Source organism: Globicephala melas, chromosome 10, assembly GCF_963455315.2.
Source record: "Globicephala melas chromosome 10, mGloMel1.2, whole genome shotgun sequence".
Taxonomy (NCBI): domain Eukaryota; kingdom Metazoa; phylum Chordata; class Mammalia; order Artiodactyla; family Delphinidae; genus Globicephala; species Globicephala melas.
In genome coordinates, this window is record NC_083323.1 from 29,967,985 (window position 1) to 30,089,880 (window position 121,896).

At 38.1% G+C, this 121,896-nt stretch overlaps 1 long non-coding RNA gene across 2 annotated transcripts; it reads right to left on the reverse strand.

The window, feature by feature from the left end:
- Positions 1-49,983: 49,983 nt before the first annotated feature.
- LOC132598004 (uncharacterized) lies at positions 49,984-120,959 on the reverse strand. Of its 2 annotated transcripts, none has more exons than XR_009565604.2 (4): positions 120,812-120,959; positions 110,792-110,919; positions 57,988-58,064; positions 49,984-55,943 (listed from the first exon to the last, which is right to left on the reverse strand). It is a non-coding gene; the product is annotated as an uncharacterized lncRNA (long non-coding RNA). The 2 variants fall into 2 exon arrangements; XR_009565606.1 differs by lacking the exon at positions 49,984-55,943 and adding an exon at positions 55,975-56,773.
- Positions 120,960-121,896: the final 937 nt, after the last annotated feature.

The window sequence follows — 121,896 nt, forward strand, 5'->3', positions numbered from 1 at the left end:
TTACTGTATTTTTCCCATAGGATTTCAGACCTAAGCCTTGATTTTGGTTTTAGACTCTTTTTTAGTTGGATATTTCATGTTCCCAGGAAGAAAATGCCTCAATGTGTGGAAAAAAAGGGAGGCATTTCAATGTTTTATTCATTTATTCCCCCACAAGTGAGATGACATTTGTTTCTAGTTTACTACCTGAAACAGACACAAAATAAGGGAATTTGGGTCTGTTCAAAATACTCAAGAACATCCTAGAAATTAGTTGAAGGAAATTAGTATCATGCCATCATGCCTTTTTTTTATCTTCTACCCAGTATTTCTTATACTATAACTCATAAAAATAAGCATTCTTGGCCTAAGACATAGTTTAAGGCTTAAATTAAAGTCAGTGTGCTCCCATTATTCCTAATTTTAGTATATCTTTTTTTATTGTTGCAACTTTTTATACCTCTGATAAACCAAAACACAGGACTGAGGCCTTACTACCTACCACATTATGAACATTAAGTTTTTTTCCTCTGTTACGATTTCTTAGGGAAAATAGTTTTCTCTTTCTCTGTTGTCTCTCTACAATTTTCTTCTTTCCTAAACCAATACTCCAGTGACAGAGCTACCCAACATGCTGTGTCTGGCTATTTTCCAAAAGGTGAAATATACGACCTTATAAAGAGATGTTCTATTTATTCGAAATGTTTATTCTAAATGTTCTTTAGTTTGATTTACAAAGTTGGGTTAATTTCTGCTGTACAGCAAAGTGAGTCAGTTATACATATACATATATCCACTCTTTTTTAGGTTCTATTCCCATATAAGTCATTACAGAGTATTGAATAGAGTTCCCTGTGCTATATACAGTAGTTTGAGATGGTATTTTTCTCAAGCATCCTACAGAGAAATTAAGTAAAATGTAATAATGTTCCTGTGACAGAGAAGAAACTTTTCCATTGTCGCTAGAGTTAAAATTCTGAGTGTACAATAATGACTGTGTTGGCTGGGCATTCCGTTACTCTCCCGGTAAAGGTACGGAGCAACTATTTTTCATAGCTCCTTGGTTTATTGGCTAGTAACACAGTCATAAAGTCCCTTGGCAAGGAACTGGTTTTCTGTTTTAAAATTTAGTCAAGAATCTATGGTTTAAAACAGAAAAAAAGTCACTTCCTGGAGGCCTGCCTGGTTAAACAGGTTAGGCAGTATATTTTTTATGAAGTCAAATGAGTTGAGAAGATAGCGAAGTATCGTGGCTCACATGATATATCAAGTAGAGAAAAGTTCTTGCTCAGACTTGCTCTCCCAAGCTCAGTGCATTATCCAAGGGACACACTGAGTCATCTGAATTCAATCAGTTCAGATCCCAAGGACTGGTTAGAGATATACATGAAGTGGGAGGTTTTAATTTTTGTTTAAAAAGTCAAATAGGTTAAAATTCAATATAATTTTTATTTTAAAGAATCTTTCTCCTCACCGGAAGTGTACCAGCCTCCGAAATTAATGAAAGAATGACTATAAGAGACTCAAAGAGATCGTGTCACAAATGAAAAAAAGACTAGAGAGTTTTAGTTAATTGCCAACTTCACAGAGCAAGTAAATAGCCGCTGGAGGACAGTAGAGCTAAAATTAAAATGTCAGCTCTTCCTTTCCATTACTAGGTTCCACTCTCTCATATACTCCTAACATAGACAATCTGTATAAAGGCTCATCTGTCTTGATCTTGTGAGTGTTTGGTTTGTAAAAGAGGTGGACACATCCCTCTCTCCACAGCTATCTCAAGATGCAGGAAGGTGCACCATTTGTTTCCCTGGATTACAGGTAACCAAGCACCTTCTTTAGGCTTTTTGTTTTCCAGTTGCCACTGAATGCTCTCTCTGAGATATTGCTAGAGTTTTTCTTCACGAGGTGGCAGGATGATTCACAGGGGGCTTCTGGGAAGAGTCAGACAAGGCATCTGCTGCTATATGGGGTAGCCAAAGATGCTAGTTGGTCTCCAAGATGTGGTCCTGGCATGGATTTTCTAATCAGATTGCACTAGAGAATTCATAAGAGGACCCTCAGTGCTGTCCTATTCCTGGGTCAATGGCCCTAGCACTTCTGGAACCACCACCAATTTGAAAATTAACTTAAGAATGGGCCTCAAGTATTAGAATTGTCCCAGTTCCTGAGCTTTGCTCTTCCTCTTTTCCTTGTCCCCCAACTCTCCCACTTCCTCAAAAAAACCAATAAACAAAACATTTCATTTCCCCTCAGCATCTACCTCCTTCTCTTTTTACTCTAACCCAAAAGAGTTTGCACTATTTCTTTTCACCAGTACTAGAACTTAAGGAACTTGCACAGAGCATTCAGGCATTAGAAAGTCAGCCCCATACATTCTGTGCTGTGAAATATTCAGGGAGACTTCTTGCTACAGCAATGAAAACAAAATTCTAGTTAAGTTCTCAGCAAGTCACCCTCCTAGTTGTTCTGTGATAAGAAGCACCTGAGAGGAAATGAGTCCTGCATCTGAAGAGAACCAAAATCCCCTGTTTCTTCAGAGGATGGGTGGAAAAGGAGATAAAGGAGGGAGGAGAGAAGGCATGGGGGGAGGGAGAAAGAGATGGCAAAAGAGAGAAGAGAGAGGGGTAGAAAAGAAGATGAGAGGAGAGAAAAAGAAGGAAAAAAGGAAAAGATGGAATGAGAAGGGGTCTCAAGGGAGGGGAGAAAGGAAAAAAGGAGAGAGAAAAACAAAATTTTAATTATGTGATATAATACCTTAAAACACAATTCTCCAAGTTTCTGGACATCTTTATAGTGGGAATATGACAAGACAAGCCTTGTTGTAGAACAGTAAAATAACACCATAAGTTCAAAACAATAAAAGAATGCCTTTGGTGAATCATATAACGAGCCCCATGCCCTGTGAGCTGTAAATGGGTATATTAAACTTGGTGATGATCCTGCTGACGTGGTATGTGATTGCACTCCCAGGGCGGTTCTAGGGATGATGTTGTTGTTGAAACCCTGCCAGTTGACTTTTGAACTCAGAGCCTCTCTAACCTAGTTCCTTATTCACTAAACAGTCGGCTCCCTCATAAGCAGTCTATGTGTACCTGTTACCTTGTCTGGGCCCACATAAGATTGCCTCTGTCTTCACAGTTAGGTTGTAAAGTCTTTGATGACAACATGGATTCCTACCAGATAAGAGCAAAGGAAACTCATTGAACTTACAATTTGAATAAGGCAGCAAATCAAGTTTGCTTTATTACAATCTTGCTCATAGAAAATTAGACCATGATTTTTAGGATGATGATCATGAACGTTGATTTCCCTCATAGTACTGACTAGGGATTCACTAGTTCCCTGATGGGAAGTTGGTAATGTTCCAAATCAGCAGAAACCTATGTGACCAGCCATTTCAGTCTGCCCAACTGAGACAGTTCTTGGAATGTGGGACCTTCGGTATTAAAAGTGGGAAGGTCCTAGGCAAACCAAGAGGAGTTGGTTACCCTTAGGTAACCACCACTCATCACTCCCCTACTTGCCTCCCTCAGACTTGCAGCTTGAAGACTGCCTCGGCAATTCTCTAGAATTGAGCTTCTACTTTGTTTCATACATATATACCTTTTTATGAAAGCTGCCCCTCCAAAGGATCCAAGGGCCAAGACTGTGTCTCATCCATTTTCATGTTCCTGAAGACTGGTATACTGTGTAGCACTGAGAAGAACTGAGTCAGCTGAGCAACTGAATTGATCCTCTGCTGAATATGTACTGAAGGGGGACTATGATATCCTCTGTCAAGAACTGTATTTTCTGCACAGTGGATGCACCCCCAGGCTCTCTAAGTGAAACTTAGCTTGGGTAGTAATAGAAACCCTTTAAAAGATTCACCTTCCCACATTAAACTATGTGGCTTTTTAAACACACTCAAAACAGTGGGCTAAGAGCACAGGTCAAGAGTCAGACTAATTTGAGATAAAACCCAGCCTCTACAATTTACTATCTCTGTGACCTTAAGCAAGTCACCTAACTTCTGTGTGTATCTCTTTCCTCACCTATGTCTCTCATAGGTGGGAGGACCAAATAAGTCCCATGTGTGTAACATCCCTAGCTCTTAGCTATATGGTAAGAACCTAACACCTAGTAGTTCACATTACTCTATTTGAAGTTTTCTTTCTAAGCACCAAGGGAGCAAAGATGAGGATCATTGGAAAACAACATTTATAATAATATCTTCTAAGTTCCATTTAAGCCCCAAGACCCTACCACCATGGATTATTTTTTTTTAACACCAAAAGTGCATCCTTATTATGATATTCTTCCTATGACTATAATGAGCACAACATTATAAGGCAACAATCACCAAAAACTCTATGTACTTGGAGTGGGTTGGGACTGGGGAAATCTTCATCTCTCCACCACCCCCATTTTATTACTTAAACTTCCTATTACATGAGCCATTTACCCAATTTTCACTGAACTTTTCACAACCAGAAAGTCACTAGACTTGGTCCAACTCCTATAAAATTTTACTGCTCTCTTTGTTATTGCATAATGATTCCTAAGAGTTAACGTTTTACTTTTCTTCTAAAGTAAGGGATTTACTTGAAGGAAGAAATCTCATTATAAGTACCAATGAACCTAAATCCAGTGCTTTATTGCTCCACTAAGAACTGATAAATTATCTGAGCAAAGTTTAAGTCATGAATAAAGCACAGGTTATTGGTATAATATTACATTTTTTCCTTTTCCTTCTCTTCCTCCTCTTTCTTCTTATATCTAATTACATATTTAACATTTATATACCCAAAGAATATATCATTTTCTGGAAATGCAAATTGGAAACAATACAGAAATAATATTTTATTTAGTGATAAATGCTCAAAGTACTTTATAATATTATTTCTTCCAAAATTCTGTGTTCAAATATGAATATAAGATACTGTTATGATAGGCATTTCTGGTGTCATGTCATATATGCATTCCTAAAAAACAACACATTATGTAAAAGCATGAACTAAAAAGCATGAACTATTTTACATAGAGTATATGTAAAATAAACATTTAAGGGAAAACTACTAAATACTCAAGCGACATTGAGAATTCTGAGACGATGGTGGTAGTGGCATAGTTTTTGAATCTCTTCCCTAAAAATAGACATAGCAACTATGATACCAAAACATCTACAACAAAACTAAGTGACAAAGTATCCCCTGAATCCTGAAATCCAAGCAGAAGAGGACAAGCCACCCTATATATTTGTAGTCCTATGATAAAATAAAGGCTCTAAGAGAGAAAACATAGCACAGAATCGAGGTAATATAGACACAATACAACATCAAAAAACAAGGGGGGAATTCGGGAGATATCTGAAAATTAGGATAAGCTTGCTAAGTATCTTATAATTATTAATTGGGAGCAAAAGATTAAATCAAATCTAATGCTATTAATGGATGCACAATACTAGCTGATATTGATACATGTTACAGTAGGGACTAGACAGACAGGCTAAGTGGGGGGGGGAGAGAAATGGATATATTTTTCAGTTTTATTGAGGTATAATTGACAAAACTATAAGAGATTTAAAGTGTACAACGTTGTGATGTGATATACGTTGTAGAAGGATTCCCCCCGCCCCCTGCACATTGAGTTAATTAACACATCCATCACCTCACCTCACGTACTTACCTTTTTTTGGATGGGGTGGGAGGAATAGAACATTTAAGTTCTACTCTCTCAGCAAATTTCAATTATACAATACACTGTCATCAACTGTAGTCACCGTGCTATACATTAGTCCCTTAGACCTTATTCATCTTATAACTGAAAGTTTGTACATTTTATCAATACCAGCCTCTCCCTATGTCCCCCAACCCCCAGCCCTTAGCAACCACATTTCTACTCTCTGTTTCTATGAGTTTGACTTTTTTTTAAATTCCACATATAAGTGATACCATGCAGTATTTGTCTTTTTCTGTCTGGCTTATTTTACTTGGCGTAATGCTGTCCAGGTTTATCCTTGTTGTCCTAAATGGCAGGATTTCCAACTTTCTAAAGGTTGAATAATATTCCATTATGTTAATTGGTAGATAGATAGATAGGTAGGTAGATAGATAGATAATCATATTTCTTCATTCATCCATCAACAAACATTTAGGATTTTTCCATACTTTGGCTATTGTGATTAATGCTGCAATAAATGTAGGAGTGCATATATCTCTCTGAGATAATGATTTCATTTCCTTTGGATATATACTCCGAAGTCAGATTGCTGGATCATATGGTAGTTTTACTTTTCATTTCTTGAGTAACCTCCATGCTGTTTTCCATAGTAGCTGTACCAGATTACATTACCACTAACAGTGTACAGGAGTTCCTATTCTCCACACCCTCAACAGCATTTATTATGTCTTGTCTTTTTTTATAATGGCCATCCTAACAGATGTGAGGCAATATCTCATTGTGATTTTTGATTTGCCTTTACCTGATGATTAGTGACATTGAGCATCTTTTCATGTACCTATTGGCCATTGTATGTCTTCTTTGGAAAAATAGCTGTTCAAGTCCTTTGCCTACTTTTTAATTGGGCTGTCTTGGGTTTGCTTTGTTTGCTATTGAGTTGTATGAGTTTTTTGTATATTTTGGATAGTAACCCCTTATCAGCTGTGTGGTTTGCAAATATTTTCTCTCATTCCATAGGTTAATTTTTGCTTTGTTTGATGGTTTCCTTTGCTGTGTAGAAGTTTTTCAGTTTGATGTGGTACCATTTGGTTATTTGTGCCTTTCTTGTCTTTGTTTTTGGTGTCAAATTCAAAATAATCAGTGTCAAAACCAATGTCAAGAAGCTTATACTTTACATTTTCTTGTAGGAATTTTATGGTTTCAGGTCTTACATTGAAGTCTTTAATCCATTTTGAGTTGATTATTGTGTATGTTGTAAGATAGAAGTCCAGCTTTATTCTTTAGCATGAGGATGTTTAGTTTTCCTAACACCTTTTTTTTTCTCATTTTAACATCTTTATTGGAGTATAATTGCTTTACAATGGTATGTTAGTTTCAGCTTCACAACAAAATGCATCAGTTATATATATACATATGTTCCCATATCTCTTCCCGCTTGCGCCTCCCTCCCTCCCACCCTCCCTATCGCACCCCTCCAGGCGGTCACAAAGCACCGAGCTGATCTCCCTGTGCTATGCGGCTGCTTCCCACTAGCTATCTACCTTATGTTTGGTAGTGTATATATGTCCATGCCTCTCTCTCGCTTTGTCACAGCTTACCCTTCCCCCTCCCCATATCCTCAAGTCCATTCTCTAGTAAGTCTGTGTCTTTATTCCTGTTTCACCCCTAGGTTTTTCATGATAACTTTTTTTCTTACATTCCATATATATGTGTTAGCATACGGTATTTGTCTCTCTCTTTCTGACTTACTTCACTCTGTATGACAGACTCTAGGTCTATCCACCTCATTACAAATAGCTCAATTTCGTTTCTTTTTATGGCTGAGTAATATTCCATTGTATATATGTGCCACATCTTCTTTATCCATTCCTCCGATGATGGACACTTAGGTTGTTTCCATCTCCGGGCTATTGTAAATAGAGCTGCAATGAACATTTTGGTACATGACTCTTTTTAAATTATGGTTTTCTCAGGGTATATGCCCAGTAGTGGGATTGCTGGGTCATATGGTAGTTCTATTTGTAGTTTTTTAAGGAACCTCCATACTGTTCTCCACAGTGGCTGTATCAATTTACATTCCCACCAACAGTGTAAGAGGGTTCCCTTTTCTCCACACCCTCTCCAGCATTGTATCTAGATTTTTTGATGATGGCCATTCTGATTGGTGTGAGATGATATCTCATTGTAGTTTTGATTTGCATTTCTCTAATGATTAGTGATGTTGAGCATTCTTTCATGTGTTTGTTGGCAGTCTGTATATCTTCTTTGGAGAAATGTCTATTTAGGTTTTCGGCCCATTTTTGGATTGGGTTGTTTGTTTTTTGTTATTAAGCTGTATGAGCTGCTTATAAATTTTGGAGATTAATCCTTTGTCAGTTGCTTCATTTGCAAATATTTTCTCCGATTCTGAGGGTTGTCTTTTGGTCTTGTTTATGGTTTCCTTTGCTGTGCAAAAGCTTTTAAGTTTCATTAGGTCCCATTTGTTTATTTTTGTTTTTATTTCCATTTCTCTAGGAGGTAGGTCAAAAAGGACCTTGCTGTGATTTATGTCATAGAGTGTCCTGCCTATGTTTTCCTCTAAGAGTTTGATAGTTTCTGGCCTTACATTTAGGTCTTTAATCCATTTTGAGCTTATTTTTGTGTATGGTGTTAGGGAGTGATCTAATCTCATACTTTTACATGTACCTGTCTAGTTTTCCCAGCACCACTTATTGAAGAGGCTGTCCTCTCTCCACTGTACATTCCTGCCTCCTTTATCAAAGATAAGGTGACCATATGTGTGTGGGTTTATCTCTGGGCTTTCTATCCTGTTCCATTGATCTATCTTTCTGTTTTTGTGCCAGTACCATACTGTCTTGATTACTGTAGCTTTGTAGTATAGTCTGAAGTCAGGGAGCCTGATTCCTCCAGCTCCGTTTTTCGTTCTCACGACTGCTTTGGCTATTCGGGGTCTTTTGTGTTTCCATACAAATTGTGAAATTTTTTGTTCGAGTTCTGTGAAAAATGCCAGTGGTAGTTTGATAGGAATTGCAGTGAATCTGTAGATTGCTTTGGGTAGTAGAGTCATTTTCACAATGTTGATTCTCCCAATCCAAGAACATGGTATATCTCTCCATCTATTTGTATCCTCTTTAATTTCTTTCATCAGTGTCTTATAATTTTCTGCATACAGGTCTTTTGTCTCCTTAGGTAGGTTTATTCCTAGGTATTTTATTCTTTTTGTTGCAATGGTAAATGGGAGTGTTTTCTTGATTTCACTTTCAGATTTTTCATCCTTAGTGTATAAGAATGCCAGAGATATCTGTGCAATAATTTTGTATCCTGCTACTTTACCAAATTCATTGATTAGCTCTAGTAGTTTTCTGGTAGCATCTTTAGGATTCTCTATGTATAGTATCATGTCATCTGCAAACAGTGACAGCTTTACTTCTTCTTTTCCGATTTGGATTCCTTTTATTTGCTTTTCTTCTCTGATTGCTGTGGCTAAAACTTCCAAAACTATGTTGAATAAGAATGGTGAGAGGGGCAACCTTGTCCCCTTCCTGATCTTAGTGGAAATGCTTTCAGTTTTTCACTATTGAGGATGATGTTGGCTGTGGGTTTGTCATATATGGCCTTTATTATGTTGAGGAAAGTTCCCTCTATGCCTACTTTCTGCAGGGTTTTTATCATAAATCGGTGTTGAATTTTGTCAAAAGCTTTCTCTGCATCTATTGAGATGATCATATGGTTCTTCTCCTTCAATTTGTTAATATGGTGTATCACGTTGATTGATTTGTGTATATTGAAGAATGCTTGCATTCCTGGAATAAACCCCATTTGATCATGGTGTATGATCCGTTTAATGTGCTCTTGGATTCTGTTTGCTAGTAGTTTGTAGAGGATTTTTGCATCTATGTTCATCAGTGATATTGGCCTGTAGTTTTCTTTCTTTGTGACATCCTTGTCTGGTTTGGTATCAGGGTGATGGTGGCCTCGTAGAATGAGTTGGGGAGTGTTCCTCCCTCTGCTATATTTTGGAAGAGTTTGAGAAGGATAGGTGATAGCTCTTCTCGAAATGTTTGATAGAATTCGCCTGCAAAGCCATCTGGTCCTGGGCTTTTGCTTGTTGGAAGTTTTTTAATCACAGTTTCAATTTCAGTGCTTGTGATTGGTCTGTTCATATTTTCTATTTCTTCCTGATTCAGTCTTGGCAGGTTGTGCCTTTCTAAGAATTTGTCCATTTCTTCCAGGTTGTCCATTTTATTGGCATAGAGTTGCTTGTAGTAATCTCTCATGATCTTTTGTATTTCTGCAGTGTCAGTTGTTACTTCTCCTTTTTCGTTTCTAATTCTATTGATTTCAGTCTTCTCCCTTTTTTTCTTGATGAGTCTGGCTAATGGTTTATCAATTTTGTTTATCTTCTCAAAGAACCAGCTTTTAGTTTTATTGATCTTTGCTATCGTTTCCTTCATTTCCTTATCATTTATTTCTGATCTGATTTTTATGATTTCTTTCCTTCTGCTAACTTTGGGGTTTTTTTGTTCTTCTTTCTCTAATTGCTTTAGGTGCAAGGTTAGGTTGTTTATTCGAGATGTTTCCTGTTTCTTAAAGTAGGATTGTATTGCTATAAACTTCCCTCTTAGAACTGCTTTTGCTGCATCCCATAAATTTTGAGTCGTCGTGTCTCCATTGTCATTTGTTTCTAGGTATTTTTTGATTTCCTCTTTGATTTCTTCAGTGATCACTTCATTATTAAGTAGTGTATTGTTTAGCCTCCACGTGTTTGTATTTTTTACAGATCTTTTCCTGTAATTGATATCTAATCTCATAGCGTTGTGGTCAGAAAAGACACTTGATACTATTTCAATTTTCTTAAATTTACCAAGGCTTGATTTGTGACCCAAGATATGATCTATCCTGGAGAATGTTCCATGAGCACTTGAGAAAAATGTGTATTCTGTTGTTTTTGGATGGAATGTCCTATAAATATCAATTAAGTCCATCTTGTTTAATGTATCATTTAAAGCTTGTGTTTCCTTATTTATTTTCATTTTGGTTGATTGGTCCGTTGGTGAAAGTGGGGTGTTAAAGTGCCCTACTATGAATGTGTTACTGTTGATTTCCCCTTTTATGGCTGTTAGTATTTGCCTTCTGTATTGAGGTGCTCCTATGTTGGGTGCATAAATATTTCCAATTGTTATATCTTCTTCTTGGATCGATCCCTTGATCATTATGTAGTGTCCTTCTTTGTCTCTTCTAATTGTCTTTATTTTAAAGTCTATTTTGTCTGATATGAGAATTGCTACTCCAGCTTTCTTTTGGTTTCCATTTGCATGAAATACCTTTTTCCATCCCCTTACTTTCAGTCTGTATGTGTCTCTAGGTCTGAAGTGGGTCTCTTGTAGACAGCAAATATATGTGTCTTGTTTTTGTATCCATTCAGCCAATCTGTGTCTTTTGGTGGGAGCATTTAGTCCATTTACATTTAAGGTAATTATCAATATGTATGTTCCCATTCCCATTTTCTTAATTGTTTTGGGTTCGTTATTGTAGGTCTTTTCCTTCTCTTGTGTTTCTTGCCTAGAGAAGTTCCTTTAGCCGTTGTTGTAGAGCTGGTTTGGTGGTGCTGAACTCCCTCAGCTTTTGCTTGTCTGTAAAGGTTTTAATTTCTCCATCAAATCTGAATGAGATCCTTGCTGGGTAGAGTAATCTTGGTTGCAGGTTTTTCTCCTTTATCACTTTCAATATGTCCTGCCAGTCCCTTCTGGCTTGCAGAGTTTCTGCTGAAAGATCAGCTGTTAACCTTATGGGGATTCCCTTGTGTGTTATTTGTTGTTTTTCCCTTGCTGCTTTTAATATGCTTTCTTTGTATTTAATTTTTGACAGTTTGATTAATATGTGTCTTGGCGTATTTCTCCTGTATGGGACTCTCTGTGCTTCCTGGACTTGATTAACTATTTCCTTTCCCATATTAGGGAAGTTTTCAACTATAATCTCTTCAAATATTTTCTCAGTCCCTTTCTTTTTCTCTTCTTCTTCTGGAACCCCTATAATTCGAATGTTGGTGCGTTTAATGTTGTCCCAGAGTTCACTGACTGTATCCTCAATTCTTTTTATTCTTTTTTCTTTATTCTGCTCTGCATTAGTTATTTCCACTATTTTATCTTCCAGGTCACTTATCCGTTCTTCTGCCTCAGTTATTTTGCTATTGATCCCATCTAGAGTATTTTTCATTTCATTTATTGTGTTGTTCATCATTGTTTGTTTCATCTTTAGTTCTTCTAGGTCCTTGTCAAATGTTTCTTGCATTTTGTCCATTCTATTTCCAAGATTTTGGATCATCTTTACTATCATTATTCTGAATTCTTTTTCAGGTAGACTGCCTATTTCCTCTTCATTTGTTAGGTCTGGTGGGTTTTTATCTTGCTCCTTCATCTGCTGTGTGTTTTTCTGTCTTCTCATTTTGCTTCTCTTACTGTGTTTGCGGTCTCCTTTTTGCAGGCTGAAGGTTTGTAGTTCCTGTTGTTTTTAGTGTCTGTCCCCAGTGGCTAAGGTTGGTTCAGTGGGTTGTGTAGGCTTCCTGGTGGAGGGAACTAGTGCCTGTGTTCTGGTGGATGAGGCTGGATCTTGTCTTTCTGGTGGGCAGGTCCACATCTGGTGGTGTGTTTTGGGGTGTCTGTAGACTTATTATGATTTGGGGCAGCCTCTCTGCTAATGGGTGGGGTTGTGTTCCTGTCTTGCTAGTTGTTTGGCATAGGATGTCCAGCACTGTAGCTTGCTGGTCGTTGAGTGAAGCTGGGTGCTGGTGTTGAGATGGAGATCTCTGGGAGATTTTCACCGTTTGCTATTATGTGCAGCTGGGAGGCCTCTTGTGGACCAGTGTCCTGAAGTTGGCTCTCCCACCTCAGAGGCACAGCACTAACTCCTGGCTGCAGCAGCAAGAGCCTTTCATCCACACGGCTCCTTAATTTGGGATGATTCGTTGTCTATTCAGGTATTCCACAGATGCAGGGTACATCAAGTTGATTGTGGAGCTTTAATCCACTGCTTCTGAGGCTGCTGGGAGAGATTTCCCTTTCTCTTCTTTGTTCTCACAGCTCCCAGGGGCTCAGCTTTGGATTTGGCCCAGCCTGTGCGTGTAGGTCGCCGGAGGGCGTCTGTTCTTTGCTCAGACAGGACGGGGTTAAAGGAGCCGCTGATTCGGAGGCTCTGGCTCAGTCAGGGCGGGGGCGGGGGGGAGGGAGGGGCACGGAGTGCAGGGTGAGCCTGCGGCGGCAGAGGCCAGAGTGACGTTGCGCCAGCCTGAGGCGCGCCGTGCGTTCTCCCGTGGAAGTTGTCCCTGGATCCCGGGACCCTGGCAGTGGCGGGCTGCACAGGCTCTCCGGAAGGGGGGTGTGGATAGTGACCTGTGTTCGCACACAGGCTTCTTGGTGGCGGCAGCAGCGGCCTTAGCGTCTCATGTCTGTCTCTGGCGTCCGCAGTTTTAGCCGCGGCTCACGCCCGTCTCTGGAGCTCCTTTAAGCAGTGTTCTTAATCCCCTCTCCTCGCACACCAGGAAATAAAGAGGGAAGAAGAAGTCTCTTACCTCTTCGGCAGGTCCAGACTTTTCCCCGGACTCCCTCCCGGCTAGCCGCGGTGCACTAACCCCTGCAGGCTGTGTTCACGCCGCCAACCCCAGTCCTCTCCCGGTGCTCTGACTGAAGCCCGAGCCTCAGCTCCCAGCCCCGCGCGCCCCGGCGGTTGAGCAGACAAGCCTCTCGGGCTTGTGAGTGCCGGTCGGTCCTGATCCTCTGTGCTGCAATCTCTCCACTTTGCTCTTCGCTCCCCTGTTGCTGTGCTCTCCTCCGCGGCTCCGAAGCTCCCCCCCTCCGCCACCCGCAGTCTCCGCCCGTGAAGGGGCTTCCTAGTGTGTGGACACTTTTCCTCCTTCACAGCTCCCTCCCGCTGGTGCAGGACCCGTCCCTATCCTTTTGTCTCTGTTTTTCCTTTTTTCTTTTGCCCTACCCAGGTACGTGGGGGGTTTCTTGCCTTTTGGGAGGTCTGAGGTCTTCTGCCAGCATTCAGTAGGTGTTCTGTAGTTGTTGCACGTGTAGATGTATTTCTGGTGTATCTGTGGGGAGGAAAGTAATCTCCTCATCTTACTCTTCCGCCATCTTCCCGGAAGTCTGTCCTAACACCTTTATTGAAAAAACTATCCTTTCCCAGTCATATATTCTTGGCTCTTTTGTCAAAAATTAATGCACCATATATGTGTGAGTTTATTTTGAGGCTGTCTATTTATTCCATTGATCTATGGGTCTGTTTTTATCCCAATCCCATGCTGTTTTGATTACTGTAGCTTTGTAATATAGTTTAAAATCCAAAAGTGTGCCACCTCCAGCTTTGTTTTTCTTTCTCAAGATTACTTTGGCCAACCGGGGTCTTTTGTGTTTCCATACAAATTTTAGGATTAAATATTCTATTGTACCTCTGTGAAAAAAGGCTATTGAAATTTTTATAGGGATTGCATTGAATCTGTAGACCACTTTGCATCGTAAGAACATTTTGGCAACATTAATTCTCTCAATCTATAAACACAGTATATCTTTCAATTCATCTGCATCTTCTTCAGTTTCTTTTATCAATGTCTTATAGTTTTTGGTATACAGATGTATCACCTCCTTGGTTCAATTTGTTTCTAAGTATTTTATTCTTTTTGATGCTTTGTAAATAGGATTGTTTTCTTAATTTCTCTTTTTGATTTTCATTGTTAGCATATATAAATGCAACTAATTTTTGTATATTGATTTTGGATCCTGCAACTTCACTGAATTCTGAATTCATTGATTAGTTCTAATAGTTTTTTGGTGGGGCCCTGGGGGTTTTCTTTATATATCATGCCATATGCAAATATAAACAGTTTTATGTCTTTCTTTCTGATTTGAATGTCTTTTCTTGCTTTTTCTTGCCTAATTGCTCTGGCTAGGACTTCCAGTACTGAGTTGAATGAAAGTGGTGAGAGTGGCCATCCTTGTCTTGTTACTGAGCTTAAAGGAAAAGCTTTTCGCTTTTCACCATTGAGTATGATGTTAGCTGTGGGCTTGTCATAGGCTTAGCTTTGTCTCTTCTTTTTCTAGTTTCTTGAGATGTAAACTTAGGTTGTTTATTTGTGATCTTTCTTTTTTCTTAATGTAGGCAGTTATCACTATAAACTTTCCTCTTAGAACTGCTTTTGCTGTATCTCATAGATTTTAGTATATTTCCATTTTCATTTGTCTCAAGATTTTTTTAAATTGCTCTTTTGATTTCTTCTTTGACCCATTGATTGTTCAGTAGCATGTGTTTTAATCTCCACATGTTTGTGAATTTTCCAGTTTTCTTCTTGTAATTGAGTTTTAGTTTCATGCCATTGTGGTCAGAAAAAAATACTGACCACATTTTCAATTTTCTTAAATTTATTCATACTTGTTTTGTGGCATGATCTATCTTGGAGAATGGTCCACATTCATATGAGAAGAATGTGTATTCTGGTGCTGTTGGGTAGAATTTCTGTATGTCTGTTAGGTCCATATGGTCTAACATGTAGTTTAAGTCCAGTGCTTCCTTACTGTGGGTAAGTGGGTGGTGTTCATGCCAGGCCAGATGGGTACTCTCAGTAAGCCTCATGGTATCTCTGCTGCTTGTTTGCCATGATCTGGAAGTCAGTTATGTGCCAAATGCCTCAATATAGAGCTGCAGACAGGAAGTCCAACAGTATCACCTGGCCTGCCCCTCTCAGACAGGTATGCTGAGAGCCCAGAAATTCCTTCCTGAGGTCCCCAAAACATGTATTCATCTTTATAAAATATTTATCAGAATGATCTCTTTAAAAAGGATACCTTTACTAAATTTTGGTTCTGTTTCCAAAGTTTCTTTTATAATACATACAATGATATTCTTAAGGGGACATAAATCTTTGTGTTTCTGTAATTAGAGTTTACAGAGCAGAAAAACACAAAATATTTGGGTTGTCCTATAATTAACTTTTATAACATTCAGTCTCAATAAAACACTGAATTGCATTCTCAGTAGCATTGTTTCGGGTCACTTCATCATCATCACCATCATCGTCATCTTCATCATCATAATCACTATTCCCTTAACACTAACTATATGCTAGGTCACCATATGGTGTTCCTGGGGAAATATATTTTTGCACAGTGTTTCTGCCTCTCCTTCTTTTGAGAAGAAAAAAAAGCATAGTGGACTGTAAATAAATCAAAGTAAAAGTAAAATAAGTATTACCTTCAGTACATCCCAATTTAGATAAAAATAAATTGTTCTCAAACTTCAGTACCATACTTCTTACAAGTTACTTGAAACCTAGTGCATCTCACTGTATTGTAATTACTGTTTACCTGTATGTCATTGGCCTCCATAATTCTGCAACTAAGTAAGAACAGGGACAGTGTCTATCTAATGTACCCACGTAGACTGAACCTTGCACATAGCAGGGGCTCAGTTCATATTTGTCAAATGAGTTAATAAATAAGTGAATGAATAAATGAGGAAATATAACTCACAAGTGATCACATCATACCAAGACACAATGTCAAGTCATTCTACTAAAAACAGTCCATATTTTGTCTCATTCAATTCTCACAAAACTCCTACAAGAAGATATTATTTTACAGATAAGGAAATTGGAGCTCAGAGAGCCTAAGGGACAGACCCAAGATGACATGGTGAGGAAATGGTAGAGTTAGGAATTCAACCTCGACCTATCAGATTCCAGAACTCTGTCTTTCTACCACCCCAGCCTCCTGCTCTGAGCATTACACTGTCTGCCTAAGAGTGAAGAAAAATGTAAGCTTGTGGGAAGATCCTCCCTAAATAAACTGGAGATGGTGACCTCAGAGTCACATACCAGAGCAAGGGCACTACCCACCCCGAGCAGAGCAGCTGTCTCTCAGCCATCACTAGTCTAATTTTAAGGAAAAAGTTAAAATGTGCTCACGTTCACACACAATTTCCATTGTGTGGCTTTGGGCTGTGTTCTTTATTTCATTCTAAACAGATCTTTTTCTCTTTTTAGTCACATTTCTGAAATAAAAGAATGTGTTCTGTATTATATCTCATCACAGCTGCACATAAAAAAGTGTACCTCAAAGTTTCTTATTTAAAAAGATATGGAAATATAATATTCCAGTGAGTCTAAATATTTCTTTATCATGTCCTCAGATTAGGAGAAACAATTTATTCATCTCTTTCTTTTCCTAGGGCTGTTAAACATGGTAACTCTGTTAATTCTTACCTTCATGGCTTTTCTGGAGTTTCAAATTGTACATGGAGTCAGCCTCAGGATTGCCAGTTCTTCATAGGATACATACAGTTAGGTTCAAGTTGATTCTTTTTCAGGGGCAGAAAAAAAAGTATAGATATTTCCTGTGTACTTAGCAGAAGTGAGCTTTTATTTTCAAGGGGTTTAAAAAAAAGGAAAGAAATGATGATAGTTCTTTATTAGTGAGTATTTTTAAACCACTTGCTTTTTACTAATTATTAATGTTTCCCAGATATTTTTAACCAAGAAATATTTTTTGGACTATGAAGGCAGATACGGTATCATAATGATACCCAGAGTTTATCATTCTCATCAACCAGTAAATTAGTTGATACCTACACACACACAAGAAAAACCAAACAAGTGCCCTGAAGGAAGCAAAAATAATCCTCTATTCAAAGATTAGAAATTAGTTAAAAATCAAATACCCATTTGCTCTCAAGTAAGTGAGTTTCACTAAAATTTTAAATTGGAAAATGTCTATTCATAGATAGAGGTCAATGCCAACAAGACGTTATTTTGTATCAGGCAGAGGTATATTTTCAAAAGTTTATTTACAGTCGAGGTGGAGGTTTGTTCCTGATTGGGGAATGAGGAAATGGTTTCTGTGTATGACAAACATAGATACTATTCTTTTTCTAATTCTTTTAATCAAAGAGCTGCATAATGAACTATATATTGACTATCAAATACATTTTTGAGATCAATTCTAAAGCAATTAGACAGTTAAATGATCATACAGAAATACTAGTATGTTATCAAAAATGTTCCCCTCATCTTCTCCTCAACAAACTATCATCACCAACCTGTTAATCAGATTATTTACTCATTATTCAATTTGTACAGTTATCAAAGAACGCCTTTTGTCATTTGTACGCTCTATCATCATTCCTCTTTCTTTTATAATCTTCTTTAAAACTCTAGCCCTCCATGAAGCATTTTATCAGAGAATATGAAAATCACTGCCCTGCACAAAATAACTATTTTTAATATAGCAAAAAATTAATGATCTTTATTTGCTCTGTCAGGTTCTTTAGACTAGTACTATATTTTTGTCTCTGTTTTGCACAGTACTTTGCCAGGCACACAGGGGAGTTGAAGAGATAATAGTTGATGGTAATTATGATGCATCCTGTGCTTGTTCACAAGGGACATTTGCTAAAGATTAAAAATAAATTCACAGCTAATTGACTGCCAGCCATAAGCTGTCCTGCTGGGACTTCCAAACTACCAACTGGAAAAAAATGACTGAACAGGTCTTGCCAACGACCAACCCAAAGATTAAAAACAATTTTCCTACTTAACTTGCCTACGACACAACTAATCAGATGAATGGCAACTTCAGTATTTCTGTAATTTTTCAAAGAGCCCAGTTCAGCAAATTAACCTTTAGTTTAAATGTTGTCATTTGCCCCCCTGAGTTGTCCCTTTCAAACCATCAATGAACAAATATTTATTGAGCACTAACTATGTGCCTTGTGTTTGTAGACTGTGGGGATGCAACCATAAATAAGACACCCATAATTCTTTCCTTTGTGGTGTTTACCCCAGCAGGGAAGGAAAATAGTAAGAAACTTTAAATAGTGACAGAGAAAGATGAGGAAGAGAATAATAATTTATTTCAGTGTCAGAGACAGCTCTGTTTCTTATTTTCTATTTGTCACACCTCCCTTAAGTTGAAGGCAAACATCTTTATACTTCTATGCCTTGTGCATGAGAGATAATCCAGGAAACCTCAGTGATTATCTTTCCCAATGAAACATGATCCGTAATGGTATAAGAACAATCAACTTGGGCTTCCCTGGTGGCGCAGTGCTTAAGAATCCGCCTGCCAATGCAGGGAACATGGGTTCGAGTCCTGGTCAGGGAAAATCCCACATGCCGCAGAGCAACTAAGCCCGTGAGCCACAACTACTGAGCCCGCACGCCACAACTACTGAAGCCCACGCACCACAACTACTGAGGCCTGTGCTCCTTAGAGCCCATGCTCCACAACAAAAGAAGCCACCACAATGAGAAGCTCACGCACCGCAGTGAAGAGCAGCCCCCTATTGCCGCAACTAGAGAAAGCCCGCACAACAAAGACCCAACGCAGCCAAAAATAAAAATAAATAAAATAAATTTAAAATGTGCATTTAAAAAAAAAAATTCAACTTGCTAATGAGTCATGTGGATGAGCAATAGAGAGGTATTGAGAAGATAAGCCTTTGGGTTTTTTTGAGGGCTTAAATTCTACTTCAGAACAGGAACTGACCTTGCCAGAATACCCCTACAGCTGAGATTTTTCTCTCTCTTCTTTACCATCCATCCGTCTTTTTTTTTTTCTGGACATTCTGTTCTCTTTCCTTTGACCTCTTATCTGCCATCTTCTTCCCTTCTTTCACAAAGCCTGAGGTCATAGCGTGTGGTTATGTGATGGGAGTTATTAATGTTCACCAATGTCAAATTCTTCTCTATTTTTGGTTAGTCATTTCCATGCCCCCCTGAAGATAAGTGTGGCCGTGTGATAGTTCCGGCCAAAGGAATGTGAATTACACTCTGAATTAGGCTTTGTATGGCTTGTGTTTGACTCACCAGCTCTTTCTCATCTCCTACTGTGGTAACCCCTGAAGCTTGGTGATTAAATGACAGTGTCATAGACGGTAGAGTTTCCTTTAGCTTTAGTCCCTATGTGACATGATAAGCAAAGCTCTCCCTGACACTGTGAATGAGAAATCACTTGAAATTTGAGGGTTGTTATTACAGCATAACTTGGATTATTCTGACAGATATAGATAGAAGAGAAAAACTATTATAACCAGCACACATAGTCATAAGAATGTTGGCAACATAATTCACTCATTTAACAAGTATTTATTGAGTTGCTACTATGTAAGCGCCAGAATCTATGCTGGGAATATAGAGAAAAGAAAAGAAAGTCGCTGCCCTCAAAATGCTTGTTGTCTAATGAAAAAAAAATAGTTGACAGATATCCAATTATGATAGAAGTTGACTGGAAAACCTCTTTATTTTTATTTTTTAATCAGTCAAATATGATGAGGAAAAGTTTGGAGAAATCTTTGTCTGAAGAGTATGCAACTGGAAGTTAGGAGTGAAGCCCTCTCATGTGTTTGTAATTCATTACTGTTATTATTATTATCACCAACCTATTTATTACTATGGAACATGTGGCAAGATACTGTCTTAAAATGGAGAAAAGGTAGTATTCCCTCCTTTTAGATTACTGAAATGTGATTAATACTTAATAGTAGAGAACATCTGTGTACTCTTCTGGCAAGTTCTAAGTTCTTAGGGCAAGAAGAACATCCCAGGCAGAGTACTTAGTGGAAAGGCCTCTGGCTGTGGTTTCAGTAGTTGTGTACAATTGAGCCACTTCCCTAAGCCTTGGTCTTCTCATGTCAGTCATTCCATGGGTGTCCAGTGAGCATTCACTGTGTGCCAGGTATCACACTAGGCCCTAGAGAACCTAGAGCCAGGGAAAAAGGCATGGTCCCTGTCCCCCTCTACAAGCCAGTGGGGCATGAACTTTAAACTTTAAGTATCATGATCATTAATTGCATAATTACAAATGTATTAAGAGCTATAAAAAGGGGATTTTATTGGATCGTGTGGTTGAGGGACCTAAGTGGAGAGAGAGTCATCTGGGATAGCTGATAATTACTGAGTTTGAAAGAATCTGTAAAACCAGCATGACAGTATTTACCTTGAAGGTGGTCATAAGAATTTTTTTAATGTAAAATTCCTGGAAAATAGTTGGTTCTCAATAGATGGACAGTGTCATAGAAACCAGTGTTTACATGTTCAAAAGCAAGGTACTAACGGGGAAAAAAAGGTTGCAGCCTCTACCGCATACTAATACATATTTTATTACTATCATTGTCACTATCAATATTAAAACATTGCACTGAGCTGTTTCATAATCTTATTTTTGTGTTTCCCCTGACATCTTTCAGTTCAGCCACTGGGGAAGCCCCTGTCTTCCTGTCTGCCTTGTTTTGGTTTTGTTTCATGTACCTTTCCTGGCAACGGGGTCCATTTAGTTGACTGGTTACCATAGGAGCCTGCTTACTCTGAAGGGCAGTAAGTGTTCTAGGGAAATCAGCAAACTACAGGAAAGGAAATACTGAAAGTCTCTTGCCCAGATTATGAGTCAACAGGTAAATTTGATTCACTTTATTCCAAATTACTTCTAGGTGGTGTCTGGGGTGCAGATGGCAGCTTAAAGGTTTTATTGCTTCAATATAGGTGTTCTATCAAATTACTTTAATCTTTATTTGCATGGCTGTAAACGGTTTAAATAAATGTCTCTTGATTTTACCACTTTATTTTATTTGAAGACTGACATTCTTTTATTGCTTCATAAATGAACTTCTTGAAGTTTTTAGCTTAGTTCCCATTGCATGGGGAGTGAAAAGAAATTTTGAAAGTGTGTTTGATGATGATAATTGTAAATGACATACAGAACAGGACTAAAAACATAGACCTGCTTGATAGTGGGCATGTACAGGGAGAAAGATATTGAACATTTGCATCCATGAGACTTTCATAAATGCACAATCAAGGGCTAAACTTAAGCAAACGTGGATTTCAACTGAAATCCATTGTTTTTCATTTATAGAGATGGGAAACTAATATATACTATGTCAAGCACATATTATTTTATTTAAAACTCTCAATAACCCTTTGAAGTCATATTATTGTTATTTCCATTTTTTGAATGAAGAAATTGTAGGTCCCAGAGACAGTAACTGCTTATTACAAGAATCCTAAATCCCTCAAGAACAGAAAAACAGTAATTTTATTATTTCAGTTGAGTTTATGAAGTAAATTAAAATTTAGATAGTTTTTAGCAAACAAGAAAAAGTGTGACTTTTAAAGACACAAAGAAGAGGACAATAGTTTCATCCATTGTTCCATAAAAGCAAATTACATAGGGACAAGAGTATAAAAAACTAGGGCTTTTGTTCTCTCATTTGTTGCAAAGGAAGCACAGTTACATTGTTAAAAACAGCCCTGCACTTTCATTCAATGGAAAGAAATCAGAAAGTTCTCTGGAACAGGTTTGCGCTTAGTGGAAAATCATGTCCTGGTACAAAAGTAATAGCCATTGTAGATAAATAACCATTTATAGCTTTTTATCTTAGTTAAACTGTTATCTCCCAGTCTGTAAAAGATAATTTGGGTTTGCTGTAGAGCTTTTTTTAAGAAAACACTCTGCCTCTTATGAAATCCATCTCCCCAAGCTTTGCTCGGGAGTTTGCAGGCATTCTGCCAAATTCTTGGGAAGAACATCTCTGAAAAGCAGACTGTTAGCCCTGAGTAACATCTCCCTCTGTTGAATTGTATTTTCCTCGCCTAAACAGCAGGTAGGGTTTGAAAGCAAGAGGATGTCCCTGCAGAGAATTTCTGGGCTTTCCATCACTGGAATCTAAAGATATGCTTTAGGAAAAGGCAGAACTGAGGCATCCAAATCAATTTAACACTTAATGGGAAAATTGCAGAACCACTGTAACAAAACAGCCGATAAAGCACTAGATTGCAAACTTTCTGCACAGTGAAATGGCCTCAGGACGGGTGAGCTGAAAGCCACATATTAAAATCCTTCCCTGAGATTCCTAAAATTAAAGTTTACTCCATTACTATTTTATCCTCAAGGGGAGAGTTTTAAGGGTTTACCAGCTCTTGGGTTTTGCTATTACAAAGTTGAAATAAAAAATTAAATATAGTGGAACGGCATATGATAATATCTTTTTTATTGTGTTAAAATACACATAACATAAAACTATCAGTCATTTTTAAGTATACAGTTCAGTTGTATTATGTGTATTCATATTGTTGTACAACCATTTCTACCATCCATCTCCAGAATACTTTTCATTTAGCAGAACTGAAACTCAGAACCCATTAAACTATAATTCCCCATGACCCCCTCTCCCCAGCCTCTAGCAACCGCCATTCTACTTTCTTTCTTTCTTTTTTGTTTCTCTTTCCTTTTCCCTCATGTCCCAGCCCTTGGTACCCACAATTCTAGTCTCTGTTACCATGAGTTTGTTTTGTTTTGTTTTGTTTTGTTTTAACATATACCACATTTAAGTGGGAACATGGAATATTTGTCTGTGTCTGGTTTATTTCACTTAGCATAATGCCCTCTAGATTCATCCGTGTTGTCACATTTGGCAAGATTTCCTTCTTTTTTAAGGTTGAATGACATTCTATTGTTTAAATACATACATAATTCTATAATACGTATATATACCTAATTATCTTTATCCATTAATCATCAATAATATTTCATACTACAAAATGCTTTTCATTTTTAGAATTTGCATTATGGTATCAGCTATCACTGTTCATATTAGCAATGGGTATAAGTGACTGCAGATTCCCCTGGCAAAATATTTACCAGCCCTTCTCTATATACAGTAGGATTCCACCCACACTAATAAATGGAGATTTCACAAATCATAAGGTGCACAACCTAGCAGAGTATGGCTGGGGAGATCTTAAGATCAAGTACAATTATTAAACAGGCAGAACCGAAAGGCTCCATGCATATACATACGTGGTAAACAGCCACGATATAAACAGTCGGCCCCAGAATTCTGTTGTTTCCCTGTACCTTGAATACTCTTTGCAGTTTGCTCTGAATCACTGTTTCAAAAAAAAAAAAAAAAATCCCAGTGATTCGTAGAATCACTACATTCTACGAATGATTCTAGAGGAATCATTAGATTCCTCTAATCTTAGTAGAAAACATTTCCATACCGAAGTGGACTTTATTTTTCCTTCCACTCTCAGGCAGCACGGAGTAAGAGACAAAGTGGGGAGCCTCCTTGCTAATCCCTCCTCTGCCTCAGATTACCTCCAAGACCTTGAGTAAGTCATTTCTCATCTAAGCCTTCCTTCCTTCATCTGTAGAGTATGGGGGCTGAGCAGGAAGATGTCTAACGTCCCTTCGAACTTGAAGATTCTGTGACAATACAGAGCTGTTCCCAGGTGCCTGGCAAAACTCCTAGCGTCTGTCTCTGTTGTTTCCCAATGTACATTTAAATTATGGGTCCCTCAAGTAAATTTCAATAAAAAGACTCCTTAACCAGGGTCAATTGCAAGTTTTAAAAGGGGGAAGGGGAGAACCCACACAAAGAATTGTTGACAGCCCAGAAACTGCTACCAGGATTAGAATCACCACTTTTGTCTTGCCAAAATTCCTCTTGAAGTCACACAGGCCAATCCTTTTAATAAAAGAGGCAGGTTCAGCTGGAATTGTCATACGCAGACTAACAATCGTGGAAATTTGAAGGCACTGTTAAGTTGCTATCACATGAAATTGAAGTTTTCTATCTTTTATCTAGCGTTACCAGCATCTCTTGCTAGGAGGCAAAACCAGAAACAATAAACTTTTAAGCAGGGGAAAAAAAGTGTTTATTTAAACCCAAGAAACATCTATTGCCTACCCTCAATATTCTCCAGGCTCAGGGTCACACTAAGAGGTCCATAGGCCCCAAATCCCCTTACTCTGGACATCATGTCCTACATCATATCAAACACATTAATATGCATTGACATCTCATCCTGAATACACCATCTTTCTTTAACGTGCAAGAGGATGTTTATCATCTTCTTTTTGAAATTGTCTTATTTTGAGGTTTCTTTCTCTTATTTTGTCACCTATAATTTCTATTTTCAGATCTTAACATTTCACCAGCTTTTTAAATATTTCACACCTCTGGTGTCCAGTGAATTAATATCTCCATGATTCATCCCATGTTCAACATTCTTCTGAAAATACACCAGGTCATCAGAACTGGGCCACAAAGTAATGGCACAGTCGTGATGCCTCCTCCAGATACCTCACAGGCCAGCTACATCTCCTGTACCTGACTTACTCTGGAGTTACCAAAGCCATGAGGCTGGGTTTCAATTTGAGGCCAGGGCCCCTAACCTCCTGGATAATCAAATTCAGGAGAAGAAACAGAAGTAAATGAAAGTTTCCCTTCAGAATATCAGTTTGAGAACCATTCAAATAGGACCTTAGGACTTTATACCTTCCTAGAAGTTGGTTCTTCCTGTGTCACTATAGTCTGACCTTTGCAATGGAGCTTTGCCCATATGCTGTGGCTGTATTGAAATGGTGTTTGCTTCAGGTTCTAAGGATGGGAGCTTTCAGGGAAAGCAGCTTGGCACCTGGGAAGGCAGAGATTGTAAACCCGAAACTTTGGACTGTGCTTGGCATTGGAAAAAAAATCAGTCTGCCAGAACAGAGATCTTCTGTACTCCGACACCTGGTTTCTAATCTAGAAAACATTCTAATTGTTCTCATTTTTTTCCATGACAAAATACAAGCTGTTGCCTCAAGAGAGGGAAAAAAATCCCAGATAATCTTGATTACAGGGTAAAGGATTCATTTAGGACAGCAGCTCTTATTCAGTGTTGTTTTAGACATCAAGAATGTATTTCACTAAAGCTCTCCTTGAGCACTTCAAAACAAAATCACCTTGAGCCTTCATGAAATGAACCAAGTCAAGAGTCCATTGATAACTGAAAAGAAAATCTTTTCAGGAATATGCAGTTTAGAATCACATACATAAGAAATTTCTCCTTAAAGTGTCCTAGACCTCTGGTAAATGCTACACTCTTCCCAAATCTTCCCTGGCCAAGGCTCGTTAGCACCCAGAGATGCCCTAGGTGCTTAGAGATGTTCCGAGGTAAATGGATCTTTCCCTAACCAACAACCAGAAAGCATGCCTGACAGTGGAATAAAATATGTAAAATCCATACTTTCCCGAAATATCTAAAACATATGATCTCCATCCCAGAGAGGGTGGCTCTAGGAAATGATTTTGAGGGGATAGAGGATAAAATGACCTCCACAGTTATGTTCATTTTCCACTGATAAATCTTCCTTCTTCCTTTATCCAGGATAGAGGGAAATGGCAGCGAAGGGATGAGGGTATTGGGAAGGGACTTTGCCAGCCCGCAAAGCTCTTCTTGTCTTTTAGGAGTACTCACTGCAAAGAAAGATTATTTGTGAAAGAAACTAAACAAATTTCAGTTATTTCTATTTCTTCTGCCTACTCTTGGATGAAGGTCCTAGTACACATATCCATTTCTATGTTTCAGAAGTGTGCTGCCTGGCCTTTCCAGAGTTATGTATTAGACCGTAGGAAAAACTAATAGAAATTTCTTCTATATTTTTCTTTTACTGTCTTACTGACCTTATTGTCAGTATGGTCAGTATGGTCTTGCTGATCTTATTGGACTTGGGGCTTGTCTGACTAATGTGGTTCCTAGGTGTCTCCATCCCATGTATCCCTGGTGGGCCAAGGAACAGTATCTGAGATCCTGGGAGATACGGCTTTAGGGAAACTAGCAACTCTGTTCAGGAGAGGAATGCCCAGAGGTGTCCTCCAGAAGTCCCCACCTGTGGCCCAACCTATCCCTGCAGGACCCAGACCCCGGTTACTGACCCAGGGAGCCTGGGGGCCAAAGCAGTATGATAAACACATGCGCAGTTTGCGCCCCCCACCCCAACCCCGCACCTGCACTCAGACATCCAGGAACTCCAGGCCTGTGCAGACCGGTGTCAGCTCAGTGCATCAGGCTATCTTTCTAGGGCCAGCAGTTACCCCCACTGCACTCCTGATGCACAGTGGGGAAGGTCATCTGAGCCAGTCCCTCTTATGGCCCTCTGCCAGGAAGATACACAGGGCCTTTGTGGGAGTCAGGTCTCCCAAGTGTCTCTCATCAGCAGACTTCCTGGCATTGCTAAGAAATTTCTAGAATTTAGAGGTGACTTGTCCAACTTCCCTTTCTCATGGGGGTGGGGTTTTTTTTTCTTTTTCACTTGGAAACAAGTATCAGATAAAATAGTACTTCTCATCCCTGATTTAACAGCAAACAGATAGTCTACATATCCAGTGAGTTGTTTTTTAAATCTTTCTAGTTTACAGTCTTGGGTGGGTGTTGCTGATGGTGTGATATATTAACTGCGCCACCTCTTTTCTACTGATTGTAAGTTGAATTGGGCAAAATTCCTGGTAAAAACAAAACGTTGTAGCCCAGGGTATTGCAGTTTTCAAGTGGGATATGACAAAAAAACAGGTAAGAATATTCCCTAAGGAGAGGCCTATATTGGAAGAAAATTGAATTAGTAGGCTTATTAGGATTTTTATTGAATTTTAAGAACTTTCTGATTTGTTTTGCTCTTTGGAAGGGCCCATCCACTGTCCTTTGAAAGCATATTTTAGAGTCTGTAACCATATCCTCCATGATTAACATTTTTGAGAGAGTTTAATTTTCAAATGGACTGGGGAGCTTACCACTGGGCCTCTTTTTTAAAGAGTTAGGTGTTTCATGACCTATTACAAAAATTTTAGCTATTGTTCTGGCTTCTGATTAGAACTGTGTATAGAACCCCCTCATTTTGATAAATATTTTCTCTCACTCATTAAGAAATTGAGGCTCAAAGTTATGAAATGACTAGCTACACTGCTACTTAGCAACAAGAGACAACTTCAAGAGTTCTGTCCATCACATGGTGATATTTAGATATATTTTAGTAATTTGTATTAATTTGATTAGCTCTTTGGAGGAAAGCTAAAGGTCTTTTAGTGAAGCTATTACTTTTATCCTCTAATGAGATATTTGACAACCTTGAAATTAATTGCCCATTTATTCATTCAACTGATACTATTCCACCAAGAGATTCTAAGTAGCTAAGGAGGAGGGGAGTACATTACATAAGCTGTGGTCTCACCTTCAAGAAGGTTGTAGTGTGGCAGGGAGATAATATACCTCAGGGCTGACTTACACACTGGACACAGTAGGCGCTGTCTAGAGCCCGTGATAATTTTAGGGGTCATGAAATGTTTTAATTTCAACATGTTTTCAAATCAGAAGAAAAAATAAATACATCCAGTCTGGATTATGTTTGTCTTTATACCACATAGTCATAAAATATCATTTTTACCATTTTTTAATGGAGAAAGAGTCCAGCAAAGACAAAAGTGTCCAACACCCCTGAGAGTCATAGTATGGTTCTGGAAATACTACCCCAAACGCAGAAAGCTTAATGCTTCATTTGCCCCAGTTACCACCTCAGAAGCCTTATATATCTACCTTTTGTCTCCATTTCTGTATAGCACTTTTGGGAATTTTGCTTCAGGCTAAAATGCCCTTTGCAGAGATTCAGCCCCAAAGATAGCTCTGGTGATTGACTAGTAGATGGTGGTTTTCTGACCTCTGGAACCAAGTAGGCTTTCTGTACATGTATTCTAGAATTAAAACACCATGACCTTAAATTTATGCCATTTTATGACCTTGACAAAGCCTCTAAAACAGACTAATTTAAGATTTTCCAAACTGTATGATGATCATAGATGTTCCTGGAAAATGAAGGGGTCTTTACCAAATAATTTGGGGGACTGCTATATATAATATACCCTGATCTTGTTGAGCATCAATGAGCATATTAAATGTTACCAGATTCCCAACTGTAAAGAACCTGGTTAACTTTGTTTAATCCAGCATTTTGCAAATTTATTTGAACACAGAGCCCTTTTTCAAGAATGTTTATTAACATTTCATGGGAAACTAATGTGCCTTGGAACATAATTTGAGAAATACTGGTCTATACCAGTCATTGGCAACCCTTTTATGTAAAGGGTCATATCATAAATATTTTAGGTTTTATGGGCCAGATAGTCTCTGTCAAAAGTACTTAACTGTTCAGGAAAGTAGCTATAGACATTACATAAACAAATGGGTGGCTGTGTATTCCAACACAACTTACAAAATAAGCAGAGGAATGGATTTGGCCCAAGAGCCCTAGTTTGCCAACCCGTGGTCTACACCTCCCACTGAAACCTTTCAGAATAGCTATAACTCCACCTAGAAAGGTTCCAAAGCCATCTCAACACATGCAATAGTCAAAAACAACCAATCCACCCTAAACTTTCATTTAGAAAGTATCTTTTTTGGCCTAAAACTAAAATCAACCTAAATAAATATCTACTCTTTTCATCAAAGGTCTTAAAAGTGTTTGCCAAAAGACATGGAGGATAGTCATTAAAAAATAAACAGTGGATATCACAGGATGCAGGACTACAAGGGATTTTTGTTTTCTTAGTTGTACTTTTCTGTAACATTTTTGTAATCAGAACAAAAACAACAAAAAGATATTTTTAAATAGTTCAGTATTTTTCAAAGTCCTTCTTTTGTCTTAACAAACGTGTCACCTCATGTTTGATGGCACTTGATGGTTCCCAACGCCTTATAAGGTCTTTATCTCATATCCCCCTCCCAGTTACCCTCTTAACTAAAACAGGTTCTGCTGTCGGCTTTCCTCAGTCTGTTCTCCATGTTCTCACTCTCTCTTACGATTTAAATTTTCACCTCTTTATGGCTATTTTCTAAATGTATATTCCTATATCTGATCCAGGTCCCCTTATCAGAATCACCTTGGAATTTATTAAGTATGTAGATCTCTAGCTTCACCTGAAACCGGATTAATCAAAATTCTCAAGGATAGAGCCTGAGTGTATTCTGAGAAGTCCACAGGAATTTAGATGGAACTCCTGTTTAAAAGGAAACAAAACAAAACAGAAACAAAAAATGCTTCTTTTGAAAGACTCAATTGTATGGTATAACATTTTTTTCTTGGCTTGTTTTTTGCACCAGATTCTTAAAGGCTTATTTAAGAATGTGGCTTATTTATCTTTTCATACTCTTTATAAGTAGTTACCAACTCTAATGCCCATTGACACACAAGGTGGATCCCATTTTAATCAGCAAGACAAATAAATATCCAGTAAACTTAAAAATGTATTTGCATTTGCTCATTCTGTTTTCTTACCTTCCTTATATTTTGCAATTCATTACATTTAGGTTTCTTTCTTCTGCCACACCACTGACGTTTTTTCAAAGGTCATCAACAGCCCTTTGGTTGTTAAATCCAAGAGACGCATAAATACTCATTTTTTGTGTTCTCTCTCTAACTTTTCACATTGATAACCATTTCCTCTTCTTGAAATGCTGCTAATTGCTATCCTCCTAAATACCCACAGATACTGCTTGTTCATACCCCAAACTGAGCCCAACCTCATGGCCACAAATGTATACTTCCTGCTTTTGTCCCCTCTCTATCTGAATGATACCACCATCCACCTTGTTCCCAAGTATTTACCTTAATTCACCCTTTTGCTTATTCCATCCACTTTATACAATTAATCACCAATTACCCACATTTCAAAACAAAAGACTCTAAAAACGCAGATTTTTCCATAACTTACCTGGCAGCAAAACCTGCTCTGACTTGATGGATAGTTATTAACAGTCGTAATTCATCTCATTTATTGTGAATATTTGTATGCTCTACTGTGGAGATATTGATGTCTTGATTAGTGCCCAGACCTCCCTGAGTGTACTATGTAGTATATTTTGTATACATCATATTACCTTTCAAGAAATATCCAAAAACTTCTTAAATCCAAAAAAAATTTTTGGTCTCAGCAAATCCCGGGGATTATGAACTTGTACTTCCCAAATAACTCTAATCTCCTCTCATTCTCTCCATCTCCATCCCCCTTGGATAAAGCAAGTATTATCTGTTGCTGGATTGCAGTAACAGCTCCCCACCTATTACCCCTGTCCTCATTCTTGCCTCCTCAAATCCATTTTCCACCTGCAGCCAAAATAATCATTATTTTTTTTTAAAAAATGCAGATCTTCTCCCTTACTAAAGCCCTTTGATGTCATGTTTTGCTTCTAGCATAAAGTCTAAATTTAGAACATGACCTGGAATTCCCCAAATGATCCGGCCCCTGTCTAAATCCTCAGCCTTATTTCTCATCATCTTCTGCCCCCAACTCAGCCATAACAAAAGCCTTCTAGTTCCTCCATGTCCTGCTGTCTTTCATGTTTAGTCTTGAAGTTGGACTCAGTAAATATTTGTTGACTGAATAAACAAAATCTAACTTACTAACTTTCTGGACTATTAAGAGAGACCTGATAGGTGTCTTCTCTGAGCAGATTCCCGTTATTTCTTATCATTCTCCTTTTGAGAATAATTATGATGGATGGGAGGGAGAGGTAGCAATGACTATAACTAATAGTATTAGTTAATGAAAATAATGGTATGGACAGGAGCAAACCAAATGTTATGACCAAACACAAATGTTCCACTACCCTAATGACATTTCAGAAATATTTCCTGGCGTTTGAGCCATTTTCTATGAGTTGCTCCTTTAGCTAGCATTTAACATTCACAGTAGTTGTACCTCTAGTTAACATCGTTAAACATCCGCCATGCACATAACACTTTCTATACACTGTGTAAATTATTTATAATCCTTGAAATAAACATAAGGTGGGTACTGTTATCTCAGTCTTAAAGATGAGGAAACTGAGGCTTATAGAGTTTGATTGATTTTCCCCAAGGTCACAGATTCAACAAGTGGCAGAAATAGGATTTGAACCCAGTCCTCTTCATCTTCAAAACCTTCTTCTCTACTTGAGACTTCCTTGGCAGTCCAGTGGTTAAGACTCTGCACTTCAAATGCAGGGGGCTCAGGTTTGATCTGGTCAAGATCCCACATGCTGTGGGGCGTGGCCAAAAAAAAAAAAATCTTCTCTACTTCTCCACACTGTCTTTCAGCTCAGTGAAAACTGGCCATACTGCTGGGCAAGCCTGAAGTGATGAGTCATGGGGAACAGGGAGGGAAACTAGTGAGAGAAACACATGGGAAAGACAGAGTAAACAGGAAAGGAGAAGGAAAAAGCATAGAACTCATAAACTCCTTAATTATAAAGATATCTGGCTCCATCGTAAATTCTGTCAAGGAAGGGTCCAGTTATTTTACTTCTTTATCTCTCACACTGTGTAGGACAGGGCAAGGAACGAATGGAAACTTAATGAAGACTTATGAATTGATATGAATTGACTACTTATTAATAAGATGTTGACTAAGTATCATAGCATTAATCACTCCCTACTTTTCCCCACCCTTCAGATAGAGTGTAGTTGAGGTCAGAGGGAAGGTGTGGTAGGTACAGTGAGGCTTATCAGTAGAAGGCATTTTAATGCCTGTAAAGATCTCCTCATTAAACTCTCTGACCTAAGATAATGTTTGAAAAAGTGCTGATTGCCAATAAGCCAAAGTCCTATGTTTGACTTTCAAGGAACAAGTTGGATTTCTCTCAATGAACTGTTTAGATACTGGATCTTATATTCACAAATATTTATTAAGCACTTACTATAAGCAAGGCAATGAGTAGGCACTATGCATGGAAACATCCAAACATCCAGATGTATACAACTGAAGTGACTAAGCCTTAAAATGTCATTTCGTTTGCCTAAAAATTCCAAAGACCTTCTACGGAGAGAGAAAAAGCCATCTTGGTTACTGCAACTATCATGTCATTCTTGACTAAACACTTCCAAAGAAGCATTGTAAAAAACTCATTTTCCTGCATAGATAATAGTGTGTCTGAATTCTGGTTCTTGGTGGGAAAGCTGCTCTGTACAGTCCATCTCTGGAAGGAAAAGCCTCCTGCTCCTTCAAAAAGTCTCAATGAGGACAAAAAGCTTCTGTCTGGAGTGTGTATGTGTGCATTTGTGTGTATTGATTTTTAAATATTGTAGAACAAGATGAGTCCCAGGAAAATTCAAAACTAAAGAAGTCATATGAAAAAAGAAGAAAATTGTGATATTTGGGGAAGTTAGAAGGGAGCCAAGGCTATGTTAATCTGGTGCCTATGATGTGCTTAAACCAGGATTTTTACAGGGCTGTGGAGCCAGAAGGAGCTCGCCATTTTCCTGGTGGTCACTGGAAATTAGAATACTTTATACCTTAGCCAGGGAACAGAAGCAGGATCCAAAGAGAGGACATTATAAATGCTTAGAGATGGAGGATATGGTATAGGCAACTGGTCCAGTGGTTCCTAAATCCTGTTGCCATCAAAAACACCTGACCGAATGTATAGCACAGGGAATTCTACTCAATGCTCTGTGGTGACCTAAATAGGAAGAAAATCCAAGGAAGAGGGGATATATGTACATGTATGGCTGATTCATTTTGCTTTACAGCAGAAACTAACACAACATTGTAAAGCAACTATACTCCAATGGAAAAAAAAAATATATATATATATAAATTATATTAAAAAAACACCTGAAACAATTATTTTGGCTTTTTTTGTTCATTTGTTTTTAATTTTTTTCTATTCTTTTTCAAATTATTTTCCCATTTAGGTTATTACAGAATATTGAGCAGATTTCCCTGTGCTATACAGTTGGTCCTTGTTGGTTATCTATTTTAAATATAGCAGTGTATACATGCGGGCTTCAGTAGTTGTGGCATGCGGGCTCTAGAGTGCAGGCTCAGCAGTTGCGGTTCACGGGCTTAGTTGCTCTGCGACATGTGGGATCTTCCCGGACCAGGGCTTGAACCCAAGTCCCCTGCATTGGCAGGTGGATTCTTAACCACTGTGCCACTAGGGAAGTCCCTATCTATTTTTTTTTTTTTTTAGATTCCACATTATAAGTGACATTATATGACATTTGTCTCTGTCTGCCTGATTTACTTATCACGATAATCCCCAGGTCCATCCATGTTGCTGCAAATGGCATTGTTTCAATCTTTTTTGTGGCTGAGTAATATTCCATTGTATATATGGGAAAAAATAAAATAATTATTTGAAAAAAATAAATTCAAACTCATTAAATTCTTGACCATGTTAAAAAAAATAAAATACTTTCTCCTGTGGTAAAAACAAACACACACAGAAAAACAGCTGGGAAGCTTCCTAAAAATCAAAGACTTGGGTCCCAACCACATGCCTAGATTTTCCAATGGCTAGGAAGGAGCTGGGAATCTGCTCCATCAAGCCCCCTAGGTGATTATGAAGATAAAAGATGACAAACAATGACAGAGGTCAAATTGTGAGTGTTTATTTTACCATAAAGTAGGGCTTTTCAGAAAGAAAGAACTCCATGACAGTTTGAAGAAGTCAACTCAGAGGAGAAGGGTATAACAGAGATTTTAGCCTCAGAAATATATTCCTATTACAGGGTCAGAAGTAACAATGTGTAGGCCCAAACCACCAGATGAGAAGTCCAGAGACCTGCATTCTTCTCTCTCCTAGGTATATGAACTCAGGGAAGTCACATGGCTACTAGCTAACTCCTTAGATAAACTAAATAGAAACACCATGTCTAAACATGGGCATAACCAACATATTTAAATAAAGTTGTCTGAGTCTTAGTTTTTTCATCTATAAAATGGGAGCACTCATATGAATCCCCTAAAGACTAATTTTCTCATTGCAAAAGTAGAATTGAAAGTAGTTCTTTTTCCTCTTAATTAAAAAGGGAAAAATAAAAACAAGCAACTTTACCTTGCTCCTGTCTTCCAGAGATGCTATGGGGAAGAAACTGGAGGCTCTCTACTTAGAGAGAGAGTTTGTGTTACATTTTCTCAACATTCTGGCTCAACTCATTTTACATTAAAGTGGGAAAAGAGTGAATGTTATGTGTTGAATTGTGTTCCCCCAAAAGATATGTTGAAGTCCTAACTTCCAGTACCTGTGAATGTGACCTAATTTGAAAATGGGGCATTTGATTTAATGGTTAGGATGAGGTCAGTCAGGTGGGCCATAACCCAATATGACTGGTGTCCTTATAAGAAGAGAGAAATTTGGACACAGACATGCACAGAGAGGAGAATGTCCTATCAAGACATTGACATGGAAGGAGAAAACCATGTGGTGACAGAATCAGAGATTGGAATGTTGCAGCTGCAAGCCTGGGAGCACCAAGGATTGACAGCCACGACCAAACACTAGGAAGAAGCAAGGACTGAATTCTACCCAGACTCTCAAGAGAGCATGGCCCTGATGACACCTTGATATCAGTCTTTTAGCTATTTCTGTTGTTTTGAGCCTCCCAGCACTTTGTATTGTCAGCCCTAGGAAACTAATGCAGCGAGTGAAGTGCCCTATATCCTCAACACAGCTATGTCTCTTCTCAACCTATCAGAGAAGAAAGAGAACTTCCATCCATCTTGGCAGACACAATAGCAGTGATACAGTTTGGGGGCATGTCCTGATGCTGAGAGAGATGCCCATCAACCATCAACCCTTCCCTGAGTATAGTCCCAGCACATGGAGTGGCATCACAATGAGGGTAACCAGGCAAGCCAAAGATGGGCTGGCAGTGACAGCATAGCTCTCCAATCTATTAAAAGCAAAACTAATGAAACACAGTGTTAAAACCTGTAGCACCCATTCATTTCAAATTTGGTATTAGTACCTAAAAGGCACTCAGCTTTGTATTTAAGGCCCATAAGCTTCACATACTTTATGGGACAGTTTGGTGACTAAAAGTTCATTACCAAGTAGCATTTGCTTGGGAAAACCAGGGCCTCATGAAGGAATTTGTGCCAGAACACCTTCCTGAAATATTGCCCTGCAGTGTTGTCGTGAAGATGAACTATTAAAATAGTGGGTTTGTAAACCAAAATCATTACCTCAACATAGGTGTTGCTGGTGGTTTCTTATCAACATAGTCTTGCATAATAAAAAGAAGGTTTTTTATTCCCATTAGTTCACTGGTGGAAATTAAATCATAGGGCCAAGAAAAGCAATATATATTGTCACTGTCAGATATGCAAATAGAGCATATGAAGAACTATCTCCATTAACTTGCTGTCTGCCCAGAGAACTAGGCCTTTCGTCTGACATCCATCCCCTACAGGTTAATTGGGGAGGCTGCTTGTTTAAAGAACCTAGCAATTATTCTGAGGAACTGACTAGCCAAATCTATTCAAGTTGATTATGAGTGAAAATACAGAGCTTAAACTCTTCTCTGAAAACAAAAAAAGCATGTTTTGAAGGTGGGAGGAAGGAAATCTGAATTCTGCCCAACGCTTGATGCTGACATTTAATACTGTCAAGAATATTAAATTGTCTGATTCAAACTGCTTTTTTAAGCCATATATTACAAATAGGTGAGCTAGGCACTCAATACAATGCAGTTTCTGTACTAGCCAGGGAATTCAACGATTCTGAAACATTCTAGGCTCGTGGTCTATTTCACTGTCCCTGTAGAATCTCCTGATTAAGTGAGGAAGCCCAGGAATACAGGCATGAAAAGAAGATTTCATTTTTAGTTGTTGCCTTTGGCAAAAGTTCTCTGCCTAGATGGAGGGAATTTATTCTAAAAAATCGGAATTTTCTTTTCTGCCACATAAAGAAATAAAAATAGCAATGGCCTCGTAAATTATCATTCCTCAGTGTCGGGATGTCTAGTTCTGGAGCCGATTGTTAGGTGAGGGCTGTTACAAAGTCACTCTGAAGGCAAGAGTCCCCTGCCTATTTCCTAACACTAAAATGACAACTGGGAACAGATGAAGAGGCCTTTGGGCAAAAACATTTTTCCACGAACAGGTACAAGTTTCAGAGGTCAGAGATGACATAGACTTTCTCATCATTATCATACACCTCCCTTCCACCAGCAAAATTCTCAGTGTCAAGAGTACTCACACGCCTCTTGTACCATTCCTAAAGGATGTCAGACTCTTATGAGCTCCACGTGTGTAAATGCTGGGGCCGCTTTCTCCCTACTCCCCGAAGCCACCTTGCTGGTGAGTCTGCTGAAAGAGGCTCAGAATGAGTCAGGATTGGTGATTTGGTGTCGTCACAGCCACCCTATCTCCACATTTTGCTCTAATTGACCTAAATTCAGAGAAATTCAAGAGTTCAGCACACTGGATCTTGGCATCCCCACTGTTGCCTTTATTCTGATCTTAATGGTTCCCTTGCATGCTGGGCTGAATTCTAATATGGCCCCCCAGGACTTCCTTCTCTGTTCCCCAGGACTGTGAATATGATGGGATATCATGTCCATGCTTATGCTGCTTTACATGGAAAAAAAAAGTGGGGGGACTTCACAGTGCAATTAAGTTTAGGGAAGTTACCTTGAAATAGGGAGATTGTTCCAATGGTCCTATTCCAATCACGTGGGCCCTTTCAAAGCAGAGAGTTGTATCCAGTTGGTAGCAGAAGAAGCAAGAGAGATTCAAAGGGTGAGAGGGATTTAATATAAAGGAAGTTCTCCATTGCTGAGTGGAGGGGATCCCAGGCCAGGCACCTGTAAAAGACACAGGGATATAGTGGTGAGCCCAACAGGTAAGATCTCACAGTTTACGTACTAGTGTGATCCTTCCTTACATGCTAGAGTCATTCCATAAGATATGTTGATTTATTGCAGTTTTGAAGTTATCTCAAGACTTTGAGTCATAATAACATTACCCCCAAAATGTATGGAAATGTGATCAACATTATTCTTGCATCAAAGAACAGCAAGCACTGCCTTTTACATCTGATAGCTAAGATTTAATATTTCTTTTGCAAGAGAAAAGAACAAAAGTAGTAACTTTTATGTGGCAATGAAGTGCTTATATTATACCTCAGTGAGTTAATGAAAACAATCACTTCGTTTCAGAGATTTGGGTAATTAATCCACAAAGAGAAAGCAAGGCTGTGGCCGAGGCTGGGAGTACTCTGGAAGTACATGAACAATTTGCTGTTTAGATCTCAGACTGGCTATGCCTCCTGATTAAACAGGAAAAAAAAATCCCTTAACCTTCCATTGGAAGCAAGCCCTGACTCTCCCTGGAGACCATTTTGTAACTCAAATGAACTCATTCAAGAGAACCACTGAATTTACCTCAATGGCAGTTTATCATAGAGGGTGTCAAGGCTGAATAGCGTAATTGCATGAAATGCCTGTCTGTATTGGACCAATCCAAATCCATGAGTTTTGTAAGGGAGAGCCCTTCACTGAGGCCTTGGCCTGACATCATCAATATCACTGTTTACAGCTTGTGCTGCAAAGAGGTAAATAAAAAGTGAAGCTAAAAAGAAAACAGAGTCTTCATTGAGTTTCCTCCTATTTACCAGTAATCCCACTGAGTGTTTTTTGGGATTGGCAAAACTGAGCTCTACATATTTATATTGGTAACATTTTCCAGTAGGTTCTACCAAAAGGTATCTGAGCACCTTGTGTTGTGAAATTCAGGGAAATGGAAAACATTAAAACAAATAAGCCTTGTCTCCCAGTACAGCCTCTGGAAAAGAAATTCTACCTTTCCAAGGGCATCAGCCTAAATGAGGCCTCAGTTCTTAAATTCTTTAATCAGTTGCCATAGAAACCAGGAGACTGTGGTAAGTGCCTCCAGTTAGCAAGGTAATACAGTGATAGCTTTAATCACCTGTTACTGTCCAAATACACACTTGAGTGAAGGTGGAATTGGTATTATTCATTGTGACTGATGTCCTGCATTTTCACATCTTTGGCACTTAAATAAAATAAAAAGCCTTATCTCCTACAAGAGAAGGAAAAAGGAAGGAATGCTGGGTACACTGGGGTTAGGAGTTACTGTTTATTAGCCACTGGTGATTTATCTCAGCTGTAAAGCACTCAGAAAAAGTGGAATATAATCCTGTTCAACAAATTATGTATTGAATTCCTACTATGTGCAAGGCATTCGTGAAAACCAGTAACAGATTATATTTACTCTTATTTCTGGAGAGCACCAGGAAGCTTCCAAAATAAAATGATACACACCATGATCTAAATATGAAAATGGTGAGAGAAAAATGTTCTTTCATTTATTTAATTTTACCAGAGGAAGACAGATATTGAGTGTATAGGTAAACAAAGGAATCATCACATTGTAAAATTAAATCTTTGAGACCTCCAAAACATTTTATCATGCACTCAAAGTTACACATATAACTAAAAGTAAAGGTCATAGTTGTGGGTTCTGAAATCAGTCCCTAATTCCATCTGCAAGGAGATTTCACTCTTAACTAGCATGTCTAAATGAAGGCTCTGTTAGTTTTCAAAATTCTCTCCTGTGTGTCCCTCTCTAGACTTATTCCAACCCTATTTGTGCCAAGATAATGATCCACTCTTCCATCAGGGCATTTAATTCTGAGCTATTAGAGTTGTTCACTTGTTGTTTGGGGTTTTTTTTTCCTCTCTCTCTTTTCTCATGTTCTTGCTCAAAGTCAATTCTTTCTATACTATATTGCATCTTTTTTTTTTTTCCCTCTTTCCTCCCCCACTTTTCTTCTCCCTCTCTCCACCTCCCACCTAGATAGGAGTGTTAAACATCTCCTTTCACCTTTCTCCATGTTCATATCTTGGACACATACAGGGGAGAGGTGAATCACTGTTTGTTTTACCAAAATGGTATTATATTGTATGCAAGAATTACATCTTCCTTTCCTTGCTTAGCAGTGCATAATATCCATTTGAATTAGGTGATATAGGTCTACCTTACTCTTATAGTAGATTTATAATACTCTATGTTTTGAATATACCACAGTTTATTTACTCATTCCTCTATTAATAGTTATTCACTTTGCTTTTCAGTATTGTGCCTCTCCAAACAGAGCTTCAATAAACATCCTTAGAGACTAGGAATTTTGCTTCTATGGCACAGAATCACAGGAATGAAATTGCTGAGTCTAACGGTATGTGTATTTTTTACTTAAAAAGTATTGCCAGAGTGCTTTCCGAAAAGTGCATTCTACCAATCATACGTGAGAATATCCTCTTCCCCAGATTCCCACCTATCATAGGTGTAATCTTCCTTTAAAACTTTTCAAACTGATGTGTAAAATGTTGTTTCTTTTAAGTTTTTACTAGCATTTTCCTGACTGGTAAAAAAAAAATTAAATTTTGTTTATTGCCCATCTGGACTTGTTCCTCTATGAACCATCCATTCAAATCCTTTGTCCATTTTCCTTGGGTGTGTTTTGTCTTATGGTTATCAATGTACAAACTCTTGTTTTATATTTCAGATAATAGCACTTTAACTGTCATCTGTGTTGCAAATATTTTTTCAACTACTGATTTTTACATATCACCACATACATTTTCTTGTTCTATTTCTTACATGTTGTGATTTAATTTATCTAAAATTTATATGATAAAAAATGAGGGTCAAATTTTATTTTCTCTCAGGTGGAGAGTCAGTTTTACCAACACCATTTATGAACTAAACTATTTCTTTTCCCATTGAATTAAAATACAATGTCTTTTTTTCCTGCCCCGATCAGTTTGTAATTTCTATGCTAGTAACTGCTCATTTAGATTATGGTAGCTTTATGGAATGCTTTATCATCTCTTATGCTTAATCCCCCCTTACTATTCTTGTTTTCTTAATTTTATTAGCTATTCTAAATACTTATTATTTAATATGAATTTTAAATCATCTTGTCAAATTCTCCTCCAAAAATACCCTTATTGGCTTTGTACTGAATTTACATATTAATTTTGGGAGCATGGGTGTTTTTACCATTTTAACTCTTCTCATCCAAAAATATGGCATATTGATCCATTTGTTCAGAGAATTTTATCTCTTTACATAACAATTTATGGTTTTTTCTACCATATACGTCCTATATCTTTTTTGATGAATTCATTCCTAAGTATTTCATAGATTGTCACTATAGTAAAGGTAATATTTTTAAATTTTTCATTGCTAGGTAAGTGAAACTCTGAAACTATTGCTTTTTTCATATCTGTCTTATCTCATCAATTCTGAAACACACATTTCAACATCTCTGAAAATGAGATGTACCCTATAATAATATCTTAATTGTAATTGGCAACTTTTTTCCTTCTTGGGAGTATATAAAGTAATGGGATATCTTAAAATCCATGGCATTTTAGATTTTTTGAAATATGATATACCAATCAATTTACCACATTTTCTTCTTCTATTTGATATTACTGGAATTTCTTAAATTTTCTAAATACATAATATCTCCAAGAAGATATAATTTTATCTCTTTTTTTACAAATTTATACCAATTATTTCATTTTTTGTTGAGGGTAAATATTGGTGTGTTGTTTTTATGTTTTGGAGTGGTTAGCATGAACAATTTTACTTTCTTGCTGTTGGCTTTTTAGAGGTTTTAATTACAGGTAAGTAATTTCTTTTCCTATTTCACATAGAGTTTTTATTGGGTATGTCTGACAAATATTAACAACTGCCTTCTAATAAAGTTTACCTTTATTAGTAAAAATCACATGATTTTTCTCCTTCAGCATATAAAATTACACTACTAATTTTCATGATTTTGAACCATTCTTGCATTTTGGGGATTAATTCTACTCAGTAATAATGTATTATCTTTTGTATTTTTTTGTTACAATGCTATGTTCAGTTTGATTATATTTTCATTTGAGTTTTTTTGCTATTGTATTTACAAGATGGTTGGATTGCATTGTTTTATCTGTACTGTCTTTAGCAGGTGTTAAGATTAAGCTGGTTTTGTGAACTGTGGGAAGATTTACATCTTTTCCTATGATCTAGAATAGTTTAAATACTTGGATGGATGATTTCTAAGGATTTGATTAAAATACTTAACCACAAAGGCATCTAGTCCTATTAACTTCTTTAATGGCTTCTTTATATTCATTTTTCCAGTATTTTCTAAAGCATTTAGTATACTAAAGTCTGTATACTTTCAGATCAATTTTAGTGATTTATATTTGTTATAACATCTATTTCCTCTGAGTTATCAAATGTGTTACCACACATTTTCTTAGGTCTTTTAGTCTCTTCCACAGCTGTAGTTATGACTCCTTTCTCCTTTCTAATCTTTCATTTCTTGCTCCTTCTCTGTTTTTCTTTTTTTTTTTTTTTTTTGCGGTACGCGGGCCTCTCACTGTTGTGGCCTCTCCCACTGCGGAGCACAGGCTCCGGACGCGCAGGCTCAGTGGCCATGGCTCATGGGCCCAGCCGCTCCGCGGTATGTGGGATCTTCCCGGACCGGGGCACGAACCCGTGTCCCCTGCATCGGCAGGCGGACTCTCAACCACTGCGCCACCAGGGAAGCCCCTCTGTTTTTCTTTAATCAGGCTTACGAGAGATTTATCTGTTTTATTAATCTGTTTAAATAGCCACATTCCATGTTTATTTATTTAACCTTTCTAGCTTGTTTATTTTCTATTTCATAAATTTTAGATTTTATATTTATTAATATATTCTGGTTTATTTTGTGTAAATTTTAATTTCTTAGGATAACTACAAGGTACCTTCATTTTTAATCATCGGTTAATAATGATGCCACTTAAAGCTATAAATTTCATCTGACTATAGCTTCTTCTATGTTCCATAAATTTTGAGTTCTGTGTCCCATTTTTACTGCCTTGGGGATAGTTTGTAATTTCTGTTCTTATTTTTTTTTTTGATCCAAGAGTTATTAAGAAATGTTTCTTAATGTCCAAATTTATTGTATAGCTATCAGGGAACATGAATTGTAAAGTCTGCACCTTGGGTTTTTTTTTTTTTTTTTTAGGTGAAAGTTTTTGTTTTTCTTTTTTTTTTAACATCTTTATTGGGGTATAATTGCTTTACAATGGTGTGTTAGTTTCTGCTTTATAACAAAGTGAATCAGTTATACATATACATATGTTCCAATATCTCTTCCCTCTTGTGTCTCCCTCCCCTCCCACCCTCCCTATCCCACCCCTCCAGGCAGTCACAAAGCACCAAGCCGATATCCCTGTGCCATGCGGCTGCTTCCCACTAGCTATCTACCTTACGTTTGTTGGTGTATATATGTCTATGCCTCTCTCTCGCCCTGTCACAGCTCACCCTTCCCCCTCCCCATAACCTCAAGTCTGTTCTCCCGTAGGTCTGTGTCTTTATTCCTGTCTTACCCCTAGGTTCTTCATGACATTTTTTTTTCTTAAATTCCATATATTTGTGTTAGCATACGGTATTTGTCTTTCTCTTTCTGACTTCACTCTGTATGACAGACTCTAGGTCTATCCACTTCATTACAAATAGTTCAATTTTGTTTCTTTTTATGGCTGAGTAATATTCCATTGTATATATGTGCCACAGCTTCTTTATCCATTCATCCGATGATGGGCACTTAGGTTGTTTCCATCTCCAGGCTATTGTAAATAGAGCTGCAATGAACATTTTGGTACATGACTCTTTTTGAATTTTAGTTTTCTCAGGGTATATGCCCAGTAGTGGGATTGCTGGGTCATATGGTAGTTCTATCTGTAGTTTTTTAAGGAACCTCCATACTGTTCTCCATAGTGGCTGAACCAATTCACATTCCCACCAGCAGTGCAAGAGTGTTCCCTTTTCTCCACACCCTCTCCAGAATTTATTGTTTCTAGATTTTTTGATGATGGCCATTCTGACTGGTGTGAGATGATATCTCAATGTAGTTTTGATTTGCATTTCTCTAATGATTAGTGATGTTGAGCATTCTTTCATGTGTTTGTTGGCACTCTGTATATCTTCTTTGGAGAAATGTCTATTTAGGTCTTCCCATTTTTGGATTGGGTTGTTTGTTTTTTTGTTATTGAGCTGCATGAGCTGCTTGTAAATTTTGGAAATTAATCCTTTGTCAGTTGCTTCATTTGCAAATATTTTCTCCGATTCTGAGGGTTGTCTTTTGGTCTTGTTTATGGTTTCCTTTGCTGTGCAAAAGCTTTTAAGTTTCATTAGGTCCCATTTGTTTATTTTTGTTTTTATTTCCATTTCTCTAGGAGGTGGGTCAAAAAGGATCTTGCTGTGATTTATGTCATAGAGTGTTCTGCCTATGTTTTCCTCTAAGAGTTTGAGAGTTTCTGGCCTTACATTTAGGTCTTTAATCCATTTTGAGCTTATTTTTGTGTATGGTGTTAGGGAGTGATCTAATCTCATACTTTTACATGTACCTGTCCAGTTTTCCCAGCACCACTTATTGAAGAGGCTGTCCTTTCTCCACTGTACATTCCTGCCTCCTTTATCAAAGATAAGGTGACCATATGTGTGTGGGTTTATCTCTGGGCTTTCTATCCTGTTCCATTAATCTATCTTTCTGTTTTTGTGCCAGTACCATACTGTCTTGATTACTGTAGCTTTATAGTATAGCTGAAGTCAGGGAGCCTGATTCCTCCAGCTCCGTTTTTCGTTCTCAAGATTGTTTTGGCTATTCAGGGTCTTTTGTGTTTCCATACAAATTGTGAAATTTTTTGCTCTAGCTCTGTGAAAAATGCCGGTGGTAGTTTGATAGGGATTGCATTGAATCTATAGATTGCTGCTTTGGGTAGTAGACTCATTTTCACAATGTTGATTCTTCCAATCCAAGAACATGGTATACCTCTCCATCTATTTGTATCCTCTTTAATTTCTTTCATCAGTGTCTTATAATTTTCTGCATACAGGTCTTTTGTCTCCTTAGGTAGGTTTATTCCTAGATATTTTATTCTTTTTGTTGCAATGGTAAATGGGAGTGTTTTCTTGATTTCACTTTCAGATTTTTCATCATTAGTGTATAGGAATGCCAGATGCACCTTGGATTTTAAGCTTTCTTTTTGGCCAGCCACATGATCAATTTCTGTAAATATTCCAGGGACATTTAAAACAAATTATACAATGTTTAAAGGATATAAGATTCTGTCTTGGACTATTAATAGATCTTGTTACTTATATTATTCATTTCTTCTACATTATTGCTTTTGTTTACTGGATTTAATTTTGAATATGTATGTTAAAACCTCCCACGCTTTTACTTGATAGTTTTTGCTTTATTTAGTAGCTATGCTGTTCGGTGCCTAAAGTAAAAAAAAAACAAAAATGCAACTGAATAAAAATATATTCTTTGGTTTTGGAGATTTCAAAAGAGGTTCTGGTCACTGTTTGACCAATATCCAGGGCTTATATTCACCCACAGAAAATATTCTACTAAGCATTGCAAGCAAGTTCAGCTGTATACTCCCTTCTATCAGAGCAATATAAGAAGTTTGACAAGAATGTCCTTATCTGTCAGATTATTTTACAGTTACCTATGCTCTGGTGAATCAGTGTGTTTAATGGTTAAGACTGTGGGCTCTTAAGTCAGACTGCCTGGTTTCTAAAGTCTGGTCCTGTCACATAAATTACTTAACTTTGTTCAGCTCCATTTTCATGCCTGATAAATGGGAGATAATGCAGTGTATCTCATAGCATTCTTGTAACAATCCAGTGAAGGAATCCATAGGAAACTTGGAGTCAGGCATGTAGTATACACTCAATAAATGTATACACGCAATAAAAATTACCTGTTGTATTATACTAAATTCTTAAAGCTCTCCTAAGACCATTTGTGTAAATATTCTTTGAAAAGACCATGAAATTACATACAAATGTAAATCAGCAATGGTATTATTAAAACAAACAAGAGCAATGCAAGTGCTTGCAAAATATAATTGTTATGTTAATATAATATAATTATGTTATATATAATTATAGAGAATAAAATTATATGAAATTATATACAATAAAACAATGCCAAAAATTAAGTGCAAGTCCTTCGAGGACAGGGCTGTGCTCCATCCTACAGCAATAGATCCATAGTTCAAAGAAAAGAGCTGGGAACACTCTAGAATAAAGCAAAATATTTTTTTTAATTTTCTGTGATTAAGTACTGCTCTCAATGAAGTCTTGCTGAACTAAACAGAATCAAGATTCTAATTTATTATCTCATATCTCTCTCTGCTACAAAAGGATGCCTCTAAAATGTCTATAAAAACACTTTTAAAAATATCACTGGAGTAGTATAAGTCAAGATTTATCATCCACAAGCTAAAACACACACACACACACACACACACACACACACACAACAGTAAATCAAAAACCATGAAACCTGACACACTTCGGAAGACATTTAAAACCCTCTGCCTCCATTTCCTAATGTAAAGAAGAGGTTTGTTTTTTTAAAAAAATATGAGAATGTCTCCATTTCCTTGGCACTTTGAATCCCTATGAGTCAATAACTTTTGCAGCATTATGCAAATTGGTCTAAAAAGAGAAAAAAGTGGGGGGGGAGTTACATCTCCTGCCTTGTATGAGTTTAAATCCTAGCTTCAGATTCCTGGCACACACTTAAAAACTTTTGTAAACCAACATGTAACGAGTACAATCTAACATAATGCAAATTGAATACCTGAACACTGAGGGGAAGAAAATTGAAGAAGCTATTAGCATGAGAAAAAATTAGCCACTGATCATCTGAGCTCCCTAACACGAGTAGTTTTAAGACTTTGGAATGCTTACAGATCACCAGCAGAACTTGTTAAAATGAGAATTTCAAGCTCTAGCTCCAGAGATTCTGATTCAATAGGTCTGTGAGGGAACCTAAGTATCAGAAGTTTTATTAGACTCATAATCAGAGGAAGGACATAATGTCTCTTTTTTTTTCCTCTGGAAAATGAAACAACATAATGTTTAACATGTAAAGATATGGCATGGTCTTACTTCACCTTGATCTCCTCACCAGACAAATGGGGAGGAGGAGGAGAGATGGTTCCTGAAGACTCTTCTAGCTCTGTGATGCATGTTTGTAAAATTCCAGGCCACATGCATCACACAGACATTTCTTAATTGTACCAAAGATCTGTACTACCTAGATTTTCCACCTAGATTTTTACCATGGATAAGTTCTCATTTTATGGTATGGTAACCCATCATTACTAACACCATTAAAAATTGTGTCATCATCACAAATAGATTAAAAATCTACCAGCCAACCATGAACTATTTGCAAACAATAAGACACTGAAAGTCAATATAATTAATATAGAGAAATTATTTCAGAAAAGCATTAACACTAATAAAAAAAGAAGGGAAAAGAACTAAGACAATTTGTAGTACAAGAAAAACAACTGGCTCAAAACGCCTATGTAAAAATTCAAATTCTCTAATATTTAAAGAAAAGCAAGTTAAAACAACAAGGATTTCAATTAGCAAATTTTTTTAATGATAATAACTCTACTTAAGGATATTATGAAAAATGGACACTCTTATATAGTCTTGGTGTTGATTTTTGAATTTTTCTGAAAAGTAGTTTGTAATACATATCTAGAACCTTTAAAAATTTAGACTGTTTTAGTAATTCTTGTCTAGGAGCAAATGCTAAGGAAATAGTAAGCAATTCAAATAAGTATGGCTAAAAAATGCTCGTTGTAAAATGATTATAAGAACAGTAAGTTAGAAACAATCTACACATAAAAATGAGGTTATTGCATAAATTATGGTTTTCATATTGTTGAAATAGTATATAGCCATTAAATTATGTTTGTTTTTGAAGAACATTAAATAGGAGAAAATGTTCAATATAAAATATTAAGCAGGAAGAGAAGGATTAAAATTACGTATTTGGCAAAAATCCTAAATATTTATTTTTGCATAGTCTGTGTGCAAACACAACTGGAAAAATTGCATCAAAGTCTTGAGTGTTGTTTCTGTATAGTAGGATTATGGATAATTTCAGTCTTTCTCCTTATAATTTTCTATACTTTCTGAATATCCTATGATGCATCTGTGTTCCTTTCAAATTGAGAACTGAAAAAATTAATACTATAGCGTATCAGAGGTTCACAGGGCAGAATCTATTCCCCAAATAAACACTTTGATTTCCAACCAATTGCAGTTGAAAAGCAATTTTTCACATGTATATATAGCTGGAACAAGGACTAAATCAAGTAAAGTTCCTATATCATTAGTAGAAATGATGCAGTCAGTGTGAAAACTTCCATGTACTGTCAATACTTACATATTCAGGAAAATCTCAAGCCATAATTCTTTAAAGCTAATTCGTCTGTCTTAAGAACTGAGGAAAAATTGATATATGAAAATGTTGGAGGGCACCCAGAGAGAATGCAATGCCAGCTTGATTCACAAAGTTTTCTCCTGTGGCCCAGATTGTCCTGAACAACCCCTAGAAGAGGTCCACCAGGCCTCTCAGCCTCTCTCAGAGGTGAGGAGAATAAACACACCCATGATACTTAAAGCCTAGTTGGAAAATCGAGAATTGGATGAACTTGGAGTCTGCAAGGGGGAAAGACTATATTGGTTCCTAAACCCAGCTACACATAGAATGACCTGTGGAACTTGTTAACTCTTGACCCCACCCCCAGAAATTCAGAAATCTGAGGCTACGTTCAGGAATGTGTATTTTGAACATATATCTCAGGTGATTCTAACGAAGTCTAAGTTCCAGGACCAGAACTTGAGAGTCACTGACCTAATACCAATGAGGCAATTTAGGCCCAAAGAGGTAAAGTTCAGTTACTTAACTAGTAACAGAGCATCTGGATGTCTTGCTGTATATGACCTAAGTAATAACAGAAAGGAAGGGTTGCAAACAGGAATGTTCTTTCCTGAACATAAACTGTAATTAATTTGAGAGGATGCAAAGGAGGGGCAAGGGGCTATGGAGGAAGAAAACTTTCTGTTGAGTATGCTCAGTGTGGGCAGGTATCTACCTATAAATTGACCAGGGATTTGTGTGGCTCTTACAAAAATCCTGAATGTCAGAATGTTTCTTATGATAACTTAGATAACTCAGAACCCAGCTTGGAAACTAAATAGCCATATATGGTGAGACTTTTTGGCAGTTCATATTTTTCCATTATCTTCTTTTAAAGATCAGCTCACCAAAAATCACTAAAAGTGTATTTTCTGTGTGATGTTACAGCTATTCAAATAAAACAAACACTGACTTTCTACCTAGCTCTTTTATCCTTGGTTGGTTTTACTAGTTGACCTTCTAAAATGGTGAGTTATTAAGAGAAGAAATCACACAACAATGTTGTATGAACTTTCATATATCCAAGCAAAGGAAGACTTTCTTTTTTATACTAAGCACCTACTATGTGCCAAGCACATTTAGTTAGTTGGAATAAGTCTTGTTAAGTAGTCATTATTATTCCTTATTTTATAGATTAAGAAATAACAAGAATGAAAATAAGATTAAATATTTCATTTAAGGCCACAAAACCAGAAAGTGGCCAAGTGGGAATTTGAATCCAGGACTAACTTGTAAGCTCAGGTTCTTTCTACTTTGCCATAGTGCCTCCTTCATAATGAAAAATATTTTTGTCAATAGAGAATATTTGAATAAAAAAGCCAAAACACAAATGTTACTCTATATGGTAAGTTTTTATCTGTACCTATTAACAACTGTAATTCTTGATTCACTATATTCTTGCTCTAGAGGAGTAAAAAATATATCCTGCATCAGAATTTTTAAATTATTATTACATAATTTATGGGGAAACATTACAGATCTAAAATCACCTTCTTGGTATTTTAGTCCTTGAGTGACAATCTAAATTGTGCACTTGTTCTTTGTAAATAGCCACTGATTACAGGATTGAAAAAGCTTGTTATATCAGAGTGGTCTAATTTTTTGAAATTTCCCTTTGGGTCACTGTATCCTCACATATGGTAAAACCTTTCTCAGAGGGTTGTGTTGAAATTACAATGGAAGTTGCAACAGGAGTCTGATCGGTTGTCAGTTTCTCTTTGGGTCCAAGAGCTAAGTGGGAATTTTCTCTCTTGAAAATCAATCTGGTTTGGAACAAGAACAGAAGAAAGTCAATGACATAGTGGTTGTAACCAAAAAAGTGTGAAATGAAGACAGTTTAGATACATGTTGTCTTATCACACTATTGCCTCTATCCAATTTAAAGAAGTGGCATGTTCTAATTAAAATTCAGGGGAATAACATGGGAACAATTGCATCTTCAAGGAGATACTTTTTTTAAAATTTATTTATTTATTTTTGGCTGTGTTGGGTCTTCATTGCTGCACGTGGGCTTTCTCTAGTTGCAGCAAGCGGGGCCTACTCTTCGTTGCGGTGTGTGAGCTGCTCACTGCGGTGGCTTCTCTTGCTGTGGAGCACAGGCTCTAGGTGTGCGGGCTTCAGTAATTGTGACTTGCGGGCTCTAGAGCTCAGGCTCAGTAGTTGTGGTGCACGGGCTTAGTTGCTCCGCAGCATGTGGGATCTTCCTGCACCAGGGATCGAACCAGTGTTCCCTGAATTGGCAGGCGGATTCTTAACCACTACGCCACCAGAGAAGTCCCGGAGATACAATTTTTTTTTTTTTTTTTAGAACAGGCTCTTAAGGAACTTCTCACTTATATTCTTTTTCATTTTTTTTTCTTTTTACATCTTTATTGGAGTATAATTACTTTACAATGATGTGTTAGTTTCTGCTTTATAACAAAGTGAATCAGTTATACATATACGTATGTTCCCATATCCCGGAGATACATTTTTAACACAGAATTATTATTTATAATTATTAGCTTTATTATCATTACCATATTCATAAAACATCTGAGTTCTAGAGAGGTTTTCAAAAGCATATTCCTTTGAAACATTGATTCACGTTGTATTAACACCAGATTCCATAGACTTTGAACTTATCCCCAATAGGCTATTTTTACTGGAACTAAAGACAATAAACTGAGTATACTGTGAAATATCCATAGATATGCATCCCCTGGGTGCTCCCGAGTTTTTCTACTTAATCTTTACTAGGTCCCTGTGAAGCAGAAGCAGGGGCACTATCTTCAGTCATCAGATTAAAAAAACAAAAAGCAAAAAACAAAAGTTGGTGAGCATGTGCACTGAAGTCACGTATTAACCCAATATAGAGGGACCTCAGTTCTTAATATACGACTACAATGGGAATTCATTCCAGATCCAAGAGTGTAGAGAACAGAGTATGACGATGACGTGGGAGAAGGAGTAAATACAGATGTCCCCTACCCTTCTCCCCTCTGCCTTCCCTAGTCCATATTCCCCAAAGGAGGAATGAGGGAATTCTAAAGAGCCAAAACAGAACGAGGGAACTGTGGAGAAGGAGGTTATATTTCCTGGCTTCATGGAGTGTTAAACTAACAAAATAGGCTATGTCTTTTGCTAAGTTAGCATATAACCTCCAATGACCATTCAGATGTAATGATATCTCTAAGCAGAACTTAAGTGGGCGGTTAATAGGCCTCAGTTTTCCATCTTCAGCTATTTTCTCTATGTATTCCCATTGTTAGGAATGTATCCAATTCTATCCAAAGCTTAAATTCTCATCTTTACCCTACTGAACACAGATTTTATATCTCCAACACTAATTTTTCAGTCAAGCTTTAGTTTCATATTTATTTCCAGGAAATAAAATGCCAACAGGACACTTCTGCCAGAACACTCTGCTTTAACCCCAAGTGTCTAAAAATCAAATTAGGGCACACTCCCACCTGAATAAGCTTTCTTTATGTGCAGCTCCATTCTCCGCCCCGCCCCCCCACACACACACATTTTCCCAAAGTACTCAAAAGCTTGAACCTTAGACTCATCTTCTAATCTTTTCTATACCCCACCCCTAATAGTCAGTTACCAAGTTCTGGCATCTTTTTTTATGGTCTCTAGCGTTTATCCCTACCTTGTCATTTCTTCAAATCTAGGCCTTTATCTTCATACAAAATTGCAGTCTCCAACAAATTTTTAGTAATAAACATTCTGATATACTAAACCCTACAATAAACTCTCTGATATACCAAAGCTAAGTTAATCTTTATAAAACCTCTAATATCATGCCATTTACTTGCTTAAAAATCTATACTCCGTCATTGTGGCCTTTCTAATCAAGTCGAAACTCCTCAGCCCAGCATTTGAGATTTTCCATTATCTGACCTCACCTTGCCTATCCAACTATATAAAACCCCATTTGAACATGATTCCTGAGTCTATACCTTCTGCTGTGGTCAGAGTTTCCCTTAATGCTCTCTTCTCTCCTCAAAGCACACCAAGTATGCTCATTCTAAGCTTAGCACTTATCCATGAACTTCTACTTGGAATGCGTGACCTTTCATTACCTAAGTGCTACAACTTTCAAGGCTCAATTCCAATGTCAACTTTTTAGTAAAGCTTTTCCTGATAACTTCTCTACAGAATAGTTATGGGCTTCTCTAAATGTCTTCAACGTGGACCATGTGAATCTGATTATAGGCTACCATGTGTTGTTTTTTTAGCTGCCTTATTTTATAAACTTGCCTCCTCCTGGATTGCAAGCAGTTGAAGGACCTTGACAAGAAGTGGTTTTGTTTGTTTAGTGGTTTCTCTAGTAAAAGTCAGAGAACGAAACAGTTACAAGACTATACATTAGGTTTGATGTTGTCTTAATTATCATAAGTTAAAATCTCTTTTTTAAATGTTAAGGGTCTTAAGAAGTCTTTAACCTCATTTCTGAGCATGAAATTTCATTGCCCCACATAAGGCTTAAGATCATTTGGTTAGAGAAGCACATGGAGACAGAGTCACAAATTCTCCCTCACATAGGTCAGTTTTGTTCAGTTCTCTGTTTACTTTACCCCTGTTCCTGGCTCAGTATTTAGTTAATGTGTGAGAGGGAATGCTGATGCACATTTGCAGTTTTCTCACCGCTTTTCTAAAAACAAAGGAAAACAATGCTAGGTCAGTAGCATTTTTTTCCCATTTGAAAGTGAGTACATAAACTACATGAAGACATTTAACAGAGAGCCTAGGAAAGATTACTGAAAGAAAAAGTGCTTAAAACTCATGATTGACAAAGGAGAAAGATTGGTTTGATGTATCTGATTGTCTTAGGCTGGGTTCTCAACAGCAGTGCCTGACACAAGGATTTACACACAAATGACATATTAAGGAAGGGCTCCAGCAGAAACTTACAGAGAGTAGAGCAAGCAAGTCCTGGAATGGGTAAATAGGGTGTTATTTTAGGCAAAGGCTCAACCTCAGTCTGATACCAGAAGGAGCTCTGGAGGTAAATTATTCACTCACCGGTCAGTCCTTGGCTACACCCTGATCTAGTGGGTCATCAAATCCCAAGCACTTCCATCCCTGTGTGCCACAAAGCCCCTCCAGTAGCCCAAGGTCAGCCTCCAGCAAACACACAGGGCAAGAGGATGGCCAGAACTGGTAAACAGGCTCCAAAGAGATGTGGGTGGAGCACAGGCAGTATGTTTACTAGGGTGTTCCTAGTTCTGTAACAGAAATAATATAAATGCTTATTTCAAATGCTTGTATGTACATAGAAAAAAAATGTTAACAGATATAAGTCCAATTATTAACTGTGGGCTGTGAGGTTGAAGAAAGGAAACTTTCACATTTTACTTTCTACACTTCTGTATTATTAGAACTTTTACAATAAGCATTACTTCTGTAAGAGAAAAAAAAAAGCTATTAGCAAAACAAGTTTTTTTACCAAAAACTCAGTGATGTATTTTGTTTGATTTAATCACGTTACTGTTGTTTTTGTTGCTAGTAACTCTAGCAAAGTAATACCATCTGAATAAAAATTGATTATCTAGACTGTTAAAATGCTTAAGTCCATTCAGTAATTAACAACTTGCATTCTTACCCAGTATAAATGATATCCATGGTATGCCCAGAAAGAAAGAAGCCTTGTTAAGATTTAATTCTAGAAGGAGAGTTAACTGGTTTTGCAATCTGTGGGCACTAGGAGTTTGGCTCTAATTGTAAGATATGGTCCACTCATCTATTTATCATCATTTATATCAAAAAAATTGAAGGAAAAATTTTTAAATTGCCTTTAAAAATGTATTTTAAAAGTACTTTGGAATTTTAGCCGAAAGGTAGGATCACATTTGGTTAAAGCCTTGCCTGCTTTGGTATAATTGGGTAATAGCAATTGGTCAGACCTGTGCATTAAGAAGAGTAATCTGGGGAATTCCCTGGTGCTCCAGTGGTTCGAACTCTGCGCTCTCACTGCCAAGGGCCTGGGTTCAGTACCTGGCCAGGGAACTAAGATGCCACAAGCTGTGCAGCAAGGCCAAAAGCAAAAACAAAACAAAAAGAAGAAGAGTAATCTGGCAGCTATATATAGTGTAAATTAGAGGAGCAAAAGAATGGTAGCAGGAAGGTCAGTTAAAATTCTACTAGAATAATCCAGGTAATAGGCAATGAAGGTGATAAATAATGGTAAAGGAGCAAGCATTTATCATGTGTGCCCTATATGCACTGGACTACTAGTGACCAAATAGTAAATGAGGACAACGATGATTTTAAAAATTAGAAGACATTGGGCTTCCCTGGTGGCACGGTGGTTGAGAGTCCGCCTGCCGATGCAGGGGACACAGGTTCGTGCCCCGGTCCAGGAGGATCCCACATGCCGCAGAGCGGCTGGGCCCGTGAGCCATGGCCGCTTAGCCTGCGCGTCCGGAGCCTGTGCTCCGCAACGGGAGAGGCCACAACAGTGAGAGGCCCGCGAACAACAACAACAAAAAAAATTAGAAGACATATATGAATCACTATGGAGATGAAAATTAGTGGAAACTACTTAGATAGAAGGGCTAAAGGAGAGAGTGTGGTCAAAGATGACTGGAAAAGGTAGTGACTATTTTAGCGAGACAATGTTGAGTTTGTAAAGAAATGCTGAATTTTAAATACAGATGGATATAGACATAAGGATATTCAACAGGCAGTGGAAATAAGTGCCTGGAATTATGGAGGAGTTGGAAATATAAATTTGAGCCATCACTAGTGGGGTGATGGTAGAAGCTAAAGGAGGATAAGGAGAGCAAGGGTAACAAACCAAAGAGAAAGAACAGGGAATGGAACCATGGGTAATGACCAGATTTGGAGGGCAGTAGGATCCTAAAAGAGACAGGGAAGAGTGGGATAGGGAGATTAAGAACATGAATTATCATGGAAAGCAAGAAAGGAGGCCAATCCTGGGAAGTGTCAGGAATATGAAGGCAGAATATTCCATTGTTTTTCACTGTTAGGAAACTGAAAGTTATAAAACAACCTTATTTTCATCAATTTTCACAGCTCAATAATCAGAGCCCTAGAAGAAATCAAATTCCATATAACTGAAAATTTAAGTAACTCGAAAAGAAGTATTGCATTTTATCTGGCTAAAATTTCCCCAGAGAATATAACTCTGTCCTTATTCCATGTTTATTCAAATTACCCCTTTTATCCTCAATGACAAAATAAAAAATTCTGCAATCTTTGGACCACCCAGGGAAGGAATTAACCTGTCCTCTTGAGTCATCACTAAAGATTTCATGGGCTTAAAGTATAATCCAAAGTAAACCCACCAAATAAAGCAAGCAATCATGATTTGGGTCAGGTAACTAAGCAGACATCGAAAACACAACTGAGGAGAGCATATACAAGAAGTTAGGGGAGGATCCAGGCACTGTGCACCATTTAACAAGCCATGGTTAGGTACAGGACGGAACACACCCTCGAGAAAGTAGGAAAAGTTTCACAGGTGAGAGCACACATGCTTAGTCTAGCACCTGAATGACCTTCGTGGCCTTGAGACCATGGCACTCTGGTGCTTTCACTTGCTCTACTCCTAGCCCAGGGGCTTACTTACTTCCCCACAGAGTCTTGACCTGGATTGTCCTATATCTTTAGTAATTACAACTTTCAGGAGCCTTTAAATTTAAGTATTCAATTTATGAATTATCCTCAGACTACTAATATTTGTTCCTATTTAATGCTTTTTCAGAGCAGCTTATACCCTGATCCAAAATTTATATTTATATTTATACACACCCACATGCACACACATACTCACACTTTAAAGATAGTGCTATAAACTATTTTCAGAAATCGGATTAAACCTTAGACCTTATATTTAAAATTTAATTTTTTTACTGTCACCATTAAATTGTTCCTTGGTATAAAATGACCCAGATTTTCAACATGAAATATATTTGTTACCCTGGCTATTTGCAGCTGGGAAACCATTTTCACTGCTCAGTGACTTGTATCATATAGGTAGCATTTGTATTATTTTAAGCATCTACACACATTCCTGTTATGATTACAGTGATTAAAATAAATACACTTTCTAAATGTTTGAAGAAACTTAATAACATTGTTCCAGAAACAACTGTCCATGCACTAGACTCTGTGTTTATGCCACATGGAGTGGGCTACACTATACTTGAACGTTGAATCATGCCACCCACTTGGCTGAGTTTTTGGACTCATGGACTGATCATTGCAGATGATCATCTCTTCACTCTGGAGTCAGTACATTTTCCTTGGCATTCAGCATTTTCAAGGAATCAGCACGAATATCTTCACACATGTCTTCCTTTCTTTTAAGAAGAAAGTGGGAAGAAGAGTGGGATTTTCCCCTGGTATTGTCCTAAAATAAATAAAATTAATTCTGTGTAAATCTTAGAATATGTAATAGGATAATAATCATAAAATTATTCAAATTATTGACTGCTTTGGTGGGGACCATCTATTAATTTTTATAGGGCATATTGATATATCAGTGACTTATGTGTCAAACCTTTGTAATTTGGAGCCATCAAGAAGGTTCTTTGTGGAAGATAAGGTAAGGAATAGAGTGGAATATATAGTATATGAGTCTGCTCTGTAAGTTAAAACTTTAGTTGATCAATTTCCCATAGAAAAGTGATTCAGAGTAAACAGAAAATCTCTGCTAATTTTCTTCCCTTCTTCACTGATAGCCTCACACTCTCATCAGCACATATACCACCTTTGCATGCGTGACACATTCAAGGCAGTTCAGTGGAATGCTGCAAACATGAATTAAGCTCATTGCATCTGTTCATTGTTCCTTGTGCTATGAGAAGGCAGAGACCATTGGTACGACCTCTGCCCTCAAGTAGCTTATAATCTTATAAAAGCAGATGACTAGCCAACTGTAACACCAAGCAGAATAAAATAAATTTTAACACAGACATAGAAACAGTATGCTGCCAAAAAATAGAAATGGAGACTTTAATTCTTAATGTAAGGAATCAAAAAAGGCTGTTTAGGGCTTCCCTGGTGGCGCCGTGATTGGGAGTCCGCCTGCCGATGCAGGGGACATGGGTTCGTGCCCAGGTCCGGGAAGATCCCACATGCCGCGGAGCGGCTGGGCCCGTGAGCCATGGCCGCTGGGCCTGCGCGTCCGGAGCCTGTGCTCTGCAATGGGAGAGGCCACAGCAGTGAGAGGCCTGCGTACTGCAAAAAAAAAAAAAAAAAAAAAAAAAAGGCTGTTTAATCTTTGAGGATTACTTGCTTTCCTAATAAGAACCATAAATATTGATTTTTCTGTAAGTCTTTGCAGATGACCAGAATAACTGAGCTAATTTTATATATTTCATCTGATGTTTCATTAATCTCCATAGTCATTCATTTAACAAATAAATACTGAACATCTTTATGTGCCAAGAATGTCTCTGGGAACAACATTGAATGTGAATTAGTCCTGCCCTCAAGGAGATTACACTCTGGTGGACAGAGAAAATACATGAAAAGTAATAAATCTGACAAATATTAGAAGTTTTGGAAGAGAACATACCAAGACAGAAAGGGAACAAAAAAATAATGCAGCCAATTCTTTTTCCTAGGTATTGGAGGTTAAATTAGGTCAGAGACGAAAAGCTAATAATGAAGATAATGGAGACTTAGTTTAAGGCTGCCTTCCCTTTGGTCAGCTACCAGAACTTCCAACTAGCAGTGCAATGATATGAACAAAATCAAGGGGACAGACTAGTAGAGGCTGCTTCAAATGCATCGCTTATTTCTTAAGTTCTAAAGTTCACTGTGCTTGGTAGGAAGAAATTGCAGGGCCAGAGGAGCCAAAACCCCAGGTTCTTAGACTTTTAGGATGCAGAAGGGACTGTATCATCACCCATGAGTCTACCCATTTATCATACAAGAAATTCTTGATGGACCACAATTATGTACATTCTAACTGCATCATCAGGCCTACATCAGACTTGACCATGGCCTACAATAGAAGCCAGTAAACAGTTGATGGAACATTGCAAGTTGAATACATGTACTTATCACCATCACCACCCAAACCCATATAGAATGACAGTAAAGAAATTTTTTTTTAAGTTAAAAACATAAAAACACAAGGACAAAGAGAAGGAAGTGAAGACAGTAGTTAAGGCTTATCAGCAAAATTTTGGAAAATGGAGTGAGAATAGATATGAGTTAGCTGACACTGCAGATCAAAGGAAAGTGTAAGTAGAAGTGCTTTTGCAGGAAAGTAGTAATGAGTAGGTCAAACCCCAGAAAAGCTCAGGAAAGGAGGTATCAATTACCACTCAGGAATCAGTAAGCTGAGAGTGTGGATGACGCATCGTACAGAACCCAAGGGAATCCAGGGAAATTTCATATTAGGAAAGATGAGATTCTCTAACCCCCTTCCTTTTATCACCTACCAGTTTGCTGGCAGCCAGGATTGTACTGCCAGGGTATCATATTTTGTCTCCAGAATATAAGACTGGAGTATTCCTCTCTGCAAAGAGAAAAAAAAATACCTAAGGACACTGATATTGGACAGGTCCAATCATCCTGCAGCAAAGCTCCCCACTTAACAAACACAACCCTCTCCCAAAACACACACACCAACAAACACATAGTCACAGAGCCTCTAATCAGCTCTTTATACTACTTCACTCTAAGATAGGACTATACATTCAAGGCTCAAAACATCTAACCTAGAACACAGAAACCAAAGTAGACAAATAGAAAAAAAAAAAAAAAGGACCTGGAGGAAACAGAGATAATGCAGTGAACGTGAGGAAAAACTAAAATAAATAATAACAAATAAAACTAGTCTTAATATTCTCAGAGAGATATTCCACTCATAAATTGAAAGCAGATGGATTTTTTTAATGAAGCATGAAGAGAATTATAAACCACTCTTGGAAATTAAAAATATAATGTAAAAATATTTTAAAGTCAATAGTGGTTTGGAAGATACTTTGAGGAAATCTAGAAAATAAATACCAAAGAGCAGGGAAATAGGAAAATAAGGACAAGATTAGGATAGCAATCCAGGGAATCTGACATCCAAAGAGTAGGAGTTCAAGAAAAAAATGACTGCAGAAAACAGAGGGGGGGGCACAGGGGGGCACCTTCAAGATGGCAGAGGAGTAAGAAGGGGAGATCACCTTCCTCCCCACACATACATCAAAACTACGTCTACATGTGGAACAACTCCTACAGAACACCTGCTGAACGCTGGCAGAAGACCTCAGACTTCCCCAAAGATGCCCTCAGGCGACCTACACACAGAGGCAGGGCCAAATCCAAAGCTGAATCCCAGGAGCTGTGCGAGCAAAGAAGAGAAAGGGAAATCTCTCCCAGCAGCCTCCGAAGCAGTGGCTTAAATCTCCAAAATCAACTTGTTGTACCATGCATCTGTGGAATACCTGAATAGACAACGAATCATCCCAAAATTGAGGTCTTGGAGTTTGGGAGCAACTGTAGACTGGGGTTTCCTTTCTGCATCTAATTTGTTTCTGGTTTTATGTGTGGCAGACAGGAGTGGCAGAACATATTTAAAGTGATAAAAGGGAAAAACCTACAGCCAAGATTACTCTACCCAGCAAGGATCTCATTCAGATTCAATGGAGATATTAAAAGTTTTATAGACAAACAAAAGCTAAGAGAATTCAGCACCACCAAACCAGCTCCACAACAAATGCTAAAGGAACTTTTGTAGGCAAGAAACATAAGAGAAGGAACAGATTTACAATAACAAACCAAAAACAATTAAGAAAGTGGTAATAAGAACACACTATGGATAACTACCTTAAATATAAATGGATTAAATGCTCCAACCAAAAGACATAGACTAGCTGAATGGATACAAAAACAAGACCCATACATATGCTGTCTACAAGAGACCCATATCAGACCTAGGGACACACACAGACTGAAAGTGAGGGGATGGAAAAAGATATTCCATACAAATAGAAATCAAAAGAAAGCTGGAGTAGCAATTCTCATATCAGACAAAGTAGACTTTAAAATAAACACTATTACAAGAGAAAAAGAAGGACACTATGTAATGATCAAGGGATAAATCCAAGAAGATATAACAATTGTAAATATTTATGCACCCAACATAGGAGCACCTCAATATGTAAGGCAAATGCTAACAGCCATAAAAGGAGAAATCGACAGTAACACAATCATAGTAGGGAACTTTAACCACCCCACTTTCACCAATGGACATATCATCCAAAATGAAAATAAATAAACAAGCACAAGCTTTAAAAAATACATTAAGCAAGATGGACTTAATTGATATTTATAGGACATTCCATCCAAAACAAGCAGGTTACACTTTCTTCTCAAGTGCTCATGGAGCATTCTCCAGGATAGATCGTATCTTTAGTCACAATTCAAGCCTTGGTAAATTTAAGAAAATTGAAATCATATCAAGTATCTTTTCTGACCACAACACTATGAGACTAGATATCAATTACAGGAAAAAATGTGTAAAACATACAAACACATGGAGACTAAACAATACACTACTAAATAACCAAGAGATCACTGAAGAAATCAAAGAGGAAATAAAAAATACCTAGAAACAAATGACAATGAAAACACGACGACCCAAAACCTATGGGATGCAACAAAAGCAGTTCTAAGAGGGAAGTTTATAGCAATACAATCCTACGTCAAAAAACAAGAAATACCTCAAATAAACAACCTAAACTATACCTAAAGCAATTAGAGAAAGAAGAACAACAACAAAAAGAAACCCAAAGTTAGCAGAAGGAAAGAAATCATAAAGATCAGATCAGAAATAAATGAAAAAGAAATGAAGTAAACAGTAGCAATGATCAATAAAGCTAAAAGCTGGTTCTTTAAGAAGATAAACAAAATTGATAAACCATTATCCTGACTCATCAAGAAAAAAAGGGAGAAGACTCATATCAACAGAATTAGAAATGAAAAAGGAGAGGTAACAACTGACACGGCAGAAATACAAAGGATCATGAGAGATTACTACAAGCAACTATATGCCAATAAAATGGACAACCTGGAAGAAATGGAAAAATTCTTAGAAAAGCACAACCTTCTGAGACTGAACCAGGAAGAAATAGAAAATATAAACAGACCAATCACAAGCACTGAAATTGACACTGTTATTAAAAATCTTCCAACAAACAAAAGCCCAGGACCAGATGGATTCACAGGTGAATTCTTTCAAACATTTAGAGAAGAGCTAACACCTATTCTTCTCAAACTCTTGCAAAATATAGGAGAGGGAGGAACACTGCCAAACTCATTCTATGAGGCCACCATCACTCTGATACCAAAACCAGACAAAGATGCCACACAAAAAGAAAACTACAGGCCAATATCACTGATTAACATACATGCAAAAATCGTCAACAAAATACTAGCAAACAGAATCCAGCAGCACATTGAAAGGATCATACACCATGATCAAGTGGGGTTTATCCCAGGAATGCAAGCATTCTTCAATATACACAAATCAATCAATGTGATAAACCATATTAATAAATTGAAGGAGAAAAAGCATATGATTGTCTCAGTAGATGCTGAAAAAGCTTTTGACAAAATTCAACACCGATTTATGATAAAAACCCTCCAGAAAGCAGGCATAGAGGGAACTTACCTCAACAATAATGGCCATATATGACAAACCCACAGCCAACATTGTTCTCAATGATGAAAAACTGAAACCATTTCCACTAAGATCAGGAAAAAGACAAGGTTGTCCACTCTCACCACTATTATTCAACGTAGTTTTGGAAGTTTTAGCCACAGAAATCAGAGAATAAAAAGAAATAAAAGGAATACAAATTGGAAAAGATGAAGTATAACTGTCACTGTTTGCTGATGACATGATACTATACATAGAGAATCCTAAAGATGCTACCAGAAAACTACTAGAGCTAATCAATGAATTTGGTAAAGTAGTAGGTACAAAATTAGTGCACAGAAATCTCTTGCATTCCTATTCACTAATGATGAAAAATCTGAAAGAGAAAGTAAGGATACACTCCCATTTACCATTTCAACAAAAAGAATAAATACCAAGGAATAAACCTACCTAAGGATACAAAAGACCCCTATGCAGAAAACTGTAAGACACTGATGAAAGAAACTAAAGATGATGCAAACAGATGGAGAGATATACCATGTTCTTGGATTGGAAGAATCAACATTGTGAAAATGACTTTACTACCCAAAGCAATCTACAGTTTCAGTGCAATCCCTATCAAACTACTTATGGCATTTTTCACAGAAGTAGAACAAAAAATTTCACAATTTGTATGGAAACACAAAAGACTCCAAATAGCCAAAGCAATCTTGAGAAAGAAAAATGGAGCTGGAGAAATCCGGCTCCCTGACTTCAGACTATACTACAAAGCTACAATAATCGAGGCAGTGTGGTACTGGCACAAAAATAAAAATATAGATAAGTGGAACAGGATAGAAAGCCCATTGATAAACCCACACACATATGGCCACCTTGTCTTTGATAAAGGAGGCAAGAATATACAATGGAGAAAAGACATCCTCTTCAATAAGTGGTGCTGGGAAAACTGGACAGCTACATGTAAAAGAATGAAATTAGAACACTCCCTAACACCATGCACAAAAATAAACTCAAAATGGATTAAAGACCTAAATGTAAGGCCAGACACTATAAAACTCTCAGAGGAAAACATAGGCAGAACACTCTATGACATAAATCACAGCAAGATCCTTTTTGACCCACCTCCTAGAGAAATGGAAATAAAAACAAAAATAAACAAATGAAACCTAATGAAACATAAAAGCTTTTGCACAGCAAAGCAAACCATAAATAAGACAAAAAGACAACCCTCAGAATGGGAGAAAATATTTGCTAACAAAGCAACTGACAAAGGGTTAATCTCCAAAATTTACAAGCAGCTCATGCAGCTCAATATCAAAAAAACAGACAACCCAATCCAAAAATGGGCAGAAGACCTAAATAGACATTTCTCCAAAGAAGATATACAGATGGCCAACAAACACATGAAAGGATGCTCAACATCACTAATCATTAGAGAAATGCAAATCAAAACTGCAATGAGGTATCACCTCACACCGGTCAGATGGCCATCATCAAAAAATCTACAAACAATAACTGCTGGAGAGGGTGTGGAGAAAAGGAGGAACCCTCTTGCACTGTTGGTGGGAATGTAAATTGATACAGCCACTATATGCATACTATGTGGAGGTTCCTTAAAAAACTAAAAATAGGGCTTCCCTGGTGGCGCAGTGGTTGAGAGTCCTCCTGCCGATGCAGGGGACATGGGTTCGTGCCCCAGTCCGGGAAGATCCCACGTGCCGTGGAGCAGCTGGGCCCATGAGCCATGGCTGCTGGGCCTGCGCGTCCGGAGCCTGTGCTCCGCAATGGGAGAGGCCACAACAGTGAGAGACCCGCGTACTGCAAAAAAAAAAAAAACTAAAAATAGAACTACCATACGACCCAGCAATCCCACTACTGGGCATATACCCTGAGAAAACCATAATTCAAAAAGAGTCATGTACCACAATGTTCACTGCAGCTCTATTTACAATACCCAGGACATGGAAGCAACCTAAGTGTCCATCGACAAATGAATGGATAAAGAAGCTGTGGCACCTATATACTATGGAATATTACTCAGCCATAGAAAGAAACGAAAATGAGTTATTTGTAGTAAGGTGGATGGACCTAGAGACTGTCATACAGAGTGAAGTAAGCCAGAAAGAGAAAAACAAATACCATACGCTAACATATATATATGGAATCTAAAAAAAAAAAAAAAAAAAGGTTCTTCTGTAGAACCTAGGGGCAGGACAGAAGAAAAGACACAGACATAGAGAATGGACTTGAGGACATGGGGAGGCAGAAGGGTAAGCTGGGACTAAATGAGGCAGTGGCATGGACTTACATATACTACCAAATGTAAAATAGATAGCTAGTGTAAACAGCCCCATAGCACAGGGAGATCAGCTCGGTGCTTTATGTCCACCTAGAGGGGTGGGATAAGGGAGGGTGGGAGGGAGACGCAAGAGGGAGGAGGTATGAGGATGTATGTATATGTATAGCTGATTCACTTTGTTATACAGCAGATACTAACACACCACTGTAAAGCAATTATACTCCAAAACAGATGCTAAAAAAAAAAAGGAAGAAAGAAAATGGAGGGGAAGAAATTAGCAGAGAAATCATAAAAGAAAATTCCTCATATCTAAAGGAAATGAGTGTCTTGATTGAAAACATCCACCATTTATCTCCAGCAAAATGAATGAAAAAGACCCACACAAGGATATATCACTGTAACACTTTGGATCACTAGGGATAAAGACCTTAAAAGCTTTCAGAAAGAGAGGAGGGAAAAAAATCAGGTCATATACAAAGAATCAGAAATCAAAATGGCATTAGACTTCTCAACTGTATCTCTAAAAGGGAGAAGACTCTGGAGCAGTGCCTTCAAAGTTTTAAGGGGGAAATGTCCAACGTGGAATCCTATAGTCAGACAAACTGTTGATCAAGAGAGAGTGGTGCATGAAGCCGTGGAAAGGATGGGGACTACATTCTAGTCAGAGGGAGTGGTGACGCATGACTCATCATCATGGCTTATTGTAGATTTAATAACTGGAGGGGGAAGGAAGAGGCATACCAGGTGAGGCCTTTAGCTGAAGAGTTGTTCATTTTCCTACTAGCCCAGGGAGTCACTAAGGACCTCAAGAAAGTGACATAATCCAATTTCTATTTGGAAAGTCTCAGCTGCCAACATTTGGGAGACTGGGTAAGAGTTGAGGAGTGTTGGTGGCAGAGAAAAAAAATATATGTAGACAAGAGTTGATGTGGGCCTGACCTAGGTCAATAGCTGTGAGCAAAGAGACAAAAGGACTGACTTCCAGGCAGTTTCAGAGTAGAATCATCGTTAGGTGTCTGATTGGATGTAGATATTCAATGAAAGTGTCTAGGATAATTCCCAGGTTTGCACCTTAGGTGAGTAGATGAAAGATGATGTCTTTCCCTAGCAAGAAGGAAGGATTTAGGGAAAAGTAGAGTTCAGTTTGTAACATGCTAAGTTTACATTACCCTACACTCCACTTACACTTTCATTCTTGTGCTCCTACCTTGTTCTACATTCTACTTGGAATTCTACCTAATCCCTCCCTGTTTTACACAGGCATACCTCAGAGATATTGCAGGTTCAGTTCCAGACCATTGCAATAAAGCAAACATCACAGTAAAGCAAGTTACATGAATTTTTTGGTTTCCCAGTGCCTATAAAAGTTACTTTTAAACTATACTATAATCTCTTAAGTGTGCAATGGCATTATGTCTAAAAAACAATGTACATACTTTAATTTAAAAATACTTTAGTGCTGAAAAATGCTAACAATCACCTGAGCCTTCAGTGAGCCATAATCTTTTTGCTGGTGGAGGGTCTTGCCTCAGTGTTGATGGCTGCTGATCATCAGGGTGGAGGTTGTTGAAGGTTAGGGTAGCTGTGACGACGTCTTAAAATACGATAACAAATGATGTTTGCAGAATTGAATGAGACTTCCTTACATGCACGATTTCTCTATAGTATGCAATGCTGTTTGATAACATTTTACCCACAGTAGATCATCTTTCAAAATTGGAGTCTATCCTCTCAAACGCTGCTGCTGCTTTATCAACTAAGTTTAAGCAATATTCTTAATTCTGTGTTGTCATTTCAACAATCTTCACACATATTCACCAGGAGCAGATTCCATCTCAAGAAACCATTTTCTTTGCTCATTCATAAGAAACAACTCCTCATCTGTTAAAGTTTTATCACGAGATTGCAGCAATTCAGTCACATCTTCAGGCTTCACTTCTAATTCTAGTTCTCTTGCTATGTCCACATCTGCAGTTCCTTCCTCCACTGAAGTCTTGAATCCCTCAAAGTCACCCATGAGGATTGGAACCAACTTCTTCCAAACTCCTGTTAATGTTGATATTTGGCCTTTCCTGTGAATCACAAATGTTCTTAATGGCATCTGTAATAGATTGGTAATAGGTGAACAGAATAGGATAGGTGAAAAGATAGTGAATCCTTTTAAGAAGGTTTCCAACTTACTTTGCCCAGATCCATTGGAGGAATCACTATCTATGGAAGCCACAGCCTTATGAAATGTATTTCTTAAATAATAAGACTTGAAAGTCGAAATTACTGCTTGATCTATGAGCTGCAGAATGAATGTTGTGTTAGCAGCCATGAAAACAATGTTAATCCCATTATGCTTCTCCATGAGAGCTCTTGGGTGATGAACTGCATGGTCAATGAGCAGTAACATTTTGAAAGGAATCTTTATTTTCTGAGTACTAGGTCTCAACAGTGAGCTTAAAATATTCAGTCAACCATGTTGTAAACAGCTATGCTATCATCCAAGCTTTGTTGTTCCATTTATAGAATACAGGTAAAGTAGATTTAGCATAATTCTTAAGGACCTTAGGATTTTTGGAATGGTAAATGAGCATTCGCTTCAACTTAAAGTCACCAGCTATATTAGCCCCTAACAAGAGAGTCAGTCTGTACTTTAAAGCTTTGAAGGCAGTCATTGACTTCTCCTCTCTAGCTGTGAAAGTCCTAGATGGTAACTTCTATCAATAGAATGTTATTTTGTCTACATTGAAAATCTGCTGTTTAGTGAAGCCACCTTCATTAGTGATCTTAGCTAGATCTTCCGGATAACTTGCTGCAGCTTCTACATCAGCACTTGCTGCTTCACCTTGCATTTTGATGTTATGGAGTTGGCTTCTTTCCTGAAACCTCGTGAAGCAACCTCTGCTAGCTTCAAACTTTTCCTCTTCAGCTTGTTACCTCTCTCCGCCTCCATAGAACTGAAGAGAGTTAGGGTGTTGCTGTGGATTAGGCTTTGGCTTAAGGGAATGTTGTGGCTGGTTCGCTCTTCTATCCAGACGACTAAAACTTTCTCCATATCAGCAATAAGGCTGTTTTGCTTTTTTATCATTCATGTGTTCACTGGAGTAGCACTTTTAATTTCCTTCAAGAACTTTTTCTTTGCATTCACAACTTGGCTAACTCTTTGGTACGAGAGGCCTAGCTTTCAGCCTGTCTGAGCTTGCTTTTGACATACCATCCTCACTAAGTTTAATCATTTCTAACTTTTGATTTAAAGTGAGAGATGTGCAACTCTTCTTTTCACTTGAACCCTTCAGAGACATTGTAGGGTTATTAATTGGCCTAATTTTACTATTGTTGTGTCTCAGGGGTTAGGAAGGCCTGAAGAGAGGGAGAGAGATGAGAAATGGCCTGGTTGGTGGAGTACTTGAAACACACATTTATTGATTAAGTTTGCCGCTGTATATGGGCGCAGTTCATGACGCCCCAAAACAACTACAATAATAACATCAAAGATCACTGATCACAGATTATCATAACAAATATCATAATAATGGAAAAGTTTGAAATATTGCAAGAATCACCAAAATGCGATACAGAGACACGAAGTGGGCAAATGCTGTTGGAAAAATGGCACTGATAGACTTGCTCAAGGCAGGTTGCCACAAACCAATTTGTAAAAAACGCAATATCTGCAAAGTGCAATAAAGCGGAGTGCAATAGAACGAGGTATGCATGTACTAACAAAAGCTGAGATCAGCATAAGAAAAAATCATTCATAAAACCCAATTTAATTCACATTTTGCAGGACTTCCCTGGTGGCACAGTGATTAAGAATCCACCTGCCAGTACAGGGGACATGGGTTCGAGCCCTGGCCCAGGAAGATCCCACATGCCACGGAGCAACTAAGCCCGTGCGCCACAACTACTGAGCCTGCGTGCCACAACTACTAAAGCCCGCGCGCCTTGAGCCCGTGCTCAAGATCTGCCTGAGATCTTACACTGAGGTGAAGATAACAGGAATTCAAATTTATCAATATAGTTCCAAGGATGCACTCCTAACTGCTAGACATATGGCCTTTATGAATAAAGCAGCAGAAATGTAGTGGTTCATGAAGAAGGAGAGAGTGGCTAACAAATTAACTAATTTTTAGCAATGTGATTCCTCTGTTGCTGCTCCAAGGGAAAAAGTTGAGTTCCAGGGCACTAAAAGCTATTTACAGCCTTTACCGCCCACTTTACTTGGTGCTTTGAACCACGTCCAAATTGAATTCAACACTTACGGTTTTCTAATGCCATTGTGAGTTAATGGTTCTTTTAATCTACATCTTATCTCCCAGCTGTAGTCTTTGTGGCTGTCCTAACTCTTAAAGTGTCAGATCAAGGGATATGAGACTTCAGTAAATCCTTCAGAGTTTAAGATTAATGAGAAGAGAAAAATGTCTGATGTCAGTTAAATGATAATGTTCTGTAGTTCCGTTTCAAATTTTGGGATGCAGAAATTTGTTTCTAAAGAAAGAAAAAAAAATGCTATGTCCTGTGCTCATTGTGCAGATCAGAAACAGTAAGGAAACATCTGTATAGTTAGAAGATGAGTGCCCAGGGAGGACCTCTTTGAATGAGGGAATTGGTAATAATATTCTCTCTACTATGAGCGTATTGCTGCTAGATCACCACTGGCAAGGACTATGTTGTGTTTGATTTTTCATACTGATAATGTGAAAAAGGAGGAAATGCTGTTGTAGGTAGAGACAAAACAATGGAGACAAGTTTTGGAGGCCATGGCTGCCTTTGAAGAGAGCACCTCAAAAGTTCAAGAATACATGTTAAATGGGGAAGGAAAGAAGAGAGAGCATGAAGCTGGAAAGGTGAGGAGAGGCCAGCTTACAAGAGGTTCATAGAGTAATCCAATGTGCTAAAGAATGTGAATATTTTCCTCTACAGAATGGGAAGCCACTAAGTGATTTTATGCTGGAGTAACCAGCATAACATCAAATTAGATTTCTGGTTTAAAATGATCTTTCTGGGACTTCCCTTGTGGCGCAGTAGTTAAGAATCTGCCTGCCAATGCAGGGGTTGTGGGTTCGAGCCCTGGTCAGGGAAGATCCCACATGCTGCGGAGCAACTAAGCCCGTGCACCACAACTACTGAGCCTGCACTCTAGAGCCCATGAGCAACAGCTACCGAAGCCCGCGCGCCTAGAGCCCGTGCTCTGCAACAAGAGAAGCTCCCGCTCGCCTCAACTAGAGAAAGCCCAGGCGCAACAACGAAGACCCAACACAGCCAAAAATAAATAATTAATTAATTGAATTTTAAAAATGATCTTTCTGAATTCCTGTGTAGCGTGGAGAGAGGGGAAGGAAAAGAGTGAGATTGGATGCCAGAAAAAGGGTAGAGTGCTATTTGCAAATAGCACAGCAGACCAGGGAAATAATGCTGCAGAGGGACCCAGGACTCAAGCAGCAGCAATGAACAAGAAAGATCTGGAATGTAGGAAGGACAAGTTTTAGATTACACGTGAGCTTTAAGGGGTAGAGGGATATTCTAAGGGAGCGTTTCTCCATTTTTAATCCATGATCCCTTTTTAATAAATAGAAAAACCTCACATCCTCTCCCCTGCAACAAAATTCTTATGTACCCTTTAGTGGAATACGCACCCCGCAGCACTTAAAAATCACTTCTCTTTGGTTTATTCCTACTGACCAAGAAATATTTTGTCAAACATTATTTATATGGTTTGTATTACAAAACAATAGGATTGTTTCAGATATAAATTTACATTTTATTGTAAAATAGAAATATTCAACCTACAGAATAACCTAGAGAGACTAATCTCCCACTGTCGCCACTAGAGTCAGTGTGCTTAAGTGGCTCCTGGGTTTCCAGATTTGAGCAGAAAGGTCAATTGTGGTCCTTAATACAGAGAATACAAGAAAAGAGGTTTAAGGAAGTGAATATTGAGTTTAAAGTGAATCAATATGATTTGCTAAACTAAAAACCACTGGACAGCAGGGACCATTTCTTAGCCCTGAATAATCTAAAATAGTAAGTGACTGTCCCATACCTTTAAAACATTTTTTAATAAAAAATGTGTGTTGATGTGAACTAAGATGCCTGCTGGACATCAGGAAGGAGATACAGAGTAGGAAAGGTAGAGTTAGAGCTGTGGAGAGAGGTCTGAACTGAGACAGTACTTTAGGGTGATAATGGCAAAAGTAAAAGTGGTTTTTAAACTTCTGCTCATGAACCATTTTTGAAAAACTAATGAAAGCTATCAGTTTTTCCCAGTATATATGCATACACAATATGTGCATACAATTAACCTCCTAAAGTCTTACTTGAATCCTTTAAGAGTTTCCAGAACCCAGATCAAGAATCTCCCTACCAGTCATGGTTGAGTCTTGGGGCAGGTCTCGCCACTCAGGGAGATGGTAGGATAGCAAGACTAAGAAAAGAGCCTGAGGGAATATCAATATTTAAGAGGCAAACAGAAGATAATCTTCTAAAGAATGAGCACAACAGTCATAGAGGTAGCAAGGAATGGGCATGATGGGTGTGATTAAATCAAGGAAAGAGATTCTTTCAAAGAAGAGGAGACGGGCTCACATATTGTAGAGAGGCAAAGTAAGATGGTGATAAAAAGACATCATTTGGATTAGTGGACACTTGCTGTTTGTTGCCTGGTTTTTATTCTTCTACCTTCTGGGAAGAGAATTCCAAATTTCCTCTGAGAAATCAATCCCTTGTTTCACCGATTCTCAGCCATATGAATCGTGTGGGGTTGACCTCAGATCTAGTTCCAGAGGACTGCATCTTCCTGCTACCATGATAGGTTCAGAGATGGGCACATAAAGAAGGTTCATTGAACTTCTAGGATTTTATTGGAAATTCTGGGACATGGAGGCTCCAGATGTGAACAAGAAAGCAAATGGCCTTGGGAGCTGCTGGTGGTCATCTCAAGACAGAAAGCCGAAAAGAAGCTGGGTCATTGGTCACCTTGATAGTCCACTAGATCAAGCCTTTCCTAAAACTAATCTACCTCTGAACATTTCAATTTCATGAGCCCATTTAAATCGGATCTGCTGACACATTCAATAAGAAGCATCCAAACTGATACACCTCTTTGCAGAAACTCAGTGCAATGACGGTGACAGAAATAAGACTGCTGTAGGCTAACAAATGACTGGGAGATATAACGCTTCAGTAACCCGAACTACATACTTTATTTCTGCAGCAGACTTATTGTGGCCATTTAAAATACAATCCAAGTGTTTTTGGTTTATTTAGTGTATGCTTTTTTGTGGTTTCTTTCTTTTTTTTAATTTTTATTTTATATTGGAGTATTGTTGATTTACAATGTTGTGTTAGTTTCAGGTGTACAGCAAAGTGATTCAGTTATACGTATATACATATCTATTCTTTTTCAAATTCCTTTCCCATTTAGGTAATTACAGAATATTGAATAGAGTTCCCTGTGCTGTACAGTAGGTCCTTGTGTGTATATGTTTTTGTTTTTCTTTTTAATTCTTTTCCTCATATGGGCTTTAGGGAACATCAAAGAACAGTGTATTCGCTTTTGACTCCTTTTCTAGGACACAGGTGATAGCTCAAAATCTTAGAAGAATTTACATGATTCTTCCCCTAATTTATTAAAGTACCTTGGTCAGCCAATATTGAAATTTACCCACCACTTTTCCTTCCCCCTTACATTAAGCTATGCAGTGTAGCTCTGTTGACTTCAGATTTTCCTGCTCAAAAAAGCAAATCTAGACATTCTTCTGGAAACTCCTTATCCAAAACTCATCATCTCTTGCCTTGACCATTGAAACTCACACTAACGTGCCTCCTTGTTTTCATTCTTGCCCACTTTCAGTCTAGTCCCTACGCAGCAACCAGACCGATTTTTTTTTTTTTTTGTAAAGGAGATCATACTGAGAATTGCCCAGTTGTTTCCTACTGCACCTAGAATTAAATGTTTTATAGGACTGCTTTGAGAATAAAATTAGATTATATTTGTAAAGAGCTTAGAACAATGCCTGGAACACATAAGCACTGAATAAGTGTTAGCTTCATTATTACTAGCTGTTCTCTCTGCCTGAAAAAACCTTCTCCCCCCCATGTTCACTTAGTAATTCAATTCAAATACCTACTCCTTTTTTCTAAGCAAAGGACTTTCTCCTCTGTGCTTCCATGGAATCTAGTTCATACCTGTGTGATGAAATGTACTGAGTTTATGTACAACTATTTATTTACTGATCAGCATCAGTAAGCTCTGGATAATTTGTGTATCCAACACAATATCTGTCATTTTGTGGCTGACATGTTCTACAAATAAGTGAAATTATGTTCATTTCAGTTTCTTTCTGCACAGGCTTATATATCCCAAACACTGGCAGATTATTCCTTCCTCTTACAGAACCCACATTCCACTTTTTCTAACTGGGACTGTTTGTTATCATGGACTACTGACAATTAATACCTACCCTTTGTTACAGTTTCCAACAACTGACAGATGTAATGGTGGTCTTTACCTGTCAGTAGTATCAGTGTCACTTATTCTCTAGAGCCCCTGTCGTGCCAAAGAGGCCCTAAGGTGATGTGTCAGTTCTCTTGGACATGGGTAACTAGAAGGCAGTATGACTGAAGAAAAAGTCCCCACCAGGATTTGGGGAAATTCACTTACTGTCTCTAAACTTGGTTTCTTCACTTATAAAACCATTCTCAGAGTTGCTGTGCAATTCAAGTGGAATAAAAGAGATCATAACTCCGTACTGATGTCAAAGAACTATATATTTTACATCAGCCATACTGAGCCTTGACTATCTAGCCCTGCACTGTCCAATATGGTAGCCATGGACCACAAGTGCTATTGAGCACTTAAAATGTGGCTGGTCCAAAATGAGATGTTGCTGTATGTGTAAGATGCACACCAGATCTCTAAGACTTAGTATGAAAAAAGGAATGCAGAATATCTCATTAATAATTTTTATGATGAGAATATATTGAGAATATTTTGGATATCATAGATTAAATAAAATACATTATTAAAAGAATTTCCTGTGTTTCTTTTTACTTTTTTATGTTGCTATTAGAAAATTTTAAATTATGTATTGGGCTCACATTATATTTCTATTTCTACTGATCTAGAAAAGGACTCCCAACTTCTCATGCATCTAAAAACATGTTTCCATGCGCCTTGGTGCCAGGAACACTCTGCAAAAGGGCACTTCAGATGGCTTTTCTGACTCTCCTACAAAAGAGAGTGGAGGATTTATGCTGTAACATACTTGTGGGTACCAATGCTACATTTTCAAGAAGGCTGGTAAAGAGGCAGAGGTGCTACTGTGAAAGTCAACTAAGCTTGCCAGCTCACCCCAGGACTACACCCCATCGCTGAGCTCATTTGCTCACTAATCAGAAGTGTTTATACCCTTTCTTAGCTTCTGGCAATTCCTATAATGTCTATGTCCTTGTAGGTTTAAAGTTATTTCTAATTCACAGTAGAAAAGTACCTTTGTGTTGCTCTATATATGCACAATTAATAACCCAAATGCTGATGTGATAGTAATGAAAGTAAAGTTTCTTTCTTATTTTACTAGAACTTTGTTAAATGTCAGCTGAAGCAAACATATTCTCTGGTGGCTACTTTCAAAATTGCTCCAGGTGGTATCTGCACTTCATACTCACATCATACGTCCCCAGAGCATTAACTCATTTCTTAATCAAAACTAAAATGGAAAGCCAATCACTTCTCCATTTTTCTCTTGGACATAGAAGTGAAAATAAGCTTCCTAGGAAAACCATGGAACAATGATCCACAGGAAAGGACATCAGTGGAGGATCAAATGTAAGACCTTATGGATGAAAGGCAGGGCTTTGCTTCATTCGGCGTCACTGCAATTCCACTGTAGAGGAATTATAATTTTTTTTAATTAAAATGTAAGCAGAGAAGCATGACTGCAGAAGAACTGAAGGCATCTCAGTGACCAAAGAATGCATGCTCTTAATCATCGCTGTCATCATATTATTGCCTGAGTAGTTGAGGGAAAGAGGAAAATGAGTGCAGTGGGGGAGAAGTGCATGTTCTGGGTGTGTTTGGGGTTTGTTTAGGGATGTATATATGAGTATCCTTACCCCTAGGCCATTTCTTTAATTCATTCACTCAACAAATATTTATTAACTGTGTACCAGGGGCTTATTCTAAGCCCAGGGGATATAGCAGCAAACAAAGTCCCTATTCCCAAGGACCTTACATTCTAGCAGAAATTCCCTGGAGAGAGCTGTGTACCCTATGTGTGTGATCTAAATTTCTCTTAGTACCTTTGTTTCAGTGGCCTGAAATTCCCACCTTTATATCAACTCCACAGCCATATTGGAGCCATGTGAATTAACATATCATACACATAGAACCCAGTTTTAGAATTCAGGGGAGGGGGAGGAGGGGGAAGGAGACTCAATTCTGAAATCCCCTTCTAACTGGCAAAGCCTTCCGAGTGCCATAAATAACTTCCACTGAAAGAAACCTTTGTTCTTTCTTTAAGGCTGATAAGAAAAGGTAGCCCTTGTTACTGCTGGGTAAACAGCAATCGCCTTGTTCCTCATCTTCCTCCCTCCTTTCACGTTTGCTCTGTGTGCTCTTCCTGGTGTCTGCCTCCCTGGCAGCAGGGCATGAGTGAGCACAGAGCTGGAGGATGCAGAGCTGGATTGTGGCAGCGTCTCAGTGTGCGGAGGGCTTTTCTATACGAGACAAAGGTCCATTTCAGGGAGAAGTCCTGCTCCTTCCACAAACTAACTCTGTGACATTGGGCAAGTCACTGAACATTCTTAGCCCTGGTTTTCTCTTCTGTTAAAGTACAAGTATTAAAGTAGAGATTCTCTAAGGCTCCTCTCAGTCTTAAGGATTTATGCCTTTAAATAATTGATGTAACACAAATAAATAAAGACAGAGAAATTAGAAAGGGGCGTAAAAGGTCAAGAAGGAATTTATGGACCTTAATTGATATTTATCAATAGCAATGGAAGATCAGTAACCAGAGAGAAAACCACTGTGTCCTCTAAAAAGTGACTTGAACAAGGTCATCCAGCGAACAGAGAATGTTTCCTGCAGTGTCTTGTTGCCTTATTTTTCAACAAACCTCAATCTATTACATTTGGCAGTTTCTCAGCTGGACCTGTCATATCTATATAAATTATTCTACAGCTGTAGCCAGCTGTTTTGTCAGAAGTAACAGAATCTCCAAGCATATTTCCTATCAACCAATATAAAGGCTGAATCTGGTATTTTCTAAAAAGAGCTTTTGCCCTGAACTGCATACCTAAGCTAACATTGCCATCCTTAAACAAAAAAGCAAATACACTGAGGACATTTACCCTGGAAATTTTGGGGGGTGTTGCTGCTACATGATCCACATTATGATTAGTGTCCCAAAGACTGGGTAAAAATATGGCAGGAAAATTTCTTTCTACATTTTTCCTTTTCCTCCACCCCCAGATTGGAAACTATTCACATGGGGAATCCTTAGAAATGAAAAAACAGTTTTAAAAAATAGCCTAATTTTTCCAGTCCTTCACGTTTCTAATAATGGTGGGCCGGGCAGGTTCCACTAATGTTTTCCAAACACTACACAGACCACATAACTGATATAAATAGAACTAGGTCTAAACAACTTATGAAAATAGCACTCAGGGCTCCTGCAGAGGCCATCTGTGAGATGATCCTTTCCTAATGAGCCTGTGACTTCAGGGAATCACAGATTCACCCATTTTGATCCAAACCCTTTTGGAGGGATTGGATAACACACTTTTTCAGGGGAGGAGGGGCAGCAGAGTTAGAAGCGGGGAAGGGATGAAGACTAGAGAATGCCCAAGAGGAAGCCTCTGTCTTAGTTCCAAAGACTAAATCATGGTCAGGAACAAGACAGTTTTTGTAGGTGAATCCTTCTACCACTGAAAACACTCAATTCAATGGTCCCTTCTCCCTGGATCCTCCGTAAATACTTGACATTAAACACATAGCATTTATTAAAACATCCAGTATTTACTTAGCTGTCAGCTCTGTTTATTAGGCACATCTCCTGATGGAATTGGCACAGCATTTTCTTGCCAACACTATTTATCATTTCTAGCCACTCACCCGATCAGAGAATAAACCGAGGCGCCAAAGGAAGGTGAGGGAAAAGGGAGGAGATGTTGGCAGTCTGGGGGTGAAGAGTAAGGGGAAGGAGAAGCCAGGGAAGGGCTGCTTAAACCGGAGGTACTCTCCTACAGTAGATTTAAATGGCTAGATCAATGGACTCATTCAAAGCTAAAAGTGAAAATTTGAAACATCTTCACAACTGAATCACTGATTTAACCATTTGATATTTTTTCACCCATTTTGTTACTCTGCAAACTCTGAAAATTCATTATAAACAATCCCATATCAAGTAAATGTAACTATTAATTCCTCTGAGAATGCTGAGTACTTAAAATATCCTTAAACAAATGTGTTTAGTTTCAATCTTGTTAAATGTTTCTGAAAATTAGATATTTGATTCTAAACATACCAAGATGGAAACTGTCTGTGGGCATTTCCGTAAGGTTTTGGAACTATACACGCTCAGAGGCACACGGCACTCTGATTATTGGACCTAATTTATAGTAACATATGTTTAAAAACCTAAAAAAATTTAAACTATAATAAAACCTGGAAAGTGGATAAAGAATCAATGTGATGTGCACATACACAGAAATAAGTTTTAATTCTCACTACCTTGAAAGGGAGTAAAGAGAGCCACAGAGTTCTATCTTAAACCCACATCCATAAATGTTAATCATTTAAAAGCTGAAAAAAAATAAGGATTCTCAGGAAAAAGGCACTACACAGAACACCTCAGCATTTTAAACTGTTTTATTTTAAATCTTTTTCAAAATTTAAAAATCATATATACTTTTAAAAACTGCTTGATTATGTTGTAGATTCAACATTATTCAAAACTCTTCCCATTAGGACCCAGGCTGTGCAAAAATATCAGAATAGAAAAATCTGTGTAGGACTTTCTCTTAATTCTTGTTTTGTCTTCCCTTTGTGGCTCTTAATGCCTTCCAACCACTGAAACACTTTCCCCATCCAAGGCTTGCAAGCTTGCCTTCCCTGTCAATGCTCTAGTCTTCCTTTCTTTCTTATCAAATCTTCCGTAACCCAGGTCTTAGCACCCCAGGAACCTCTGTTCCACTTTATACTGTGATGGAAAATCATCTGGTAAAATTAGCCATGATATCTAATAACTTTTATCCAAAATGTGCCTAATGATGAGAATCAGCTCACTGGCTAATTAAAAACATGAATTCTTGGACCTAACCTTGACCTTCTAACTCAGACTCTCTAGGAGCCAGCCCTACCAGTCTGTAATTTAGTCAAGCCTGCCCAGGTGAACCTTATATCATCCTGTCAGTTTGAGCACCCCTGGATCGTGGTTCTCAGCCTGACTAAATAGTCCATTCACCTGGTGATACTCTGGCATTACACTGGACCAATCACATCAGAATCTGTGTGGATGATGCTGGAGTATCAGTAGATTGTACAAGCTCCCTGGATGAATCTATTGGGCAACCAGAGATGAGAACTACAGATTCATATTTCTCAGTATTTGGTCCAAAAACTTCTGCATCAGAATCATCTGGAGTGCCGTGTAAAAATGCAGATTCCTGGACCCCTACCTCAGATCTATTTAATCAGAATCTTTGAGGCTGGAATCTAGGCATCTGAGTATTTAACAAGCTCCCAGGTAATACTTTCTTACCCAAAGTTCTGAAAACAAGCCTCTGCTTGCAGCAGATGTATAATTAAGGCACGTACCAGAAACAAAGAGAAGAGGCTTGCCTGCTGCACTAGCCATATTGCCTTAATTGATGTGAAAAGGGTCCAGACAAGCCCTGCCATGCCCTTTCAGGTGATCTTGTTATGTGGTCTCATTGAACACAATTATACTGAATTTTTTATTTGATTTTATTTATTTTTAGCTGCGTTGGGTCTTCGTTGCTGCACAGGGTTTCTCTAGTTGCAGCAAGCAGGGGCTACTCTTCGTTGTGGTTTGCGGGCTTCTCATCGCAGTGGCTTCTCTTGTTCTGGAGCATAGGCTCCAGGCGCGGGCTTCAGTAGTTGCAGCACACGGGCTATAGGGCGTGCGGGCTTCAGTAGTTGTGGCACGTGGGCACAGTAGTTGTGGCTTGCGGGCTCTAGAGCACAGGCTTAGTAGTTGTGGTGCACAGGCTTGGTTGCTCTGCGGCATGTGGGATGTTCCCAGACCAAGGATCAAACCCGTGTCCCCTGCATTGGCAGGTGGAATCTTAACCACTGTGCCACCAGGGAAGTCCCATGAACACAATTATACTGAATTTTAATAGATGAAAAAGTTCCCTAGAAAAATAAGTTTGAGAAATGCTCAATCCTATTTCTCTTTGATTTTCATAATACACATTACCAGCATAGGACACATTCTAGGGAATCCTGCTTCAATAAAATTCTTTAACTTTGATGGTTTTGTACATTGCTTTATAAAATTTATATACATTTTCTCAGTGAACCTTTGAAGCACAGTTAAGAACACTGAGATATAGAGAAATTAGGTGATTACCTAAAATCTCCAGTAGTAAATGGCAGAGTGACCCAGAACACAATTCTTTTGCCTCCCGCCTTGTCAGACATCCCCTTGGTCTCATTGCCCCACAGCTGTCATTCAGCTAGTACAAGAAGAACTGCATAACAATGCAATGGTGAGTTCCATTGTTTCTGAATTTCTTTTGCAGTTGTTGTTTGTTATTTTTTTCTTTTGAAGTATTTCCTTTGAACTGATTTCTCTACTACTATGAAGAGGAGGGGGAGGATAACACCCCAGAACAGGTGTTTGTCATAATGGCAGCGTCCTACCACCAGATGACCCATATTATCTCCCATCTGTCACAGACTTCATTCATAGAGAAGGAGAAATAACACATTTTAGAAAAAAAAAATCCTTATATGTGATATTATGTTCTGTTGCATTATTTCACAGATACTTGAATCTGTATGTTTAATATCTTCATAATCAGGTAATGTCATACAATAATATTAACTCCAAAACAATTTTAATGGATGCCAAATAGACAAGGACACAACTGTACATGCCATACTCCAACTAAATGCTAAAGCCCAATGAAATGGGCACCATAACGCCCTTCACCTTCTGGCCACCTCTGTGACAGTCATGCAGGCTGGGTATAATTTCTAAATCCATTTTAAGGTGGTAGGAGGGTAATTTAAATAGTTAGTTTTAAAGGAACCAGTTAGTAGCAGGTCTGGTTACCAGCTAGCTAATCAAATGACTTTAACTAATTATTTTCAAAACATTTATAATAAATATAGTCTTTTCCAATAAGAGTAAATCTTCCACGTATGAATTATCTCACAACAACCCTGTGACAATTAAAGGGACTCAGGGAAACTCAGTGTCTAGAAATAAGTGGTAAAGCAATATTTAATCCAAGTTCGCTGAACTTCTGTCTCTACATTCTTTTATCTCTAGACACAAGATACCTGATTATTTCAATGCAGATTATTTTAGCAATTTAGTGGAGAAGAAAACATTTTTCATTTAAAAACATTTTTTATTATGTCTATCCTAATATTTTGTTTCCTGGTAAAATATTTTTGATATGTGTCTCACTGTTAATACATTTAAAAGACAGTAAGCCTATTTTATCTCTTACTTTGGGGTTTCAGTGACTTAGTGTCAAAGAAATCTCCTGTGTTATTACGTTTTGTTTTCATAAACTGTAATGTTCTAAGTACGTTAATGCAAAGGTATGCTCTTGAAAGTTTCCATTTTTGGTGTGAAAAGGAGACTGATGATCACTCATTTTATAAAGCAATGTGTCCCTTCTCTGTGAGGGGGTCTGCGAGACTGACAGATAAAGACTGACAGCAGTGTGGGGATTACCAAGGGTACAGTCAGAAACATAAAATACAGGGCACAGCATTAAGTTAGCAGGAAGAGAAAGTCAGATAAGCCAATGCTTATTCCTTGTAAAGCCCAGAGAATGGAACTCATACAGGAGCACAGATGAGGAAAAGAAAGAATCCATCAATCAGATGAAATATCTAGCATCCTGTTTATTCACCAAGTATTTATTAAGAACATACTATGTTTTTAGCAGTGGGAAGACTGTAGATGGAGAAATAAAGCTGTGCACAAGAGAAACACAGGTCCTGACTTCGTTCTCTATATGAACATCTATACGTCTTTGTTTAGGTGGCATACCTGAAACTATTTGATCATTACTTGGCACAGATATTGGAATTTGCAAGTTGGGATCACTTCTGTTCTACTATCATTAACCCATGACAATTCAATAGCCACTATTTGGTGCCAACATAATTGAAAAAAATATATATATATATGTGTGTATGTATGGTTATAATCATAACAAAAATACAAATTTAATCTCGATGATAACTGAGAGACCCCTTCCCCCAAGAATACATCTGTTTATCCCTTTTACAAGGAGAGATAGGATGAGAGATGAGAAGAACACTGCTCTGGTGATGATGAGAGACTCTAAGCTATTAGGGATATGATGGGCTTCACTCATGGGGACAGTGTTATGAGGACATAGCAGAGAGAACACTAGCCAGGCCCTTAGTGGGCAGGCACCTTTTGAAGAAGTAATACTTAAACTGACACTCAAAGAAAGAATTTTTATCTTAACCAGGAAGAGAGTAGCGGGGAAGATGAGGGCTAATTTTCAACCTGTTAACACTAGGATATCTGTGCACCACTTCAGATCCGTCACTTACCTGGTGGGACTGGTTTTTAAATATTTTGCATTTTCCTGTCTGCTGAAAGAATCATCATATATGGGAATAGGGACTGTAACACCAACTGCATCGCATTCTTGGGAGTATTCAATGAGTTACGCTAGCTGGTACTTGGTACAGTGCCTGGTATGGAGTAAGCACCTTTAATGGGAATTGCAATCATGGTGGTGATGATTAGGATGATCCTTAGTGATTTAGTTAGAAGTATAATATTGATAAAACTGACGGTATAGTTGTTAACTATAAAAGCAAAGTTTAGTCTGTGTCCAGGGCCTATTTTTCCATCCTCTCCATAAATGATAAGAGGAAACTGGGGGGCTTCCCTCGTGGCGCAGTGGTTAAGAATCCATCTGCCAACGCAGGGGACACGGGTTCGATCCCTGGTCGGGGAATATCCCACATGCCACGGAGCAGCTAAGCCCGAGCGCCACAACTACTGAGCCTGCGCTCTAGAGCCCACAAGCCACAGCTACTGAAGCCTGCATGCCTAGAGCCCATGCTCCACAAGAGAAGCCAACACAGTGAGAAGCCCACGCACCTCAACGAAGAGTAGGCCCCGCTCGCCACAACTAGAGAAAGCCCACGCGCAGCAACGAAGCCCCAACACGGCCAAAAATAAATTAATTAATTAAATAAAAATTTTTTAATTAAAAAAAAAGAGGAAGAATCTGGGACTCCACTATTTCATTATGATACACATTCCAGAACACCCTCAAGCAGAATTAGGGAGAGGAAAGTAGAATACTTTTTGCCTCTCAGAAGACAAATGATGGCCAACACATAGACAATATATTTCTTAGTCTATATAAAACAGTTGCCCCCTGTGTTACCTGTCTGTCTCAGGGAACTACTAAAGAACTCTGAGTATCAGGGCCTCTGTCCTACAGATGTTTTTGCCTTTTAGCAAAAGATCCACAATCCTTCACACTCAAGCAAGTCCCTTCACTGAGTGTCAAGAGACAGAGTTGAGGTACACTCTGATCCCCCCGTCTCAGTAGACCCCACACCTCTGGCCCACACTCATGGCAGCCCTCCCTCATTTTGGTTCTTAAAGGATGGTTCACGGACTCAATGCCCAGGTTCTTCCCCAGTCTTAAGAATCTTAGTACAGAGGGAGAACAAGAGTTGTTCCCACATTTCTAATGTCAGTAACCACAGATTGCTGGTTTCCTAACAGTTTCCTATAGACTGAAGGTTGACAGCCAATTCAACCATGAAAATAAACGCAGACTTCTAACTTCAAGACTAGAAATAATAAGCGTACAGTGTCACAGCTAAATGGGATTTTAGATATAGGAAAATTCCAATGACAACAAAGATGGGACTCTTTAGAATTTTAATACATAATCTATAGCCTGCTCATGTCAGAAGCTCGTCCCTGTGGAGCACAGCACGAATTCTAGTAGTAAGTGGATAATCAAAGTCAGTTGTTTTACAACTACTTGATGGTACCAGTCCTCTCATTTTGCCATAGATTTCTTGGTACAAAATGACTTACTAAAGGTCACTCAGCTAGTTAGCTTCTAAACTAGGTTTACATTACAGGCCTTTTGATTCTTAATGCAGTGATCTTTCCGATGCTTATTGTTGTTCCCTGCATTCCCACATGGTTTGACTACAGACAACATTTTAAAATCTCCCACCATTTGTATCAGTTTGCATCCAGGAATCTTTCTAAGCTCTGCTTCCCAAACCTGAACTCTCTGTCTCTCTATTGATATCCCTTCATGACTGGTTGCATTCTTGCTCTCTACCTGCTTTCTTTGGCCTGACACCTCACACCTCCCTTTATTACCTTTTTTATTCACCTAGTACTTTAGCATCAGTACTCTTAGCTTAATGCCCTGCACCAAAGGCCAGCACCCTTAATTGAGATCCGGCCTTTTACTCTTACTTCTAAGTAGGCACAAAAATAGCCTCATAAAATTTCTAGCCTGTTTCTTCTCCCAGAATTTAACTGCTTCATCATAGGATAAATAGAAAACTCAGGGCCCTAAAATTCAATACCAGACTGAATGGTTCTGGTCAAATTCTTGGCCCTGTTCCTAATGCCTACATCCCATGGTGAACTCTGCTCATTTCCACTAGGGCTGATGCCATGTCTGTTGTCTCCTGACCTTGACTCAATTCTGACTCCTGCTACTTCCTTGGCAACCTGTCCTCTCCAGAAGGGACATGGCAATCAAAGGAGCCCAAAAGCAGCTGGCACCTAACCCAGGCTCTTGGCAACTGCATTTTCTACTGGCCCATCAAACTGGTAAGCAACAGAATCATCTCGGGAGGAGAGTGAGGTGGCATTCACAAATGTGAATGTGAGTAATGTGAGTTTGTCAGGCCTTATGCTTCTAAAACACAGATTTCTGTGATAGAATTAGATAAAGTTTTATTTCAAACTTGCATAACTCAGCATTATGCCATGCAAATCTTCATGCTTTTAATTTCCTGCTAAATTTTATGGTCCAAAAAAATCAGCAGATGCTGAAGAAAATTATATTTATGTAACAGAGCTTCTAATTCAATATGAAAATAATAAAACAATGAAGACAACTCAAAAACTCTGGGCAGAATTTTGAAGTCCAAGAACATCGCCTAGGGTGTACCATCCATTACGGTGACCAGATGTTACTGGTGCAGCTCTCCCCCACACAGACACCTCTCCCCCAGCACCACTCATTGTCTTCATAACATTTGGCTTCACCCCTTTTCCAGTGACTTAAGTATGCATGGAGCTTTTTCCACCATGGGCCCAACTTTGATTTTTATCCACTCTAAACAATTGCATTTAAGAAAAAATTATTTTAAAAGTGTAGATATCCCCCAACTAGCCATCTTACAAATAAGTGCCGTTGGACTCAGAGCAAACTTGGAGAGAGTATTCGTGTCTGTATGGATTTCGATACGTAACACAACACTCCAAAATTTAGTATTTAGAATAACCGCAGTCATCATTCTATCCCTAAAGACACTGTGAGTTAACTGGCTCAGCTAGGCAGTTCCTCTGCTCCACATGCTGTCAGCTGGGGCTGCACTCCTCCAGAGGCCAGACTGGGCTAGAATCCAAGGTGGCTCACTCACATGCTTCTGGAAGCTCAGCTGGGGGCTGTTGACTGAGCACCTGGGTTCTCCTCCACATGGTCTCTCTCCAGGTTGCTTGGGCTTCTTACAGGATTCCAAGAGGTATCATTACACAACATCACTTCTACCACATTCTAATACCAAAATACATCAGGACCAACTCAATTCAAGGAGAAGGGAAAAAGACTGTCTCCTTATGACCCATCACAGTATCCAAATTCACCATATCCATGGAGCAAAAACAAACCAAAGTTTTATTGTTGGAGCTCTAATTCCATTGTTGTTTAGAAAGCACCTTTCCTCAGTAGACTCAATCCCAACAGAGACCAGAGGAACTGACTCACTGCTTTTGGATCTTCTTCAAGGCAGGAACAGAGTGAGAACTTCTCAAATTACTCAGGTTGGATTCTGACTTCAAGGGGGCCTAAGGCCCCTTGGGGCTATTTAAAGGATTAGGGGGCTATGTAGGTTTGAAAATCCCTGCGGTTTATAACCCTGTTTGGGATTTACCTTGAACTGTATAAATGTCAAAACAACCCAAATAATTTTCCAACAGATTCTGCCAAATGAAAGAATAGTGGGCCACTTAGGTATAATTGTTGACGGGGAGAGGACTATACTAATTTCTCTATCAAAGGTTTAAATTTGAATATGATTTCTAAAACCACCACTCATTTGTATTGTACTTATATTCTAGTAGAATATAAGACTAGAGAGAACAAGATTGTGGATTCAGTTCCCATGAAACAGGTCAAGCTTTGCTTTCACTATACCTCTAAACCAAACTGGCTGTGTTATAAACTTGTACCTTGATTCACCAATGGTGTAGATCAATGTTACCCCTTTCTTGACCCTGAGAACACCTCAAACCACAGGGCCTTCTCTTGAATGTCACTTAACTTCTTCCTACTTCTTTTTACCCAAAACTCCTTCCCCATTAAAAATCAGGAAAAAAGTTAATCATTATTGAGCTCTTATTATTTGTCACCACTGTACTAGGATTGTTTTCTTTTTTGTTAAGCCAATATTGTGTCATTCAATCATTATCATACAGGGTTTTGCACACTACTGTCATTTAATAAATAGTTCTCATTTGACTTGCTGAGATAAGTTATGAGGCTGGTGACTAACCATGGCATTAGCAATGTTTTACCGGGTGAAAAATGACACCTTTTTAAGGAGAGCCTCCCTTGGTTCTTAAGTACAGAAGCTGGATATCCTTGCCAGACCTAGAAATATATTATTTTCAGCTTATATCAGCTCAGTATATGATATTAAATTTGCAAAACATGGTAATAAAACCCTGAAGGAATAGAAGACATTTTCATAATTGTACTTTAACCTATGTAGGCTATTTTATCATGAAATGTCTGTACAAAATGCCATTTGACCATGATTTGGAGATGTTGCTTATTGCAAGCATTTTACAAGCTAATTTTGGATGAATCTACTACTTTAGCAAATTTGCAGTTCTCAAAAATAGGAATTCCATCCAGAATGGAATGGCAATTTTCCCTCAGGGCGTGAATGATCATTCTCATTTTGTTGAAATGTTTCAATACGCTAAATTTAATCAGAGTGGTTTGAATTATCCCCTTCCTCTGCCCCATTTCCAGTTCTGCCTTCACCCCTAACTCCCAGATTTTCTTTAGCAGAATTTAATATCCACACATTTTTCTTTCTTCAATTACTGCCAATTTAGTCTACCCTTGAATTTCTGAGAAGTTGAGAAAGATTTTCAAATTAGAATAAGTCATCTGTAGAAATCAAAAGGCATTTTAATGACAGGACAACTTACAAGGCCTTTGGAAAACGAGATCACAATAAAGAAATCTACTGATCGAGAAGACAGAGTGAAAATGTTCAAAGGGTCTTTATTTATCACCAACATCAAGGATATTAGTCAAGATAACATGTGAAGAGAGAAAAGGGTAAAGTATCAAACTATAGAAAAAAATGATGAAGAAACTATCAAACTATAGACAGTCTTGTTAGAGGCTACCACGAAAACAAGAAATTTGAATCTAATCCTATCTTGGAAAAAACATTAACATTATTTGCTTAATATTTTCTTCATAAAGAGTTCTGTTGTCTCAATTACTTTTTTTAAATTTATTTACTTTTATTTATTTATTTTTGGCTGTGTTGGGTCTTCCTTGCTGCACGTGGGCTTTCTCTAGTTGCAGCGAGCGGGGGCTACTCTTCATTGCGGTGTGCGGGCTTCTCATTGCAGTGGCTTCTCTTGTTGCAGAGCACGGGTTCTAGGTGTGCAGGCTCAGTAGTTGTGGCGCACAGGCTTAGTTGTTCTGTGGCATGTGGGATCTTCCCGGACCAGGGCTCGAACCCGTATCCCCTGCATTGGCAGGTGGATTCTTAACCACTGTGCCACCAGGGAAGCCCTCAATTACTTAAGTGTTTAACACTATCCTTCTGTTTAACAGTATCCTGTCCTCTGAATTAAACCATATATTTCTAATTAATATGGATTTTATTTGGTAGGTTAATTTATGTATTATTCCTAGATGATTTCCATGAGCATGAAGATATTTAATGTATTTCAAATACACAGATATTTTCTAAACAAAAATATTGTACACTGTGTGTGTATGTATATATACACACAAAGACATACATGTATATATACATATATATGTGTATATGTATATATATGTATATATATATATATATCTCCTGTTGAAGAGTTTGATTGAGGTCTCTGTCTCCTTTAAGGGGCTGCCAGTTTTTAATTCAGTATTCTAAATATCCCAGAAAAAGTTATACAGCTACCTACTGTCTCTAGTCTATGTCTACACAAGGTACTCAGTGTCATACCCTGTAACAATTTGGAGCCATCAAATATTGTGACTGAATCCCTGTTCAGAGTTGTCCTGCCTCCCAGAATCTGACCTCTCCTATCGTATGCTGACACTGGTACATGCACAGCCACCTGACTGTTAAGTGTTCAAAGTCAGTAACTTTCCTAGTCCCTTTGAAGAATGGTGCACTTTGAACCCAGTCTATACAAACCATACATGTGAGTCTAGTAAGTTTGCAATGGTGTGTTATATTACAGTATCTTGGAATGGTGAAACAAGGTTCAAGGTAGTGCTTTCAGAATAAATGTTTTCAGTCCTTTAAGTTGAATCTTGTTTGTGAGAGTTCATGTTCAGAATGGAAATCCATCATCTAAGAATTACTGAGAGCCTCACAGATATCTCCACAGCGACTACAACTCACTCCTTGAGGCCTCCTAAAAATAGGTGTTCAGGTGTCAGGAGTAGCTCACGCAGGCTACTAGAGTCTGTGATGACTCTACCATGACAAAGAATGTCTACATTTGTCCTAAATCTATTTTTAGAAACCAATTGTCAAAACAGCCCACAATGTGTGGATCTGCCAGTGAACTCTATAAACAGATGTCACTTTATTTTTCTATCTTGAAAAATATGTCAAGTACCGTGTGCTAGCTAACAAAGAGAAGATTAGAAATAGGTTAGCTTACCCTTAGCTTGACGTTTAAGATGGATCAGCTTTTCAGGGTGTTCCATTTACTACATTTTTCATATCACGATGCCTCTACTTCTTTGTGGTAAATTTCTTGTCAAGATTTAAAGGCAGCTCTAGAGAAGATTTATGAGCTCAGTCTATGAAAATGAGCCCATTACCATGTTTATTACCAATTTTTCTCCCTATTACATACAATGGAACCGTGCAGACAGACTCTTCTAACCTATTCCCTTCTGCCTTCGTGAATTTGCCATGTACGAACAATGTTTCATTTGTATAACAGGTTGCTTGGGAAAGGATGTGTGGTGTCATGAATGGCTGCCTCATTTCTTCTCAGCTGAGTTCCACTCTGTGTTAGCAGGCAGAGCAGTCCTCTTTTATTGGAGTCAAAATAGGCACATCACCAAAGAGTTAAAATATCTGTGGTACATGCCTTTAGGGTTAATCTCATTTTCAGTCAGCTGCCATATTCCAAGGGGAAGATGGTCTCTGAAGGCAGCTCACGGCTCCAGTAGGATATCCACCTGCCCCATAAAAGGCTCCCAGATGAAGGTCTGAAGAGGCCTTATAAACAGATCCCCAAGTCCCTAGAAAAACAAAATGAGATCATCTATACAAGATACTAGGTTATGACAACAAAAGAGAAGATAATGCAAGAAAAGTATTCTCCCAGGGTTTTCTAGCATCTGATTAGAAATCTTAAATAGAGAAAATATTTAAATGACCCCTATTTTCAATAGTTAATAGACTTGGGTTTCCATATCCTAGAAGAAACAGATTTCTTAGTTATGTTTATGTACTGGAAGAGTTAATCCAAAAGACAGTGTTTTCCTGAAATTTTATATATCACCAGTAAGGCTAAGACCAAATACCCTCTCATTCCCTCTCTTCAGTTGTATTCAGGATTGCAAAAAAAGTTTAAGCTCCAGGGCTTCCCTGGTGGCGCGGTGGTTGAGAGTCCGCCTGCCGATGCAGGGGACATGGGTTCGTGCCCCGGTCTGGGAAGATCCCGCATGCCACGGAGTGGCTGGGCCCGTGAGCCATAGCCGCTAAGCCTGCGCGTCCGGAGCCTGTGCTCCGCAACGGGAGAGGCCACGACAACAGTGAAAGGCCCACGTACCGCAAAAAAAAAAAAAAAAAAAGCTCCAGATGAAAGAGAATAGATAAGTATTTTGCAGTATAAAAATAAAGTGCCTGTTAAGTATGATGTCGTAAGCAGTATAAAATTTCTATAAGCTGGCATATGTGTTACATGTAGTTCAAAGATGATCCTTCATTTTCTACCAATCTGGTTTTTAACCTGCTGTTCTGAGGCCATAAACTCTCAGAGGGAAGTCCTCTGTAATTTTATATGGAATTTGATGACTTAGAGGCCCATGGCAGGAATTATGGAGAGGGAGTTTTCTCAACTCCACAGCTCCTGTAGAGAGACCAAAGCTCATTATCTGAATCTTGGACCAGTTCATTTTACAAAACCACAAAAGAGCATAAACTATGTTAACTCCTTCAGTTTCATTCTTTAGGTGATGTATTCTATTCATCTCCTAGAAATGTGTATTAGATGTCCGTGGATAGAGGGGAAGGAGGGCTAAGTATGCCCAGAACATTGGAAGGACATATAGTGGGAAATCAGAAGTTAGATTAGGCTAATTTTTCATGGAGACAATCCTTCAAGCTTTCCCAGGAAATAAAAGGCTTCTAGTGAGAAGAAACAATAGACCTGAACAGCAGGAGTGTTTGGGACGGGAGCCAGGGAGCAAGAGTCACTAACAGAGAGTGGTAATTTGGAATGATTTGCTGTTTTATGTTGTGAAGCACCAAGACACAGCTGGTGTGTACTGGCCAACCTGAGGATTTGTAGTAACTGCATTGAAATGGTAATGAAGTTTTTACTTTATGATTGCAGATGTTTGTGGATTATTGTTATTAAGCTTATTAGTGTAACAGTACAAATATGAAATTTTTATTTACTTGGTCTCTTATTTATGGGAGCTTTGTTAAAGTCTTTTAAACTGAAGTCAAGAAACAAAAGCCATGCAATAAACAAAATGTGCTGAACCATCGGGCTGGCCTTACCACGTGTGTGGGTGTGCTCAACATAGGATTCTCCTACACTGGAGATAAATCTCAGTGTTCCCATTGTTGTGCCTTGGGTCATGTTGTGAAGTAATCTGCTCATAGGTAAAACAATTAACAGTTGTATTAACCATGGTCACTCTCACTGATTCTGGAGTTGAATCGCCTAGTCCTACTCTGCCATTGACAAGTGTGTAACATTAGGCACTTAACCAACCTCCTCCACGTGCCTCAGTTTCCTCCTCTGTAAAGTTAGGTTTAAAAAAATGCTACCTCTTTCATAAAGTCATTGTGAGGATTAAGTGACATTATATGAATAGAGCACTTATCAATTACTGTTAGCTGTTACCTAGAAGATCTTTCGATGTGGGAGAACACCTAAGCATTTTATTCAAAAGGTTTGAGACAAAAACTTCTGTTGGAAACTGTTATCCTGCAGAGTTATCTGTTTGATCAAACAATTCAAAGAAGATACACATATGTATACTATGTGGATAACTAGCTTTCAAGCAATAATATAAATAATATTCAGTTGTTAGTTTATTGTTAGGCATAATATGATCTCTTTTGATGATTCTGAAACTGCTGAAGAATCTTGAAATTTCTCAAGATATTGTCATCAATGAACATTGAACAGTATCATGGAATAGATTGACCAGCGTTTGTGATTACAGTTATAAAAATTCCAGATGATTTGCTTTCATTATAGTTGTCTTCCTAGCTAGCCGTAAAGACACTGTAAATATATAGGAAGAGAAATGAGCATCTCCAAGGAATTTAATTTCTAACTTGCTGGAATAATTTCCTTAGGTTAGAAATATCAAAATCCCTCAAAATATCCCATATGTAAAAATAGAGTCATTACCGTTATGCATTTCAAATTTAAAATGATTACTAGTTGACCAATTAAAGAGAAGCCTTTTTCATATTTACGATTCAGCAATTCCTGCCAGTGTCGAGATGTGATCTTGATGATTTAGAGCCAATTTGGGACACTAATGAAGACTCCTGTGATTCACAGGCGAATATATCTGGAGTCTATTCAGAAATTTACAATAAAGTTGACAACTAATAAAAGTTGTCAAATGGGTATATCTTCTGTAGTATTTTTGGTTTTTGTTTGTTTGTTTGTTTGCGGTACGCAGCCCTCTCACTGTTGTGGCCTCTCCTGTTGCGGAGCACAGGCTCCGGACACGCAGGCTCAGCGGCCGTGGCTCACTGACCTAGCCGCTCCGCGGTATGTGGGATCTTCCCGGACCGGAGCACGAACCCGTGTCCCCTGCATCGGCAGGCAGACTCTCAACCACTGCGCCACCAGGGAAACCCTGTAGTTTTAATTGTAGCACAATTAAAATAGTTTCCTGGTCCAGAGGTGGTAGGGTAATACTGTAAGAGTAATAGCTTAAGATTTTTTTTTAAAGGTTCCACTATAAATACTATAGTATGTAGTTTACAAAATTGTATGATCACCTTAATGTGTTGATAACCTACTTCCTTAAACCAAGGTGGGTCCTAATGATGTTGGAAGCAATAAGAAAGCACTGTGTAAATTATTAAGCACTATTTGGGGGATGCGGGAATGTCAGGGAATTGGGAAGCAAACTGAGTTCTAATGTTTGTTCTAATGTTCTTATGTTCTCAAGCACATTAATTCTTCTGAGGGACAGCTTCCATTAGGCACTTTCATAGTATCTTAAACCAGCACACACCAATACCATAGGCTGTCATCAAGAAGATTTTTATACAAAAACAAGGTCTTCAGAAATTACATTTTATATATCATTATTATAACTTAATTGCTTACAATGTATATACTTTTAATTCAAAAACAATTCACTTAAATAAGTTCTGTTCTCTATGGAGATTTTTCCAAAGTGAAACTTGTAACTATAAGTATAATGTAAGCCTGGAGCTGCATAGAGAAAGATTTCATGAGAACAAAGCCAACTCAGGGGAGAACTGAGCCAAGAGATGGAAAGAGACAGACCCTGGTGACATTTGAGGCCTCCAGATTCAACCATGCCTGTGATTCAACCTTGGTTCTGTGAGCCAGCAAGTTCCCTGTATGGCTTATGCCTATTGAAGCTGTATTTCTTAACTTAAAAACCAAGAGAATCCTGACTAACACAGTGGTCAAAAGTTTTGGGGAAATGCTTCAAACTATATCTCTTTCTTGCACATTCCCAATGTACACTAATTTATTAAAAGATCTGAGAAAACCTGCTGTACAGAAACTTGTTTATCTTTGTTAACCCACTGTTTCCCAAACTTTATTGATGGTAGAACCTCTTTTTACCCAACACCTATGAACATCTATTCCACTGAGCACATTTTGGGAGATGATGTTCTTTAAGGGCAAGGAAGAAAGAGTTGTCAAAATTGTATAGGGACCACTACGTTTGACCTCAGCGGTACTCCAGAGATGCACTGAAAAGGAAGCCATTAAGTGAAGTAGCCTCTTATTAGATGAGCAAGTCTAAGTGGGTAGCACCAGGGTATGGACCATCAAGACCTCCATCATCTCTTTAAATGGCAGATTATGAGGTGCTCACTCTAACTGCTGGTTCTTCCTCTGCCATGCACCAATATTTTCACTGTTTTTCCTGACTTCATTCCCCTCCACAAGGATCTCCACTACCTGTAAAATGAAGTCATGCCAGGCCATTTGGAGCTTCTTTATTTAAAGTGGCAATGAACCTCATTTTCCAGGCTCCCGTCACATTTCCCAACCCTGCACTTGCAAGCTTCAGCTTCTGAAATGAGTCTCAGCTGTCTTAACTTCTGCCAGGTAATGACCATCTTTTCCACAACCCCATTCAAGTCTGAAGACCTGAGAACCAGAAGAGCTGATGGTGTAAGATCCAGTCTAAGTAAAGGAGAAAACCAATGTCTCAGCTTGAAAGCAGAAAGAGAATTCTGCCATACCCTGCCTCTTGTTCTACTCAGGCCTCCGAGGGATTGGATGAGGCCCACCCACATTGAGGGAGCACAATCTGCTTTGCTCAGTCTATGGATTCAAATGTTAATCTCATCCAGAAACAGCCTAGAATAATGTTTAACCAAATATCTGAGCACCCCGTGTCCCAGTCAAGTTGACACATACAATTAACCACACAATAACAAAATCACATATCCTTCTGCTTCACTGAGTCCCAAGGATTTGTCCCAGAAGCATGGGCTCTTTGAAATTTCATAGTCCCCCCTTGTCATCATGGCCTATGATATCACCTATCTTAGTTCAGCAGTTCCTAGCCTTGCTTGACATCAAAAATCTATAGTATTATAAAAACATGGATTTGGGGGCTTCCCTGGTGGCGCAGTGGTTGAGAGTCCGCCTGCCAATGCAGGGGACACAGGTTCGTGCCCCGGTCCGGGAAGATCCCACATGCTGCAGAGCGGCTGGGCCCATGAGCCATGGCCACTGAGCCTGCGCGTCCGGAGCCTGTGCTCCACAACGGGAGAGGCCACAACAGTGAGAGGACCGTGTACCGCAAAAAAACAAACAAACATGGATTTGGGGGCTCCCATTACAACATTCAGAATCTGAATTTTAGACCCATCTTACATCAGAATATGAGCCCAGGCCCATTTCCAAGGAATTTTAATAATCAACCTCACTAGGAAACAATGCTTTAACTATGTTATAAAGTACATAGAGTCCCTGGATGCAGTGACCCCAAAAGCCAGAGCAGGGATGTAATCGGTTTCCAATGATTTAAGTCCCTCGCTCTCATTCCACCTGACTTTTGCCCTCCTCCAGAACTTCCCCTTTGCCAGTTTAGGGCGAAACCAGGAAGATAGAGCCATTTGTTGAGTTACTAGTACATGGCAGGAATTGGACTATATACTTTACATATATTATTTCATTTTAATCCTCTAGCCAACCTTGTGACCAAAAAAAAGAGGTCTATTCTATAGATGAAAAACCTTTGAGGAGTTAAGTAATTTTCCCAAGAGATTAGTTAAAAGAGCTGGGATTTAAACTGCAATCCATTTGATTCCAAACACCATGGTTTTCCCACCACATCACACTTCATGGTTAGTTTAGGAATTTAAGATTAAATTGGATTGGAATGGATTGGAATGTTGGAATGGATTAAAGATTCAGGAAAGACATGCATCTTGTTCTTGGTGATCGGTCAATAATAGGTCAGTATGTTCAACTAGCTGACTAAACATGGAGAGAAGCAGGAGATAAGGCAGTTTTCCACTCCATTAGGAAGACCCATAGCCCTCGTTCGACAGAAATATTCAAAAACATGATCATACTCACAGGGGCATCAGACATTTTTATGAAATTTGCAATGTCCCTGTCCCACATCCCTATTCAACATAATAGGCATTAAATAAATGACTCTTGAATTTAAAAATGATATATAATTTACTTAGTACTTGTATTTTTTCAAGGAAGAGAGCCTTCAATAATTTCTTGTTTGTTTGTGTGCATCCTGAGAGTAAGAATAAGAATACTATACATTTGCATAATCTAAATTTGAGAACTCTTGAGTAATTCCCCATTCAGTTTATTTTATCTTTAGATAAAAGGTGAATCAATGTTAAGTGTTTTAATCCGCTGTTCAGAAAGGTATCATATGGCTCCCTTTCTGAGTGACATAGAAAATAAGTATTTGGCTGGCACTAATAGTCCTGGAGATTATTCTTATTTAAGGGCCTACACAGTTCATTCTTTGGGTTTTCAATAAATGCTTACTGCCTGATTGATTTTGAGGAGTAGAAAGATTCTCTTACTAGTGAGAAATTTTAGAATGTTGTCACAGAACCTGTGTTCTGCTTGTATTCCCTTTCCTTTTCTTCTGAAAAACCTCCTTATATTTGCTAGTACCAGCAATGTAAGCAACACAGAAGTTCAGATTTGGAAAGATAAGAGTACTTAAGATGCACATGAAAAAAGGTATTACCAAACTGCATGCAGTATGAATGTATGATACAGAGTCAAAATTATTGTAACAGTACTAGTCAAAAATTCACTCCATCCCCTAGAACTTGGAGAATCTAGAGGATATAGCTACTAATTAATAAATGTATTCTGTGGCAACAGTCATCTGAATGATTTTACTAATCTTGCAATTTATGGGTTGTAGTGAAATGTCAGACAATGATTAGCACTTCCTTAGGCTCAATAACAAATCTGATATGAAGTATCTGTAAGGACACAAGTCTTAGTCAAAAGTGGCAGTTATTAATGGACTTTGTTAGTCTCTAGGTGGTTAACATGCAAACATCTTCGCAGATGTTGCAGTAGATCTCTATTTCTTTTTTTTTTTATTATTGAAGTATAGTTGCTTTACAATGTTGTGCTAGTTTCTGCTGTACAACAAAGAGAATCAACTACATGTATACATATATCCCCTCCCTCTTGGACCTCCCTCCCACTACTCGCCCCCCACCATCCCACCCCTAAGCAAGGATTCAGCATTGTTGATTCTTGGCTTCATCTCTTCTAATCCAAGAACGAATTTAGTTTCCTTCTTCCTCCTCTCTCTCCTCTTTTCCCCCTTCCTTCCCTCAGTCCTTCCCTTTCTCTCTCCTCTCCGTTCCCTTCTCCTCCCCCCTCCGTCTCTCACACCCTTCCTTCTCTCCTTTCCACAGGAATTTCTTGAGTCTCCACAATAGGCCAGATCCATGTTAAATCTTAAAGATACAATGATGAACACTATAGTGTCCCTAAATTTAAGATGCTTACAGAACGTCTTAAACACAACATAAAAAGAGACGGAATTCAGAGTGTAAGTCACTGATTACCTAGGCAGATTAAAGCAGGTTATAAAAATATTATCAGAGTAGAAAAAATTCAGCAAGTTTCAGTGGTAGCAAAAAAAGTAAAGAAATTTATTCTGAAGTTGAAATTATATATGTTCAAATAAATTTGAGGCTGTTGAAAATTTACTGAAATTGCACAATTTCTAAGGCTTGACTACTTTATGATGAGAGAAAATCATAAAGCAGGTATTCATAATATCCAAATTCCTGATATACATTATATTTGATTATCAGAAATACTTTATTATTTAAAGTATAGCAAAGAATTTTACTACTGCTTTGAATATGTAACCATATTTGAGTAACATTCCTTTTATTTATTTCTTAAACCTAAAATGCACACTAAATTTTTTTTCTGAATCCATAACTATGTTTTTATTACATATAAGAAACTTTTTTCCCATGGTTAATTCATTTAACAAATATTTATTGAATACCTCCTATCTGCCAGGCACTGTGTCTGCAATAAGAAAAAACAAAAAAAACAAAACAAAACAAAAAAACAGGCAGACATGGTCTCAGCCCTCATAAAACTTGTATACTGGTAAACAGTCTCAAATTGTGTAATATAAATTATTGGCAAAGTAGAGTTTCCTTCAGAAAAATGCACTTTATAACAAACTTGGCTAAAATGCAAATATCCCAGTAAATAGGGCATGACTGCCTCTGATGTTTTAGAACCACAGTTCTGAAACCACAAAACACAAGCTTAAAGTGAAATGGACTCAGTTCAAATTCAGCTTTGTATCTTCTTGAATCTCTGACTCCATCTTTAGAATCAGAATAATAACCCCAACTTCACAGACCTATTGTGAAAATTACATGGGATGTCATGCAGGGAGGACCTGACACCCGAAAAGCTGTAGCTCTTGATGCTGCTACTACGTCTGTTTGTGTCTTATTTTGTAACTAAACTAGAAGATTGAATTGAAGTCAAATAAAACCTCAGTGCTTGCAAAATGGTATGTCTTGGTACATTTGTGTATTTATGATTGACTGAGGGATATCTGGATTTTTTAAAATTTAAATACCCTTGTTTGTAAAGTCTTTCTAAGTTATAAGACCCACTATTCTTTAATACGTTTAGTATAGTCTGAGAATAATGCAGTATTTTCAAATGTAAGAAATTCCGGACCCTAAATGGAAGGGTGCTGGATTAAGAAATACTTGAACCTATGACTTTTGGCATGTGTGTGTGTGCGTGTGTGTGTAAGGGTGTGTGTGTTTGAGAACATTTCAGTGTCTCTGTGCCAGGATCATTATCATGAATTAATGGATTAGTAACAAAAATGTTGATATAGCAAGAGTCACGCTGAAAATGAATTTCCGGAAACATATTCTGATATCCGTAATTGCTTTTAGAACAAATAGGAAGTGTTCCACGTGTCTATTGATGATGGTAAAATCCCTAATTCGACTTTTCCCATTCATTAAAAAAATCATAATCAATTACAAATTGTGAGTTACCATATTCCAGTTGAGATTCTGTATCTCTAAATGACACAACTTAACAACTTGCTTCTCCCCTTCCCAAATCATTTGAATTACATCACCAAATGTTTGAAGAGGATGTTTAGAAGATGTTTTATACTTCTGATAGAGGTAAAAGAGTCACTTAAAATTAGAATAAAGAGTGTCTCATTTACTCGGAAAGAATTATAGTCTTAAAGAGTTTAAAATGAAAATTATTTGGAAATCATCTAAAAAAGATAACTAGGTGGTAATATTTTCATTATTGTTTGCATTACAAAGTTTACTGCTTTATGTGTATATGCTCACATCTTCTTTTCTTTTTATTCCAATAAAATATGTGTGTTAAACATAACAAAATTAACCAATTATAAAATTGATCAAAAGAAAATTTCTAAAATGAATCCTAACATATTCTTCCTATGAAAAAAAACACTTAGTAACAAATTTTTTAAATCACATATAAGAAGCTACTTTCAAACAATAGGATTTCTTTTTCCATTTCATTTCCTAGTCAGAGCAGCCATGTCATTATTTATTCATTTTTGCAAGACACACATGTCACAGATGTCCGTAGACTTTTTTATCCTTAAACAGCTTTATCAAAAGATGTATTACTTGTAAATCTGTATCATAAAAGAAATCTTTTTCTTTCTTGACCTGGTCTCTTCCCACCCTCACTTCCTTCATAAAGAAAGTGTCAAGGAGAAAGGATCACAGGAAATAGCTGTGGGGAGGATCTTAAGAAAATAAAAAAGCAGTTCATCTGGCTGCTGATGGTTGCTTATTTGGCATATAAGTGACTAGACTCTATCCAGATTATCTATCTCTTTACCACTATCTAACACTTAAAATAATTTTAAGGAAGCACCTTATAGGTCAGAGGTGTGCTTTGTCTCTGAGGAGCTCATCATGTTTGACAGGGGTTTTATTGTTTTAATAATTTTTTTAAATATTCCTGGAAAGAAAGCATAAGTGAGTTATCTGTTTATAAAGGCTGGGGGTATGGGGTGGTGGAAAGAACATGAAGAGGCCAGGTCAAGGAACAGGCTTACAGATTCAGCCCTGGAACTAGAATGCTAGGGTGTGTATATGCATGTATTTGAATGTCCATTTCTGTCTTTACATCTCTCAGTTTCAGGATTTCACTGTTCTGTGCCTCTCTGCCTGGTTTCCCACTCTCAATCACTTCATCAAGCAATCCTTGACAAAGTTAATGTTCCCTTCTCTTGCCCTATATTTCTGAATTGGTCATTACCAATTTACCTTGTACGAGCCATAGGTTTCCCCCTTGTCCTGAATCTTGGATTCTGCCTCACTAAAATATGGCAGATTTGGGTGAATACATTTGGTCTGATGGTTCAAAATGCCCTGACACGCATGGCAGCTTGACAGTAACTTCAAGAGGGTAGTGAGAGGAGAGACATCTGATGAATACAGAGATGTCATAGATGTGTGTAGTGGCTTTTATTTAGAGACTCTGACAAGGAACATCTACTTCTACCATGACCAAGGCAAAGGGCAAAGGGATGGTACTGCCCCCTCATCCCCTACATAGCCAGCAAACCCCTACTGAGCACCATTGACCAGATACTGTGCTGAACCATACACTGAATGCAAAAGCAAAGGAGGCCATGTTCTACCTTTCTGAATTTTGAAATGCTGTCCAACAGAAGAGTTAGGCATGCAGACATACCCAATTATAAAGGTAAATGAGTTATAGTAGGCTATAAGCTTTTTAAAAGGTTGTGAGAGTATGGAGAATAGAGTAATCCCATGCATTCATATATGTGATTTATTCCCCCTCCCCCCCTTTCAGGCTGCCTTAAGGTATAGTCTAATCTGATGTCATCTGTATAAAATTTTAGTTAATGCAGGGCAGCAAGGAAAGTCATAAAATATAACGTTCTCTGGATCATTCTTACACCCTCAATACTGCCCTCCCATTTGAAGGGCCCCTTGCCCAGTTGCCTGATGGCTAATGTTTTCCAAACCTGGAAATTCTGACTAGAACTCTAGTACTTGTGGGTAGACTGGGCCAGAAATGTCATAGGTACACCCTTCTCAACAAACACCCTGACAAGTTTCTTTTTTTGGGGGGGAGGGGGGCTCTGAATATCAGTGACAGAGATAAAGCACTAGCTCTGGGGGGGTCTGTGGGTTGGTACTTCCCATCTACAGGTAATCATTTAATTGAAAAAGTAGTTTTGATTTATTAGAGATAAAAGTGACTGGCAAAGTTTACCAGGAATATATTAGCATAAAATGACAATTCTCAATTTGTAAGTGAACATGTGAAAAGTGACAGATGATTAATCCTGACTTGGTCAGTAATACTTGAGTAATCAAAAGTTGGGAGACATTCTGAAATACCCACTGGTGGATGGTAGGCAATTTAAACATGTCCCAGTGTTCTTGGAGTATTTTCACTCATACTTGTGCATGTGTCAAACTCTGCGGCAACATGCCAAAGTCAGAATGGATTGATACCAATAAAGCACTGGGAACTAAGATAGGGTTTCGTATAGAGCATAGATACCAATCTGGTATTGTACACCTAGTAAGAGATGAATTTCAACCAAAGGAAAGAGAATTTTATCAGCTCTTCAAAATTGTGGTACCAAGGTTGATGCTGGATAACTTTAATTTCATTCGTTTTCCAAAGAAGCTTTCCTTTCTTCAGATGCAAGTTTTTGAATCTTTTGCCTGAGTTTCTAATTCTGAACGTACACGAAAGATTCAAAAACATATTATCTACACAAGGAGCAAAAAAAAGACTAGGAGAATTTTTTCTAGTATAAAGTTTAATAAGTAGTTAATTTGAGGGAAGGTAGATTGGTGCAGCCACTATGGAAAACAGTATGAAGTTTTCTCAAAAACCTAACAATAGAACTACCATATGGACTAGCAGTTCCGCTCCTGGGTATATATATCTGAAAAAATAAAACACTAATTCAGAAATATAAACGGACCCCAATGTTCATAGCAGTATTATTTACAATTGCCAAGTTACAAAAGCAACCTCAGTGTCCATCAACAGATGAATGGATAAAGAAGATGTGGTATATATATTCAGTGGAATACTACTCAGCTATAAAATAAAGAATGAAATGTTGCCATTTGCGACAACATGGATGGACTTGGAGGGTATTATGCTGAGTGAAATAAGTCAGACAAAGAAAGACAAATACTGTATGATATCGTCTAACGTGGAATCTAAAAAAATACAACCAACTAGTGAATATAGCAAAAAAGAAGCAGACTCACAGATATAGAGAACTAGTGATTACCAGTGGGGAGAGGGAAGGAGGGAGGGGCAAGATAAGGCTAGAAGATTAAGAGCTACAAACCACTATGTATAAAATAATAAGTTAGGGCTTCCCTGGTGGCGCAGAGGTTGAGAGTCCACCTGCCAATGCAGGGGACACGGGTTCGTGCCCCGGGCCGGGAAGATCCCACATGCCGCGGAGCGGTTGGCCCGTGAGCCATGGCCGCTGGGCCCGCACGTCCGGAGCCCGTGCTCTGCAACGGGAGAGGCCACAACAGTGAGAGGACTGCGTACCACAAAAAAAAAGTAATAAAATAAAATAATAAGTTACAAGGATACATTATACAACACACGGAATATAGACAATAGTCTATAATAACTATAAATACATTATAACCTTTAAAAATTGTGGATCACTATGCTCTACACCCAAAACTTATGTAATATTGTACATCAACAGTACCTCAATTTAAAAAATAGTTGATTTGATGTCACAAGATGCAATAAATTACCATGACCTTAAGTTTTCAAGCACTAAGTAGATTTTCCCCTGATCAATATAGAAATTAATTATTATTCCATAAATCCCTCTTGAATTCCAAACAGTGTTTATTTTGGCAATACTGAGAGAGCACTCCTTGTTGTTGACATTAAAATCATCCTAAAAATCGCAATAATGTGATATCCTTACCCTATTTTACCCATGTCTGAAAACTACATCCTTACTTGCAGCATATCTCTTCTTTAGAGTCATTCGTTCAAATCAGCTTCAAGAAAACATATTCACAATATGAGTAAAGCAAATACACACACCCACACACACACACACACTTAGTTTATTGAACTTAAGTTGATCCTGACAAAAGAAAGTAATTTTCATACCTTTGAGTATTTCACTAATAAATACCTGCACACTAATCAAAACCTTGGTAAAATCCATTTGCTGCATTATAAATGTATCTATGAAGGACTTTATATATTCATTGATCTAGTTGTGTTTTTTTTTAATTTGTCTAATGACCAGAATCTCGTATTCCCAATCATTGAATAGTCTATGCTCTCTCAATGGTTATCAATCTACATAAGAAGGGAAAAACTCAGCGTAGTGGTGGTGTATTAGGGTTCTCCAGAGAAACAGAACCAACAGGAGAGATAGACAGTTAGATAGATAGATAGATAGATAGATAGATAGATAGATAGATAGATAGACAGATGTGTACATACACATATAAGTTGGCTCATGCAGTTGTGGAGCCTTAGAAGCCGCACAGTCTGCCATCTGCAAGCTAGAGACCCAGAAAAACCTGTGGTGTAATTTGGTCTAAGTTCAAAGGTCCAAGAACCAGGAGTGCAGATGTCTGAGGGCAGGAGAAAATTGATGTCCCAGCTCAAGCAGAGAACAGATCCTCCCTTCCTTCACCTTTTTGTTCTACTCAGGCCTTCAATAGATTGGCTGATACCAACCCACATTGGTGAGAGCAATCTTCTTTACTCAGCCTACCAATTCAACTGCTAATCTCTTCCGAAAACACCCTCACAGATACACCAGTAGTAATGTTTTACCAGCTATCTGGGCATTCCTTAGCCTAGTCAAGTGGACACATAAAATTACCCATTACAGGTGGTGCTATCAGCTTCATTAGCAACATCACTGCTGACACTCAGCCTTTTATGTGGCTGGCACTATGCTAAGCATTTTATTTGTATGATCTCAGTCCTCTCAACAATCCAATGTGACAAGTGCTACATAATAATTATCTCCGTTCTTTAGATTAGGAAATTGAGGCCTAGAGAAATAGGGTAACTTGTCCAAGATCACAGGGTAAGAGGCAGAACAGGTGTTAAACACACAGGTCTGTCTGACATCTAAAGACCACATCCAAACCCCTCATCCTCTAACTGCCCATGTCCAACTTGATAACAGGTGCTTGGTTATTTTACAACATCCTATACCTGTAAAACATATGTGAAAGTCAAGTGATATTGATGTTATTGGTTAAGTAAACAACATAATTTGTGGACTTTCTCCAGTTGGGAGCTTTCTTTTATTTACTTATTGTTTATACCCTATTTTGTCATAGAGATAAAACTAAGATTTAATACCAAAAAAATATCTTCATAAAAAGCAGTTGTGGGGCTTCCCTGGTGGCACAGTGGTTAAGAATCCACCTGCCAATGCAGGGGACACGGGTTCGAGCCCTGGTCCGGGAAGATCCCACATGCCGCGGAGTGACTAAACCTGTGCGCCACAGCTACTGAGCCTGCACTCTAGAGCCCACGAGCCACAACTACTGAGCCCGCGTGCCTAGAACCCATGCTCCGCAGCAAGAGAAGCCTCCGCAGTGAGAAGCCCGCGCACTGCAACGAAGAGTGGCCCCCGCTCCCCACAACTAGAGAAAGCCCACACACAGCAACAAAGACCCAGTGCAGCCAAAAATAAATAAATAAAATTAATAAATTTATTTTTAAAAAAAGGAAAAGTTAAAAACAAAAAAAAAGCAGTTGGTCAGGAAACCGATCTGGCAAAAACAGTATGTTTGAGGCAGAGTTACACTGGTTTTCATGCATTCATGTCACTCTACACCTTCTTTCTTCCCAGCGCCTAATGGGAAAGCATTAAGTTGACCTAAACTCCAAGTTTCCCGGGGTTTGGCAGGCTGTCTGGTCTTGGGGGCTGCTATGACCACACAAGCAGTCCAAAGAGCTGCTTCGGGACTAGGCCCCTCAGAGTGTGGCCGTTAAGACTGGTGTGGGTGGCAGCAGTTAGCAGACCGCAGGGCCAGGTTCCTGTAACGGTTCTCTCAGAATCCGGGGGGACAAAAGGATTCTCTTCCACCCCTTCCACATACCCCAGTTAATCCAGAAAAGTTGATTGGATGGAGGGAGGTTTCCACTCCAACTAGAAGAACAAGTTGGGGAGGCAACATTCCACCACAGTGTGGGGATGTGCCAGGCTTCCAAGCAGCCGTGTGCTGAGTCCCAGCAGCGCTTGGGTACGAAGTAGGCCTGTCAATGTACGTGTCAGCGTTCGTCCCGCAGGTGTGACTCAGCCGGGAATTCACTCTACTGCGGGGGCGGGCCTGTCCCTTTCATTTCTCTCAGGATTTCCTGGGAGTTGAAGGGTCATGAGAAGCTGCCAGAATGAGCATGGGCAGATGGCAGTGAAGGTTTCACGTCAGCAAAGAAGGAGCACTTTTGTTTTTTTCAGGAGTGGCAAGTCAAAATGCAGCCCTTAACACCAGAGGCTCACTAGGGAAGTCAAAAAGAAAAGCACGTGGGCATTCACATTAGGCAGAAAAGGATCCACGGAGCTGTTAGAAAACCGAGGGAGATAGAAGCTAAAGAAGCTTTCCTACTTATACATTGATGATGTTTATCTGCAGAGACTACTTCTGGTACTTTATATACTATTTAGGGGCCCTTAAAATTTAATTCATTATAAATATATTTTAAATTCAAAGTTTCAGAATAGTAACTCAAACATTTCAGAAATTTCTCTTTTTACTTACATTGTGTTTTGCCTCTACTGCAAGGTGAGCAGCTCAGATACAGTAACCCGCCCACAATTATTGACTCCTACCTCCAGCCTTGCTTCTGAATATTCAAGCACACAGCTGTGGGAGTGAAGTGAGAGGCAGGAAACCTGACAGTGAAAAAACTCACTCTGTTTTACATAAACTCAGGCACTTTGGGGGTTGGGAGATGTGTTTTCCAGAGTGTTAGACACACTTCTTCAGTCCTAATTGAGAGGGTTGTTATCAGCATCTTGTAATTGCAAATGCCAAATTTAAACATCAATTTAAATTAAACAGGAATGAACAAAGAAAAATACAAACACACTCTATAGAAAAGCTTCAATTTCCTAGATTATCTGCATTTATTTTTTTGTTTGTTTGTTTGTTTGTTTTGTGGCCATGCCACACTGTTTGCGGGATCTTAGTTCCCGACCAGGGATCGACCCCGGGCCCCGGCAGTAAAAGCGCCAAGTCCTAACCACTGGACGGCCAGGGAATTCCCTGCATTGATTTACATGGATAGTTATCTAGGTCCGTATCTGGATACTGCATTTTCAACATGCGGTAAAGGAATATATATGGACATTAGAATCATAAAGATCAAAGTCAGGTTTCCCTGGTGGCGCAGTGGTTAAGAATCCTCCTGCCAGTGCAGGGGACACGGGTTCAAGCCCTGGTCCAGGAAGATCCCACATGCCACGGAGCAACTAAGCCTGCACTCTAGAGCCTGTGAGCCACAACTACTGAAGCCAGCGTGCCTAGAGCCGGTGCTCCGCAACAAGAGAAGCCACCGCAATGAGAAGCCCATGCACCGCAACAAAGAGTAGCCCCCGCTCACCCCAACTAGAGAAAGCCCGCATGCAGCAACAAAGACCCAACGCAGCCAAAAATAAATAAATAAATATTTTTTTAAGTAAAAAAAAATAAAGATCAAAGTCAAATCTAGACGCTACGACATTAAAGCACTTCAAATGTCATTGGATGAATCACTTATGTGCTCAAAGCCATGGGTCCTCATCTAAAAAATGAGGAAGAATAATTTCTACATAATACACGTAATAGAGAATGAAGTTCCCCCCAGTTTGTACACTTTGGGAGAGCAAATAATCTGAGGTTTATGGGGTCCCCCCACATTGCTATAACCTTCAATACCTAAGACATTGCCCAGCACTCAAATATTTGTTGAATAAATGAATATCATACACAAAAAAGAGATTCCATATGTGAAATGTCTATCCCCTATTTAATTAATAAATGTTTGTTCCTTCATTAACCTCCACCTGACTCCATCTTCATTCCTACCATACTATTTCAAATGTTTAAGGCTGAATTATTTTGACTCAATTCATACAGTAGATTTATGTTCAGATATTCTTAGACATTTACACTAAGAATTATCTTTTCTATTATTTCCTTTATTAAATTAATTAGCAGGACTATTAATTCAACCTCCAGAATATATCTCAGATCCATCCACTTCTGTCCACTTCCACTGTCACTATCTAATCTAGGCCACGATCCCCAAATGGATTCTTGCAATAACCTCTTAACTGGTGTTTCCCATTTTGCTATGCCCTTACAATCCATAGCTGGATCTCCAGTCTCATCATGTACCATTTTCTTCTCTCTTACCCATGCTGCAACCATCCAGACTTCATTTCTGTTCCTCACATATCAAGCTCTTTCTGGTCTCAAACCTTCATACTTGTTATTCACTCTGCCTAGGAATGCTCTTATTCTGGCTCTTGTGTGTGAGCTTCCTGCACATTCACCTGCTCAAACACACCTCTTCAGAGAGGCTTTCCATGTTTACCAGGTTTTCCCTACCATGTTTCTTCATATTTCTTATTTATTTGCTCACTGATTTAACCTAGGCTAAAATTGGCACCACCATTTACTGGCTGTGAGAACTTAGGCAACATACTTAACCACTCTTAACCTTAGTAACTTCACCTATAAGATAAGGGTAATAATAATACCAATCTCACAGAGTTGTGAAGAATAAATGAGATGTGAGAAAAGCTCTGAACGTTACCTAGAACATGCACTTGCTCGCTTAATATTAGTTATTTCTATAATTTTTATTATTATGTTCACCTGCAAAACTACAGGTTCCTTGAGGTCAGGGACTGCATCTGGTTTTCTTCATCACAGCCTTGCTAGTTCCTAAAACTGTGCTGGCACTAAGTCATCAGTAAATGTTTGTTTGCTAAATGAATAAATGCTACCTAAACAGGCCACATACATTTCAGCTAAAGAGCTTCTTGTAAATATACATGCATGTTTAAATATGCATAAGTTAATTTACTGCAATAACTACATAATGTAAAAAAGAAGAGAGAAATTGCTATTTGACAAATTCTCACCAGGTCTACCAACACTACCCTAGCCAAGCCACTGGGATTATTCTAGTAGCCTCATAATTAGTCTCCTTTCTTCTACTCTCACCTCCTTACAATCTATTCTCCTCACAGAAATCAAAGTGATCCTATTAATACACACATCAGATTATGTCACTCTTGTGCTTAAAATCCTCCAATAGTTTCCCATCGCACTTGCAATAAAGTCTAAACTCCTTGCCATAGCTGAAGGCTTACGTGATCTGGCTGCTGCCTGATTCTTCAAATTTATCTTCTACCACTCTGTTCCCTGGTACCACTAAATGTCTGACTTTTTCCCTACCAGCCTCACTCATGCCGTTCCAGTCAGGAAAATAGAATTTTTAAATTTAGAAATTAATATAAAATTAGAATAATCAAAAAGAACAGACATAGCAAAAAACATAGTAAGGGACACAGAGGTAAGAAAGCAAACAAAATTAATGAAACTAAAGAACTGAAAAGTAGTAGAGAGAAAACAGTAGAAAAAGAACTTCCAAAGAAGATCCAACATTTGCATAGAGGGCATACCCAAGAAGAAAAATTAAAATTTTTAACAAAACAAATATTTAAAGTTACAATTTAAGAAAATTTTCTTTAAATGTGGATTTGGATCTCTATATTACAAAAGCACACCGTGCCATGACAGAAAAAATTGACCCACAATGGTCAATAACTAGTCTTATAGTAATAAAATTATTGAATGCTTGAAATGAGAGAATCAGACATCCAGGCAAAAATATCAAGTTATTTATAAAGAAAGGAAATTATATTGGAATCAAATTTCTTCATATGAATTACCAATGTTAGAAACAATGGAGCAATGCCTGCAAAATACTCCACAGAGAAAGGGTGAATCAAAAATTTTATATCCAGCCAAACTGACCCTCAAGAATAAAAATTACAGATGTTTTAAATATGCACAAATTCATGGAATATTGTTCTCATGGACACTTCTCAGGGAAACTACTAGAGGAAAAGCTTCAGTCAACCAAGACATAACTGGAGAACTACAGCAAAAGGACTTGTAGCGACCATTGAATGTATTTAACTCTGCAATTAAGACTAACACAAACCACAGTTTATGGTGAAGGAACATAGTGCAAACTGTATATGCCTGACAATAGAATAAGAACTCAATTTTTTTTAAATGGGAGGGAAAAGGGAAAGAATGGAGTAGAATAGTAAGTAATTCCATCTGCAGTAGCCAAGAGTCAAGTGCTATAATTTAAAACTGACTTATAAGCATATATAACTCTATAAAATAGAACATTAAGAAAGATAATTGACTACAATTGGAGAGTGAAAGAGAGACAGAAATGAGGAAATAAGAGTAAACAAACTACTTTTATCATCATAAAAGGAAACTAATAGATTCTGTTTGAAGATTACGACCAGTGACATTACATAAAGATATAATTATGATAATATTAAAATAAAATAAAATAAAAACCTCCTTAAATCTCAGCAAAATTTCACACTGAAAACAATCAGCAGACAAAGAAAACACACCATGTAGTAATAGACTTTTTAAAAAGTTATAAAATAAAAACATGATATAAAATAATAACAAAACTAAGACCCAACACCTCTGTCAAATCAATAAATGTAAATTGTCTTGATTCATGTATATAAAAGAAAATTTTTACAGATTAAATCACAAAGTAAAACCCTACTCCATGCCAAATACAAGGCAAAAACCTAAGATCATCTTAAAATAGAAGAGAAATCAAAGGTCTACCAAACAAAAATGAATAATATAAAGAAGTCATAATCTTCATCTCAAGCAAGGTAGAAGTCAGAACAAGCAGATTTAAATAAAGCAAAGAAGACAACTTAATAATGTCAAAGGGTTCAATTCCCAGTAAAGATATTACAGTTAAGTCTATCTATGCAACAAATAGCAGCATTCATTGGGCAGAAACTACAGGAGACATAAAGAGAAATAAACACAAACATGCTAATCTTGGGAGACTCCAATTCATCTCTCCAGTGCATGATTAATCAGGTAGGAAAAAATAAGTAAGGATACAATGACCTAAATATCATAATTGATATAATGCAAATGATTCATATAGTATAAACACCATAACCTGAAATTAGAGAATACACTTCTTTTCCCAAAAATGACCAATAGAAAACTTTACAAAATCTAAAAAAATAGAACCATAAAAGTAACATTCTTTGATCACACTACCTAGAGACTATTAATCACACTATTAATAATGGTGCAGATATTCTAAATAATATATTAGCAAAAAGAATCCAGGAGCTCATTTAAAAAAACAAACAAACAAAAAAACATTGTTACCAACTGAGATCATAATGGTCCACTACTAGAAACTCTATTAATGCAGTTCATATTGACAAATCTAAAGAAAAAAAGTGTAGGATCTCTCCATAGATGCTGAAAAAGTGTTGGACAAAATTCATCCACCTTTCCTGATACAACAAACAAATAAAACAACCAAGAAAACATTGAAATAAAAATAGGAGGCTATCTTGTTGCAATAAAATGTATCTAATTCGAAACAAAGCCATCATAATGCTTCTGACTTTTATGGAAGTGTCTTCATTGTGTTGGCTAGTATCCACTAACACTACTACTATGCAACATTGTGTTGGAGTTATTAGTACCATTACCCAATAGAAAAAGATTATATATATAAAAATTGGAAGAGATGAGTAAAAATACCACTAATTATAGATAACATGGTAGTATAATTAGAAGATTCAAGAGGTTTTATTAAAAACTACTACAAACAATAAGAGAATTCACTAATAATGAAGTACAAAATCAATGTGCAAAACTGAGTTGTTTTTATATATTCAAACAACCAGTTAGAAGATTTAATAGGAGAAAAGAGTTCATATATAACAGCAACAGAAAAGATAAAGTACATAAACTTAATGTCAAGAAAAATGTGAGACCTGTTAAAAATAAAATTTAAAATAATACTGATGGCCACAAAATAGCCTTTCTACAAATGGAAAGTCCATGTTATTGGGTAGGAAGGCTAAACATCATATATGTGTCAATTCTCTCTAAATTAACTTGTAAATTTAACATGATCTCAGTGAAAGCCCAATAGTTCTAAGCTATATCACCAGATGCTAAATTTAGTAAGAAAAATAAACATAGAAGGGGACCGGCCCTAAAAGACATTAAAACAATTTTAAAACTTAAATAATTAAGAGTAGCATAGTGGTCCATTAGCAAAATAGAAATTCCAGAAGTAAGTGTATCAGATGCATACAGGAATTGAGTGTATAAAAAAGATGCCATCTCAAGTCATTAGGAAGAAAAGGGACTGGTCGATAAATACTTTAGGGATAAGTAAAGTAATATCCATATCTTACTTCATATGCCAAAATAAATTCCAAAGGTACCAAAGATTTAAATTTTTTTAAATACAACCATAAAACAGTAAGAAGGAAAGCTGGAATGATTACTTTATAAATTTGGAGTTAGGAAGGTCTGTCTAAACTTTTATGACTCAGAATCCCCAAGTCATAAATTATTTTTTTGGTAAATTTGGACACAGGAGAATTTTTTTTTTAATTGCAGAAAGAAAGTCATGAACAAAGTTTTAAAAAAGACAAACTGTGAGAAATATTTAGAACTCACCACACAGGGCTAGATTCTCTAATATACTGATATAAATTGGTAAGACCATTACCATTTTCAAATACAGAAAAAGGAAATGAAATTTGCTCTTAAATAAATGACAAGATAATCAACCTCCCTTATAAAAAAAGAAATATAAACAGAAACCACACAGGATATCACTTTCTACCTCTCAGTTGGCAAAAATCCAAAGTTAGCAAACACATTCGGTTGATAGGACTCTGAGGGAAAAATAGCATTTTCTCATGCATTGCTGATGGGAGTATAAGTTGGCCGTATGCTAATATCTATACATCTTACAAATGTATATACCCTTCACCCTAGCAATTCCACTGCTAGGAAAACCCAGATATCCACTAGTGATGTGTGGAATGCTGCCTGTACATTAGTACAAGATTAGTCATTGCAACAAAAAAATTTGAAAATATACTAATGTCCATCAATATGTAACTAGCTAAATAGTTAGTAGTATGTCCATATAATGGAATTACAGGTAGTTGTTAAAAACTGAAAGCAGAAACTCTCCCTGCACTGATATCAAGTGGTATCCAAGGTATATTAAGTGAAAATAGTGTGATTAAGCAAAAGTAGAATAGTGTTTGTTAAGTGAAAAGAGAATAGAGTGTGTAGTATGTCATCTTTTGGGTAAAAAGGAGAAAAATAATGTAGCTATATTTTCTTGTATATGCATAAAGGAATTCTAAATGAATACTCCAAGATTGATAATAGCTGTTATGGGCTTCCCTGGTGGCGCAGTGGTTAAGAATCTGCCTGCCAATGCAGGGGACATAGGTTTGAGCCCTGGTCCAGGAAGATCCCACATGACGCGGAGCAACTAAGCCCACGAGCCACAACTACTGAGCCCACGTGCCACAACTACTGAAGCCCCCGCGCCTAGAGCCCATGCTCCGCAACAAGAGAAGCCACTCCAGTGAGAAGCCCGCACACCACAACAAAGAGTAGCCCCCGCTCACTGCAACTAGAGAAAGCCCTTGCACAGCAATGAAGACCCAACGCAGCCAAAAATAAATAAATTAAATTAAATTATTTTTTAAAAAGATTCCTCTTTAAAAGTCATGAGGGACACAAAATAATAAAAAATAAAAAAAAATAATAGCTGTTATCCAGAGGGTTGGACCTAGGGGCAAACTAAAAAATGAACGACATGGATATAAAAGACGCTTTTCACTGTATAACTTCTTATGTTTTTTTGAACAACAAGAATGCTTTATTCAAAATTAAATTTAAAAGATTTAAATAAAAAAGAAAGAACAATTTGTCATGAAGGTAATACTGTCTTGTGTTTTTCTTAATTTTTAAAAATGTAATTCTAATTTTATTTTTAAATTTAATTCATTTTTTAATTTTTTGCATTATTTATCATATCTAATAAAATTTTGAAGGCATTAGTTGAGTCTTCATCTCACTGTACACTATTTACTTTTTAATAAAAGTTTAGCATTTCCATAATCCTAAATATTTCCAGCAGGAAAGGACATAGAAGAGCCAGGCTATAAAATTGATAACTTTTCAACTGCAAATGGTTTCATCCCCAGTAGTTTGCTGAGTGTGTAGTTTCCTTGTCATTTTTTCTGGTTGGCAGAATCCTTATGATCAAAGTATCTTTACTAATACATAAAGCTCACTTAGAACACATCTACTGATAATAAACTTCAAAGGCAGTGAAATCCATAGCTGTACAAACATTCCTGTGTTGTGACATGCTACCAATTTTTAATTAATCAGTGTATATATCTAGTGTATTAAATGTAAGAAATGACATTTGACACTCACCCCAAATTTGTTCAGGGAATTTCATTGGAAATAGTAAGAGGTGGTCAATTCCTACTGCCCCATCCAAGCATGCACAGCCATCCTGGCTCCAGACGAGCCACTGGTGCCACCTTCTCCTCTCATGAGGTCTGCAAGCCAACGGAGAAACTTCAGTTCCCACATCCTATAGCTCAACCAAAGATTGGCACCAGCCCTATCCCCTTCTGATTAAAATAAGAAAATATGGTCAAATCACAACATAGTGATTTGATATTTCTGTGTGTTTCAAAATGATCACCAGGATAAATCTAGTTTCCATCTGTATCATACAAAGATAGTGTTGTAGGTCAATTATGCTTCAAAAACAAATAAATTCGTAGAAAAAGAGATCAGATTTGTAGTTACCAGAGGCAGGGGGTGGAACGAGAAGGAAGTGGATGAAGGCAGTCAAAAGGTACAAACTTCCAGGTATAAGGTAAATAAGTACTAGGATGTAATGCATAACATGATAAATGTAATTAGCACTGCTGTACTTCATATATGAAAGTTGTTAAGAGAGTAAATCCTAAGCGTTCTCATCGCAAGGAAAAAGATTTTCTATTTCTTTAATTTTGATGATGGATGTGATATATGTGATAATGGATGTTCACTAAACTTATTGTGATTATATTTCATGCTGTATGTCAGTCAAATCATTATTCTGTACACCTTAAACTTATAGAGTGCTCTATGTCAGTTATATCTCAAAACTGGAAGAAAAAAATAAAAAATAAAAAAATAAAATAACCCAAAGAAGACATTCCTATTTTTGTCATTATTATATCTGTATCTTAAATTAACTTCAAAAACAATATTCAAATAGTAAAAAAAATAATAATTCTATGGCAAAGATGAGGAGGGCTGTGAGTAGCCATAAACATTCAAGTTTTTATAACTATTGCAATATAAATATTTTGTTTAGTCAAATAATGCCTGTCATTGTTTCAAAAACCACCTGCAAAACCTAGCTTTGAGAATAGCATCCAGGGACTAAGTAATCCGTGGCCATGGTGGGCACCATTTGCAAAGGGATTAGTAACATACACAGTCACTTTCAATTCAGCTTAAATTTCAGTCTGAATTTGAGCAGCATCATGCTGACACAACACATTCATAACAAGAGAGGAGTTTCCTGTTCTTTTTATGAAGCTTTGTAACCTTGGTTTCTGGGACTCCTTGTTTTGGAAAAAAAAAAAAAAAATCACTTCCTGATAATTTCTCTGTTGAAGAAAAAACTAATTAAAAGAATAATTGGGAAATGAACATGTTTTACATAAAGATATGCAAGTGATCTTTTTTTTATTTTTAATTCAACTTAAATTCTGACTACACATTATTTTTCTCTATAAGTATGCACAAGAGAAAAAATAAATAAAATACTTCTGCTTGCTGGGTGCTTCTAATAGGTGTTCAGTAGCACAAAGACCACAGAAACCACATGATTGTGACAATTACTATGGCAACTAACAAAATTTTCAAATTGAAATACCCACAGTCCAGGCTGCCCACACAGAGCTCTTAGATTTGACACCCATTTCCACTTCAATGTATGTGTGCAAATTTGGAAGCCTCTGTCATCTTGTAACCACAGTGAAAACAACTGCCTACGTTAACCCTGCTACTTGATTTTCAGTTGACTGTTCCGTACGTCAGGGAGTATCTCTTGCAGCACTCCATTAAAAAATGAAGACCAAAAAGTTGGCTGCCCATCTAGAAAACTGCACATAAAGCCTGAAGCACACACGGTACTAAATTAGCAATATCATCCATATGTTTTCTCCTCTGTGTACTCAAGTTCATTAAAAATAACTTCCATCACATAGTGTATCTTTTTCTTCTCCTGACTCAGATCGTCATTTTAATCTGTCTGATTTAATTATCTAAAACCAAGCCCCTCACGTCAGAGAGGGCCTTTCCTCAAATAAATATCACACAGGAAAGCTGATGTGTAATAAAATTGTAAATGGTTTGGTCAGAATGTTCTGTTTTGTTTTTAGAGACAACAGAATTTCAGGAATCTTTTGGCTCGTTATCATGTGCTGATGAGGAAAGTCTCAATATGGACATCAAAGCCATTTGGAAAAGGCTGAAAAGACAAGGAAAGTGTAAATAATCCTCTGTCCTCGCAACACACCCTTCTAATTGGGAAAAAAAAAGTCATTGGACAGAATTCTGCTATGCTCAGCAAATGTCACTATGTGATTTTCTCTTCCTGCTTCTACTTCAGTAGAAACAAGAAACAGGAAATTTTAGGACAAGAAAGACAGAGGAAATGATGTGCATCTTAGCAGGACAAGCACACAAGAAAGGCAAATGGAGATCTCTTCTGCTAGGACATATGAAATTGGGATATACGAATTCACTATTGAGATAGAAATTTTCCTATCAGCAGCAAAAGCATCGTCGTCATCATCATCATCATCATCATCATAATTAGCAACCCAACACTCCCTGAGTGCTTATACATACCAGGCATTGTTAAAAGTGTTTTACATGAATAGGCTCATTTCAGCCTCGCTTTCAGTGTACCACTGCTGTCTCCAACTGCTAAGCAAGTCGTAAGGTGTAGAGTGGAGCCAGTATTTAAACCCAGGCAATCTGTTTTCAGGTTTTAAACCCTGAAGAGAGAATAGGTAGGTGTCTGGAAAAGTCTATAATATTTCCCCTTGGAGTCTGTTGCCTTTCAAAGTCTGCACACAAAAACAAAAACCATAATTTACAATAGTGATGTTTGATGAGACCAGTGTTTAATGAGAAGATATACCTATAGTTGGAAAATGTCATCTGGGTATGGTTCTGACTAGGGGATCAGAAGAGCTAGGCTCCCACAACCAGCCTATGGCAGCAAACCTTAGTGTCCAGAGCAGCATTTTAAAAGGTGAATAAGTCTAAAGTTAGTAAGATGGAAGCAAATGGAAGCAAAAATACAATCAACTCTTGATTATTTGTGATTTATGGCTAGGAAATACAGGTCATTCAAACAGCTACTTTAGCCGATAAGTTCAACCTTCTGCCCGTGAAAACCTTGTGCATTCAGTTTTTATTACTGCTGTAACAAATTACCACAAATATAGTAGCATAAAACAACACAAATTAAGTGTCTTATAGTTTAGTAGTTCAGCAATCTAGTATGGGTCTTACCGGACTACAAACCAGGTATCTGCAGGCTGCATTTCTTTCTGGAGATTTTAAGGGAGAATCTGTTTCTTACTCATTTGGGTTATTTGCAGAATTTAGTTCTTTGTGATGGGAGAAGGACTGAAGTCTTGTCTTCTTGCTTCCTGTAAACTGAGGCCCATTCCCAGATTCTAGAAGCTGCCACATTCCTTGGCTCATGGCCCCCTCGCTCACCTTCAAAGCCAGCAATGGCAAGTTGAGTTCTTCAAATCTCTTCTCCTTCCTCTTCTGTCTCATCTCTCTGACCCAATCAGGAAAGTTTCTTCCCTTTTTAGGACTCACGTGATTATATTGTGCCCATGCCATTAACCCAGGATAATCTCCTGACTTCACGGTCCATACCTTTGATTATACCTGCAAAGCTCCTTTGCCATGTAAGGTAGAATATATACAGTCCTACCCAGTTCCACAGCTCACATCTCCAGGTCCATAGATAAAGCCAGGAACATCCTTGGAGGACATTATTCTGCAACCTCATTTATGAATAGGAAGCACAGCTAGAAGGTTTCGTTTGTTCCTCTTTTTCTCTTTAACAGCTTTATTGAGGTGCAATTGATGTACGTTGAACTGCACATGTTTAAAATGTACAACTTTATGAGTTTTGACATTTGTATACAGTATACACCCATAAATCTGTCACCACAATCAATATAATGAATATACCCATTATTCCTAAAGGTTTCCTTGTGACCCTTTTTAACCCATCCCTCCCTCCTTCATCTCATTCCCAGGCAACCATTGATCTGCTTTCTGTTATTATAGATGAGTGTGTATCTTCTAGAATTTTATATAAATGGAATTACACAGTATGTACTTTGGGGGGGGTCTGCCTTTTTTCAATCAATAATACTACGTGACCTAGCCATTCCACGCCTATGTACTACTATTTTATTTATTTGTTTTTGGCTGCGTTGGGTCTTTGTTGCTGTGTGTGGGCTTTCTCTAGTTGCGGCGAGCGGGGGCTGCTCTTCATTGCGGTGCGCGTGCTTCTCTTGCGGTGGCTTCTCTTGTTTCAGTGGCTTCTCTTGTTGCAGAGCCCAGGCTCTAGGCATGCTGGCTTCAGTAGTTGTGGCTCACGGGCTCTAGAGCGCAGGCTCAGTAGTTTTGGTGCACGGGCTTAGTTGCTTCGCAGCATGTAGAATCTTCCCGGACTAGGGATCAAACCCGTGTCCCCTGCATTGGCAGGCGGATTCTTAACCACTGTGCCACCAGGGAAGTCCCTCCTATATACTACTTTTATTGTTTCTGGCTGGGACAATGTGTTAAGAAGAGAAAAGAGACTAAGAACAACCTGAGCTTTTCCGACCTCCAGTCCAGCTCAGATACAAACCCTGGGCTAACTTAGACATATGAAATCTTCGACACTCAGACAATATTCTGTTCTATCCATTAGTTTTTGCTGTGTAAGAAACTATCCCTGAAACTAAATGGCTTAAACAGTATCACTTCTCTGTGAATCAGTGATTTAAGCTGGTATTTGCTGGGTCATTCTGCTAGGATTGGCTATGCTCACTCTGGGGCTAAAGTCAGTGCGTAGATTGGCTAAGGGCTGATTCAATGTCTCGCTCAATGTCTGGTGGCCGGTGCTGGCTGTCAGTTGATGCTGGCTGCCAGTGGGGTGATGAAGATGACTGGCCACAGGTCTCCAGCAAATTACTCCAGGTTTATATTTACCTGGTGGCAGCCACAGGATTCCCAAGAGCAGCAAGAGAGGCAAGCCCCAATGCTCAAGGACTTTTCAAGCTTCTGTTTACGTCACATTTGCTAATGTTTTATTGGTCATAGCAAGTCACATGACTAAGCTCAGATTAAAGGGTGAAGAAACAGACTCCACCTCTTGATGAGAGTAACTACAAAGAAACACTGCAAAAGGACATGCACTCAGGTAGGGGAAGATTTTGAAACCTTGTTTCTGCAGTCTAGCTCATCTACTTCTCTTCTTCCTTCATTAACTACACTCCCTCACTGCCCATTCACGCCTCAAGCCATGCCTCAAGTTCAATTTCCTTACCCATCACTCAGCAGAATCTATTCTCTCATAAATTACCAGTGAACTTCTTGTTTCTTGCTAAATCCAGGGAACCCATTTCCCTTATCATCTCATTCGGCATCTTGGCATCATTTAACACAATCTTCTCCCTTGGCTTTGATAACACTATTCTTTTCCGTATAGGCCTCTTAGCTATTTCTTCACAGTCTCCTTTATGGAAAAAGTGTGTAGCATGGTGCTTGCACAAAATAAGCATTTTAAGTGGTTTGTTGAATGAATTATTGAATGAGTGAATGAATGCAAGAACAAATAAAAAAGGATTATGTTCCCCTACCCACCAATTAAATGTTAGAGTTTGCCAATCTTTGGTTACTACCTGTACACTGATGATTTCTAATTTTATGTCTCCAGAGCCTAAATCTCTTTCCTTACTTCAGGAATGTATATGCAACCTCTGACTGGACTTTCTCCCCACTGACACTCCAAACTCAACCTGTCCGAGTCTGATCTCATTAATCTCACTGCCAGACCTACTTTTCTTCCAGATTCTTCCACAATCTGCCTAGTCACCCAAGTCAAAAATCTGAATGTTATCCTTGGCTCCATCCTATCAGTCGCTTAAGTCCTGTTACATCTTCCTTTTGAAATCAGCCCCCTTGTTTCCAACCACGTTTCTACCACTTTTGTTTGGGTCCTCATTAGTCCTTATCTAGATGCCTACAGCTACCCCCCAACTCAGTGTTTGCAAAATCGCTCTGAAGACAAAAATCATCTGAAGACAGGAAGCATATGTTTTTATGCTTGTTAAAACTGCAGATTACCAGACATGCCCCAAACCTTCTGCGTCATAATCTCCCAGAAGGGAGCCTGGAAATATGTATGTTTAAAAAGCAACCCAGATGATTCTTGCTATCAGGAAACATGGGAAAATATTTTTTTGCCTCCCAAATGCCAGAGTTGCCACCCACCCTATAATCTACTCTCCACAGCATTGCCAGTGACCTGTTTAAAACACGAATCTAATCTTACTCCTTTGCTTAAAATATTTTCATGGTTCTTCATGATGTCTAGGATAATAGCCACATTCTTTAACAGACCCTTCATATTTCTCTGGCCTTATCTTTCAATCCTTTTCAGTATGGACTGTACGCTCTATTCTTAACTCTTTCCTAAATGCAGCATGCATACCCTTTCAGGCCACTGCACCAGCTCTACCTGCTACTTAGAACACTCAACCCCTTTATTCATCACACACATATAATACCTCAGTGAGACAGGCACTGTTCTGAGTGCTTTGGAAGTATTAACTTACATATTCATCCTTACAACCCTGGGATGGGTAAGTAGATGGTGGATACTATTGTTATCCCCACTCATGGAGAAAAGGGAGGGACATTTGCCTGGAGTCACGCATAGTTTCTGGCAAAACCACGACTTGATCCCAGACAGCCTGGGATCTGTAGAATCTATGCATTTAGCACCCATGCTCTAGTGCCTTGCCTTCATCTGGTTAAACTCGTTTTTATTCAGAGCACATCTCATGCATTAATACTTCCTGGAAGGCTTCTTCAATCCCCCGGTCTGAATTAGCATTCTGGGCTTATTTTTTGTCACAGCACTCATAACACTGTACCATTAAAGTCTCTTTTCTTGTCTTACAAACCAGACTGTAAGTTCCTTAACAGAAGGAAACACATTTTTTGTATCCCCAAAACCTAGCACAATGCCCAGCATGAAGTACTAAGTATCCGTTGAATTTTTTAAAAAGGAATAAATGAATGAGTGAGTAAACTTATAAGGGAGCTGCAGGGAACATCAACAACAGACAATCTGAACATTCTGCCCCTGAATCGTCAAGTCATCTGTACACAATTTCATAAGGCTTTTCAATTTTGGGCATATGAGATGGCCTACCTTGTATGAAAAATAAACTTTGGAGTCTTCTTACAAATTCTACAAATGTTCATGGGAATTCAAATTAAACGCATGATTGGACATTTATTTGTTTAATCTATTCAGTAGATTTCTTTTATTTCTCTGTGTCAAGCATGAAAGTTAAAACTATTTCTAGACCTTTCATCTTAGCTCAGCTTTCCCCTTAATTTCTTCACTCCAAAATGTTGAACAAAACAGGTCCCTTTTTGTGGTTGGAAAGTTTGGCTTTACATAGAACCTTTCAACACACAACTGTCAGCACCTGATTATGGGTCATTTTTTAGCCTCTGACTTTCACTTCCTTCCTTAAATAGGTCTTTCAGATGAATCATCTTCAGCCACTCTGTGATTATGCAGGGAACAGTTACTCAGTATATAAATGAACAGGATGCACTCAGCTCCTTCCTACCTTGTATGCTTCTGTGCTCTGATTTGGGGGGTTCATTTTCCATTCAGTAAAAATTTGAGTGACAACCGTGTGCTGGATTTTGTGTAAGCCCTCAGTTCATTAACACTTCTGCAAGTATGAGAGGAAGTAAATAACTGGGGAAAGCTCACATCTACCAGTTTTCAGCCTTTTAGCATTTTTGGTTTGGAGAGGAATTTAGTGGGAAAGGACTTGGATGAGACTTTTTATAATACTTGTGCAATTATTTTTCTATATGTCATGTCGTTATTAAAATAATTGTGTGTGTGTACAATACATATACATATAGATGCAAGTAATCTGTCCACCACCACAGTAGTAGAGCCTTCTAACTACTCAAAAATTTATCCCTCAGCCCATAACCCATGAAAACTTTATCAAATTCATTCCTATAATATGCATTGTGATAGTCATAACTATTGGATCGATTTTGGAAAATAATATATTTTGGTAAATAATCTATTTAATGATAGTTTATGGGTTGTATCACATGTCCATGAATATTAATATGAAAGATTCCACTTTTTTCCATGTGAAACCAGGAAAAATCAAAGTACCAAGACCTACAATACTGGAAAATACTAGAATGAATTAAGGAAAGAGGAAGTTTACAATAGAAATTCTTGTCTTTTATCTTCCATATGAATGACATCCTACATATGTATGATCCTGACCTGCATTTCTACAGTTGAAGGCTGTTTCCTGAGTCAATCACAGCTGCAATGAAAGGTGCAGCAACAGAGGTATGAAAATACACAGGCAACAGCACTCTGACAGAGCAACTCTATAGGCAAGAGATTAAAGGACTAATGTGCAGGACCTCAGGTATGGTAGGTTTTAGGAAAGATTTTGAACCTCTATAAGAGCGCAAAAACTACTTATTTAAGAGTCTTTCCAGGCTGCTAAAGAAGATTCTGGCTTTGTGCTGCTTCCCCCTCTCGTTTATCTTCTGAGAAGAGAAGAGATGTCAAAAGAAAGTAAGCTTTGGGCATTAGTAATGGAGAATCGTCAGAGAATGAACAGAGAGCCGTGCCTGCGAGGTGGTAGGAAAGGAGGAAGATGTAACAGAGTCAATTAGGATGAAGAGCCAGAGACGGCGGGAAGAGAAAAATAAAAACAGCCCAAACTGGGGGCAGAGGAAATGGCTCAGAAAAGAAGCTAGGAGTGCGAATAGCTATGGGGTGTGACGGCAACTTGTGGGAAAGAGAAAAGAGGAAATTTTCCGAGAGCTATTTGTACCCTTCCTAGTATTTGAGAAACAGAAGTGCAGTATTTGAGATGTTCTGAAATCACTTTTGGTAGCTGAGTTCCTTTGCATACAGTACTGCCCTGAACAGAACTACATGGTTCATGGCTTTATAAACATTACACGTCTTGCAGTGAAATGTTATGAAAACCACCTTCACTGTCATCTGGCCAGCAGTATTTGTTGCCTCTGGATGAACTGATAAAACCCCTTTAGATTGACTCATTCTCTACTTGGACCACATTGCCTCTTCTCCTCTCCCCATCTTCATTTACTGTTCTTTGTGTCCTTGTTGAAATACAAATAACAAACTAGACTTTAACATCCTTGATGCCAGGAACTGTGTCTTTTCTTATTTTTGTACTTCGAGTTATATCTGGCAGAACACCCAGGATGTGATTAGATATTCAGTTAGTTAACTAATCAATTAATTAATCCTAGGATACATATAAAGTTTTGCAAAATAAAATGAGTAAAAATACATGAAGAGAAAGCCAAGTAGCTTTGGTTTTGTTGGTGGTATTTTAATTATTATCACTTTCTTATTGATCTTTTCAATATTCTGATTCAGCCATGTATTGGAATCTAAGAACTATCAGATGCATTAGTCACTGGTGATTTAATTACTACAACTTTGCTTACCGACCTTACCAAAATGTTCTAATTTCAGCAACATATTTGGAACTCAATTGTTATTACTACCTTTTAACACTTCAGAAAATATCACTAATTTAAGAGACTATTATTCTTCTAGAAAGTAGTTATATAAGTAGCATTAATAACATTTGCATTTTCTACCATTCTTGTCTAAAAATTAGCTACAAAATTGGCCAGTTTTAATTCTCTAAAGTTTATGAAGGTATGCACGAGATCATAGCTATAGCTCCCACACAAATTGTTTTGATTGTCTGGAAGTCTTTGTTGTTTCATTAGCTATTATCCTTCTGCACAAAGTCCTTACATAATGAAATGCACCAAACCATCTCTGGATCCAGAATAGCAGTGTGCCATGAGTAGTATATAAGATGAAGATTTAATCGCTAGGTGAGAGCACCCATCGAGAATCTGGACTGAACCGTAGGAAGTTAAAAAGGAATGAAAACATTTGTTCTCTGACAACAAGGAACTTACATACAACATACACAAAATAAGTTGCTGTGATGTGAAATGAGAAGCATTAAAACATATACATACACACATTTTGCTGTCATGCATTCATAAACTTACATTTTCAGTTATGTTGTTGCTCTCTCAGTGTACACACCTTGCCAGATAGATGTGTTTTTGACCGGGTAAAGTAGAAGAGTCCAGTTGAAAAAACAGGCCTGGAAGAGGCAGCACTTACCAGCTGTGTGCCCTGTGTAAGTCTTAGAGCTTCACTGAGCCTCCGGTTCTTCATATGTGAGGAGGAGTGGACACCTACTTCTTGAGTGGGGTCTAAAGAGGAAATGAGGTCACCGTGGAAGTGCCTAGCATAGAACACCCCACAACCAACCGTTCTCTCTCCACATTGCATTTTACTTTGATTTCTGACTGCTAACTCACAGTAAAGCCTGCGCCTTCTTGGCAGTTCTGCTTCTTAGACACCAAGATTAAACAAACAAACAAAAAGCGCCCTTCTGATGACTACAAAAAAATAAAACTATTTACACAAGTCACAAAGAGGTAGCATTAAATATGTTACTGATGAGAGTTGTTCAGATGTACGTATAAATGCTTGGCTACTTAAAAGATACAAAAGGCAATTAATATAAAGGAGAGGAGGTTTCTGGGAAGATTGTAGAACAAGAAGCTGTCCCTTGAAAGGGTATTATAAGTAAGGTATTATTAAGGAAATTTTTATCGTGTTTATTCTTTTATGATATAATGCACACTTTAAAAAAAAACATAGGGGCTTTCCTGGTGGCGCAGTGGTTGAGAATCTGCCTGCCAGTGCAGGGGACACGAGTTCGAGCCCTGGTCTGGGAAGATCCCACATGCCGCGGAGCAGCTAGGCCCGTGAGCCACAGCTACTGAGCCTGCGCTTCTGGAGCCTGTGCTCCGCAACAAGAGAGGCCGCGATAGTGAGAGGCCCACGCACCGCGATGAAGAGTGCCCCCCGCTTGCCGCAACTAGAGAAAGCCCTCGCACAGAAATGAAGACCCAACACAGCCAAAAATTAATTAATTTTTTAAAAAACTTGGAAAGCATATAAATTTTTTTAATCATAAAATCAGCCATAAACTCATACCAGATATAAACTCTGGTAACATTTGGTGTTTTCCTTCCAATGTTTTTCTTCATATGTGATCTATGTTTTTTACCTATTTTAA